Source organism: Lucilia cuprina, chromosome 2, assembly GCF_022045245.1.
Source record: "Lucilia cuprina isolate Lc7/37 chromosome 2, ASM2204524v1, whole genome shotgun sequence".
Taxonomy (NCBI): domain Eukaryota; kingdom Metazoa; phylum Arthropoda; class Insecta; order Diptera; family Calliphoridae; genus Lucilia; species Lucilia cuprina.
In genome coordinates, this window is record NC_060950.1 from 71,112,094 (window position 1) to 71,256,272 (window position 144,179).

The 144,179-nt window shown below is 27.2% G+C and overlaps 8 protein-coding genes and 2 long non-coding RNA genes across 26 annotated transcripts in view; 5 read left to right on the plus strand and 5 right to left on the minus strand.

The window, feature by feature from the left end:
* Positions 1–8,260: 8,260 nt before the first annotated feature.
* Positions 8,261–22,448, minus strand: LOC124420016. The gene is made up of 3 exons (XR_006940983.1): positions 22,359–22,448; positions 22,041–22,238; positions 8,261–8,499 (listed from the first exon to the last, which is right to left on the minus strand). It is a non-coding gene; the product is annotated as an uncharacterized LOC124420016 (long non-coding RNA).
* On the plus strand, positions 19,966–22,560 carry LOC111679224 (retinaldehyde-binding protein 1). Its single transcript, XM_023440755.2, has 5 exons — positions 19,966–20,144; positions 20,214–20,459; positions 21,476–21,605; positions 21,665–21,839; positions 22,295–22,560. The coding sequence occupies exons 1-5, from the start codon at positions 20,066–20,068 to the stop codon at positions 22,469–22,471; spliced, it is 807 nt and encodes a 268-aa protein (XP_023296523.2). The 5' UTR covers positions 19,966–20,065; the 3' UTR covers positions 22,472–22,560.
* A 287-nt stretch (positions 22,561–22,847) lies between these two features.
* On the plus strand, positions 22,848–32,705 carry LOC111679123 (putative oxidoreductase GLYR1 homolog). Of its 3 annotated transcripts, none has more exons than XM_023440627.2 (9): positions 22,848–23,208; positions 23,593–23,629; positions 29,409–29,491; positions 29,558–30,449; positions 30,515–30,785; positions 31,101–31,190; positions 31,255–31,344; positions 31,406–31,587; positions 32,105–32,705. In XM_023440627.2, exons 1-9 carry the CDS (start codon positions 23,111–23,113, stop codon positions 32,324–32,326), a joined length of 1,965 nt encoding a protein of 654 aa, XP_023296395.2. In that variant the 5' UTR covers positions 22,848–23,110; the 3' UTR covers positions 32,327–32,705. The 3 variants fall into 3 exon arrangements, with proteins under 3 accessions (XP_023296395.2, XP_046807448.1, XP_023296404.1); XM_046951492.1 differs by having other exon boundaries at positions 31,104–31,190; XM_023440636.2 differs by lacking the exon at positions 32,105–32,705 and having other exon boundaries at positions 22,849–23,208; positions 31,104–31,190; positions 31,406–32,018.
* Positions 23,867–25,986, minus strand: LOC124420022 (von Willebrand factor D and EGF domain-containing protein-like). Its single transcript, XM_046951511.1, has 3 exons — positions 25,781–25,986; positions 24,565–25,720; positions 23,867–24,470 (listed from the first exon to the last, which is right to left on the minus strand). The coding sequence occupies exons 1-3, from the start codon at positions 25,901–25,903 to the stop codon at positions 24,445–24,447; spliced, it is 1,305 nt and encodes a 434-aa protein (XP_046807467.1). The 5' UTR covers positions 25,904–25,986; the 3' UTR covers positions 23,867–24,444.
* LOC124420018 (cell death abnormality protein 1-like) lies at positions 26,771–28,602 on the plus strand. Its single transcript, XM_046951504.1, has 2 exons — positions 26,771–26,958; positions 27,015–28,602. Exons 1-2 carry the CDS (start codon positions 26,818–26,820, stop codon positions 28,545–28,547), a joined length of 1,674 nt encoding a protein of 557 aa, XP_046807460.1. The 5' UTR covers positions 26,771–26,817; the 3' UTR covers positions 28,548–28,602.
* Positions 32,706–33,339: 634 nt separating the features above from the next.
* LOC111679178 (AF4/FMR2 family member lilli) lies at positions 33,340–60,201 on the plus strand. 8 transcript variants are annotated; one of them, XM_046945693.1, is made up of 12 exons: positions 34,671–34,890; positions 35,257–35,614; positions 37,476–38,460; positions 52,206–52,953; positions 53,017–55,713; positions 55,780–57,312; positions 57,396–57,970; positions 58,148–58,342; positions 58,503–58,583; positions 58,746–58,911; positions 58,994–59,144; positions 59,614–60,201. In XM_046945693.1, exons 3-12 carry the CDS (start codon positions 38,432–38,434, stop codon positions 59,733–59,735), a joined length of 6,297 nt encoding a protein of 2,098 aa, XP_046801649.1. In that variant the 5' UTR covers positions 34,671–34,890; positions 35,257–35,614; positions 37,476–38,431; the 3' UTR covers positions 59,736–60,201. The 8 variants fall into 8 exon arrangements, with proteins under 8 accessions (XP_046801638.1, XP_046801649.1, XP_046801650.1 ...); XM_046945694.1 differs by lacking the exon at positions 34,671–34,890 and adding an exon at positions 35,062–35,195 and having other exon boundaries at positions 35,366–35,614; XM_046945678.1 differs by lacking the exon at positions 34,671–34,890 and adding an exon at positions 35,066–35,195.
* LOC124418691 lies at positions 34,498–35,023 on the minus strand. Its single transcript, XR_006940156.1, has 2 exons — positions 34,895–35,023; positions 34,498–34,705 (listed from the first exon to the last, which is right to left on the minus strand). It is a non-coding gene; the product is annotated as an uncharacterized LOC124418691 (long non-coding RNA).
* A 3,805-nt stretch (positions 60,202–64,006) lies between the features above and the next one.
* On the plus strand, positions 64,007–74,084 carry LOC111679205 (ELAV-like protein 2). 3 transcript variants are annotated; one of them, XM_046949684.1, is made up of 8 exons: positions 64,007–64,275; positions 71,423–71,667; positions 71,724–71,827; positions 71,900–72,053; positions 72,297–72,314; positions 72,557–72,830; positions 73,248–73,425; positions 73,484–74,084. In XM_046949684.1, the coding sequence occupies exons 1-8, from the start codon at positions 64,022–64,024 to the stop codon at positions 73,643–73,645; spliced, it is 1,389 nt and encodes a 462-aa protein (XP_046805640.1). In that variant the 5' UTR covers positions 64,007–64,021; the 3' UTR covers positions 73,646–74,084. The 3 variants fall into 3 exon arrangements, with proteins under 3 accessions (XP_046805640.1, XP_046805643.1, XP_023296512.1); XM_023440744.2 differs by lacking the exons at positions 64,007–64,275; positions 72,297–72,314 and adding exons at positions 68,924–69,076; positions 70,877–71,030 and having other exon boundaries at positions 71,107–71,667; XM_046949687.1 differs by lacking the exon at positions 72,297–72,314.
* A 13,687-nt stretch (positions 74,085–87,771) lies between these two features.
* Positions 87,772–111,470, minus strand: LOC111679136 (guanine nucleotide-binding protein subunit gamma-e). Of its 4 annotated transcripts, none has more exons than XR_006940826.1 (5): positions 111,317–111,470; positions 111,088–111,182; positions 107,110–107,251; positions 88,393–88,685; positions 87,772–88,203 (listed from the first exon to the last, which is right to left on the minus strand). XR_006940826.1 is itself a non-coding variant. In XM_023440648.2 (4 exons), exons 3-4 carry the CDS (start codon positions 107,220–107,222, stop codon positions 88,580–88,582), a joined length of 219 nt encoding a protein of 72 aa, XP_023296416.1. In that variant the 5' UTR covers positions 107,223–107,251; positions 111,088–111,182; positions 111,317–111,470; the 3' UTR covers positions 87,772–88,579. The 4 variants fall into 4 exon arrangements, 2 of the variants coding, with proteins under 2 accessions (XP_023296416.1, XP_023296423.1); XR_006940827.1 differs by having other exon boundaries at positions 87,772–88,206; XM_023440648.2 differs by having other exon boundaries at positions 87,772–88,685.
* Positions 111,471–125,627: 14,157 nt separating this feature from the next.
* The window catches only part of LOC111679235 (serine-rich adhesin for platelets), a 57,962-nt gene continuing 39,410 nt past the window's right edge, over positions 125,628–144,179 (minus strand). For 2 of the 3 annotated variants that reach the window (XM_046952789.1, XM_046952787.1), the window contains exons 3-14: positions 137,815–138,607; positions 137,532–137,693; positions 134,659–135,442; positions 133,011–134,548; positions 132,636–132,788; positions 131,142–132,543; positions 130,891–131,064; positions 130,523–130,824; positions 130,147–130,456; positions 129,503–129,832; positions 126,371–126,766; positions 125,628–126,088 (exon numbers count right to left, since the gene is read on the minus strand). In XM_046952789.1, the coding sequence (XP_046808745.1) occupies positions 126,057–126,088; positions 126,371–126,766; positions 129,503–129,832; positions 130,147–130,456; positions 130,523–130,824; positions 130,891–131,064; positions 131,142–132,543; positions 132,636–132,788; positions 133,011–134,548; positions 134,659–135,442; positions 137,532–137,693; positions 137,815–138,607 (6,376 nt within the window). In that variant the 3' untranslated portion in view covers positions 125,628–126,056. The remainder of the gene's footprint in view (positions 126,089–126,370; positions 126,767–129,502; positions 129,833–130,146; positions 130,457–130,522; positions 130,825–130,890; positions 131,065–131,141; positions 132,544–132,635; positions 132,789–133,010; positions 134,549–134,658; positions 135,443–137,531; positions 137,694–137,814; positions 138,608–144,179) is intronic. The other variant, XM_023440774.2, reaches the window with a different exon arrangement.

Sequence of the window (144,179 nt, forward strand, 5' to 3'; positions counted from 1 at the left end):
AGAGGATTTAGTATAGAAAATATTACATTTTACTTAAACTGCTAAATTACATTGACATTATGTGACAGGTAAACTGTATATGTTGGAAAATAAAGAAACAAAAAGAACGCATGTGTATGGGATTTGTTATTATTATCAAAGAGCAACAGGAAACACTAGTTTCATTTGTGTGCATTTCTTTTAATATCATTGCAAAATAAGACGAGTTTCCAATTGTGGGAAAAGTTGGTTTAAAATGGAATATGTTCTTAACTCCTTTAGTAATTCAAAAATAAAAACGATAATTAAAGCTCACATACTCTGTTCATTCAAAGTATTATGACGTCAGATTGTATTCCCTAGATAAATTTCTCTTAATAGTCCTCGGAAAAACGGTTAATTTTAAATTGAAAACTTTATTAAATAATAAAGTTACCTACAGACTTAAAATTGTATTTATTTTATTATTATTACTTTGAAGTCATCATAAACCAAAGCAAGGTAAATTTTGAAAGGTATAACAAGAATATGATTTTCCATTCTATAAAAAGTGTGCATAGATGTTTAATATAAATTTCAATTTTAATTTCCTGTCTTTCATTTTGAAAAGAGAAATATTCATAACAATGAGCTACTAATAAATCTAGTTCTTTTTTTGTTTCATTCTTAATTTTTTGTAATAAATTTATTTTCATTGTTATTTGTCTGTTTATGTATTTTACACTTTGTTATTATACTGTCCATTAGTGGACGATTTTTCTTTGTTGGCGTTTTTTTCAGTTTTTCTCGAAATAACAAAGTTGCGTTTTTATGCCTTTTACTCTGACATAAAATATTACTACTACTAGAAAGGAGGAGGTAATAAAGCGTATTGTTTTTAATGCATAAGTTTCTTTGTTAATAAAAATACAACAAAATAATAACAAAAAATAATATAAACAATAAACGCTTTTTGTTACTTAATGATAACCACAACAATAATGGTGCTGATGTAACGCATTTTTTTAAATTTGTTTATTTTTTGTTTTATTATTATTTTAGCGGTTTTTTTTATAAAACAAGAAAAAACAACACTTATACTCAATATTATTCAATACGAAAAGTAATATGCGACATAAAATGCACTTTACTTCGGCTAAATTTTAATATATAAAAATAATTTTAAAAATATGGAACATCTCTAAATCATTTTATGGAACAATACAAATTAAAAAAATTGTTTTTATATAGAAAATTCTTTCTGTTCAGTTCAAAAAACTGATTTTTGAATTCTGCTAGTCTTGTAGTATATGAGCGATATGATCTTACTTTTTGTTGTAGGGTAAACGGTGTGAATGTAAATATAATAAAAATTTTAATTTAGAAAGGCTACACAGTATTAAAAAAGGGCTGCGTAAGTAATAAAAACAATATTTATAGACTTTACATAATTGAATAAATTTAGGGAAAAACTAAATTTTAACATAAATTTTCATTATATGAAGAAATAAGTACATTTACATAGACTATTTCAGTCAATACTTCATCATAAATAATGTTAATAATAAATATAAAATAAAATATTTTATATTTAATTTGAAATCAAATTTAAAATTTATAATTATTTTGTACGATTTATTATTTTTTATTCTTATCTTTCCTTAATTACACCCAGCAGCAAATATATTAAATACTTGTTGTAATTACTTTCCAATTTTAACACTTTTTATGCAGTATAAACAATCTATACTTTCCTTGTAAAGATAAAAACACAAAAATTGCAAAAATATGATGTTTCGAGTTATTATCCAGGCAGCTAGCCAACCCCTTGACCACATATTCAATCAATAGTAAACAAATAAAACGTATTGCAAAGGGAAACGGAAATGAAAAACCAATGCAGCGGAAATTTAATAAACAAGTGCAATACTGTAAAAATAGTACCATATCGAAAAATAACACATACCCGCACACAAACAGTCTAACGAAAGAACGACAAAATGCATAAAAATACAAATACATAAAAGATGTTACCAACAACAACGCATTTTGCTATCAGCCAGACTTAACCAACACTGTTTTTGTTACATAACATTTTTTATGATTTTTTTAAATGTTTTATTTACTTATTTCATTTTTCCTATGAATTGAATTATTGCTTTGAAATTTAATATGATAATAAATTGGTAACATTTGGCTGAAAGGAACTAATAATGTGGATATCAAATCAACATAAAATTATAAAACTATTAAAATAACAATATTTAAGTAATTTTTAATTTTAAAAATAAATTTAATTTCTTTACCGTATTACAATATTTATTTTTGTGAATGCTATAAATTCTCATTATGTTGCGACAATCTTAACTATTGCAGTCATTTTCCAACACAAAACTTATACACATTTACATGTGTGCGCTTACGAAAATAAGGAGCCAGTATTTGAAGTGCTATGAAGTTTTGGTAAAGTAGAGCGACTTTTGCAGGGCCTCTTTTAATCATACACCGCTGTAGTGGAAAGGATATTATGCGTTTGTGCAGATGTTTGTCCGTCCATATATGCATATGTCCATTAAAACTTGTACGCACGCTACAGTCACAATTTTCAACATGCTATCGTACGCTATCGATAATTGTTCAAATCGGTCGACTATTTCCCATACAACCGTACCGCCGAAAATATCTTTTAAGATCATAATTATGTTAACTGTTCTAATGTTCGAAGAAATGTAAATATTTCAGGACTGTTGTGCGCTCCTAGTGTCACAGGTGAGACAATCCGATCTACCAGACAAGAACACTAACCAATATCGAAGGCCACAGCAGATTAAGTTAATTTTGCAAAAGGTTTATAAAAATAAGCATTTGAAAAAGCCCAATTTAAATCAACAACACATAATAAAATTCGACTAATAAGTTCACAATACTTTTTAACAGGCCCACTTATTTTTATGTTGCATCCCTGTTGAGCTTGTATAAGGAAAACTTATGGTGCAATTTTACCTTTTATAACTTAATAAATCCTTTGAGTGACATGCAAACATGTATACCCTTACCATACATACATTTTTGTTGGTTTGTTTACTTAAGATGTGTTCGTATTGAAAAAGTAAAATATCAAATAGAGAATTAAGTTTTTCCTAGACATTTCTTTGAAAATGCTCTTATTCATGAACACTAATACCTATGTATGTACACTTACATGGACTTATAACCTTGCAGTTCGGGGCAAAAGTGGTAAATAGTGAATTTATTTAATATTTAGAAACTGAACTAGTTGTTAAATTGGAAGTTTAAATATTACAGGGTGCAGGGAGAGCGTGTGTCTTTGAAATGGAGTTTAGTACTGGCAACTAACTCAGCATAATAAATTTATACAAGTGTCTATGTGTGAACATTTAAAGATATTTAGTTGTTTTCAACAATGAATTTTTACAATTTGTGACTTTTAGTCAATACGTAAAAAACCGCAGTCATTGGGTTTTTACTCTATTGAACATTAAATGAAATTGAACAGAGCTCCTTTAACTACGGGTTTTTAAAAATATGTATATAGAAGTAATCAATTTCTCTGATTGTGTGCATTATATAAATTATTTGAAAGGTGTAAAAATATTAGAATTAATATTTTATCGACATTTTTCCATATATAAAAGTTTATTAGATTTCTTTAACATGGGCTTTCAATGCCATTTTTATCTAAATTTAAATAAAAAGATTATTTAATTTTTTTATCCGCCGTTTTTTAGAAGAAGTAGTAAAATTGCACAGTATTTGAAAAAAAAATTTGTCAAATACAATTTGTTCCTAATTAAGAGAATTAACAATATTGATGTATTTCTTAAAAGATTTTTGTATTGAAAATAGTTTAATCTATATAAATATTTTGATGTAAATAGATAGTTCGTTTTAGCCTTAGAATTGACCTGATTCTACATCATTATGAATTTCTAGTTTTTGGTTCTGTGAGTGTTTTTCTGCTGATTAAAATGTATGTATTTTATGACCTCATTTCAACTTTAATTAAATAATGTTGCTGCCACTGCCACTGCTACTACTGCTTACGTTTTTATTTTGTATTCATTCATTTAAACAAAAGAAATTTTCTCTATAGAATGAGAATATAAAAGTTGGTAAATTGAAAAGGAATAAACGTTGCAAACTAAATAGAGAAATTGTTTGACATATTATTTAACAGACAATCACACAGATACAATTGAATGTATGTATGTGGTGTAGTGTACGCATGTTAAATAACATCATTGAAGGTAACAGCAACTAAAATACAAACGCATTCATGCTTAATATCAATTACTTTGTTTTTTCGTTTCTAAACTTTTATGCTTTACCAGTTGTAGTAACAAAAGAAATTGAAAATAACTAACAATATCACTTTCTCAACTCAACTTTTTTTTCCTTCGTTTAAATAATCTTTTAACGCCTCAAATGTTGGCACTACAACTACATACTATTGCATTGTCCCTCCAAACATTTTGAAAGATACAAATGTTGCCGATATTTCCAGATGGAACGTCTTTTTAGATGGTAATTAAAACAAAAAATTTTTTGCTGGAAATTTACATTTTAAACACTATCTCATACATGTGACTTAAAATAAGTTTCCACTTATTTCTAAGAATACACTTTAATAAATTCTATTTTGGCAGCAGTTACCTATAAAGCATTCACTTATTTATGACATTCGCTATAGGAAAAGTTTACTGGGACATAAAAAGAAAAAAAAAACAACACTTTTTACTTAAACCACTAGGAACGAAGCAACAAAAGTAATTGTTCATTCTTGTTCACATCATGCTTTTTTCATTCATTCTTTTTGTAGTTCTCGTATTTTGCAATTTTCATCTCAATTTTTTTTAATTTGTTGCAAAATAATGATACATACAAAGAAGAATAAGAAATTCATGTTCATTCATTCAGCAGTTCGTTTCTTAGACCATCTTCCCCCTACAACCGATTCTTTTAGATTACTTAAAAGAAACAAATGTCAGAAAACAAACAACATGAACCATAATGTTAATGTTAGTGACTGTTAATATGTTTGTATGTGTGTTGAGCATAAACTCTTATCTTGAGTACATCACAGTTAGTACGAAGGCAGCCTGAAAATGCACGGTCAAAATATTAATACTCTGCACTTTATAAACTTAAATGTGAGTTCTTAATAGCAACTCATCAATGTCGAATCTTATAAACCCTTAGCAAAATTATATTTTAATAAAAAATATTACTTTTTTAATATTTATTAATTAATATTCTATAGAACTAGTACCGAGAAAAGCAAATTGCTTTAAAATCATTGATTAAAGAACTAGTTCCAGAACCGTTCCTTTGAACATGTGTCTATTTCATAACGCTGCTACAAAACCAATTCCGATGGTTACAATTTCAAACAAAAATTATTGCCCATACTTTTTGTATACTTTTTAGATTGACTTCCTCTTATAAAACCGTTTGAGAATAATGGTTTCACTTCGATATGGACACGTATAAAAGTATGCTTTTTGTTCTCGTATTGTAGAGTTAATGTGTGTATGTCAGTGTATTTTAGATTTTACGTGCATTTGACATTACTTTGATAATAGAAATTTATTTGTTATTGTTTTTATACAATATCTTGTACAATTTTCCAAGACAGTCAGTTCTATTCTATATTCTCAACTTATCCCTTCTAACCATTTTGTATTGTACTTTGACTTTACTTGTAATTGTCAGTTGAATTATTCCTTGAATTAAAATAAAAAAAAAATATTGCAACAACAATAACACAGAAACCACCATAAGAATACTACTACTGACAATGTAATCAGTTAAAAATTCTTAGTTACATATCATTTAATGAGATTTTGTTGACATACTTTGATTACCTTTTGTTTTAATATTATAATTTTTAAAGTTTTTCTTGGAAACAGATACGGAATCGTTTACTTTTACCATTTTTACAAAATTTTAAAATTAATAATTTAATAGATAGACAGACGGATTATATATCTTAGAACTTAAGAAGAACTTAAATATATGTTGTATATATAGAGGGCCTGCGACAAATATTTTGTCAAGGTACGTTCACACCTATCAAATATTTAGCGAAAATGACGTACAAGGATGTACAAACATTCCTTGCGAATAACTTCCGCTTTAAAATAAATAGAAACAAATATTTTCCATTTTAATAGAGTCGCATTTTATTTATAATTTTTTTTATCAAATTTCATACAAAGCATTCAATTTGTTTATCAGAAAAAGTTTTTTAAATTACGTTTCAAAAATGCATATACATTGTTTTAAGATGTCAATGTCTTTTATCTATCTTCTGTCTGAGGGGCGTTTATATCGATACGTATACGATTTTTAAGCTTACCTTTAAGGTGGTCGTTGAAAAATGGCGATATTAAATTTGCCCACATTTGAATAGCCTTTAAATAGAATTTATAAATTGTCATAAATCAAATCTTTCGGAAAAGTAGAATATTAAGAAAATGGTCAAACTTAACTTTATCTTAGAAACAACCACCTTTCTCGGAACCTTCCTAATATATGTTCATACTATTACATGTGTGTGTTTGATAATTGAACATTGGCCCCCATGAAAATGCTTTCAGTTTTAAACGAAGCTGTCAATTGTTAACAATACAGTCAGTATTTTAAAGCAGGACACTTTAATTTTTGGTTGGCAGCTATGTAGAACATGTTTGACAAAACTTCATGATACGAGAAAATATGTTTTTTACAATTATGTATTTTTCAAAGCACAATATGTTTAAATTTGTTCGTTACATAAAAAAAGCGAGAGATACATACACATGTACATATCTTTTGACGTTACGTGAAATTTTTAAATCGTATTAATCCTATGTAATAACATCATTAAAAATTTTGGGTATCCATTTGCAGTAGTTATCAAAATGTACTACACTTTCGAAATCTCAGCAATTAATTTTAATTATCCCCTTAAAAAAGTTTCTTTTAATTTAGCAATTTGGTTGACAATAAATGTACTTGATTTGATTTTCTTTTTTTAATAAACAACTATAACAAATAATCAAATGTCATGTTGGGTAAATGAAAATATAAAAAAAAAACAAATGTAAACCCTTTTTAACATTATTAACACTTTTGAGAAAAAATAAACCGTAAAACATAAAAAGAAATATTTGAACTCTAATGAAGTAAAATGTTTAAAAAAAGGGTCAATATTCAAAAAATAACAGAATGTTTTAAATAAAATTGAGTAATTTTATTGTGGATTTTTTAGTTTTACAAAAAAAGTGAAATAAAAATGAAAAATAAAAACCAATTTGTTTAATCTACTCATAACAATGGTCACAAATGTCCAATGTGGTGTTTCTATAATTCTTATTTTCTTTCCAATATTTTCATTTTCAACAGCAAAAAAACTCTTATAAATAAAAACACTGCTGGAATTCTACTCAATAATAGATCCCCATCATTACCCATGCCCTTTCCTTCAGTTGGTTTATAGAAAACATTTGTATTTTATGTGTTTTATAACCAAACACTTTCATCTGTATGTTTGCCTCTGTATCCAACTGAAAACTTTGTAAAAAATTATGTTATTTAAAACTTTTTTCTACAATTTTTTTATTTTTGCTTTTTTCTCACATGACATTTCTTTCTTTTTCTTTTTTTTTATTCGTATTTTAATAAATGTGTAAAAGGGTTAAATAGATTGAGGGTTTATTTAAATGTCCCGGCTATAAATGGAATTTTATTATTGTGGTTTTTTAATCAAGTTGTAAAAATATAAAAACAGAATAGCTGTTCATTGAAAAATAGCTGTAATAAAGTGTGCTAAATATATTTTTCCATTAGATTTTATGCCGAATTTGTGTGGGTACTCAATTGTAAGATGTTGATTACATGATGTTTTGGGGTAATTGGGATCGTAAGATGGCACTTAAAGCTGGATAATTCAAATTTTCATTACACATATTTTAAACATTTGCTTAGCTAATAAAGACGCATTTTATATTTTTTTTAAACATTTATAATTTTGGATATGTAAATAAGTTTTAATATTGAATCCACTTTCAGCATATATAAAAAAATCGCTAATAACTCCATTCGCTAATAAATGACGAACGAATAAATGATTCACCCGAACAAATATGTTCTATCATGAATTTCACAGTTTTAATCGGTGTTTTTTTTTATTCTTTATACATAGTTGTGACAAAGTCCTGAAAGTTAGATTTTTTGATAATCCAAAATATTTTTTATATGTTTTTAAAATCCAATATGAAAAATAAAACAAAATCAAAAGTTTCTTTTATAAAGATTTGTTTTTATTAAAAATTAATCATCATCCGAATCTGCAGATTTTAGATCAGCAAACGAAGTTATATTACATCTCGGACATTCACGATATCTTGACATATAATAATCTATACATTCCGTATGGAATTGATGGAGACAAGAACAAATAATTATACATTCTTGATCATCAGTAATCTTCGAGCTACAAATTAAACACAATATTGGTGGATTGCGCCACATAATTCACTGTAATTTACAAAAGATAAATAAACCATCATATGAATGTATATTTATGTATATTGCATAAATGTTAAGAATTATAATGTAGAATTTGTTGCGTTATTCATAAACAATTATAAATACAAATGTTAGTTTGTTAGTTTGATAGGAGGATGTTCATATATACAACAGGCCTCTATCGGGTCTGTTGTGCGCTCCTTAACCAGTGACTCGGTGGGAATCGAACCCACCACCTCCGGTCTACCAGACTAGAACTCTAACCACTAACCTACCGGAGGCCACATATACAAATATTAGTTTTCGATTTGTTTATAATTAGTATCAATAATTAGTTAATAAAATAATGTTTAATTGGTACAATACACACTCAATACTATCTTAAACACTTCAACTATTTTTAGTATAATTTTTGTTAATACCATACATAGAAACTAACCGTAGTTTAAAGACCTCCAGTTTTGGTACACAAAATTAGTATTTAAATTATAAAATTCTAAATATTTTTAAATATTATTAATATATTTTAATGTTTACCATTTCCAACAATTAAACATTTTTGTAATAAAACCCCAAAAAGATCTACACATTTTTCGAACATGCATTGTTATTTTCTTTTTGGTATATTTATATTTAAATATCCGTTAGTAATAAAATATTTAATAATCTTTCAACAAAAGAAACCTCGACCGTAAAATTAATTTTGAAATTGTATGTGTGTTGGAATTTTTGTCTAGTCCCTATTTATGCCCACTATCCTACTCTTTACTCTAATATGTAGATATAACCCAATATTTGTTAGAAAACATGTCCAAAACTAAACCGCAAAATATTTTCATACCACAAAGGGTAAACTGCACTAGATACGAAAACATTTTAAGCCTAAAGCGTTTTATTCCTAGTTTTAAAACTTTTCGTAAAGATAATAAAATAAAACAAATTAAATAACAGCACCCATTGCCATCGTCAATACTAACAATATACTTAAACAGTGAAAACAACAATTATAATAGTTTTATATAAATTTATACACTTAACCATGAAAATGTTTATTGAAAACAATACACTACGTTTAAATAAGTACAAAATTAATAAAAACAAGTAAAAGTTTTATATTCGCATTTGCCGAATCTTATATACCCTTTACCATAGTGCGTTTATAAAAAGTTTTAAATTTTATAAAATTTCAATTTATTCAATTTTTCCGACTTTTGAAGATTTGGAGTTCAACTGGCACACAGACATGGCTTAATCGACTCTGCTATCTAAATCTATGCAGAATATATAGGGTCGGAAAATTATATTATAGAAATTACAAATGGAATGACAAACTTACATGCTTTATATGTATGTAAACCCTTCTCGCGAGGGTGAAGGATATACAAATATGCGAACATAAAAAAACTTTGCACACAATGTTAAACTTATACATATATGTTTATAGTTAGTGTTATTGTTGTTTAATAATTGTAATATGTGCTAGTTTCCATACTAAATACTCGTCTGTTTTATACATACTTAAGCCGTTTAGATTTCTTCGATATGCACATTATAAGTATTTTAACTACGAGCATTTTTATTATTTTTATTTAACTGATTGGATAATCAAAAAATGATTTGTCGATCCTATTACAAATACAAATTAAAAAATGTCAGCTTACTATAAGTATGTATAAAAATAATGAAAAAAAGATAAATCTATTTAAAGTTGAATTTTCTTTCTCCATTTATAACATAAAATATTATGAAATTGACTTTAACAGCATCTCATAAATTTGTCCTTGTGATCACATACAACATCTGTCGCAAATGACCACCAAATACTATAACCATATTAATTTCATTGCTTTTTCACTTCATAGACATAACCTGCCTTAAATGATAAGTACTTTTTAGTGCATGTAGCAAACTGACTTCCATAGGATACACATTCAAATATTGTCATTTTAACACATGTTTGTATGCTATATCAACTATATTTATCACAGATACTAACATACATACATAGAAAGAAATGAGCAGAACAAAACAAGATGACCAAAACGGAAGTAAACGCCAAGGCTTACAACAACACCACATAGAGTTTGTATGTACAATTTGTAACAATCGTAAAGTCTAGAGAGAAAATAAAACTGCATAGAAAAAATGGCAGTTAATAACATTTGGTGTCATATTTAAAATGACAGCAATAGACAAAAAAAGAAATGGCAAATAAGTGGTCGACTAAAAATGTCCAGAAAACGACTAATGGAAGTTTCAAACACTAACGAATATGTATGTTCATATAGAGATTTAAAAATATAATAATTTTAATTTTATTAAAATTGGCTTAATTTCAAAAAATCACTTATAAATTGGTAGTGCGTTAAAAATATCAAAACTTTTTTATTATTACGAAAATTTTTAGACCTCAACAAAATAATGACTGCAGTTGTTATCTTACAATGCAAACAGCAACAATAAATATTATTAAATCATATTGTATAGAATTACCAAATATATAAATTAAATCTTTTATGAAATATTTTTAAAACTTCTTGAAAATAAATTAGTTTTTTATTTTCTAAAATATTTTACAAAAGATTTAATTTATTTTGGTATTTTTTTAATTGATCCTGTTTTTGAAACAAACTTTATAAACATTTTTAATAAACTCAAAGTAAAATTAATTGTGTTTTCCTTTAACCTTATTCATACCAATTTATTAAAATTAAAATTTTGTTATTATTTTACTGCGCAAGATATTACATTACAGGTTTTGGCTGCTTTAAATAGTTGAAAATTATTTTATCTTTCAGAAGATTGTTTTCAAGTTGTAATCTTTGTGATACAATGCGGCATAAAGAAGCAAAAAAATGAAATTAAGTTTCCATATAATATTTTGATACCTTATTAATATTGTGATATTTTCATAAAAATATATCTATACATCTATCTATCTATCTATCTATCGATCTATCTTTCTATACATCCATCTATCCATCCATCCATCTATCTATCTATCTATCTATCTATCTATCTATCTATCTATACATCCATCTATCCATCTATTTATTTATTTATTTATTTATTTATTTATTTATTTATCTATCTATCTATCTATCTATCTATCTATCTATCTATCTATCTATCTATCTATCTATCTATCTATATATCTATCTATCTATCTATCTATCTATCTATCTATCTATCTATCTATCTATCTATCTATCTATCTATCTATATATCTACCTATATATCTACCTATCTATCTATCTATCTATCTATCTAACTATCTATCTAACTATCTACCTATATCTATCAATCTATTATATAACACGTTTTTTATCATCTGTTAAGAGACAAGGTCTATCTATCTATCTATCTATCTATCTATCTATCTATCTATCTATCTATCTATCTATACATCCATCTATCCATCTATTTATTTATTTATTTATTTATTTATCTATCTATCTATCTATCTATATATATATCTATCTATCTATCTATCTATCTATCTATCTATCTATCTATCTATCTATCTATCTATCTATCTATCTATCTATCTATCTATATATCTACCTATATATCTACCTATCTATCTATCTATCTATCTATCTATCTATCTATCTATCTATCTATCTAACTATCTATCTAACTATCTACCTATATCTATCAATCTATTATATAACACGTTTTTTATCATCTGTTAAGAGACAAGGTCAACAAATAGAAAGTTAATTTATCCAATAACCACAAAGAATAAAAAGAAAAAGTCATCAATATTTTTCATATACATATGAATATAACTTTTCCAAGATTTGCCACAATAACTAAACTTTTGTAATGTTCCAACCCCATCAAATTTGCGATAAATTAACACACCCCTTCTATTTTTCTATAAAAAAATGAGCATATACCACAAAATAAACTCCTTTGTATATTTTTATATTAAAACTACCGAAAAAATTTACATTACAGATAAAACACAACCACATGCCGCCTCCCCGTCACCCATAAAATAATTCACATCTTCCTTCTACTAACTCTAACATTCATTATACGTACTTGTTGTTGGATATTAAACAATCTAGAAATCAGTAAAACAAAAGTTTTTTAGTTATAAACCAATGAATTTCGTGGGAGCGAGTATTATGGGGCAAAGAGAAGGAACACATTTTTCCCGCTTGCTTTTGATTTGGCTCTTGAATGTAAGAATGGAAACGAAAAAAAATATAAAAATTGGAAAATTTACAAATTGCACTTGTTGTAAACTAACATTATTCAATTTTTCCACACACACACATTTTCTAAAACACTACAAGCCCTACACCCAAACTTACACACGCAATAAAGTCTTAAACAAAAAATAATAAAAAACAAAAAAATATTTTAAATGGCTGGGGTTTTTGTATGAGTAACGTTTTTTTATTTAATTTTTTTTGTTATTGTTGGCTTGCCACTCCAACATCCATAACAACACCAAGAATACGCAAAAAAAGAAACATTTATAAAAAAATTCCAATTTGTCTAGGAATTTGTTCAATTTCTGTTTTACATTTTGGTTTATAGCATTTTAAGAACTGATACACACAAACACTTTATATGTGAATTTGTTCACTCATTCAAAATATTTAACCCATTTGTAAATTTGAAGTTTTAGTTGAAATCATTCCTTAATTAGGATTCTCGATTCAAATCTTAACCTTCACTATATTACCAATATTTGAATCACTTCCACCTTATGGATAATTTATTGAAACATATTTAACACATCACTGACTGTTTCATTTATTAACCCGTGGGTTAATAATAGGGTATTCTATTCTAAGGATTTATATTTTAATCTTCTAAATTGATAAGTTATTATTCGAATATGCCCTCTGGGTGCTTTCGGTAGTTACGTTTCATTAGTCGTCGTCTTCATTAAAAGTATGCCTTAAACTTATATGTATGTATTCTAGTGGAGATCATTAAACTTATTTCTGGTGGAGCCTTAAGAATACTTTTGATAAAACTCTGTTCAATACTACAACTTCCTATAGGAAGGTATTGGTCGTTTGTTGGTGCTTATCCGAACCAGAGTCTGATAAACTGGCAGTATAAGTGCTTCATGCACCGCTATTCTAACGAAAACTCCAAAAATATTAATATTTTCAAGGTTCAGTCGAGATGAGTTGTACGAAAGCGTAGAATTAAAAGAATTAAAAATGTAGAATTAAATTAAATTATGTGAGATTGAAAGTAAGCAGAAACGTCCTTAAATCTTAAAGTAGGTATTACTGTAAATTTAATATCTACCCTTTTTTGTATAACGCATAACATTCTGTAACAAATTTGCTGACATTTGGTGTCTTTCCGCAAATACTTTTTATTATTTTTTTGTTCTACTTTTAGGAATTTTTGTGTGTACGATTTTAGTGTACAATGTTTTTTTTGTTCTTCTACTTTTAGGAATTTTTGTGTGTACGATTTTAGTGTACAATGTTTTCTAGTTTTCTCACTATTAATCATTGTGACACAATTAAAACTGTGAGCAAGAGTGCAGGCGGAACAAAGCATTTCAAAAACATTACACAGTAATTGCAATACATACATACACAGAAGGAATAATACATATGTATAAGAATAGCAAGAATAACTAAGAATTCAACATTGGACAGAAGCGAATCATTTATGTATGTCACCATGATTTACAAACATATACATATATATGTATTTTATATTTTCTATAATATCGAAAAATTATATTTTTTCATACCTAAATAGGTATGTATATCCTTTAACATAAAAATATCTGCGTGTGAACATACAATACTGTAAAATAATACAAATAGATATAAATATATTTTTTGAAAAACCAGACAACACCTACTTGTCAAAAGATCAATGATAAATATATACATTAGAGTGATGCAGGCTTGTATGAAAGGAAAAAAATATTGTCCGACAGGCCGTTCCAACCTTTAGAATTGTTTTTTGGGTTGCAAAAAACTAGGAAATAGGATAACGTTAACAGGCCACGCAAAGATCTGAAGTTTCAAGGTAAATGTAATGTGTAAATGCACTTGGAAACTTCAGAGCCATTGCGGAACCTATTAACGCAAAATTATCCTATATATTTCGCATGACATAGTTTTACAACCCAAAGAACAATTCAAGAAGGGGCGACGGGTAAAATTTGCAATTTCGTTTTTTTTTTTTTTTTTTTGGAGCACTCTAATATACATATATATAAATTTTAACACTTCAAACTGATTTAACCAGTTAAATGTAAATTACTGAAAATTTTTTCAAAGCAATCATTAATACTAAATCTTCATGAGTTTGGTTTCTTTTTGTATTTCTTGCTCTTCGTGACTCTTAAAACAATTTGATAACTAAGTAATAGTAAACAATACAACTTAAAAGAAACATATTACTATTACTAGATGAAATGAAAATGAAGTGTCACATAATTTCAACTTTTGTGAGCACTTTATGACAAAAAGATATTAAACAATAAAGACGTGACTTAATATTAAGTTTAAAAAGAGTTGTTATATAAAGAGAGATTGGCTTCCTTAATTGTATATTATTTTATAAACAAAAACTTATTAACAAGATATAGAATTTTAAGAAAAAAGTGATGTAACAAACTCTTAGTATTCTTCGTTACATAAATAAATTTTTTATTTTCTTTATCAATATAAATCACATTTTATTTCGAAATACTTATTATCTTATAAAAGACTGAAGTGATGAGGAATTCCGGCTTTTTTCTCAGATGAGAATTGTTTGTAAAATTAGCCAATTTTAGATTTCAGACACTTACATATATACAAAGTTAATTTTTGATGGAAAATTTAAGTGATCAAAGATTTTCACTATTTTATCAATTTTAATCTACAGCCGATTTTAGATTTTCGATATAAAAATCGACTTTTGATGCAAAAATAAAAGTGATCACAGATTTTCACTCTTTTCTCAATTGGAGCGTTATTTACGATTCTAAAAATCGATTTTTGATGAAAAAATAAAAGTGATCACAGATTTTCACTCTTTTCTCAATTGGAGCGTTATTTACGATTCTACAGCCGATTTTAGTTTTTATATAAAAAAAATCAATTTTTGATGGAAAATGAAAGTGGTCACAGATTTTCACTTTTTTCTCAATTGGAGCGTTATTTAAGATTCTACAGCCGATTTTAGTTTTTATATAAAAAAATCCATTTTTGATGGGAAATTAAAGTGATCACAGATTTTCACTCTTTTCTCAATTGGAGCGTTATTTAAAATTATACAGCCGATTTTAGTTTTTATATAAAAAAATCCATTTTTGATGGGAAATGAAAGTTATCACAGATTTTCACCTTTTTCTCAATTGGAGCGTTATTTACGATCCTACAGCCGATTTTAGTTTTTATATAAAAAAATTCATATTTGATGGGAAATGAAAGTGATCACAGATTTTCACTCTTTTCTCAATTAGAGCCTTATTTAAGATTCTACAGCCGATTTTAGATTTTCCATATAAAAATCGATTTTTGATGAAAAAATAAAAGTGATCACAGATTTTCACTCTTTTCTCAATTGGAGCGTTATTTACGATTCTACAGCCGATTTTAGATTTTCGATATAAAAATCGACTTTTGATGCAAAAATAAAAGTGATCACAGATTTTCACTCTTTTCTCAATTGGAGCATTATTTACGATTCTACAGCCGATTTTAGTTTTTATATAAAAAAAATCCATTTTTGATGGGAAATGAAAGTTATCACAGATTTTCACTCTTTTCTCATTTGGAGCGTTATTTAAGATTCTACAGCCGATTTTAGATTTTCCATATAAAAATCGATTTTTGATGAAAAAATAAAAGTGATCACAGATTTTCACTCTTTTCTCAATTGGAGCGTTATTTACGATTCTACAGCCGATTTTGATGCAAAAATAAAAGTGATCACAGATTTTCACTCTTTTCTCAATTGGAGCGTTATTTACGATTCTACAGCCGATTTTAGCTTTTATATAAAAAAATCAATTTTTGATGGAAAATGAAAGTGATCATCGATTTTCACTCTTTTCTCAATTGGAGCGTTATTTAAGATTCTACAGCCGTTTTTAATTTTCACTCTTTTCTCAATTGGAGCGTTATTTACGATTCTACAGTCGATTTTAGTTTTTATATAAAAAAAATCCATTTTTGATGAAAAAATAAAAGTGATCACTGATTTTCACTCTTTTCGCAATTGGAGCGTTATTTAAAATTCTACAGCCGATTTTAGTTTTTATATAAAAAAATCAATTTTTGATGGGAAATGAAAGTGATCACAGATTTTCCCTCTTTTCTCAATTGGAGCGTTATTTACGATCCTACAGCCGATTTTAGTTTTTATATAAAAAAATTCATATTTGATGGGAAATGAAAGTGATCACATATTTTCACTCTTTTCTCAATTGGAGCGTTATTTACGATTCTACAACCACTTTTAGTTTTTATATAAAAAAAAATCATTTTTGATGGAAAATGAAAGTGATCACAGATTTTCACTCTTTTCTCAATTGGAGCGTTATTTAAGATTCTACAACCGATTTTAGTTTTTAAATAAAAAAATCCATTTTTGATGGAAAATGAAAGTGATTATCGATTTTCACTTTTTTCTCAATTGGAGCGTTATTTAAGATTCTACAGCCGATTTTAGATTTTCCATATAAAAATCGATTTTTGATGAAAAAATAAAAGTGATCACAGATTTTCACTCTTTTCGCAATTGGAGCGTTATTTACGATTCTACAGCCGATTTTAGTTTTTATATAAAAAAATCCATTTTTGATGGAAAATGAAAGTGATTACAGATTTTCACTCTTTTCATAATTGAAGCTTTATTTAAGGTTCTACAGCCAATTTTAGTTTTTATATAAAAAAATCATATTTGATGGGAAATGAAAGTGATCGCAGATTTTCACTCTTTTCTCAATTGGAGCGTTATTTAGGGTTCTACAGCCAATTTTAGTTTTTATATAGAAAAAATCATATTTGATGGGAATTGAAAGTGATCACAGATTTTCACTCTTTTCTCAACTGCAGCGTTATTTACGATTCTACAGCCGATTTTAGTTTTTATATAAAAAAAAATCCATTTTTGATGAAAAATGAAAGTGATCACAGATTTTCACTATTTTCTCAATTGGAGCGTTATTTAGGGTTCTACAGCCAATTTTAGTTTTTATATAAAAAAATCAATTTTTGATGGGAATGAAAGTGATCACAGATTTTTACTCTTTTCTCAATTGGAGCATTATTTACGATTCTACAACCAATTTTAGTTTTTATATAAAAAAATCCACTTTTGATGGAAAATGAAAGTGATCATCGATTTTCACTTTTTCTCAATTGGAGCGTTATTTAAGATTCTACAGCCGATTTTAGATTTTCCATATAAAAATCGATTTTTGATGAAAAAATAAAAGTGATCACAGATTTTCACTCTTTTCTCAATTGGAGCGTTTTTTAAGATTCTACAACCGATTTTAGTTTTTAAATAAAAAAATCCATTTTTGATGAAAAATTAAAGTGATCACAGATTTTCACTCTTTTCTCAATTGGAGCGTTATTTAAGATTCTACAGCCGATTTTAGATTTTCCATATAAAAATCGATTTTTGATGAAAAAATAAAAGTGATCACAGATTTTCACTCTTTTCTCAATTGGAGCGTTATTTATGATTCTATAACCAATATTAGTTTTTATATAAAAAAAAATCATTTTTGATGGGAAATGAAAGTGATCACAGATTTTCACTCTTTCCTCAATTGGAGCGTTATTTAAGATTATACAGCCGATTTTAGTTTTTATATAAAAAAATCCATTTTTGATGGAAAATGAAAGTGATCATTGATTTTTAATCTTTCCTCGATTGTAACGTTATTTAAGATTCTACAGCCAATTTTAGTTTTTATATAAAAAAAATCCATTTTTGATGGGAAATGAAAGTGAACACAGATTTTTACTCTTTTCTCAATTGGAACGTTATTTAGGATTCTACAGCCGATTTTAGATTTTATATGAAAAAAAAACATTTCTGATGGGAAATGAAAATGATCACAGATTTTTACACTTTTCTCAATTCTACGGACGATTTTAGAATTTTATGTAAAAAAAATCCATTTCTGATGGGAAAGTGGGATAGTGTTCACAGATTTTCACTCTTTTCTCAATTGGAGCGTTATTAAGGATTCTGCAGTCGATTTTAGATTTTATATAAATGTATGTATGTATGTATGTATGTATGTATGTATGTATGTATGTATGTATATTTGTTTGTATGTATGTATGTATGTATGTATGTATGTATGTATGTATGCATGTATGTATGTATGTACACTGCAAGAAGTAGAACAACGCTTGGCTGCTACTTTGAAGTCTATAAATTCAATATCATTTTATTGCCAGGTATTTAAATGTCTTCTTGAATTTATAGTAATTAAAATACCGTTTTGTTAAGCAAATTTTTTCATTTAAAAAATATTAACAAATCTTTTGCTATGGCTAATAGCCAATCTGACCATTTCAAGGAAAAAATAAATGCAAGTGCCAATTATTTTATCAGTTATTTAGAAACAAATTCTTACAAATAAATATACATATGTATGTAATTATTTGAAAAATTGTGCATGAATAACAAAGTGTACGATTTAAAAAAGGTAAATTCTGTTTATTGGCGCATTTAAGATAATTTTAATTTTATTGAAAACCAATAAAACTTTTACTAAGGGCAAATTTTTGAGTTATATTTTAGTTAATGACTAGATTTTTTGATACAGAGTTTTATGATTAATTATGTTCAAGTAGTTCTATTGATTTTGTTTAAAATCTTTCTTAAAATTAATTTAGCCCCTTTCAGAAAATATTTTTAACATCCATAATTGATTTAGAAATATTAGTAGTTTGATGAAATTCGACATAAAAAGTTATACGTGAATCTGCATTTCATTTCTATAGAGATAGTTAATTAAAAACATTTATTCTTTAATAATTTCTGTATAGCTTCATCCATACTTCTTTTACTTTATTAAATAAATAAACTTTTTAAACTCGATAGACCACTGATTCGCTTAAAACCCATATTTATAAAATTTATAGTTACTTTGATTAGCTTAATCGTAAACAATTTTAAAATTAAACATTTAAAACGCTTAACCCTTATCACTTGTGATGATTAAATAAATTGTGAAATTAGTAATAAAATGTTGTAATATAAACACTGTACCCAAAAAAATTAATAAGTTTAAATGCACTTGAAAAAACGATTAAACGAAAAAATGTATACATATGTGTGCATGTGTATGTCCATTGTTTAAATTTATTCACAATAGGCCGACCACAATTAAAAACACAATTAAAATTCTATGTTCATAAAAACAATTATTGCAAAATAAAAAAAAAAAACAACAACATTATGAAAGCTTTGGTGGCAGACCGTTTTAAGTTCAAAAATGATTTGTTCATTCAGTTACTCTTGTTAATCTCACCTAAGATAAGTCTCTTTTTAGGAACTCGTATAAAAATTAAACAAATTCATTTACAAATTTTTAACAAAAAAAAAATCAAATATGTTAATGTTAAATACGACATATACATTCACACTTGATCAAAAGAAGAAAATTCACTTCTTAAGAGAAAAAATCGAAAGTATAAAAAAGAAAAGATATGAATTCGTATTTCTTATCCGCTAATAATTTATTTTTTAATACCCAAAAGACAGCAATGATTTTAACATCGGAAGTGAAGATATTTTCCTCTCAAAATTTTTATTCTACAGCAATTGGGATGTTGAAAGGGCTTTTGAAAATATTAGACGTTATTATGATTTTAAAGCTGAGCATCCCAAATGGTTGGCTCATCATACAGTGGAATATTTTCGTGGACAGTTTCTAGACATAAAAGCGAAATTCCTAATGCCCACGCCTGATAAAATGGGTAGACCCATTGTAATTTTTAAATCGGGTAAGTCTTGCAAGCTACTTTTGGCGGATTTAACAACTCGTTAATTAAAATATATATCAAACCAATATGTACTTACATATACACATTTATGGACCCTCAATTATGTTATTTATTATATGAAGATTATTATTAATTATAATAATAGGGGTCGTTTTTATTTATTTGATTATTTTGGATACGATATACAGTGAAAAATTAAATCATGTTTTCTTAACCCTATTGTTTTTTATAACATTTGATTAAAAATATGTCTTAATTCTAGCTCATTTCTCATTAATCGTCACCTAATGCTTAAAAAAACATATGGTGCTTATTTTAAACAATTTAGGTTCGAATCCGCCTTTTTTATTGTTGAGAACAATTCAAACAGTTAATATAGTTGTCCTCAATATATTAGGCCATCGTCCTACATAATGAACGTTTAGTGTAATTTACCCTAAAAGATTTACGGAATTGGCTGGTAAGAAACCCTTGGAGTGTCTACATATGGGATTGTTTCAATATTCTTACTATTTTTTTAAGATTCCTAACTCTTTCCCATGAAAACAAACACGTATTTCTTTAGTTAGAGCTTTCCGCTGGGTCCCACAGACCCTTAGATTAATCCTTTAAGGGATTCTTATCTACATATCCAAGAAGTCTTAGAATGTGAACCACACTAATCTATCAGTATGCAAGACGGTGACCATAAGCAAAAGGTTTATAAAATCACCTAGGAACTTGAGAAGCACGGTATTAAATGTTTGGATTAGCCCCAACAATTAACAAGAAGGAACCGAACTGAAAATTTTTAGAATATGACAAAATTTTATTTAATATGTGATCTACCTATTAATTTCTTGCACATAATAATTATTCCTGTATAGTTTTATTCTTTAACACACTAAAAAATGCAGATTTGTACAATGTACAAGGAACTGGACAGTTGTTGGATCGTTGTCAGATTTGCAACTTTGGATTAGGAAGAAAACATTAAAATTTTATATAACAATTATTTCCTGTTCATTTTATTTTAGTGGACTGTTTTAACAAGTATCCTAACTACTTGCAAGATCTCATCGAAATGGATGATTTAGTGTTTGAATCATTGCTACTTATACCTCAAGTACAAGAACGTGGAATTACAATTATTTTTGATATAAATGGGTACTACTACTTGCATACACGTTAATTCAACATTTATTTATTGCATTATTTTATTATAGAATTACCCGAAACTTTTTACCCATGCTATCTCCACGTTTGGGTCGGTTGATAAATGAGAAAAATAAAGTCCTTCCCTTTTCCCAACGATACATTCATATCATACAGAGTGGATTTCTAATGAATGCCGCCTCATCTATGATAATGCCATTTTTAAGTCGGGATTTTAAAGAGCACGTAAGTTAATAAACATAGATATATCAGGCTTTTACATTATCTTAAGTGATGATTAATTATTAACTACAGATATTAACGATTAAGCTGAAATATTTTATAAACAATTCTTTCAGCGACAAACAAAATCTAACTTCAATCACTACATGAAAGTGTTTGTATAAATATGAACGCAAATTTGCAATATAATAAAGAAAAACTTACAGATTTGTTAAACACAGCTTTTAAGAAAATATATTTCTTTTTTTAACACAAGATTTATTTTCAAACTCTTTTTGTCACTTTAATAAGATTTCGTCATTAAACGTTATTTTACCGCAAATTTCGAGAAATAATTTCTAACTCAACTTTTTTTTAACTTTTCGTTCAATCGTTCATTCGTAAATAACCAGTGTTGATTAACTGAAATTTAAACGTGTTTAATTTATGGTTTGTTATCTTATTAAAACTTTTTTTAGATTTTTACACATGATGGAAAAAACTTTAATAAACTACGAGATATGATTGGTTACGAATACCTACCAGCTGAATATGGAGGACCCATTACCAACCAATTGAATGTTGATGTATTACTCAATCATTTATTAAAGCACTCCGAATATTTATTGAAACTTCAAACATATCACAAAAAATGAAAAAATATATTTCAAATTTTCAAAAAAATTTTATTTCTTTAATTAATATTTTGTATTAATAAATTTTTAATAATGATAAAAATTAATCTATAAAATTGTGTTTTATCGTAAATTTTTTTATTTTTTATTCTAACATATTTTAAATTGTTTCACTTTGTATTTTGGATTAGAATTTTATTGCATTTTTCGTATTTATTTTAAACGCAAATAAATTTATTTTAAAATTCGCCTAAGCGAATGTGTATGATTTTTATTCTGGCAATGCCATTTTGCCTTCTTATTGCATAAATACAACTCTGTGTTGTAGTTGTGTCGTTAAACGTTATTATTTGACAATTACTCGTTATTACCCCCAAGACGCCATTTTTGTTTTTTCTTATAAACCATTGACGGAGCAGCAGAAAAATATCAGAAAAGAAAAAAGACGAATATAGCAAAGAAAAATTTTCCTTAATTTTTTCGTTTTTAATAGAAATTAAATTGTTTAAATTAAACAAAACATTTACAAATTGACGTCGACAGCTAAATAAAATAGAGTGCGTAATAAAAATTAAAAGTGTTTAACCATTTAAGAGGAATCAAGTTGTTGGTAAAATTACGGCAAACAAAATAAAATTCCAATTTCGTATTGATAACATAATGTCGAAAGCTAAAAAACAATCGCTGCCTGGTACTAGTACCACCGCGGTCGCTGAAACACAGGAGATACTATGTTACAAGCCAAAGGATTTAGTATGGTAAGCCCAGGAATGATAATGACCAAGTAACAACAAGCGGTTTTTTGTTTCTATTGGAAAAAAATTGTAAAGAAAAAATGGCGCTTAACCATAACCTCACAATTGATTGTGATTTGTGAATACTTAAAGTTTGCTTTTTAAACGAAAAAGAAAACTAATTAAACCCACTATTAAATTGTTTACTATGTGTGGCGGACCCAACCGATTCCAAGAGTTTTTTAACTCTGTTTTGTGGAATTTCACATTTTCCTAAGTGACGCTGCTGCTATGTAGAAATAAGAACAAAAAGTCCGCGCGTTTTCCAATATACAATTGTTAATTTTTCTTCTGTAATGTACATGTAATTGAAGAATACTTTTTAACAGTAATTTCTCTTTATTCTAGGGCCAAAATGAAAGGTTTTGCTCCGTGGCCCGCTATGGTAAGTAAATTTATTTAATAAAATATTGTTTTGATTGTTTAGATTTTGTTTTAATGTTATGTATTGAGTGGCGTTGTTGTAGACGTGTGTCGTTCCGATACTCACAAACACACGCACGCCATTCAACATTGTCGTTGTTGTTTTTATTGTTGGATTCATTATTGACTGTACTTTTGCGTACGGCACTTTGTATAAATGAATGAGTTTAAATTGTTTGTAATTTTTTATGTTATGAAGAATTGTAACAAAATTTTTATTTATCAAAATGTTACCGAAATTAAAAAAATATGTACTTATAAGTACATGTTATAATTATTTTAATCACACTAATGAAAAATGCTAAATTATGAACATTTTTTTCTCTAAATACATACAGTGTCTCAAATAGATATTGGAATTTAGTATTTTTTATAAATTACAAATTATTTTAGTTTTTGGAACATATTAATATAGGTACATACTGGTTTAATGTTCAAAATTAAAAAAAAAATTTCACGCAGGTTTAAAGAAAACTTCTTGTAAACCTTTATAGTTGTTTCTCAATATCAAGTTGTTTGTTTTTAAACAAATTTGTTGTCAAAAATCAGAAAATTTACCAGTATAATACAAAAAATCTTGTAAATAATGATTTCATAAACACCAATTAATAGACATATATTTACATAGAATAATGTGACAGTCAATCTATTATGTTATATGTTCGTAGTACATCCTGGACCAATATTTTATTTTTAAATAATATTTTTAAATAATAACAGATAATAGTATTTAATAAATAGTATATATTTTTTATTATTTGAGAAACATTTTTTTATTTAATGTCTACGAATTAACACCATTTCTGAAAAAGAAAAAAAACATTAAAAAATTACAATTGTTGTAAAAAAATACATGGAAATTATAGCAATACTTATTGTCCAAAGAAACTATCTCACCTTGTTCCTCCACGTTATATGATTTTTTTTTCGTTATTACATAAACAACTATTAGTACTAATGATGCTAATAGTAGTGGTGCACCTATAATCGAAGCCATAACTTTTCCAATAAATGTTTGAACTTTATCACACTTAAGATGACCATTGTACGACAACGATTTAACATAACCTGACTTACATTTGCATTCTCCTGTTAATAAACACTCACCATTTTCACACGGCTGGCCATTGCAGTAATCATTATGTTCGCAAATATGAGATTGAGTTGTTTTGTAATATCCGGAATAACATTGGCAATTGTTATTAGAGACGCAGGTGGAGTTTATACAGTTAGGTTGACAAATCGCTTCACATTGTTCAGTTGTCGCATTTTTTGTGAAACCTTCGTAGCATTCACATTTGTCTTTGTTATCTAAACAATATCCATTATTTTCGCATACGCAGGATTCCAGTACACACCTGTCAATTTCAGGATCTCGTTTATAATTATCGTTGCATTCCCATGTATTTGGTGGCCGAATACATCTAGAGTTTTTCACTTGATCTTTGCAAATCGCATCACATTTTCCGGTTAGTTTATTGAAAGTGTAGCCATCATTACACCTGCATTCGTTAGGAGCGATACAGTTGGAATTGTTTGGACATTTTGGTTCACATTTTGGCTTACAGTTGGTTTTATTAGCATTATCAAATTCAAAGCCTTTAAAACATTGGCATGTATCCGGCGCACTGCAGAAACTGTTAGTACATGTACTTTTACATACTGGTTCGCAACTTTTTGTTTTGTTATTTTCCTTATAACCATCAATGCATTCGCAGCGATTTATTGGTTTAGCTAGTGTGCATTTTGAAAATTTTGAACATTTCGGTTTACATATTGGTATACATAAAGTAGAATTGTTTGCGCCCAACTCAAAACCTTTTGGACAACCACATACATTTGGTTTACTACAGTAGCCGTTTAAACATTTTTGCTTGCATGTTGGAACACATTTCTCTTTTACCTTTTTATAGCCTTCATTACATTCGCATACATTTGGTTCTTTACAAAATCCAAATCTACAAGGAATGTTACATATCGGTATGCAGTTTCCATTATTATCTTCGGTATAATTTGGACAACAGACTCGTGTAATATATTCAAACGGTTCGCCCTATTTATTTAACAAAAATATATATTTTATATTGTAATCACTCGGATATATTTAACTTACATTTTCCGCTTCTCCTGTTACATGATCATCACACTTATGATCGTTTTCATCGTTTCCATAAACTTTCGTCGCAAATGTAGTAAACATTGCTGTTACAATAATGGTACATTTAATAAAATACATTTTTTATTTGGAAAATATAATTTTTTATAAATTTTTTTTTAGTTTTTGCTTCTTTGCTTTAACTCTTACAGTGTCGTAGTGATTTACTAATTGTTTGAATAATAATTTGTATTTAAAAGTGGCTTTGGTTATTTCCGCATAGATTATTCTATATATTTTTAGTATTAAATGAGAATTTGCGGTTACAAAGACAATTTATAGAATAATTATTATTATGAAAAGTATTAATTCATACATGATGATACTTATTGCATGTATCCTGATTATGGCGTAAAAAGTTATTTTTAGAAATTTCATATGAAAATTTTTCAAACCAAAAAAGTTTGCTATGTAACATCAATATTTTTGATGTTACAAATAAATTAAAAAGATTTCTATATGATAAAAAGTATATATGTATATATATTTTAGTCATTTTTTATACAATTAAAAAAACGTGTTAGGTTTATGTTTATTACCAACAAACATCATCCAATTAATTTTGCGCGTAAATGAACTAAAAAGCATATTCGTATGTATTATGCTTTGTATGCACACTCCTTACTTGTATAATAAATATGATTATTAATGTATAAAATATATATACATATATGTGTATATATGAATTTAGTTTACAGTCTCTGATAGACCAAACTTTATTTTTAAATTTATTTCAAAGTAAAGAATATGCAAAGTATATATTTGCTTCATTTAAATGTGTTTGTGTTTTTATTAAACAATATTTATTCATAAATGAAATTATAGTTAATTTTTTCTTAAAACCATACTTTTCCGTATTATTAGATGGGCTTTGCAAAATTTAAAACTTTTAAATATCCCTTAAGAAGTTGTATGGTATTTAAAGCCCGTCATTTTCTGCAAAGTTATTAGTTTTCTGAAATTGCTTTAAGAGATAATATACAAAAGTCTTAGGCATGAAGATTATATGTCTTAAATTTATACTACTTTTACAAGTAGTTAGTATGGTCGTTGTGACTGGTAAATTATGTACAAAGATTACTGTTCATATTATACCGGAAAAAATCAAGGATTCAAATAACCAGTGGGTGTTAAAGGTACGGAAAATAAAATCTTAATTATTAAACAATTTTGAACAAAAATCTTTACATAGAATACCAGCATATCCAAAGTAGAGAAGTACTGTTGTGAGGGATACCATAATGTCAGTAATACTTGTAAACCTTACTGCTCCAATTCTTGTTTAAATGGAATTTGTGTTGAGCCGGACAAATGCGAATGTCATTCAGGATATAAATGGAATATACAAACATATAGATGTGAGATAAAATGTGATATACAAAAATATATCTTCGATAGTTTGACTAACAAATGTACTCCAATTTGTTCTACAAAATGCGAAAATGGTACGTGCATTGCTCCCGACACATGTGAGTGCAATAAGGGCTACAAATTTAATAATTACACCATACAGTGTGAACCGTTGTGTTTAAATTGTGCAAATGGAAAATGCATTTCTCCTAATAAATGCGAATGTAACAAAGGCTACAAATTCAATGTTACCAAACAATGCGAACCAATTTCTCACAAAATGTGTGAAAACGAAAAATGCATCGCTCTTGACAAATCTGAATGCAGCAAAGGCTACAAATTTAATAATAACACATTACAGTGCGAACCCATGTGTTCAAATTGTAAAAATGGAAAATGCGAGTGTAATCCTAAATTTGAATTTAACAATTTCACTATAAAATACAAAAAAGAAGCATTTGAAAAATGTTCTAATGGTAAATATATTGCATCCGGAAAATGTGAGTGTAACAAAGGTTACAAGTTAAATGTTTCAACAGAAATCTGTCAGCCTTTTTGTTCTTCGAATTGTAACAATGGAGACCAAGGAAGATGCATTGCACCCGAAAAATGCGAATGTAATTCAGGCTACAAATTGAACAATTCAACAAAAAATTGTGAACCTATCTGTTCTGAACACAGTAAATGTAAAACCAAATGTTCTACAACATGTGAAAATGGTAAATGTTTTGATGCAAATCCTACTAAATGTATATGTAATTCTGGATACATATTTAGTTCTAACACAAACTCATGTATACCACAATGTACGAACCCTTGTACAAATGGCATATGCATAGCACCTGAAAAGTGTATATGTAGACCTGGTTATAAACTTAATTCATTTTCGAAGAGATGCATGCTTATTAATTACAAGGAATCGGCTAAAGCACAGGATCAATTTTCTCTTGAAAAACTTGAGAGTAGTATAAAATGCGAAAATGGAGGAAGATACAATAAAACATTAAAATTATGCCAACCTTTATGCAATGTAGAATGTTCTAATGGAAATTGCATTGCAGCGAATACATGTATCTGTAATAGTGGTTATATTCTAAATGGTACAACAGGAAAATGTGAAAGTACTTGCAACACCCTTTGCACAGATGGTCATTGTGACTCTGGTGATTGTGAATGCAATCCTGGTTACATTAAATCTTTAAATAGACGTGAATGTGAGAAATTGTACTTGTACATTTTAAAGCTAATATTCGGTCTCATTTTCATTGGATTAGTAATAGCACTCATTATTTTTATTATTCTCAAATGCTGCACTACAGAAGCATTCTATCAAATTCAAAAAAAGAAAATATTTTTTAAAGAAACACAGAAATAAAATATTTTAAATTAATTTATTTTATACATTTTGATTAATAATATTTTAAATAATTAATGATATAATATGCCTGTTAATATTTTAATCTTTTTTTAATTTTTATAGACATTGAAAGATTTTTATAACAATATTTTTAGTATGTAATATTGTTTGTTTAGTGGACACTTTATTACGAAATTTATAAATAATAAACCGGAGAAAATGTTAATTTTACAAAATGTATACTTTATAAATTAAAATCTAATGATATTAAATCATCAAAATAATATTTAAAAGTTACGAAATATGAAGACTAATGTGTGTGCCCGTTGTAAGAATTTAAAAAGAATACACTTTATGCCCCCTAAAATATCTCCTTTTTGAAATTGATATATTTTTGAATTTCGTGGCAATAGAACATAATATCAATTTACATACTACATTTTTAACAAAATCGGTTTTACTTTTTAGGCTTACAAATTAAAATTTATTGTATAATTTCCTTTAATATTCTGTGAAGAGATTTTATGTTTGTTAATTTATTCTTTTAAACTAACTAAACTAACAACATTATACAATTAATAAGGGACATGTTAGCAATAAACCAAAATTTTTTGGGTCATTTCGGTACGTAGAACCGGCTGTCGGAGAACGTATCCAGTGAAGTAGCCTGTACATTGATGCAAAACCCCCTAACTAAACTATTGAAAAGTTATAGCTGTTACAACAACAAGTTTTACATAAAAATTATATACATATTTTTGAACAATTATAACAATTTAGCGACAGGGAATTTTGGTTTTTATCGATAACGGTAGCCAACTCTACCGCATTAAGTTGTTGGAACGTCCACTAAACATATATTTTAATTTTTATTTACAGATTGTTGAGCCACCATTAGAGTTACTGAATAATACACACAAAAATAATTCAAAATGTGTATTCTTTTTCGGTTCGAGAAATTTGTAAGTGAACTTGTAATGTTTTGCATTTTCGATGTAATTAATAATTTGTGTGATTTTGTATTTTAGTGCATGGATAGAATTTAATAACATTAAACCTTATGAGGGTCCATGGAAAGATCAACTATCGAAGTTAAATAAACCTGCAGCATTTCGACAAGCCATGGAAGATATAAAAAACCACATCGATGATCCTACCGAAATTGATGGCATCATAAGTAAGAGTACTGGAATTAGAACACTGCCCACTGAAGCCGATTTCGATAAAATAAGAGATGGGTATTCCGTGGAAGAAGAGATCACTATTGATACAAATGCCAATAATGTAGAAAATAATGGTGAGACTTCGGCTGTGGAGGATGACGAAGGAGTTGCTGCTAAGACTCCTAACAAACGTACACCAAAGGCCAAAAGTACTGCTGCCGCAAGTACTAAAGCAAAATCGACAATTTCGAAATCGACCACAAAACGTCGCGGATCTGCACAGATACCAGCCACAGTTTCTTCAGCCAGTTCGAAACGTAAACGCAAAGATAGTGAATTTCTTAATGACAACACAACACCTAGACGTAAAATTAATACAGATGCTCTGGCTCACATAGGAGGACATTCAAGTCCCCCACGTCGCAATAACAACTCTATTGCTTTATTAGAACGGCCAACTGTCAAAGTGCCTGAACAACAGGCAATTGATATGAATACACGCTCCCAAACACTGGCTGAGCGTGATATAGCCCCCTCTGATTTAACCTTTGGTTTTTTGGGACTGGGTATAATGGGTTCAACTATTGTTAAAGACCTTATTTGCAAGGGTCACAAGGTGGTAGTGTGGAATCGCACAATGTCTAAATGTGAACCGTTCAGAGAGGCGGGTGCTGTTGTGAAAGAAACGCCAATGGATGTAGTAGATGCTTCAGATATAATATTTTGTTGTGTATCAGATCCCAAAGCCTCCAAAGACGTAAGCATTAATTAAATATTTAATTTAATATAGTAAATTATGTGTGTATTTATGTTTATTTTTAGTTGGTCTTTGGAAATTGCGGTGTCCTGCGCGTGGCAGACTTGTGCAATAAAGCTTATGTTGAAATGACCACAATAGATCCTGAAACTTCGCAGGATATTGCTGAGGGTATAACTCAAAGTAATGGAAGATACTTGGAGGTACAAATCCATGGTACGCGTCAAGAAGCTGAAGATGGCATGCTAATTATCTTAGCCGGTGGTGATCGTACTGTTTTCGAAGAATGTCATTCCTGCTTTAAAACAATTGCCAAAAACACATTCTTTTTGGGAGGTAAGTTAATTGTTTATACACAGAGAAATGTCGGTTTCAAACAAAGGTATCTTCCATCAATGGAAGTAACTTTGTTTATCATTAATCTATATACATTATTAGTTAAGCTGAAAAATGTTATTTTAACGCTTCGTTTTGTCTTTCTTCTCTTCCCCTTCCTTTCATTTTCTGTCTGCTTGCTTCTTTTTTATTTGTAAATTGCATTATGTTTTGTACAACTGGCTTTTGTTTTTCTTTTTTGCTTAATATGCATTTTTTGTTTTTCTTCTACGCCTCTGTTTATTTGTTCTCACTACTCCGCGTCTCCCACTTTAGCAGATGTTGGCAATGCGTGCAAAGTTAATTTGATTCTACAGACCATCTTGGGCGTAAGTTTAGTTGGTTTATCTGAGGCCTTAGCATTGGGTAAGTTCCAGATTGTGCTGCCGACAAGGATTTTAGATCTAATTGTAAATTCTCCCTCTTCTAGCTGATCGTTTCTCAATTTCCCTAAAAGATATATTGGACATTTTCCAACTGACGTCAATGAAATCGGATCTGTTACTAGCAAAAGGAAGAGGTATATCAGTCTTTAGTATGTAACCGCAAATTGTACATGTTTTGTCTTTATTTCTTTGTAGAAATGGCAAAAGGAGATTTTAATCCCCAGCAACCACTCAGTCATATGCAGAAGGATTTACGTCTGGTTCTGAGTATGGCAGAAAATTTAGATCAGTCGATGCCCGTTACCGCAATTACGAATGAAGTTTTCAAGCACACCAAACGATTGGGCTACAGTGAACATGATTCCAGTGCAGTCTTTGTAAGATCCAGATTTTAACAATTAGTTAATACGGCGATACTATTTGACACAACATTTACAACAACAAGAACAGAAAACAATAACATTTAAACAAAAACAACAATTTATATCATTTAGTTTTATAAAGCAACAAAAATCATGGTAAAACTTAAAGTTTATTTTAGGAAAATAAACGTAATTAATTACTTGGAATGTACAACTGATTAAGGAGTTGGGCCCCCAAAGTCTAAGACCCTATTCAGTAACAAACACTTATGTAGATCCCCACATCCCATCTATTCCTCCTTTTTCCCCTTGATAATACATTATTTTTATTATTATTATTTTTTCATGTATAGGAGACAATTATAAGCTATAAAATAATTAAGTTAATATTTTACACTATATTTTTCTTTGTTACTTTATTAAAAAGTAATTCATTTTAAAAGTAACTTATTTTTATTTTTTCTTCTGTTCACCAATTCTCTTCAATTCATTGAACCATTCGAAAACATTTTAATATTCATATCTGAAAAAGAAACGAGACAAGAACTCGCTTTTTAAATCAAATGCTAATCAAAATGAAATTACTACCAGTACAACACGCGCTAGTACTACAACAAATGCTGCTGTTGTTACTCCCAATGGTCATGTTGTCGCTCAAGAAGATCCAGATGACGAACAATATGCAATCGATATTCAAGAAGGATTTTATAAAACCCCTAGAAAACATCGACGCCTCAATAAAAAACTATTTTAAAACTATTAACATGATTTCAAACTTATATATCTTATTTTAATACTATTTTTGTAATATTAGGCGACGTATGACTTCAGTTTGAAAAACACAAATATTTTTGAGATGTAAATGTTTCTTATTGTCGCATTTATAAATTTACTGTGTAATAAAAAATGCTTCAATATAATTTTTCTTCCCGCCCTCCATCCTTTCAAAATAAAAAAGAAACAACAAGAAGTGTTATATTGTAATTTATACTACATAAACAAAATACAAATTGTTTATTTTTTTTATTTGTTTTTAACTTTACTAAAATATTAATGTATTTTTTTTTTCTTTAAATGCAATTTAATTTATCAGTTATAAAACTTGATAAAAAATTATATAAATAAAAAAAATTTAAAAAAAATTGTATTGATCATTGTGGCATTTTATATATTTAAAAAAAGTAATACCAGTTTAAAGGATATAATTTTTAATCGTATTAGATATTTAGATATATCTCATTTATTGCAGGAATGATAAAATAAACTCTGATAGTTTAAACTAACCGCTTATATATGTATGCAGCATTGCCAACTGTCTGATTGTTTATTAAAGAAAAATATTGAAACCAACTATCATTTTTAACCATTTTTTGTTTGTCCTGTAAAATTATCAAAAGAAAGTGTGGATTTTAAAATATCGTACATCGAGTCGTAGCGCCATCTAACGTATATTTTATGAAACTAATTAAAGATTCACCATGACCACACGAATACATGTACTCTTGTTTATACAGACATAAGATGTATATACTTTATGAAATGTGATTGTGAGATAAAATTTTAATAATTATAAAATCGGTTTATTGCATCCTACAGATAACAAAACTGTTTATTTAAACACCATAATCTAATAGTTATCGAACAAAATATAATACAACTATGGAATAAATTACAACCCTGCTTGAATTTTAACAACAAAAGGTAATTTTAGTAAATTGTGTAAAAGCGACCTTTTTCGCCATACGAATTTAAAGCACAAAGAGGAGACATCCAAAAAATAGAAAATGGCGAACTTCGGTTTGATTTTCATTTCGGAATTTCACGTTAATTTTTTTTGTTAAATAAAAATTCTACAAATGAAAAATAATTGCAAATTAGAAAAATGAAACTATTATTCATAAACTTATAAACGCGATTTGAAAACATCGAACAATTGGTGAAAGTGAAAATAACCAAGTGGATTAAGCAAAAAGTGAAAATGAAAATTTTTGGCAAAAATTTCGAGACTTAGAAATTGTCATGAAGTGAACGAACCTCAAAAAGGAGGAATAAGTCAAAAGAAAAAATTAAAAGGCCAAATTAGAAGTCTTTTGTTTTGCAATTAAATAAATTTAACTTTTTTCAAAAAAAAAAATATTTTAAATTGACTTTTTGTGCAATGGTGATTTAATTGTCTCTTTAAGACGATCAGGCAAAAAAATTAACATTTGTTGCTTATTTTTCTAAATGTTTAAAAAGAAATTTCATGACGAATTGTACATAAAGATTCAGTCTACTAAAGTGAGTACAACCTATTAGATATTTTCATGTTTTTAAATATTTAAAAATAAAGTATTTTTCATTTTGGAAGACTTTTTTTTAATTTTTCCTATCCCTTTTGTTTCTCGTATTCACGGCGAAATTTCTTTTTTTTTCGTTTAGTTAGTTGTTTTTGTTTTGCTTAAAAAAAACGGGAAATTCACACGAAAACATAATTTTTGACACTGATGAGATGAAGAGAGAAAAAGATAGTGCATATTTTATATTTACATCTTTTTGCTGTTGTTTTCGTCAATAAGTGGAACAGATTGAAATACCGTAATATTCTTGGGCGATAAGAGGCCTATAGTTCAGAAAGAGATAGTTATATTAGTGATAGATAATGTTTTGGTTTTTTGCAATACTTTCAGTGTTGCATTTAAAATATAAAAAATAAATCGCATTTAATATACTTTTATTTGATAATTATTTTAATTAAAAATTTTGGTTTTTATATTACTGATATTTTCTGTCTACTATATAATTATTTACATATAGATGTATGAGAATATGTCAATAAACAATATTATTTATTATGTGTTCTGTATGAACGGAGTTTGTTATATTACTTCGGAATTATTTTGATTTTATTTAATTATAAATCAAATATTTAAAGTAATCTAACTATTAATGTTTGCGTTTTTATTCGCATATTTTACTTTATTTTTATTTTATTTAATTTTTTACATCACTTTATTTCTCTCGTACACTGACAGTTTGTGAGAGAGCGCAGAAGAAAATTTTCGATAGACTTCAAAGTCATCAAAAGAAGTAGTTTTAGTTTTCGTACATGAAAGTTGCTCGTCTTACGCGTTGTTTAACAAAATTAAAAAATCTAAAAAATTATAAAAAATAAGTAATTATTGTTCAAATGAAATTACAGTGTAGTAAATATGTGATAATAGAAATTAAGAAGTGAAATATGCCATTTATTTAATGAAATTGAAAATGTGAATTGTGATTTCAATTGCTATAAAAATGTATAGGCGAGCACCACGGAAAGAGAATTAATTAAAACAAGTACCTATAAAATCCCAATTTCCATTACGCGAAAAAGTATAATAAAATATACTTATCTTGTTTCGATTAAATTATTTTTGTTCGTGTTTGGTTTTCTACATTTGTTAAAATACTTCTTAACTTTTAATTTACTGCCCCCTCTTCGGACAGATTATAGTAAAAAATCGTCATCATCTGCTTGAAAAAACATTGTCGTCGTTTGTTTTTTGTAGTGTCGTATATTTTTCGGTTGTTGCTGTATTAATTCTTTTCATTTCTTCTTTTTTCTCTATATTTCCTATACGTGTGTGTGCCGGGCTCTTTTCGTATGTATTTTTCACTACTCTTCTAATACTATTTTGCAATAAAAAATCATTTTTTATTCAGTTTTTTTTTCTACACCCTGACTTACCCCCCTTTAAACGCCTTAAAATAATAATAACAGCAACAATAAAAAATAACAACAACGCCTTCGTTATCATTCGTGTATATGCAGCAGCAGATTTTTATTAAGCACCATTAGTTTAGCAGAGAGTATCCATAAAAAAAAACAAAAAAAACAAAATAAAATATAAAAAATGAAAATAAAATAAATAAGACAAATATCTGTATATTTGGCGCTCAGCAACAAATCGAAAAATTAGTTTATTAAAAAAGCACATAATAATTACAGCAACAAGAAAATAATAAATTAATTGTTAATTATTTTTAAAAGCATCATATTAAATAATACACAAATAACAAGGTACATATTTACATATAGTCACATTTATTTAATCCAATTCATATTTAAATAGGCATTTATATTTTTTATACTTTTTGTTTACTTTATTTTTTCGTAATTCTATATGTTGTTCTCTTTCTTTTGTGAATGTTTTATTATAATTTCTTATTACTGGTAAATTTCATTTCACTGACGTCGTTGGACCAAAGATCAATAAGCAGTAAATCATAGTACATTGTATTTTCAATCAATAAAATATTTACTTTTACGTTCTCCTAATGATTTGTCCATCCATGATTTTCAAAATTCTTCAAAACAAAATTCGATATATTACATACTATAATGATCGTTGGATCTCCGCTTTGGAACGACCCGATTCTCTATCGGCCAAAGATTGTCAACTCAGCAACAGCTGTATCAACAGGAAGTTTTTTCCCCAGGGAAGAACATCCAGTTGCAGCCAACCTGTTACAACAACAATACCTTAATGATCGATCAAATTAAAAAAATATTTGTATTAGTATGAATATGTACAGTATTGTTTTTGTGAATGTTTTATTATAATTTCTTATTACTGGTAAATTTCATTTCACTGACGTCGTTGGACCAAAGATCAATAAGCAGTAAATCATAGTACATTGTATTTTCAATCAATAAAATATTTACTTTTACGTTCTCCTAATGATTTGTCCATCCATGATTTTCAAAATTCTTCAAAACAAAATTCGATATATTACATACTATAATGATCGTTGGATCTCCGCTTTGGAACGACCCGATTCTCTATCGGCCAAAGATTGTCAACTCAGCAACAGCTGTATCAACAGGAAGTTTTTTCCCCAGGGAAGAACATCCAGTTGCAGCCAACCTGTTACAACAACAATACCTTAATGATCGATCAAATTAAAAAAATATTTGTATTAGTATGAATATGTACAGTATTTTTCGAAACCTAAGCAACTTTTTTGCCATTGTATACAAAGTGCTATATTTTCCATTTCGATGTGAGTTACAAAAAATAATAACTGAATTACCTCCATAAATAGCTGTTCGAAACTGAAGCAACTTTTTGATCTTCTAATGAAAATCGTTGGTCCTTTTGAGTTCCAAACACCTTTATGGAATAGATTAGTTACTCAAAAGGACCAAAGATTTTCATTAGAAGATCAAAAGGTTGCTTTAGTTTCGAACAGCTATTTATGGAGTTAATTTAGTTATTATTTTCTTGTAACTCACAGCAATGTCGACATATATTTTTGTTGTTATTATAATGTTATTATTATCTGTTATATAATTTTGAATAAATCAATTAAAATAGAAAATATAGCACTTTGTATACAATGCCAATAAAAGTTGCTTAGGTTTCGAATAATACTGTATATATTTTTAATAATTTTGTTCAATTTCCTTGTATATTTAGAATTCTTTAAGTTATTAGAGCATTTAAAAACCAAAAACGAAAACCGATTAACTATTTGAAAACCGACCTATAACTTCTATATAGATTTTATGTTAAATTTGTAGGTTATGTGGGACTTCTATAAATAGTTAATTACACTTAATAACCATTGCCCGATGCAAAGAAATAAATTTCGAGGAACATCCTTTAATGCTAATTAATTTTTTAGAATTTTTATATGAAGAATGTAGATACGTATGTAGATCCTAATCGTTCTATTAAGAAATTCTTCATTTCTAGAAAATAACAGTATTTAACGTTGTTAAAGTTTAAATAATATAGAAGTTATTTAAGTACATGACCCAATTTCTTTTAAAGAATGAAATGAAAAGTTATTGTTACACCACACAACATATATATATATACTAAATTCTATGTATTTAACATTAATTTAATTAATTGATTTCTTTTTTTTCGTTTCAGCTGCAATATATAAACTTATTTAAAATTTAAAGTTCTAAATAAATAAAATCTGTAAATAAAAGCCAATTCCAAAAATTATGAACACAACAGTAAATAGTTGCCTAAAAATAAGCAATAAAATAAAATAAAAAAATATGAAAAAATATTAGTAATGTTAACAAAAACTACATAATAAAAAATAAAAATAATATATTTTCATTCAAAAAGTCGCAAAAATATTTTAAGAATAAAAAAATATTTAACCAAGTGCTTACTTATGTAAAATTTAACTAAAAATATTAATTATAAACAAATAAAAAAATATTTCTTTTTTTTGTTTTCGATTTGAATGTAGTTAACATTGAGCAATTTTTCTTTGAGACGCTTTTGTAGCATTATATATAATTAATATAATATTTACAATAAATATTAATTAAAAAGTAAAAATAATCATCATTATTACTAAAGAAAAATAAAAATAAATCGATTTAATAAAAACAAATACAATTTTTAATAATTGTACTATATACTTTAAAACAACGGAAATTGGTAAATATCATAGAAAACATACTTATAACTAGAATAAAAACTATAACTGCAAATATAAAAAATATTAATAATAATATATAGTATAATAATAATAATAAAATTCATAAATCTTTTCTATTGTAAAAATAATTAGTACTACCAAACCATATTATAATTTCTACCAATTAATCACTCAAATAATATTAATATAAAAAAATAGTTTAAACTTTTTGAGAAAAAGTTCAGAAAAATAGTGTCTTTGACAAAACATTACTTCGCCATTAATGTAAAATCACTTAACTATTTTGAATAAAAGCAGTGGCAGCTCCAGCAAAGAATAACCCAAGCAGGCAAACAATCAACTAAAACTTCTCTACAAACCAAAAATCTAACAATATGTCTATTTGTTATGCGAGATATTAGTAAAAAGTTTACTAAAACCAAATGCCATGGATATGAAAAAAATATCAAAACCACGGTAAGAATTTTATTTATTAATTCATCGATTTCAAAAATTAAACATAAATACATATATTAAAAAAATATATATTAATTTTACAAAAATAATTTATATCTAAGTTTGGAAATATAATTAGCAATTCATTCGGATAAATCGGTTATAAATGGGCCCTATTGAAAAGTATACCAGTTATATATATACATATATTATCAATAAATGACCATTGTTAGTATGTATAATATAAATATAAAAAGCGCACACACACTCCTCCTTAAGTCAAATCTAACTAAAAGACATACATAAAATTTCCTTCCGTTTATCCTTCCGTATACACTTAACATAACATCCGCTATTACTGTGGGTGGCTTCAGTTGTGGATGTTATTGGGGAGTTCTAGTCAAGTGACTATGTTGTAAAGCAATAATGAAACTAGAAAAATAGAATAAACATAAAGTAAACAAAAGCTAGAAGATGAAAATAAGTACATAAACAATATTACAACAGCTGGTAAGGAGTTGAAGTGCTCGTCAAGGAACAGTGGGAGTGGTAAAAGTATAAATTAGAAAAAGTAAAGTTATGTTTGTGTGTGCATTGGATTGTTCTAATGTTGTTGCCAGTTAAAAATATCAACCTGAATACAGACTAGTGCTGTCAATTTAATAAGGAAGACTTAAGTGAACAACAACAGATATCCATGGTGTTTTCAAAGGACTAATTTTTTGTGTTTTCTAGTCTATATTCTATATAGGGATATTCAAAGCAATGTAAAAAGGAATAAGCAAATGTTGTTTTGTAGCTTTTGTGCGATGATAAGAATATTAAAATTTTATATTTTTTGTGTTAGCCAATTTAAAATTTCAATAATTTTAATAACAAACATATATTATGTAAAATCTGAACCTGAATGTATTTTAAAATGAAAAATATATTACAATATTTATATATACATATATTAAAGCATAACGACATTATTTTGCTAATAACCGATTCGAATATGACTAAATGGTAACCATAAATAAAAGTATTTTAGTTAATCACACGAGTTACAACGATTTTGCTCAGAATACAAAACTTTTGACTCTAAATCCAGAAATATATTGTTCTTAAAGAAAAAAATTCTACAAAGGGTTAATTTCGGAAAATCTATTAACTACAGTTTTAGTTATTTTTTATATACACAATGTTATGGGTGTTGACCACTACACTTTTGATACTAGTTGATAGCAGACTTTTTCTAAATAACAGAAATGAGCGTTGTTCTTTTACTCCGTTCGCATACCTTTGAAAACTTGCAACGAGAATGTAAAGAGTGGTAGAATGACATTTCGTTGATAGATAATTTTGAGGTTTTACTGGATATTTTTCTCCTAGTGAAAGAAGTTCAAATCCAAACATGGTTTGTTAACTTTTAGACTCCATAAATTTATAACAAAAATTTTATGTATTTTCAATTGTTATAACTATAAGTAGATTCTTTACCCTAAAATATGTCAGTATATATTTTGAAACATTATATTAAATAGAGAAAGTGAAATGTTGTGTTTAAACAAACAATTGACTAGAGAAAAAAAGAGAAACAGAAGAAAACACAATAACTAATATTATATATTTCATTAATACTATACTAGTGTGTTGATATAATTAATTTCGTTGGTAAATGAAAGTGTAGATGAGAAGAAGAAACAGATTATGTAAAGAAGTAAAACTCATTATTAATTAATATATTAATTTATTATATTGAAAACATTTAAACTTTTCGATAGTAAGTATTAGGTTTTTATACCCTACACCACTTTAGTGGGGAGGTTATATTGGGTTTGTGCTGATGTTTGTAACATACAAAAACATTCGTCCTACACCTATTTTCTAAGTCGATTATGCTATGTCCGTCCGTCTGGCTGGCTGCCCAATGTTATTTATATTGATGGATAAAATCGGTCCATTATTTCGCTTAGCCGCCATACAACCGTACCTTCCGATTAGGGCCTTTGGGCTGATAATTAAGCTAAATGTTCTATTATGTCAACAAAAGTCGGCAAAATTTACCTTTATCGGGCCTCATTTGACAATATCCCGCATACAAACTCCCTTCAGAAAATGACTTGAAGGTCAAAATACATATATAAACTTTAATAAAACGTTTAAATTCTTTATAAATTTGCTTTGAAGTAGATGTGAATTCCTTTACCAACATTTATTAGGATATGGCCATATTTTCCTTACTCCCCTTGAGCCCTCTTGTAAAAAAATTCTTTTTTTTTGCCAAAAATAAGTAAAAATTTTCCGGAATAATGTTAAGAAAAACAAATCAAATGCTTTATTTTTTTAAATAATTTCCATTTTTAACATACTGACTGATGTAGGGTATCAAATGGTCGGCTATGCCAGACTATACATTCATACTTGTTTTATTTCCCATTATTGATGCTGGAACTTAAGTAAAAGACTTTGGAATAATATCGGTTCAAATTTGAAATATAAATTTGGCAATTATTGCGATAAAAACTTTTAGAATCTTGAATATTTGTATAACATAACTTTTGGATTTTTTTGTTTTCTTTATATCATTATTTTCTCTTTAACGTTTCAATGACTTCTGATGGCTTAAATATAACAAGAAATAATGCAAATACATATTTGCACGTAATTTATGTATATTTCTTTATCTACACATTTCTGAAGTTCGACGTTTAAAAAAATATTCGTCAGATTATTTTGAATATGTATCTAAAAAACTTACAATGCAAAATAATTAAAACATATTAATGAATTTATATTTTTTAAATAGTTTCATTTGATCAAATATTGTCAGAAAAACTGGTTTCGGTCATACTTTAAAATTATGGGTGTTGTTGGTTTTTGTTTGTTTGCTCGTTTGCATTTAGTTGTTACTTTACGTCATTTAACGTGTTTTGTTGAAATGTTTTTTGTTTATTTGTTTTTAGCCGCATTTCTCAGTTGTTAAGTATAAACTCAAGTCTTCATCGCAAAGTTGTTTAATTCTGTCTCATGTGCATGATTGATTTGGTTCCTGCCTATATGAGTGACTAGCTTCCGTAATGTATATAAATGTGTAATTCTAGTAAGAAGATAAAATAAAAATAGTTACCCCCATTATCACAATATCTGATTATTTTTTATCTTAAAGTTAAATTGTCACTTAATCTGCAGAATAACATTCGATTAAATGATAACCGGAGGTGAAGTTAACGGGGCTAAATGCCAATAAACACTTTAATTTTGAATTTATTTGGCTTTAAATTCATTAAGTAGAGTACTCCATAAATTTTCATAAATCTATAAATTTTGTTAAAAGAACTGGTGGGTTATAAGTTTTAGTTCCTTTAGTTTTTTATTTGAGTTAATTTTTCTTCAAGGTTTTTGAATTATGTATATGGGCAAGTTCGTGTCAAGTGACCCAACTTATAAAATCGTTTTGGAAAAAACTTATACTAAGATTAGCACTATTAGATAGTAGAACAGACACACATTTTTTTAGTTCTATTGGTCAAGATCAGCCGAAGTAAGAGTTTTGTGGCCATGTAGTGGCATGCAATAAAAATATATTTAACACAAAAACTTTGCTTTTTGATATTTTTTTAATAGATTTTGGATCCTTATAGAGTCAAATTTTATTAATAAATTTAGATTAATATATAATATTTTAAATAATTGAAGAATTTTTATTTTTTCGTATTATTACCAATTAATCTCACTAGTTTTCCAAACTATTTTTTTTATTTACCCACGTTTTGTTTATATGAAAATTTATAATTGTTTATCACGTTTTATAATCTATTATACTCCTTATATCTGGCAACTTTGAATTTTTTTTCGTTTTCAGTATTTAGCATTATTATCGCACTTGTGGTTATGGGCAAAAGAACGAATGTATGCGTGCAATTCTACAACAAAATACAATAACGAAATGTCGAATCTTATATACCCTTCACCATAGTCTGTTTACACATGTTTATTTCTATAAAATTTAAATTTAATTTTTCCAACCCTACAATTATTACTTAAGAAATAACAAAAACAACAACAACTATCTATATGGATCCAGAATATATACTTTTTAGGGACGAAAAATTATATTGTGGAAATTTCAACCGGAATGATAAACGTAAAATAGCAAGAATAATAAGTAAAGTCAATAATAAAAATGTGATATTTCACCACACTATAACCACCCATTAAGCACGCAACATGTGTATTACATTATCAATCTATCTTCTATATACATATATTTATATACACTGTCGGTCAAAACATAAAAGTCACAAATGACATGTTACTTATCTATGGAATAAAATCAATTATTTCTTATAAAAAAATTGAAATACCTATAAATATCACGAAATCTAGATTTTGTATATATAATGATTTTTTATCATATTTAGAATTTTAAACTTTTTTTATTATTTGAGAGTAAAAAATATATTTGAAAAACTTATTGGAATCTATACTTGTCCTGATTATAAATCCTTTGTTTTTAATTATTTTAGTGGGTGTATTTGTTATCAAAACAATAAGAATATCTGATGTATTCATTGGTGTTTGCTTTACGGTTTCTCTTAAGTTTTCGTTTGATTAAAGTTCGGCAAACTGTGTTTAGCTATCTATGATTATTAACTCTCACAACTGCATATTTACTTAAGGTACTGGTTAAAGTGGAACAGGGCATCTTTAGGTGTAAGATTGCATTTCTGAATAAAGATTTGAAGTCGTATAATAAAATACATGAAATAACGAATAGAAATTCATACGAAAGATCTGCTCAGATCAACAAAGAATTGGACAACATCCAAGCGAAATAACAATCTATAAATCCGTTGAAAAACTTAAATCGTTTAATATATAACATATAAGTTATGAAAACTCGTTTAAACCCATATCTCAAGATTCTAGAGGAGTTTGCAAATTTCAAAAGCAGATTCTTATTCTTATTATAATTTTGTTGTGTTATTATAATTTTTTTAATATTCTTTTTCATTCTCGATATCTTTTTAATACTATTGAATTTGGCTTTTGCTAAAGAAACAACAACACATTTGTTTTTAATTGTGTAAAGTTAATAAATTAAAAAAATCTCTAACCATTTCTAAAAAATAGTGTTTGAGTGGAATATTAAAATTTTGAGGCCCTTCTATCTATTCTATTTAGCAGATTAATTTTGTGCATTTATAGTTAAAAAAATGTTTATTTATTGCTTGAAACTTAAAGTGAAATTTACTTATGGTAAATTCTAAAGTTTGAGAATGAGAAAGGAATGAATGGATTGAAAAAATTATGTATTACATTTTGCATTTGTTTCTTTGAAAAAAATTAAATCAATAAAATTGTGAGTCCATTTATAAACTATTCAGAATCGAAAATAAGTTAATATAAAGAAGATCTTTTTTATTCCGTAACAAGTACAACAATTTTATTTTCTTATACGGTAACATATAGTCGAACTTTAGCAACTAATATTTCTTAATGTTTCATTACGTATACATTTTTCTTTCATTCGCAAAAACCTGTTTTATGGATAAGAGGGGAGAGAAATGAAACCAAGAAATTAAATCAAAACACAAATATATTTTGGCACATTGTCAACAAATACTCTTAGTATGTATTATGAAAATACTTTACAGGTGTTGTGTTGTTTTTAAACGGACTTTCTTTTTTCTCTGTTTTGTTTATTTATGCCAGGTAAGCAATACTCATCATTAACAATGTGTGTTGGAGGCCTGCGTTTAGAGTTGCCAATGCCACAAGATTTGTTGCTTATTAAATCACCGAAATAAAGTGTAAATTTTTTATTTGTGTTTATAAATTTTTTGCATTGTGTTCGTTATTGTTATTTCTTTTTTATATTATTTACCACAAAGCTTTAACTTATTCGGTGCTGAACACCGAACCCGAACTTCGTTAAATTTGAAAGTTCGGCCGAATACTTTCTAAGAACTCGCAGAGAAAAAAACATGATTGTAGTCTAAACATATCGTTATTGTATCAATTTTAAAATATCATATTATGATTAAATCCGTCAAAATTTTTATCATGATATTTTTGTATTTATCATATTGTTATACATGATCATAACATGATCCAAGGTGATCAAAATTTTGTTTTAAATATGTATCGAAATGAAAATTAATTTTAGTTTTTGAATTTTACAATACTTATTACGATTCGCAAATTTCGATTTGCCGATTTAAATGAAATTTTGTTTCATAAAAAATTTAAGTATAATTTTATAAAAATACTAGTATTTTTAAGCCTGTTATGAACGTTAGTCATTTCCTAAAGCGAACCTTATAAGGAGGTCATGTCAAAATGTAAACTGATTTTGTCCATTTTGAATACCAATCAAACTGCAATAGTTTAGGTCCTATCGTTCTTTCGAGAGACTGACTGACAGACATGTCTAGATCGTTTGAGAACAAGGATCTAGAAAATTTCAATGTTACAAATAAAATCAAAGATTTATAATCGAATCTAGATAATTCAAATTAAATGTTTCACGTTTCTTAGTTTTTTAATCACTTTCTGATTAAGAGTTTAAATCAGTTTCAAATCAGCCGAAAAAACGAACGGTAAAGGTTGTTCAATTGTATTTGTTTGTATAGTTCGTTCGGGAAAAGCAATCTTTAATTGATTTTATTAAAAGTCAATATTTTTGAAACTGATATTTTCTATAAATGACAATGAATCATTTTTATTGACGGTTTTAGGTACATTCCGTATTGAAAAAGCACAATTTGCGTTGCTAGTTGGTGCTGTGTTAAAATTTAATTCAACATTTCTTTTACCTACTACAATATTTTCTCTCTTTTTTTTTATATTACATATATTTCATTTACTCTTCACAACTTTACACTTATAAGCATTTTAATATACAAACATATATGTATATAGTTTTTGTATTATTTTGAAGTTTATTTTTGTGCCAAAATAAAATCAAACAAAAAGTAAGAAAAAATATGTGAAAAACCTGCCTCAAGGTTAATGCCTTTTTAATTCATTATTTCTTGGGTATGTCTGTGTTTTTGCTACTTTTATTTCTTTTATTGTTCTTATTTGTAAAATGCGTTTTTCAAGAAATGTAAGAAATTTTATTAAGATTTTCACTTTTTATTCGTCTTTTTTTAATTACTTAATTCATTTTATTTTCAGTTTCGTCGCTCTAATTAATACTTTAATTTTTTTATCTCCTCGTCCGACTTATAAGCATTCTTTAAATGAATAAACCTACCTGAACTCCTTTGGACAATTTTTGCTAGGATTAATAGATGAAAAGTTAAAATCATTTGAACAAAACCCTGTATTACCAAAATGTCCAACTTTGACCCCCTCTGCCTTCGGTAGTTCTTGAGCGATAGAGCTGAAAATTTTGTATCTAGACTACTATTCCATAGTACTAACCTTAGAATACATCGATTTTTAAAGTTGGGTCACTTGACATAAATATACATACATATGTGTCTTTGCCGATGTTGATCCATCGTGCATGTCATCCTTATATTTGGGGTTCAGTTTTTAATATAACACTTTAGCTCCCGATTATAAAATTTTCATTTTTAAGTGCATATATATCAATGTACATATATATGTATTATTTCCAAATTCATTGAAAATTATTTATATAAATAGTTAAAGAAAATTAAAATTTTCACACACAACTCAATCACATACATTAACAAAAGTTTTTTGTTTTATTTAAATATGGTTTTGTATTTGTTTTTGTTTCGTCTGCTACTATTATAACTCATTGATTGCATCGATATTGAAATGTTTCTGTTGTACGCAAAAATATCTATTGATACACTTATACAATATAAATGTGTATGTATGTATATATATAAGACAAGGCGGGTTGTGTGTTTATTTGTCAGTTTATTTGTACATTTGTTTTTATTAGGTTGTTAAACATGTGCTCTTATTAATTCTGCTTGTTTGATCTGCAGCCGCCTCCTCTATCATTACACCGTAGTATCTGTGCTCAGACATTAGAGAAAGTATTAATAAAACCTATTTTATAATTTAGCATCTACAACTAATATTGCAGCATAATGCAGCGTTTTTTTTAAATAGGAAAATAATATTAAAAATATAAATACATATATTTGGATGGTTATTTAGTATAAAATTATACCAATATAAAACATATTTATTTTTAAAGCATAGGTCTAATGTAGAAATATTTAAAAACGATTAAAATGAATGATTATCTTCCGTTTAATGTACATACAAACATACAATTTTATATTTTCATTTAAATAGTCTAGTCTTTTCAAATTTAATACAAGTTTTACATACTTTTTAACTTGATCAGTACATTTCAGTAATATGAATTTATTGTACATAATACCTTATGTAAATATAAAAAAAGATAGATTGCTACATAAATAAAGGCATTTTTTTTGTTTAAATGTATACATACATATATTGTTTTTAAAATAATTAGATATATATTTTTTATTTAAAAGCCTCAAAATTCACACTTGACTAATTTCGACAGCAATTTCTATAACAATAACACTATAATCTTATTTATAAATGAGATAAAATAATTTAAATAATGTCAGAATGTATCTTTCAATTTCTTATTAAAGCAACATGTGCATTTTAGTTTGTTTATTGTTATCTTTGTTCGTGTGACAATTTTAATTTAAATGTTTTAAAATTGTTCACATTAGAAGATAAACATAACTTTACAATATACTTTACTGATAAAAATAAGGAAAATAAATAAGAATTTATACAAAAACATTCATGATGGCATAACTGGACTAAGGAAAATTAGATTAAAAATCTATACAAAATTAAAACACATACAAAAATCACATTAGAAAAATAATTAATACGAATCTGAAGAGAAGCAAAAAACAAAATTACACTCAATCATGACTAAAAATCATGTACATATATATATTTATATGTTGTCTGTAATATATTTAAGGCAACAATGTTACTGCTAATAATAAAACAATCACACATAATAGTTTAAATTGTATGTATTTTTCCAATAATATTTGTTGTTTCGAATCATTTAAATGTTTTCTTTTTTGTCTCCCCAATTATTTGTTTTTATAATGCAATGCATTTTATTATACATATACATATTTTTACTATATAAGTACGTATAAAATAATAATCGTTCAGTTAGTTCATATGTTTAAAAAATATCGCGAATGGATGCTACATCAAATATTCACTGTCATAACACATTTGAGTAAATATCTTATTTTTAAATAAATATTTATATTAATATTTGTGGTTTAATAATTTGTATTAATATAAAATTGAATTAAAGAAGTATATATAACTAGAAAAATATACATATTTCCAAAGAAAATAACTATTCACTCTTAATGAATAGCTTATAGAGTACAACAATGTATTAAAAAGTAAGTAACAATGTATTAAAAAGTTACCCTATACAGGAGATATAAATTTAGTTATGCCAAAACGTGGACCGATTTTGCCTATTTTCAATACCAAACAAACCTTATCAGTAGAGAATGTTTATAAAAAATGTTTCAAAATTTCAAGTATCTAGCTCCTTCCGTGAGATCCCTATCGTGATTTCAACAGACAGACGGACATGGCTAGATCGTCTCAGAATTTAATAAGGACCCAGAATATATGTATATACTTTTATGGGTCTTAAGCGAATATTTCGTTGTGTTACAAACGGAATAACAGACACAATATTCCCCCATCTTTTTTGATAGTGAGTATAAAAATACATCTGAAATTTATTTTTAACCCTTACAAGTGTTTTGTTAATACTTTTTCTATTTTCGTTGTACATATTTCATATTTTATTGTGACTATAGAAATAAAAAATTTATGAAAACATTATTTGAACTGATAATAGAGATGGATATAGACGCACTATAAAGATTACTGACTTATTGTCTACTATATATTTTTTTTTGAAATGCTTACAGGTTAACTAGCAGAAAAAGTGATTTGCTTAAAAATATCAACATAAAATACATAACAACAGAACAATGTAAATAATACATGTGTTAAAATGATAAAAAAAAAATCAAATAATAAATGACTAACAACACTCTTTCGACAACTCCAAGTTTAAACTCGCTATTTACGACGATATACAAAATAGATACAAAATTGTGCTTTGCGATACACGTAAATAAGTGTGTCGAAGGTACCATTCGCATACTAGTAAATGAATGAATAAATAAGTAAAACAAAAACAAAGTAAAATAACAGAATACAAAACGCAATAAATAAAACAGGAATGCAAACAAAAATAGATACACAATTTTCAAAGCCAATTTTGATAAGCTCTATTTGAACTAAAATAATTTATATAAAAAACAACTAAGAAATATGAGAGAGACATGGCGGACCGAAAGATACTTTACTTGTTAAAATTAATAAAATATTTTTGAAATATCTGTCATATGGTTAATATTGATATATCTATAAGGGTATAATTAATATGAACGTACATATTTTAATTCTTTAATAGTTAAACAGTTTGCTTCATAAACACTAAAATTTAAGAAACTCTTTTTTATCATTTTAGGTAAGATCTTCAACTTAATATTTGTTCCCCTCTTATAAAAAACTTAAAAAAATTGTATGTAAGTTAAAATTAGTTTCCATTTCTAATACTTTATTTTTAAATTGGCTTTTATTTTATAAACGTTTATATATTAGAGGTGTAAAAAATAGATTTTCTTTCTTTTTTATGCATGATCAGACGTAGCAACATAGGTTGATGTCTGAGCTAAAATGTTGAAGGTACAAGTTGATACGTATTCTCTAAAATTTTACTAAAAATGCGATTTTCCCGAAATCTGCCGAGTTCAAATCTCCGATTAATTGCCTTAATATATAGAATATATAAAAAAGTTATTTTTTTTGTTGAATTTATATCCTGTGAGACACGTTAATGGCCTAGGGGATTTGCAATTTCAAGCAATTTTTGTGTTTTTTGTCTTTCCGAACAGCTTATTCTGCGCACACTGCGGTTCCTTTACAAAATTGTGCAAAATTTAGTACTAAATGGCATCGTTTGAGCAAAAAAATCTATTTTTCCCCTTAAAAATGTACTTTGATAATTTAGAGACTTTGCAGCACCTATTAACGTTACCCTATCAGCCTAATTATAGCCTACACCACTTTAGTGGGGAGGGTATATTAGGTTTGTGCTGATGTTTGTAACGCACAATAATATTAGTCATATACCCACCTTGAAGTATACCAATCGGCTCAGAATCATTTTCTGAGTCGATTTAGCTATGTTCGTCCGTCTGTCCATGTCGCAATTTTGGAGATAATTCAATGAATTTTGGCTCATGATCTTAAATGGTACTGTAGACGAAGCTTAATAGTTAACATCGGTCCATTATTTCACCTAGGCCCCATAGAACTAAACCCGCAAAATATGACTTTTAAGTTAATAATTACGTTTAATATATTCGTATCTCGGCAAAAACCTGCAAAACCATGTTCTATACTAGTCTTGATGACCCTGATGAACTTTATAATTATAGGGCCTGATTTGACCCCAGCCCCTCTAAAAAGCCCCCATCAAAATTTTCCTTAAATATCCACAGTTTTATTAAACTATAAATGGCTTTAGTATATCTGAGGCAAGGTACTAAATTACATTTTATTCGTATACAGGTGTAGGTATATAGGCTATAACTTATTATTTATTTTTTGCATGACATAGTTTTACAACACAAAGAACAATCCAGAAAAGGGGGACGGGCAAGCATTCTAATGTACATATATGTACGGTGGTTTCCTGGTTTAACGGATATTAAGTTTAGCGAATTCTCAATTTAACGGAAGGGAAACTGTTTCCATTATATACCTATATATCATATTTATAAGTTAACAATAATGTTAATTTTACCAAATTTTAATATTCTTTCATAAAATTTTTAATTTTAGATTGATTCTAAAATTAATAACCAATTTCTATATACATACATATTCCACAGTATAAATAAATGGTCAAACAATTTGTTGGTGCATTTAAAAATATAAAAAATAAATACTTCCTATTTTCCATTACCCTATTTTTATTTTTGAATCATAGAAACTTTCTTTTTGATTAAACGAATTTTTCGTTTTTACACAAAGGCCTGACATCTTTGTTTAACCGGAAAATTAAAAAAAATGTACAGCATTTTATTATTTCTGGAATTTAAGGCTATACATGTGTCATACCAAAATTAGACTTTTATCACTTTGTATGTTGGGTAAAAAAATAGTATACTTCTTCTACATACTTTTTGACCTCTCTATAATATAGATATAGCCCTAATGTACGCAGTACATTTTTTTTTGATTTAGAGATGTGCGTGATTATAAGTACTTGTACATACATATGTATATTTAACGGAAACCAAAGTCTTAAGTAATAACCCTTAATCTGTCCTTCAGCATATTATTTCAAGAACAAATCCTTGATTTTTTATTCCTATTTCGTATAGAATTTCTTATGAATATTGCATTTTAGCAAATTTTTATTCTATTCTTTTTATATATATTTATTTTTGTACTTTTCTTTTTGCCTCCTTTCAGGTTTAACAGCAATAATTGTTATAAACAAACAAAACCAAAAGACTTACTTATTTTCGCACGATTTCAATATAATGCTTCATTTATCATAAAAAACAAAAATATTTGCAATAAAATAAATGAGAAAAAACTACTAATAAAATAAAAAATACTTAATAGTAATTATAATCATTCAGTGAATAAAATAATTAAAAATGTTTTTTAATTCAATGATCTTTAAATGCATGTGATAGTTAATTTTACTCTATAAAAATAATGAAAATTAACTCCAAAATACAATATCAACATCTGGAAATGAAATCCACTTATAAATGTTCCAATTATTACAAAAACTATAACTTATTAACACTTTATCAATCTACAACGAAGAAAATGATAAAGTTTAAAAAGTGATCACTGATCAATAAATAATCGCATGTAAATATTTTTCTTTTCAAAAGAATATACAACAAAATATTGCTTTCCATTTAATTTTTGTGACTCAAAAAATTATTTGCGAATTTTCATCAGCTTATTTTTTGACAATTGTTTTGTACTAAAAACAATAACTTACACAACAACAGCTTTAATTAAAAACCAGCATACTATTATTAAATAGAACCGCGACTTTGCCTAGACCAACTACAAATAAAGTATGTATTATATATTGTTTTGCTTTTTTTCCTAATTTTCGTATATGTCTTTATCTGTTTTGTTTTTGTGTTTTACGTTGTTGCTTTAAATATATATACATGTATTAGGATAAGTTTAAATGATATAATTAACATAAGTAAAATCTAATATTAATATTCTTTTAAGCCGCCTTATTAAATATAAATGTATTTTTAAATAGACGCCATGCCCTTCTAGAAATTATATTAACACCATAGTTGACTTATAATTGTATGTATCGGTACATAAATCCATTGATTCAAATTTTATATGCGTCGGTTGATATTTTACCATAACCCATACATAGTAATAACGGCGTAATTTTTTATGTGTTTGTATTTGAATATGAAATTAAAATTTTGTCCGGTTATTATGTGGAGTCCTCAAAAAAATATATGTAAATGTGTAGAAAAGTTTCGTTTGAATATAACTAATGTCCATTGCACCTCATTTCAAAGTTGGAATTTTGTTTCTATATTTATTTATATGTCACTGATGTTATGTTTATATTTTAAATTTATACTTTTCTCTATTTTATATTTGTTTAGCATGGATGACTATGAATATGAGAGGAAACAAAGAAGGGAACGTGAAAAATCTGAAAGGCAACAAGTTCAAACATCATCATCTAATCGGGAGGTAGCACTTTTTTCTGAACCTCGTCGTGTGAATCCGTCCGAAGATGATGATAAAATTTCGGCTAAATTGGGAGATTATTCGAAGGCCAGAGATTTTATTAATCTTTACACGGTGGGAATATCGAATTCGGGTCATAGGCATATGCCGGCTAATGCTGTTTTACCAGGTATAGTGCCAACAAGTTCTCCGCTACCAAATGTAAGTTCTGGTGTGGCGACGTCTGCATCGTCAACAGGTTCCTCCTCATCGTCGTCATCGCAGCGTTTGCTTCCACCTCCACCACCACAAACTCAGCAACAATCACAACAGCCACCACATCACTATCAGCAGCAACAGCAACAATTACGACAAACGCCTTATGTTAAACAGGCTGATAATAAACCGCCTTATAATGGCCGAGGGGGATATCCAGGACAACCAGTAAATCGTTTGAGTAGTGGAATGGCACCACCTAAGGGACCACCATCCGGTTCATTACTGCCACCTGCCACAACACACATGCCAAATGGGCGCCAATCAACATCGTCAGCCACTTCCGTTGAGAAATCATATCTAGGACCACCTACAGCATCGTCAAACTCGTCATCGGCGACACACAATGGTCGCTTTTCCCAACCATCAATACCAAAACAACGCCAAAAACCATTACCACCAGAGGTAAGTTTTATTTTAATATTTTTTTCTTCGACATAATATTAATATTTGGATTTTCTTTTTTAGAACGACATCAAAGAAATAATTAATCATGTTACCAATACATTTTGTCCTCCAAAGATGTTAACTGGCATTGATGCAACACCGCACAATACTTTAATGGAGAATTATAATCTCAGTGAAAAGAATAAACACAAGTATTCCTTTGATATTTTAGCTAAAACAAGTATAGTCGAGCCTTTGGATTCTCCGCCTCGTAAGCAAATGCCAGCACCTAGATGTGTGCCTCCTTTATCAGCTACATCAACAACACAGATGCCTTCTTCAAAATCAGTCCCCTCCTCCGCCCCCACCTCATCATCTTCCACTTATATAGCCCCTGCCACCAACACAACCGCTACAGTCGGTCATCTTACATCATCTACCTCTTCCTCCTCTGGGCAGTCTTCATCGTCAATAAGCAATGCTGCCATAACATCACCTACAGTGCCACATTCTCCTATCTTATCTCGGCCATCAAAAGAGCCAATGATAAAACCCTTAAAAACAGAAAAGCCAACTCCGCCACCAATAGAGAAGCAGAATTCAACTCTGGAAAATGATTTGGAACTTTCTGACTCGGACGATGATCGCAAAAAGCAAAATCGTTCCACAGTGAATTCGAGTGACAGTTCACCATCAGATTCAAGCGAGTCCGGAAGTGATTCCTCAAGAAGTGAACCTCAGCAACAAGCTACAATACCCGCCCCTCACCAGCTTATTAGCCAGCAGCAACAAATGACGGTGGTATTACCAACCAAAAAGAAATTAGGATCAGGCTCAGCTGGTACAATTCCTGGTAGCATTAGTAGTTGCAGCTCAGGGCTGGGCTCTTCTGCACCTCCTTCAGGAGGTTCGTCATCGTCGTCCTCCAATAAGACGCCATCGCCTTCAAATACTACCAAATGGCAGCTAAGCAGATATTTCAACAAGGCCCCTTTACATCAGACACCAACACAAGATGTTGTATCTCCATCCACCACTTCGATTGTAAACACCGTGAATTCTATGAATGTTGCCAATCTCAATATGCCCATTACACTTCGAGGAGGAGCTCAAATTATACCTGAACCTCCCCAGCATGTGGCGAATATTAAAAATGAGTCGATGTTAGAGGATGTTGATGATGATCAAAATGATGGCAATGAGATTGAAGACGAAAGCTTACATAGAAGAAATAGAGGTACTAATAAAGGTGAAACATTCCCCCATCCGGCATTTCCATCGCGGAAAGCACCAGCTGGTCTCTCAGTCACCCCACTTTCTCCGATGTTGAGCGATATTAAAAAAGAAATTTCCACGCCTCATGGGAGTATGGGAGTAAACCAACAGCAGGTGCCCATTTTAAATGCCTCGGAATTTGTATCAATACCTTCTTCACACATAAAACACGAATCGATGTCAATAGCTGGAGGACATACCACTATTACTTCCTATAGCGGCGATGTCATTGAAGGTTTATCAAATCTATCCTCTGATACTAATACAAGTGATGACGAAAGATTGCCTGTGAGGGGACCCACGGGTACACTACAAATTCCAGGTGTCCCAGCAGCTATAACAGCTTTGCCTCGCTCCCCACCAATGGTGCAAAAGACACAGATGTTAAATTCTGTTACTATGATACGGATAAATAATATTAATTCATCTCCGACTGCACATTTAAGTCGACCACCTCCGCCTCAATCCAGAGCTAAAAAACCCAGAAAAAAACTGAAACAGCAAACTAGTGCCACAGTAGCAACAGATACCAGTGATGAGGAACCAGATGACTTAACAAAACGTTTAGTTAGTCCGGCATCTAGTTGCACAACTAGTGGAATTACAAGTGGAGTTGTGGCTGGTCCCAAAAAAGGACGAGGAAGACCACGTAAGACTACTCCCAACCAAAGTGGAAACATAAGTTCAGCATCGTCAGCCTCGGCATCTGCTAAAGGACCAACATTAACCGCCAAAAAAGATATCAATAAGAAACCCGCCTCTACTACGAATGCAGCCACAGCAACCGCTCGAAGAAGAGCTTCTCGACTAAACTCATCAAATTCTTCTGCTCAAGACCTTAATTCTACCACCCCTACTAAACAGACAATTGTACAAGCTCCGATAGAACTAATACAAACAACACAGGTAACAACGCCAACGGTTTCTGTTAAAGAACAAATACATACTGCAAACGCCACTAGCGACGATTCATCATCTTCAACTGAGTCATCAACGTGTTCTATGTCAAAATCATCTTCGTCTATTTCGGATTCGGATGTAGAAGAAACAACCAACAAACAACATATAATAACTAACACTTCGTCATCGGAAGACGAAGGAACAAAACCAAAGGACAGTGCAAAATCTAGGACGTCTGGATCTGGGGAGCATAAACCCGCACCACCAAAGCGAATAGTAAAAAAGTTAAATACCCGAAAATCGTCGCTTGAAGATTTATCAGCCCCCTTACCGGCATCTACAAAGCCTCATGATATGTCAATGTCCTCCTCATCTTCTTCATCATCATCTGAATCGTCAGCAGAAGATTTTAGTCACCTTCCCAATGCTTCAACTTTAACAGGAGGGTCTTCACAACAAACCGCTACCTCTATTGGTGCAGGTAGTTCTTCCCAACGTTCTGCGAATCATCAATCACCGCATAAAGTGGCAAGTGCCTTTTTTTCGGAATCGAGTGGTGAGGAACGTTCTGATTCAGATTCAGGCGAGCCTCGAAAGGAAAAGGTAATATGTTCAGAGACATTGTACTATCTTTAAGAAATTTCTATTAATTACATTTTTTATATTTAGAAACTAAAACGTGATAAACCAAAAAGTGATAAAAATAAAATAAGTACGCTGACCCGTATATTTAAATCGTCAAATGAGGGAGGTGCTAAAAAGCAGGGCCAAGTTCTTATAGTAGACCAGTCAGAAGACCAACAACAACAGCAAATGCACCAACAACAGAAGCATATATCTCCAGCGTTAAGACTGTCTCAAGAAAATCTGTCCGCAGTACATAGTTCCCTACAAAATACTCCAACAGCACAATCTCCACGTTTGACACCTGGTGGTCATATGAGATCACCACGTTCTTTAAACATGACTCCTCTTACATCTCAGGTTTTAGCAGCTGGTGCAATGGTATCACATCGCACACCTGATCGTAGTACGTCGAGTGCCGAAAGAAAGTTACAACAACGTATAAAAACGCCAACCAGAACGCCTACTCGCACGCCACCAACCACGAGGACACCAACTCCAACGCCTGCAGTCGCAGCTACATTGCATCATCCAAACCCTTCTCCCTCACCATCATCAACGACGCCTTCTCATATTCATCAACAACACATAGCTCTTTTACAACCTCCGCCACCAACTTCCTTAATATGTAAAATTGATCTCTCTAGATTGTTGAATGTACCCGAGGAGTGGCAAACAAATGCATATCGTTTGTATGGCCATGCTCCTGGCCATCAGCAAAATCATTTGACACCAAGCGCTGGACGCACTCCAATATATGGTCATGAAACAATACTCAACGCTGACCTGCAGTCTTGCAACAACCAAATGCGACAGAAATCCACATCAAGTGGTAATATCAGTGGTGGTGGTAGTGGTAGTGCGACTCCTAGAAGTACGGGCAATCGAACCCCAATACAAATTGCCTCCACAATCTCATCAGCCTCCGAAAGAGAACTTTCTCACTCAAGAGAAAATCTCAACGACCTGGCCAAAGAAAATTGTAATTCTGGTCGATTGAGTAGTCGTTCAACAGATGGCAGCATATGTGGTGGCGGTTCAACGCCAAAGGAACATTTGCTACCTCCCAATGGCTACAATTCTGCTGCAACAATGATTAGAGGTTATAATTCCCCTAATCCTACATTGAGTGGAGTAAAACTGTTGACCGGTGTTAAACATGAACAAATTATAAAACATGAACCTGATTCAGAATATTCCTGCAATGAAACTAAATTTAAAAGTGATTCTTCTACAGATCCAGCACTCATAAAGCAAGAACTTTTAATACTCAAACAAGACTATAAACCCAGTGATCTGTCGGAAAAGTCATCACTGTGCTCACCTAATGACTTACCCATGGAACCTAAACCACGGCGTAAACGCAGTACCAGCTCAAGTTCCAGTCCTTACAAAGAGAAAAAACGGAAAAAGGAAAAAGACTTAAATGCAATTGCGTTAACCGAAAAAGAGAAATTGGTTGTCGGCGCTAGTGACATTGTTAAAGAAAAGGAAATTGCAAATGATTCTTTAAAAGGAAAGGAACCCATTGCGACGGAAGATTGTTTAACGAATACAAACGGACAACAGCAGACACAGGTATTGAAAACTAAATGGCGCATTATTTTTTATAGATTTTTTTTAATTGTTTTTGTATTTGTTTTTATTTTATATTTTCAAAGGAACAACAATTTTCTCATACAAATCATGATCGGTTATTAATGGAGAATAAATTTCAGCAACAGCAAAGCACTGATAAATCAAATAGTCATAATAACAATAATAGCAGCAAAACAACAAACAATGTCTCAAACACTGCCAGTCCTGCGCATTTACAAACTACAAACAACCATTCAACCACAATCGCCTCAACCAATATGCCACCACCAGCCAATGTAGGACTGATACCAACTGTTACACAAACTCCTCAACCAGCAGCTACATGCTTAAAGAATGTTCAAGCTTCAGCACCTACTACATCTATGCCTTCAGTAGCTTCCTCATCATCGTCGCCCGCCGCAATAGCAGGAGCTTCAAATTCAACAACAACAGAAGCCGTGTCAGCAGCTGCATCAACCACTCAACCTCAAGTTATCTATCGTTCCTACTTTGAACGAGATGATGATGCTTTGAGTGAGGAAATCAGGTTTGTTGCGGAATCATTTATTGATTATTCGAATTCCTCTACCTACTCCTCCAACAACAACAACACTACCAACTCCTCCGTTACGGCCAAATTTCAAAATTTATTGCAAATGTAAACCAACTGTTTTATGTTAATTTAACACATTTTTCTTTTTTAACCCCTTTAATTTCATTTCAACATTTACAAAGTTAACATTAAACAGTTAACAAAAATATTATCTTGTGTGTAAAACGATCTGCACTCCATGTATATTAATGAAAACTGTTTTAAATAATTTTCCATTTGCAGCAAGGACGGTAAGTTTTTGCAAGAGGCTGTTCATCGCAAGCATGCGGCAGATCGTGAGCAGAACACTTTCAATCAAGTGACTTTATACTTAGAGGCTGTGGTTTACTTTCTCCTGTCTGGCGCTGCCATGGAACAACATAGTCGTTCTGAAGATGCAGCTTGGACTATGTACAAGGATACCTTGTCATTAATTAAGTGAGTAATGTGCAAATATTTATTAATTTAATTAATAACATGCAATGAATGCTTTATAAATTTTACATACATACCTACATTATTAAAAATAAAAAAAAGTTTTTTGCTGTAGTTCAGTTTTAAAGTCATAATTATTCTTTTTCTTTAATTTTAATTGCAGATTCATATCTTCTAAATTTAGACATTTACAAGTTTCTTCAGCGAACCAACACGATACTCACAATAAAGTTGCTATATTAAGGTGAGATAAAATTAATTTTAATTATTTATTAATGCTATTTATGTCACCATTTTTGTTTAAAATTTGGACACACGACGCGAATATCGTCGTCATTTGTAATTTGTTTATTATGATTCATATATTTTAATATAATCTTCTATCATTTAAATTTACTTTATATAGTCTTCGTTGCCAGTCTTTGATCTCTTTAAAGTTGTTTAAACTTAAAAGAAATTTTTGTCGGCAAATCAACAACATTTGTTCGGATTTCTTTAAATCGGGTAAAGGCGATATTATTAATGGCAATACGCCTTCATCAATTTCACCTTCTAATTCGGTAGGTTCACAGGTGAGTTTTATTTTATATTTATTTTAGGACAATTGATAAATATTAACTTATAACGTGTTGTATTTATTTATTTCAACTTTAGGGTTCTGGTTCCAATACTCCACCCGGTAAAATAGTGCCTCAAGATATACACTCAGCTTTATGTCAGCAAAACCAATATTTTACTTATTTATCTAGTAGTCATGAATTATGGGATCAAGCCGATCGCTTAGTTAGACAAGGGAATCACACCGGTAAGTCGTAAGACTTTTTAGATTTTTATTGTCCAAATTTATATATTTATATATAGTACGATTTAGAGGTATATTAGAATTGTGCGATCACCAAAACAACATTTTTTTTGTTTTGGTAAGCTCTTTTTCTAAACGTTGTAGTCATAAGTAATCATGCGAAAAAATTTTAAAATTCAAACTCCTACAAAGGGAGTTAGTAACTATATTAAAAAATATGTATAAGGGCTCAGTTATATAAAAAATAAAAAATTAAAAAAATAATATTGTAATTCGCCAAAACTACAGAATAGGTTAAAAAATGAGAATTATAAATCAGTTAAGGATTAAAGATAAAGGAGTAGGGAACAAATTGGAGAAATATTTTTGAAGTAAACTTTTAAAATTAATATTATTTATTTCTTGAACAAAATTTGTATACATTAAATAAAAACATCTATTTATTTATTGACTTATTGGTTTCTTATTTCAGATTTCTTTATTGCATTGGACCATGAAAATGGTCCTTTGACGTTGCACAGCAATGTTTATGAAGTCTTTCGTTATGTCCAGGCTGGTTTGAAAAAACTGAAAGATGAAATGCTTATACAATAATAAAAAAATGTTTGCAAATATTTCTTGCATGTTGTCTTACAATATTGTAACAAAAATTCACTTTTTTATATATACACAACAAAACAAACACTAGTTAACATCACTTCTTAACTTATTGAGTTTTTATAATATTATTTAATAATCGAATCAATAAGTAAATAAAAGATTTTCAACTTTTCTTAGGGTATCTAAAATATAATTCTGTGCTTTTTGTTATTGCTAAACAAATAAGAAAAATCAATTTCCTAGATAAGTCATTATTATTGTTACATATACATACATTTATAATTAAGTAAATAAACACAGCAAGAAACTTATCTTCAATAACATTAAAGGGTTATTACATTTTATTAATAAAATTTAATTATTCTGAATATAATTGAACTTTAGACTTTTATAGAATGACATGTTAAAACTTTTATTTAAAAATAAAAAAATCATAAAATTTTATTTATAAAGTCATAAATATTTTTAATAACTGAATCATTTAGAACTATGCTTTTTTAAGAAAATATATGCTCAAAAAACTATGTTAAATATGCATACAATATACATATATCAATATATTTTATTTTAATTTTTAAGTTTTTTTTAATGAATTGTTATTTTCTTTTTAATTAATAAATTAATTACTCTAAAGGGGGGTTTCTTTTAAATTAGTTAATTTAAAAAAAAAAAGAAATAGTTAAATCTTTAAAAAGAAAAAGAAAGCTTTTAGAAAATTCCTTTGTTAATAAGTTTTTCTTAAGTTTGTATTGAAATTAAGTCAATATATAATGTATAATTATTATTTGTAAAATTAATATCAATAACGCATAAATTATTATAAATTTAAAATAATTATTATTTATCACTTTATTCTCCTTATATATAATTTTTCATATGGCAATCTATACTAGAAATTGTTATATTAAACAACAAAAGCAACACCAAATGATTTTATAAATTCCAATTATATTCGAATTTTCATTGGCTTTATTTACTCTTATTAAAAAAGAGAGAAAAACAAGTAACATAATCTTCAACTTTCTTCCTTAAACACTCTTCCTAAAAATATTTTAATATACAAATGTATGTTTGTGTATGCGATAGAACAGTTTTTTTATTAATATATAAGTTTATTAAATTCAAAGACAATTATCAAGCAAGCAATAAGCGATTACATACACATTTTGCTATTTTGAAATGTATTCAAACTTGTAGTTTTTCACCTCTAATCGTAACATCTTCAGTTAAGGCCAGGTATTTAATTATTTAAATCATTTGTAGCTTAAGTTTAAATCGATTTAACCTTTTCTAATTGTTTTTAAGCATGTTAATCTATCAAATCCTATTATTAAATTTGTTTGAGAGTTTTTTATTATAAAATAATATTGAAAATTGTTTTTTATTATTTCTGTTTTATTAATTATTAGTTATGACTTTTCCTTTTCCCATAAAACATTTATTAGTTATTAATTGCTAAATGGTTACATTCTTTTTAGTTTATTATTTTAACTAAAAACCTATTAAAAGAATCACACAAAATAATTATTAAAAAATCATTAAAAAATCTTCAAAAAATTTACATCTTGAGTTTTATTTCCTTTATTTGGTTTTTTATAAGTATAGATTTGAACTGAACTTTAAATTTGAATTGAAATGATGACTCTGTAACCCAAAGAAATACAGTCGCAGTTTGTTGGGCTAACCCGATTTTAGTAAATTTTGCGATTTAATGATGATATTAAAAAGTAATGTCAATTAAACATACTCTTAGTGGCAAAAATATTAAAATAGGTATATTGTATTTTGTTTAGTATTTAATTAAAAATAAACAGCGTCGTAAAGAACAAAAAAAAAATGGGAGTAGAACTAACATTTTCAGCACAAATTGAATATTAAAATTAATTTAATTCATTTTATCTAATATTATTAATATCATATTTTTTACTTTTTATTACAAAACCAGAAAAATATTGTTATGATAGGATTGAGGATTTAATTTGCTCTTATTTGGTCCCTAATAAAAATAATATTAAGGCATCATAAATTAGAACAAGAGCTTGAATATGAAATTGGAAAGGTTTAAAAGAACTTTTTTAAAAATTTTGAACACTTTGATTGTTATGTTAACTCAAAAATAGGAGGATGATTGAAAACAATGGACATGCGAAATAGAGGTGAATAAATAACAGAAATTTTGTAAATGCATCACTGCGCTACATCTGATAATAAGTGTTGCGTTTTAAAACGTGTAAATACAAATCAAGTTTATGGAAAAAAATAAAATCTTAATCCATCTCATTTGTTTAATTTTTTTTAACAATTGCATGTATATTATTTTTGTTAATTTGCTTCTATATTTTTTTCAGATATTATATGTATTTATTAACGATTATTAAATACAAAAGAAATGTTGTAAAACAAAAAAATATTAACTTTAGTCAAACAGTTTTTAGTATTTAATAATTTTTAACTTTTTTCAGTCTTAGATGTTAATAATAATATCTAAATATAAAAAAACTTCATGTGATACACATGCATACATACATTCATGTGTAATTCTTTGTTATTGAAAATTCGCTGGTTTTTCGCAATAGAGTCGTATATCGTATATTACTATGTATGTATATGTAAATATGTTATACAATACATATTGTATAATACAATTCTAAATTAAATAATCAACAGTTTAGTGTTAAAATAACAATTTTACTTTAATTTTGTAAAAACTATATAACTAATATTGAATAATATTTAATGTACATTATATATATTGTACTGAACGAATAAAACAAAACAATTGAATTAGAAAATTAACTATAAAATTGATCAAATCAAATTTAAGAGTAAACAATGATTTCAATATAAACAATTATTTTATACATATGTAAGTGAACAAAAAAATCAAATTTTGAACTTAAATAATAAAAAGAAAACAAAGAAAATGGTGAAATCTCAGACATTTAAATATATATTATTAAAAATGCATATTGTTAAGTGTGTATTAACTTTTTAGGGTAATTGTATTAAAGACGACGAATAGCGGACACATACATATATTTTTATATTACATACTTGATATAAAATAATAAGAAATTAATATAGTAAAAATGATTGGTTAAATTTTTGTTTGTTATAAATTTAAGTCATAATTACAAAAATATAATTCACAATTAGCTTCGAAAATTTTTTAGGACCCTACTATCAATTTCCACCTTTCCCATCCTCCCCCACAGAAGAGATATAACTTATTTTGTACATATTATATATTAATATATAATATATTAAAACACAAAAAACATATAATTCCCATTTAAAAAACTATTATTACATTAAAAATCTACTACCATTAAACAAAATTATTATTAAATCTAACATTTAAGTTTGTAAAAATCAAGACATGACAAGAAGTAATATTTAACAAACAAAAATCAATGATTTACTCGAAAAAATAATGTAGTTGTTTAATCAGAAGAAAAATAAAATTAAAAGAATACCTATATAAATTGTAAAAGAATAAATCCACATTCAAATTGAAAGCTTCGTGAGTAATAAATTTTTGTACTCAATATATTTATGCTAAAATTTTTTTTCCTAAAATGTCACCACAATATTAATCTTCTCTTTTCCAATGTTTTTTATTTCGTTTATTTTTTAATATATAAAACCGACAAAGGCCAAATTATTGATATTACACAGATAATAATTTTGTTTTTATGTTTTTGTGCATAAACTTCTTTTAGTATTTTAGAGTTTCAAATAAATAATCATTTTACTGGTAATTGGTAACGTTTTTGATATTGTGGTGTTTTTTTTTAGTCAAATGTTGGCATCACTACATTTTCAACATTTTGACATCTGTTTTGACGGCGTTATTAAACATATGTTTTTAATATGGCAATGCTCTAAAATACGTTAGCAATTTCACTCATTTTCATAAATACCACTCTTTCGATGAAATAAAGTGATAAAAAAAGGACTAAAATTAATTAGATTGTAAAGTTTGTAAATTTTAAGGAATAAAATGCAATTTTACCGAAAATTCGTTTAAGTCACTAAATAAATAAATTCAAGTGGTTGCGTTATTTGTGAAGGTGTTTTGTATATGTAATTTTAGAATCTCTACTTTTCTTTGCAAAAAAATTGTAATATTTCAGTTTACTGTTCTGCATATTAAGAAGCAGCATAATTATCGATACGAATGTTTTCTTTCCCCCCTATTATAGCTGTTGGCTCCACTGCATTCCGCTTCCTTCGTTCACTTTTCAACAGCGCTTCTTTTTGTGTGATCTTTTCTGGTCATGCATACATTTGAATTGTATAGGTTTCCATTAAGCCCAAAAGCCAAGTCACTTTTAAATATACGGACTGAAGCAACATTACAAGCTGTTGAATACATACCAAATTTGCTATCTACTAAAATTGAAAATTTCTATCACGGAGTACACTTGTGTCCCACCAATATATTGTCAAAGCAGGCCATGGATCATTATGGAAAGAATCAAACCTCCCAACAACGTTATCCGCGTTTTCTTGCCTTAGAAGCTGAAGAATGGTAAGGTAAGTAAAAATTGTATTCCAGACATTCACACAAAACCAACAGTGATATATTAATTTGAGGTTATAGGCACTTATTATACGATGAATGTCCTTTGTTTCGCAATCTTTTTATCACATTACATACCTACATGTGTATGCATGTAAATAATCAACATAATAATTCCTTGAATTTCTACAATTTACTTGTAAACACTAATGTGATGAAGTCAGACAAATAATTATATACATAAATATATATCTATGCACACAGTTTTATTGAGATCGGTCAATATATGTCTATAAATTGCTTAAATATATCGGATCCATGTAATATTAAAGATAAATTCTTTATTATATCACATTTAATGTTGTTAACCGGTGTAGGGTATCATATGGTCTGCCACGCCTGTCTATTCATTATTACTTACATGGGTTATATCCATGATATAACCATAGATTATTGTTTTATTATGGGTTATATCAGAAATAGAATTTTATAATCGATTATGACGTATATAGGCTATATTATTGGAATAAAGAAATTGAATTCAAATAATCGAAATATTAAAACTCTAGAATTACGTTATTTACGACTTTATAAAACAAGATAATTCTATGGCCAAAATGAAAAAGTACATATTTTGCGATATGTAAAACTCGTGTTTCCGCATATTTTTAATCTCTATATTGTGTCAATTTCTTATAAATATCGAAATTTTTAAATGTATTTCATTATATTTTTTTATTGGATTTTAAAACGTTCTATTGAAAAGTACAAAAGAACAATTTATATATTTTTGTCTTTTTACTACAGAATTATTAATTTTACATCATACACAAAACATGATAGATGAAAATAAAACAAAAAATAGTTGAGAAAACCGATCGTTGCTATGATAATAAGTAAAACTTAAATATGTTGATTAGTTTAAACGTTATTTAAAAAATAATAAAATGTCATTAAAAATTTAAAGCCTTTTTTCTTGAAACTACTTTTTTGGATTATGCCAGTCTTGCGATAAATGAGCGATATGAACATTTATATATAACATACATACATAGGTACGATAAAGAGTGTTATTTGCGTTGGTTCTGTTATTTTGCAGACAAAACAGACCAAACAATTTTATATAAACATAGAGTTCAATGGTCTTTTGACACAAATGAAGATGTCAAGTTAAGCACATACAAAGGAGCATACCTATCCAATCTCCAAAACAAATACTTTCATACATGTACATTCATATAAATATGTATACATATGTATATGCATGTCATGAGTGCTTGCGTTTATCCGCACTTTACTACAAGCTGTTGATGATTTTAAGAAACAATGAAATAATAATTCAAGAATTGCGTTAGGTTAAGATTCACATACACTTACGGGTTATGATTTACCCCTAAAATGAAGTTGGGACTTTGACTTGTTACAAGTAGAGATTTTCAATGGAGAAAAGAGAATAAATTCAACCGCCTACCTACCACAATAAAAAATATGTTTGTGTGACTTTTATAAGGGCTGGTGTAGTTCATGTTGCATTTCCTGTAAGTTCTTTCTCTTCGTCACCTGTGTTCTCAACATTCCTCTCCCTGAGGATATTTTTCTATGTCTAAACGTACATATGTATGAATGTTTAAATGGAATATCAAAATATTGTTCATATTTTTCAAAATTTAAGCTTAGAAAATCATAAATAGGCATAGCAAATCTAGAAACTGTATTTTCCATCACATTATACAATGATTAATGGTTTATGTATTAATTTTATTCATATATATAAAAAAACAGAAAATAAATATTAATACGTTTTTGCCGATTGTTTGTACGTTGTTAAACTTAAAGTTAAGCTAACTAACTACATATTTTTACTACACACTTATTAATAGTTTTTGCATAAGGCGGTATGTATTTATATTTATTTATATTTAATTTCAAACAGAAATTATGATTATTATCTAAAAATACTTTTATGATTTTAATTTGGCTATAAATTAGCAATTTTACAAAAATATTTTTTGTAATTTTTTAATAATTTTAACAAATTTTTATTAAGATATCCATCTCTTGGCATTTTTTATTTTAACATTTTGCTCTCAAATTACCGTATACATTATCTTCCCCATAAATGTGTATGGCCCAGTGAAAAAAAAAGAAAAAGTTTCCGTATATTATGTTATATTTGTTTTGAAATCCTTTTTGTACAGAACCGTGAGGGACAAAATATTGCAGCTTTTGTAAAAATGCAATCATTTAGTTCTTGCACTCTTCAGCAGCAAGTTGTGTTTTTTCAATTCTCTACGTATTTCATCAAATACACTTAGATTTTCTGACACCAAAAATTTATACATATATTGAATATGAGTTTATGAGTTAATATTCTAATGGATCAAAAAAAAATAAAAATTATATGAAGAATAAAATAAAAGTTAATATTGAAATAGTTTAAAGTGAAGAAATAATTTTTGAAAAAGGTGAAAAACATTTAATAAAATTAAAACAAGTGAAACTTAACTTGCATTGAAAGAAATCCAATATTTTTATGTTTTAATATAATAAATATATATCAAAGTTCTGAGTTCGACAACAACAATAAAAACCTAATTATATTGAAATAAAAATTATGGTTATTTATATGTATAATAACTTACATATGTATGTACGTATGAATGTAGATAGGAATATTTTTGTATTATAATTTGCCCACACCCATATTTTTTAGTTAGAAAAATGCATGTAGTAAAATTGTTTTATATTAATTTGTAGTTTATTGTATACATATCCTATAGTAGTTTCCTAGATTCCTACATCTTAATTTTTACATCCTATTCTTCTTTTAATCCTATTTTTTGTATGTATGTGTATATTTTTTTACATATGCATATACATGTCTGTATGTATATAATTGTGTATGTAATTGTATATATACATATATGCATCAACACCATTCACTGACTATAATTACAAAATGCTGCATCTCTTTTCTGTTTCCTGGCCTCTTTTCGTTTAAACAATATTGCTTAAGCAGTAGCATCCTTATTGAACGCCCCCACATACAATTTACACTGTATACACATACATACATACATACATACATACATACATACATACATACATACATACATACATACATACATACATACATACATACATACATACATACATACATACATACATACATATAATCTATAGCACCATCATCTTCATTGCAAAGTTTGTTGTACTATTTCTCTATCAGAAATTGCAGTATTTTCATTCTTGAATTGTAAACGAATATAAATAAACAAATAATACAAAAGCCGCTCTACATTTGAAGAAGATAAATAGAAAATAAATGAAAACTGGCCCGCTTTGCTCTTTTCATCCACCCCAGTTGCCTATATTTTTGAAGCATACTTTTAGGTTAGTTATATTTTTAATCTCTTTGTTATTTATATGGATATATATATTGTATTCCGGAGCATACATTTAGGTTTCTCTTTCGTCTAAAATATGCTGCGGAAGAGTTTAATTTGCATTGCAATACTGTCACGTTCTCCTAAATTATACTCAATGTGCTCAAGTAGTGGTGTTTAGTTTTATTTTTTCTTTTCTTTTTGTTGCAATTTCTTTATCAACTATTTGTATTTGTTACATATATTTCTCTTTTTCATATGAAAACGTTACATTGCGGTCTTTTATGGATTTTTGTAGATTTTTTTATTTTCAGCCGCACCCTAAATTGTTTACCAATCTTTGAATTTTATGTGATTATTTCTGCAACTAGAGTAAATTGCAATTTTTCTCTCTGTTTTGTGTACGTTTCTGCAAGGTGTGTCTATTAAAATTCTTAAATGATAACAGTTTTATGGTACTAAGGTTTTATGAATGAAAATTTTTTATGTAGATTATGAAACCAAATTTTCTATTTTGTTTACATACAATTAACTAGCTTAGGAAAAGTCTGACTTCTTGATTAAACAAATTAATTTATAACATGTTAGATCCTGTTTAGTTTTTTAGAAAACTAATACTAACGGAATCTAAATTTGAAAACAATAGGATAAAGAGAACTTTTACAACAAAGATCGATGATGCACATCCAATCCGCTAATTTAATTTAGTAACATTAAACATCAACCGGTAGTTTAAAATGAATCTTGTGGTATGCTTAAAAAGATCAATAAGCCGTTAAAAAAGATTTTTCATTAAATGCAAAAGGTTGAAAAACCTCTTAAGAAGCGAATTTATTAACGAATATTTAAATATTTGAGTTAATTTCATTTGTATTTTTTATACTTCGTTGTGGCTTATATTCACGCGGGTTAAAACGCCTTTGGCGGCTTTTACTAAAACAATCTATTCTTTATTTGTAGGGAAACATTCGAATATTTTGCGATTGGCTTCGTTGCTTCGCACCGCGAAATTATTTCCTAATATGTACGAAATTGTACGAAATATTTTAGTTTAATGCGTAATGAAAATTTTGCATACATTTTCGGGTTACTTTAATATCATGTATGAATTGAGATATTCCTTGTGTGGTGAATTCTATATATTTTTTCTCTGCGTAATACACCACACTTTTCTAATTTCTCTTTATTTTGGTAGACATTTTCTGTCGGTCATTATTTGTGGTTTTCGTGCATTTTATCGTAAAATATAATTTAGTTTATTTCGGTTCTGTTGAGTTGAAGAAACGTCTTCAGTTTTTCATTTTCGGCTTTACGTTTGATTTTATTTTTGTTTCGTTTATTTCATTTTAATTCTGAGTTTTTATTAATTTTCCAAAAAAAAAACGTTACAAATTTTATTTGGTTCAATTTTTGTTATCTAAAAAGTAATGCTATAAAATTTTTTTGATGAATATTTTTTTTAATATTTACTTTCCTCTATATTTTCATTAATTGAAACGTTTAAAATAAATAGTGGTTTCGTAATCAAATTCTTGCAAAAATAAGATTAATAACGTAATTAACAAATTAATTAATAACGCCAAAAAATTTATATATTCACATTTTATTAGAAATGTTCAATTAGATCTATAAAATGAATTAATCTTAAATGAAGTGAAAATATTTTTTTTTAGTTACTATTATATTTCTAACCTCAATTAAAAAAAATAGAAAAAATTTTCAAAATGTTGGTTCCATTTTGGAAAGTTGTAGTATCATAAAAATTTTAAGTATTGTACCATATGGTTTATTTGTAAAAAAGTACAAAATGTTTTCTTAAAACAGCTAAAATTAAATTGTTTGCCTTGTTAGATTTTTCATATAAACTGTACAATTTTGTTTCCACTCAAACTAAATTATTTTTTTTTTCTATTTTTTAAATAAATTTATGTATGTACGTGTATTTATTTTTATGAAAATCATAAATCAGCTGCTTGTAATAATGAAAATGTGCATCTATAAAAAATAAAATCATAATATAATATTTTCTTTAATGTTGTTTTTAAAATAACGCATGCGCCTTAATGTTTACTACATGAAATTTCCATCAGCACTTCTTTATACATGTGTAAAATTCTTTTGAATATTTCTAAAAATATTTTAATATACATATGTATGTGTGCACATTCTACATACATTTGTACGTAAATTCTCCTGCATTTTTTCGTATTGCTTATGAACAAAATCGCATATTATCACATCACGATGTAGTCTTGTCATAAAAAATAATATAAATATTGAACTATAAACTATTTCTTTAATGATTTAATTATGTTTAAATGTAACTTTTTTCTCATTGCCAATCAATTGTGTAATAAAGTTAGATGAATCGTTTTAACAAATTTATTACAATCAGGTTTGAATTGTTCGATATCTTATTGATCCTTTGTACTTCAACTTTTCAATGAACTTAAATCTAACTAGTATGAACCATTCTACTGTAAAATATCAAGAGTAGATTTGACGATATCCAAAATTTTAATAAAAAATAAACATTTCAAAAAATATTCTCGCATTGAAAGAGCGATTAAAAATTATAAGATTTAAATTTTCATTAAAACTTTCTTGTTTTCTTTTTGAAACAGTTGCCAGCGCAAGGCAACAATAATAAAAATTGTGTGCTTACGATGGCACACGCGATATTTTTTAAACAAATTTTCGCTTTATTGTTGTCTTGTGCAGGCCTTTATTACATACATACAAGATATGTATTTCTACGGAAATACAATGGTACTGAATTCCAAGTTTCATCTAAATTATAAATTACTTTTAGAGATATATTTGATATTTAAAAAATTCAATGGGTATATAAATTGATGTTCATATTAAAATTTAACCAGCCAATTATTACTTTAACCTTTAAGATAGAGCAGACAACTTGTTGAACTTTTATATGGCTTCAATACTCACCTATTTCTTATTTACCTACCTATGCATGTACATTTGCATTTGTGGTGTTATACCTATTTGTAGCAACTTATGACACTTAATAAGAACTTAAATAAAACAAGAAAATGAGGAAAAGTGACAATAATGATAAAAAACCTAGCAATGACCTCAATTTAAATTTACACACACGGTTTATTGGAAACCAATTATCCCTTTTTAGAATAAGAAACATTTAATTTAATACAAACATATGTACATAATTATCTAATATTTAAATTTTTTCTTTTTCATTGCAGTAGTTTTTTGTAACAAATTGTGATCGATTTTCCTTTAAAAAAAGAAAAATCAAACAAACTTTTCCATATTGCTTCTGTTAAAAGTAAAACAGTAAACAATTCTTTTACAAGAAGTATCAACAGTTGCTTTAAAGGGACTTCAAATCTGGGAAAGGTATTTGCATTAAAAATATGTTTGTTTAGAAAAACATTCTGTATAATTTTCGTTATTATTTTCTGTTTAATTACAGCTCATTTTATTTTAAAAATTTTTGTATATCAATATTTATATAAAGAAAATAGAAATATAACACGAAAGTAAACAGACAGTATTATATTTGAATTAATTTTTTTATTAAGTGTTTTAAAATCCTAAAAGTAAATTATTATTTCTGTTAATAGAACTTAACGGCAATCGACTATTTTTTAGTAAATTGTGTTATTTTACCCTTAAACTGCAGTTAGTTAGTTTTGAATTTGTTTGACACTTTAAATCAATTTCAAAATATTTGTTTTTACAATTTCTCTTAATTTAACAACAATTAATTTCTAAATGATGACTACCAGCTCATCCACGGGCAACACTATGGTTGAGGGTCAACAACAACAAAATGGAGGAGCTGCTACCGCTCAAAATACACAAAATAACAATAATACCAATGTGAACAACAACAACAACAATGATAATGACCCGAAAACCAATTTAATTGTAAATTACTTGCCACAAACCATGTCTCAAGAGGACATTCGTGCTCTCTTTGTTACCTTTGGAGAAGTTGAATCTTGTAAATTAATTAGAGACAAAGTAACAGGTTTGTAATTATCTCAATCAATTCGACATACTTTGAATATTCTTATCATGCTCTAGGCCAAAGTCTTGGTTATGGTTTTGTCAACTATGTGAAACAGGAAGATGCTGAAAAGGCCATCAGCTCTCTAAACGGATTACGTTTGCAAAATAAGACGATTAAGGCAAGTAAACCAAAATAAAATGTCGACATTATGGCCCTATAATGAATATAATTTTATATCCCAAATTTTTAGGTCTCTATAGCCCGTCCTAGTTCTGAATCGATAAAAGGTGCTAATTTATATGTATCTGGTCTTCCCAAAAACATGACACAACCAGATTTAGAGCAATTATTTAGTCCATATGGAAAAATAATTACCTCAAGAATATTATGTGACAATATAACGGGTGAGTTATAGTAATTCTATTACAAATATTAATTTCTTTTAATAAAATTCAGTTCATTATTGCTGAAATGAAAGTTGTAAATATATGTATGTACAATTTCAACTATATGAACAATTTAAATATATTTCCTCTTAAAGACATTTAAAATACCAAAACATAATTCTTATTTTTGTAAATATTATTTTCATAAATTAATTTATTTTTTATTTATTTTATTTACACAAAACCTTATGTTCCGTTAAGCCGGACCTATTGATCAGGGTATGTTTTATTGTTTTAATTTATTAATAATTATTTCTTTACTTTCACAATCATACATTACTTTCGAAACTCTTCTTTGTCAAATTAACTATTAAGGCAAAAAAGTCTTACATTAATACCAATTATGTCATTTATCCATTTATTAGTAACATGAAATATTTATTCGTACCGCATTGCACACAGTCATACTAGTGTAATAAATACGCACAGTTCAGTTAAGATATTCTTATTTATGATTTTAGGTCTTTCAAAGGGTGTTGGTTTTATACGTTTCGACCAACGACATGAAGCAGATCAAGCTATTAAAGCTTTAAACGGTACTATACCCAAAAATGCCACCGAACCTATTGTGGTCAAGTTTGCTAATAATCCAAGTAACAATAAAGCCTTTCAACCACTTACGGCTTATTTGACCCCACAAAATCCCAGAACTCGTGGATTTCCAACGGGTGCAGCAGGAGCCGCTGCAGCAGCCGCAGCAGCTGCTATACATCCAACAGCGGCCGGAAGATATAGGTAATATATAGAGTTGAAATATATTTTTAGATCATTGCTAACTATACTTTCTGGGTAAAGTATATGGTTTAGCTAAAGTACATTTTAAGCTATATCCATTTATAAGTGTAATTTCATATATGGTTTAGCTAAAGTACTTTTTAAGCTACATATATCCATTTTTGAGTGTACTTTCATATATTTGACAACCAATTTTTCTGAATAATTTCTCTTTGTAAAAGCGCAAGAGTATAAATCCAAGTACATTCATTAAATTTTCTTTAATTCAAAATCGGCGTCTTAGCGTTGTACATATGTATGTTGTAAAGTTTTTATTTTTTCCGAATACATACTTGTAATAGAAAATATGGTTAATTAGACAATCACATATGGAAATATATATCTAAAAAAATGTTTTGAAATCAATTGATATTTCAGTTCCGTCATTTCCCGATATTCGCCGTTAACTGGTGATATTTTGGCAAATACCATGTTGCCGGGTAATCCTATCAATGGCTCTGGTTGGTGTATTTTCGTCTATAATTTGGCACAAGAAACCGAAGAAAATGTTTTATGGCAATTGTTCGGACCTTTCGGAGCAGTACAATCTGTTAAGGTAAGGAAAAATTTGAAAAAGTGATGAATATTACTTAAAATATGATTAATCTTTTTAGGTCATACGCGATTTGCAAACAAACAAATGTAAGGGTTTCGGTTTTGTAACCATGACAAATTATGAGGAAGCTGTTCTAGCCATACAATCATTGAATGGTTATACATTGGGTAATCGTGTATTACAAGTTAGTTTTAAGACAAATAAAACTAAACAAACGTAATTATTAACAAAATTGACTGCTGTTGTTACCCACACTACCACTACATTGGCATCAACATTTAATAAAACACTAAATAATAAATTAAATTTGACAAATTCCTCAACCACTAACCTGACCACCGCAAAAAGTAATGATTTGAAAACAGCCTCTACAACCACCACAACGACTGTAGCAAATTCTTCTTTGACAAACACTTCGTCGACGATCACAACTACTTCTACTACCCAATCAAATACTACTACATCCAACACGTCCTCTACGGCAATTATAAGCTCGAAATATTCCTTAATTAATAATCACAATAGTAACAATAACAACAACAGCAATCAATATCAGCAGCTACAACAACAGAATAAAAAAACCAAAACTACAACAACTATTATACAACAATCACAACAAAGACAACACCAAGAACAGCAACAATCATTGATACAACAACGTTCAAATAATTTAATTAATTCCTCACTTTCCTCCAACACAAATAATTTCACGTCTAATCCGCATTCTTCCACAATGATTAAAACGGCGTCAAAATTTGTCTACAATAAACCCCAAAATCATTATGAATTACTTCAACAACGTTTGCACATGCAACAAGAATTTGCTCAACTTTTAACAAGTTTAGCCCAACAACATCAACAACCCTTTTCGGCAGCGTCAGCATCATCACAAGCCGCTGCAGCAGCCGCTTTCAACAACCCTTCATTGGGTGCATCCACTTCAGCCGCCGCTGCTGCTGCTGCGGCAGCCGCCACTACAAATGCAGCTAAAAATTCTTTATCATCGTTTTTACCATTTTCAAATTGGTTTTTCTAATTTTTGTTTTTATACATACTATATGTATGACTATAGTACCTATATACATACATATGTATGTATATTTTGCAAATAAGGGTTTGCAATCCCACGTTAAATTATACATTAGATAATTTTTCCGTGCACACAGAAACAAATTTTCAAGTTGACTACATAAATTCAATTACTTACAAAAGAATATAAATAACCAACGTTTTTAGTGGTCGAATTTTGATGGTGGATTTAAATTAAGTAAGAAATTTAAAAAAGGACCAATCATTGCCCTCGAGTAAACCCTTTTTAAAGAATTTTATAAATATTTCTTTAAATCTTATAATGTTGATTAAAATTCGTCACTCCTTTGGAAATTTCTATTATAAATTTTATAGCTTTCATATGGTTTTGAATTTAATTTATGTTTATCTTTTAAACTTTTAAATATATTTCATATGAAAATAATTATTATTGCTCAAACAATACATTTTGTAGAATAATTGTGAACAAACAGAAATTATTGTGTAACTAAAAGAAGATAAAACACTATTTAGGAATTAATAGCTATGTATACGTACACATATACACTATATACAAAAATATTAAAAGATAAATTTACTCATACAATTTTTATAAAATATGGTAAAACTTTGAAACTCTATTTTTGGTTTAATTTGAATAATTTCAATGATTGTACAGATCAGCATTATTTGTTTTGTTCATAAACAAAGAAAAAACAATTTTATTTTTCGTTTTGTTTTTTTGACAAAGATATTATGTACTTTATTTTTAATTTATGTATCGAATCTACTGCTTTAATATTGTGTTATTTCGGAACAAACAAGTCGAAGAAAAATCAACATCATTGTGTTTAAGTATAAAAATTATTAAAAGAGGATATAAATCAAACTATAAATATACAAAAATTTCTAATTTTAAGTAAATCAAATTGTTTTGTATGATTTCGTTTATCACTTTTGTTTGTGTGAATTTAATTTTAATTTAAGTTATTTTTACTATTCAATTGTTTTGTTTGTTCTTTCGTTGTACCTTATTATAGTGAACATTATTTTAATTTTTATCTTATTGCGTTTCTTTTTAATCAAATTTAATAATAATTAATAATTGTAGTTTTAAGTTTCAAATTGATTTTAAAAACGAAATTTGTTCTTGTTGATTTGCTGTTTCCTTTTTGTTATATCGTTTTTTTCTTTCTTAAATTTTAAGTTTTCAAGTTTCTTTTATAAAATAAACTTAATAAAATTTTTTTAAACAAGCATTATTGTTTTAATTAATAATAGAACTTCAGATAAGTTTTTTTAATAAAACACTAACAGTATATTCTGCATGCTTATGCAGGAAACTTTACTACAAACACTTAAAACTACACTAAAATAATTCTAAAGAAAGAAGCTATAATTTAAATGTTTTGCTAATACTTGTAACACATTTTTAAATCTTTCAAAGGTTTGCAATTTTTTTATAAACATTAATTACATCTAAGAACTAATTTTGAATACATATTTAAGGATTTACTCAATTCCCACAAAATTGAAAAAAGAAGTACATATGTATAACACATAAACATGGTAATGGAAAAAATATAAAATTTTTTCGAATACAACGAATATTTTTCATAAGAGTTTTTTATTTAAAAAATCCTAAACTTAATTTTTTTCTTTTTTTAAAAATATGAATTGTTTTAAAGTAATAAGAAAAGTTAGAAATGTTTTTCCCATAATAAAACGAAACAAAAGAGTTTCAATATTAAACGATTTTTATTAATACGCTAACATTTTATCTAAAACAAAATTACATGATAAAAACTTAAAATTATATTTATATATAAGACATCTGCCAAAATATTGAAAAAAGAAAACATACATATGAAACCAAAAATAAAATCTTTATGCATACATACATATAAAAGTAAATGAAATCAATTAAATATTAGCAAAAAGAATTATGTACTACTCTCATACATAAGTATCCTTTTACGAGTAAAGTCTTACTTTTTTCAAATGATTATTAAATGGTGCTTAATTACCTAAAGATAAAAATAATCAACTTTTAATAATTTATATTCAACTCAAATAGAACCCATTAATGTTAAAATATATTTATATTGGAAAAATCCATTAATATACGTATATTAAAACATTATAGGAAATGAATTGAGAAATAAAATACAAAAGTTGTAATTTAATTGAATAGTTTTAAATTGCTATCACAACTAAATTAATTGTATATGTTTAGGACCTTATTTATAATAATTTATCGGTTTTAAAGTACATTTGCATACAAAATTTATTCTATAAAGTATTTTAATACTTTAACAACCATAAAATATTTTAAATTCCTCTTTTTGGTGAATTATTCTATAGTAATTTATTATATAAAATTAATTTTTATTGCTTTTTTTCAGAGATACATTTAGTTTTTATATTATACTAATATATATCGATGTTGTGCATTCAAAAGGAGAAAATACATAAATATTTAAAGAAATTAACCATAAATAACTTTATTAAAATATTCAACTAATTACTGATTTTTTTTTTAATTAAAAAGCATACATGCATACATGTGTTTTATACAATTTATTATAAAAGTTTATATAACAAAAGTCAAGACTTAATATTTTTTTCTATATTTCTTAAATAGACACGCTATTAAAAATAATTTAAGTTTACTTTTCGTAAAATAACATGTACCCAGTAAATTTAGTCAAATGTTACATTCGCAGCAAAAAATATATCTTTTTTATAAAAATTCCTAAAAATTACGCATGCACTTTTTGTCAATGGATTACATTAGTTCCAAAAATAATTGTTAATTAAAAATTGATTTGCAAAAGTTTGTACACTGAATATCTAGTTCAACCTAGTTTCAATGCGCAGATAAAAAATCATTTAAATCTTTGGTGCGAACTGTGAGCGAAATTGCTTTACTTACACCGTAAGTAAGTCTCTTATGGTAAAAAAAACTTGACTGATTTAATTTCAGCTTAAACAAAACTCTAATGATCAACATATACATATATTTTATGTTTGTTTAAAATTATTTATAAATAACCCATCAATATTATAACTTTAATACAAAAAAATATGGAAAATATTTAAAATACACTATATATATATTACAACAAAAAGCAATCGATTTATATAAAGATATTAAATACAGTTTTGATAAAAAAATTTTATATTTGTAAAAACATAAAATAAAAAAATTAAATAAGTAAAACGTATTGAAATTCAACACCGCACAATAATATACAACAAATACGTACGTACATCGTTTTTTTAATAAAGTAAAAAATGCTAAAAGATTAATAATATTGAAATAGATGTTAAAGAAATTAATATTGAATAAACTAAAACAAAGGAAAATATTTATTTAAAAAAATAAAAAAACATGAAACGTTAACATAGCAAAATGCGCATATCTTTGATATAATAAATATTAAAAACACACGGCAAAGAAAATTTAAACGTTTTTATGTGAAATCAATGTATATTCACTTTTATACTTTTACACTGAGACAAAAATGAAAAAAAAACTATAACGTTTATATATTATAAATAAGATATAAAAGAAGACATTTTTCACATTATTGAAATTAAAAAAAAAAACGAAATTTTACTATTGAAATTTTGTTTTTTTAGTGACCTCAGTAGATTTTTCTCAACAGCTTTTGTTTAAAACTACACTTGATATTTCTACGATAGTTATATTATTAAAAAATCCTTAATTTGAATTATAGTATTCTTAAGGTTTTTAATATACATGTCATATTTATCAAGAACATTTAAGATTGAGAATACAATATAATTAAATGTATTTTCTTCCGGTGTAGTTTTTATTAGTATTCTCAATAAATTATTCTATTTCAACTTCATATAATATGGTTGTGTAAAATGCTCTTGGATATAAATAATGGAGATAAATAATAAATTCAAGAAGTCACTGAATATTATTAATAAATTATTTATAAATGATTTGTGTGTTTTATATCATAAGTAACAAAAATTTGCAATTATATTAAAATCAAGAAAAATAAAATTTAAAGAAAAAATCATTTAAAATCTATACTTAAATATCGATTTATATGTTTAAACTAAATAAATGTTAGTGAAAATCAATAAATAATATTTGTTATTCGTACAATTCTTAAATTTTAAGTAGTCAAATGCATCAATATTAAAACCAAATAATTATTTAAAATCTTAATAAATCCCCTTTAAATTCCCAAGATATGACTGCATATACATTAAATATATGTATATTAAGAAAAAATTCATCTTTTTGTGTCTATAATTATTAATATGTATTTAAAGAAAACTATATTGAAACTTATTTGAAATAAAATTATTTGAAATCCAATAAGTATTAAAAAAAAAAAACACCACCTAATCTTTAAAGTTTTTAAGATATACATTTTAATTACAAAAAAAATTCTTTAACTATGGCGAACAATTTTAATTAGACACAACAAACAAACAAAAAAAACAATTTAATGCAATTATGGACAAAATCACACCAAAAAAAATCCCCTATAATAAATTATTTACTTATGTATTATCTCAAACAATTATTAAAAACAGTTTAATAAGTATAAAATTCATATTGATCAATAAAGAAATGAAAATTTAGTAAATTTCAAAATTTTGAGTATTATTACCAAATTAACATAAACCAACAACGTAGGGAGATACACATGTATCAGAGAATTTTTTATTTTGTATGTCGGAGTTTTGAATTTTGTGCAAAAGTGAAAATTATGACTAAAAAAAAATTAATTGGCAACCTTGCTGCTGCTGCAAAAAAATGCAACTGTGCTTTTTACTCATCTGTTCCATTCCAACTGTTTTTTTTTTAAATAACCATCATTCTAATAAGAAGTGTGCGTCGGTTGTATTTGTTAATATTAAAAAGTGTAGAAAGTGTTTAATTTAAATAGATAAATGTTTTTAATAGTGTTTATTTTATTATTCAATTAATTTTGAGACTATTTATTAAATTATTATTAATTGGAAACTGAGAAAATGTGTGAAGCAATTTAAGCAGACTTAAGGTAAGTTAAACTTTTATAAAATGGCTGAAAATATTTAAACAAAATGTATTCTTATAAATCATGTACTATTACTTTTCAAAATTAACGTTTCCAATCTGTTGTAAATTAAAATTGGACAAATACAATAAAAATCAAAGAATACTTTACAAGTATGTGATAAAGTAATTCTATAGTTTTACATTTTTTCTTGTTAGACAAGCACATACAGTTAAATACAAATAGATTTTAATAAAAACTAATAAAATTATCATCTGTGTAAAATCATAACTCATTAGATGCAAAATATAGAAAATCTAATCGTCTAGAAATAAAAAAATATTGTTACCTTCGACCACTAATATGTAGTATATTGATAATTGAGACCCCAAAATGAAGTTCTGTGTCAACTTTCATCGATCTATATAAGATTCCCTATTTTGTCGATTTGTTTACGTTTCTTGTCCAAAAGAGTTTCAGTTTGGTAGTTTAAACAGAATGTGAGATTTAAAAAATTATTGCGGAATGTAGAAAGAAACGACGAAAGTTTTTTAACTTCATGGGCCGATTAGGGATGGCATTGAATAAAACATTTATTATTTATAAAGTTTCCAAGCTATTGCTTTAAAAGCCTCCAGTATCCACTAAACGTCTGCATGGGTATACTTGTCGACTTTTAGACTTTTCGAATAAATAGTCGACTTTTTTTCGACTTATCGACTTTTCGACTTTTTTCGAGTTGTTCCGACTATTTTAGAGTTTTTGACTTTTTTCCACTTGTTTAAAATTTTCGACTTTTATCGAGTTTTTGACTTTTTTCAACTTAATTCGACTTTTATTTCCAAAGTCGACTTTTCTACTTTATTCAAGTTATCGATTTTTTTGAACAAAATTGTCGACTTCGACTTTTTTCGACAAAAAGTTGATTTTTCGATTATTCTATTTACAATGCCTACTTCATAAAACTAAAAAGATTTCTGAGAGGAACATTATATAGAGGAGTAGGGACCGATCATTATAAAATAAGGTAAATGATTTTTTCTCCTAAGAAACTTACTATATAGAATTTCAGCGCTAAACTCGAATTTTTTAGTCCGTTATGGGCGTTAAAGTCATTTTTTTGGTAGACCATATATGAGGGGTAGGGTCTATTATAGAACAATCATAAAATTTGGTGGAGAGAATTCGACTCATATAAAACTTATTTATGTCGAATTTCGTCGCTATACTCCAATTTTTAAAATAGTTATGACTGTTAAAGCTGTTTTTCGTGGGGCCATTTGTATTGGGGCTATACGAAAACGTGGATGGACATTGCCCATTTTCAATACCAAATAAACCTTCACATACAGAGAAAGGAAATAATTATTATCTATGAAATTTTTGCTTAAAAAAAAATCTAAACAAAGAATAAAAACCCCTTAAGAATTTTAATTTTCCAATTTTTTAATCCAATTTCTGCAAATTTTTTCGATTATATCGTTGGTAAAGAAATTTTACCAATTTTCTATTAATCTCTGTTTAAACCCGATAATTTTTACTGTCTTTTAAAGGTAAATATCGCATAATGAGTTTTATAATTAATTTCAAAAAATAAAAATCATTGTCTGATTTTTATTTGTGCCTTATGGTTTAAAAATTATTTGTGGTTTTGAATTATTGATTTTTGTTTGAATAAATTCTTAGTAATTTTTACAAAAATATATAAAAAAAGAAATTTTTATTTTCTGAGAAATGAAATACAAACCAAATAAAATTTTTAATCTAATTTTTTTTTGAATAAAAATAATAACAATTACTGTCTCTGTTCACATATAAGAAATATTTGTGGAAAATTTAATTTCTCTAGCTCTTTCCTATATTGCTTTGAACAGACAGACGTCCGTCCGTCAGACATTGCTAGATCATTTTAGAATTTAATAAGGACCCAGAATATATGTATGTATATACTTTTGTGGGTCTATGATCAATATTTCTATTTGTTACAAACGGAATGTCGAAATCAATATACCCCCATCGTTTTTGATGGTTGGTATAAAAAGGTAAAAGTTGTTTCTAGACAAAATTAAATATATAACTAAGGACTTTCATTTATATTCTCAATAAATCTTTAAAATTCTTATTAAAAAATATTTTTTTCTCTAATGGTTAAAAAAATCTAAAAATTAATTGACTTGTTAAAAGTAATGCACGTAAATAAAATAAACATTGTCATGTGTCAATATAAATTTTCCAAGTCAATGGTTCTATTTGCCCATGAACTTCTTATTCAGTAACCAATACATTTCAGCAGCTCATTATCCTGAAAGTATGTACCTATGTACAATGTACAATATGTTCAGGATAATACATACATACTAAGGTTGTCAATTGTTAAATTGTGTTAAAAATCATTCAAATAAAAACTTATAATATTTTTATATACGAGTAGTCGACTAAAAACGAATAAAAGTTTTTATCCGAATAATTTATTAAAATATAAATAAAATATGCAAACAACTCCAAAATCTTAAGATACACTTATAACTTAGTAACTTAGTTCAATCACAACCTATTTTAAATATCTCAGTAGATTTAAAAGTGGCAGCTGAGGCTTTTATAATGATATATGTTTACGATGTTTAAATTAAGTAGATTAATATGTGTACATCTGCTTCTTAACATGTATTGTATTTGTTATTCCGTTTGTTACACATTATTCGTATCTAAGACGATCTAGATGTACTGTCCTCTTGAAAATATGATAAAACGAACTAGACAGCTGGAATTTTGAAAAAAAATTTTTGTTTGGTATTGAAAATGTGCATTTTCTGTCTTCGATTGATTTAAGGTATACGATATATGATTTCCATATATAACTATAATTGGCTTATATAAGCTTATATAAGAAACTAATGTTGTCTTTGTAAAATATTTGAAATATTATGTCGGTCGATAATTAATATAAAGATCCCGTCAAAAATATGACTTTAGCATAAATACCTCTCTTAATTCGTTTACGGATTTTCTCTCATTTAAATTTAGAGTTGCCATGCCATTCATACTTTTAATGAACAAAAACCATGTGGTGAATAAATAAACTATGAAATACAAAAACAAAAAATAATAAAATGGCTACAAAATCCGCAACCGTAGCCGCACTCCATTTAATTTACATGTTCTCTGGGAAGCAGAAAATGCAACCGCATAATGACATTATTTGAAGTTACTGTACATACAAACATAGTTAATTTTTCTTAAAATAAATAAAAATAAATTAATTCCTTTGAACTAGAAGAACACAGCTGAGCAATTTAAAAAAAAATATACAGATTAATAGACTGGTTAAAAATATTCCTCATAAAATTGCTGTTATTTTATGTTTAAACATATTCTGAGTAAGAAACTCCTTGCAATTTAGGGTTATCAATAACATCTGGTGTAAAAATTTAACAGAAATAAACATTTATATGTCTACAAATACTTACCATAAATATTTTCAAAATTTTAAATAATAAAGAAAATACAGATTAACATTCAAGAACAAAACATAAGAAACAAAATAATAAACAGGAAAAGGATTTAGATATAGTGTATCAAAAACTCGTTAAGGGATACAATAGCCTTTTTTCAATTTGGGATTTAAATAAAACACAAGCAATATTTTTGTAGTTGTTTTTTTTAAGAGGGGAGTTTTTGTTTTAATCGAATCTCCACTAAAGTTTTAGACAATGTTTTAATTTTTTATTTAAAGATTTTTTTTTAAGATTTAATTATATTGAGTCATATTCTTATTCATTTAATATATATTGATTGATGGTAAATCAAATGAATTGATAATTTTGTTCTCAACATTTTAAAATCATTTCGAATACATATTTATTTTGTTTTTAATTACTTAAAATCATTTTTTGATACTTAAATTATTTACTAAATATTGTTATTATTTCTTTTATATTTAATAATGAAATTTTATTTGAGTATGTAGTTTTATGTTAAAAATTGTTGTGTTTTTTCGGTTTTATATCACTTATTTGGCTAAATAATTTAAAAAATCAAATACTCTCGAATGATGGCAAATTCGAGCTTTCTTATTGAATTTATTGTTATTGGGCAACTTTTTGAATCATTTACTTCATTAATTATTTATAATATAATTTTAAATTGTATTAAACTTAAATTTGACACATTTATTTCTTTATTAGTTTTAGTTGTAAAATGTTATTGTATTTACGATGCAATTAAAACTACTTTATTTATGCATAGCTTTATATTTAAAAATGTCATAGTAAATTATTTTTTAATATATTTTATGTTTTGTTAAAATTTTTAATGAATTTAACGTGTTTAAAGATTTTCGTAGTTTTTTTTATAACAACACCGACTTACCATACTAAAATATAATATATATGTAAATCTTTTAAATTTAAAATTTAATGCTAATTTTTATACCTTTTATCATTCTATTCATAAAATGGAGCTCAAACATTTTCATGAGACATCTTGCCAAAAAAAATCTTTTAAGAGTTTAAGTGCAAAAGTAAACATTTACAGGATTTTACTAATTTATTGGCCAGTAATAGAAATCGTAATTCATTTTAAATGTATTTAGTTACGATGTTAAGCTAAAGACAAGCTCAAGTTTTCTATAACAATCCAATAATTCAACTCTTAAAAGATTTCCTTCTTTATCTCATTTCCCGACCTTTTTTCATTAATTATCATCATTTTTTAAAATGTTTTCCATTTAAATAGTAATGACATTATCCGCGATTGTTTAAATGTTTTTTAAATTAACTGTTTATGTTGTTTGGTTAAGTTTGTTGCATTTATTCCCCTGCCATTATGAAACAACGAAGGAATCATTACAACTATTGTTGACATTTCAGTAGGATTTCAAATTTGTGTATTTTTTTTTTTTAAATTTTTAATTTGTATTTTAAAAAGCACTAGGCTTTAAAACTTTTTAATTACTTTTTTCCTATTTTGATGTATTTTTTATTTTTAAATTATTACCGTGTGCGCCTTTTATGTTAGGACTTTTTTATTTTGTTTTATATGTGTTTTTTTTTGTAAATATTATAAATATTGTATTATTAATTTTAGCTTAAATCTAAAGTTAATAGTTTCTTTTATGTAATACTTTCCGGTAAAATATTTTGTATTTTCTTACCTGCTCTTTTGATTAAATTAACTGTTGATACTCTCGGAGCTGAAACTTTTTGATCAAGTATTGTGGGCTTCATTTTTGCAATTCATTCCTTCCTTAGTTAATACATTTGATACTTAGTTTGTGTTATATTCTTGGTGTACTAAGTAAACCACATTTAATACCATACTTTTCTTAAATTGTTAACTGATTCTTAAATTATTATTCTTGTTGTTTTCTTGTGTAATTTGTTTTTATTGACATAAACGCTGACACATGAATTTAAGTTTCAAACATTTTTTAATTAAATTTAATTTAAATTTCATTATTTCAATAATCTAGCCAATATTTTAATAAAATTTTACAAAACAATTTGAATTATTATCTATCTGAATCTGCTTTTAAAAACTGAACTCTCACGTGATTGTTTAGTCATTAGTATTTCAAACTCATGGAGTTAAGCTGAAAGAAAATCATACATTTTTGAGTTGTACCAATTTTTAGAAATTTAAATTTTATTTAAAATCAATTAGTTTTAAACTTTGCTTTAGTCAGTATTAGACTAATAAAATACAGTATCACACACACACACACTTCCAGTGCAAATTATACAAGCTGATCTAATGTATGTATGAAAAAAATGTTGACATTTTTGTTTTGTAAAAAATTATTCCCTAGATCTATTATTAGGTATATTTTGAACTATTTCCTTGTTTTAAACGATGTTGTTGTAATGTCCTTGATTTTTGCATCTCATTCTTAATCCATTTGGGTCTGTGGGTTTTTCTAGTATCGATGAATCTCCTAAATTAGTTTTGTTGATTTTTGCAGTTGTCTTGTTGGATTTTAACGAATTATGGCTTAAATATCAATTATTTATACATATTTCTGTACTTAAATTAAATTTATGGAATTTATTATCCGTTTGCTACCATGTACATTGTTAAATTAAATATTTTAATGCCAAATGCTATGTTTTAATATTTATTTTATATAAATATAATGGTTTTGTTACTTTTTTCAAAATTAATTAAACATAAACGTCAATTAAACTTTTTTCTAAACTACGAGTTTTCTTTTTAGTTTAAAAAATTAAAGAACTGACGTTTGAAAATATTGTTATTAATTAAAATTAGATCTTTTTAATACAATAATTTAAACAAGTTGTTTTGTTGTCATCTTCAAATTGTAAGCCTTTTTTAGATGTTTAAAATTATTTTGTGTATCTCGTATTTTAATGCAGTTAATAATTTTACTGAATTTTTTATATTGTAAATATTGTTGTTATTATTTGGTTTTTGCTACATTTTGTTGTAATAAATATTTGGTGACATAAACTAATAAATAAATATATATTATGTTTATTTTATAACTTTAACATTTTAAATATTTTAGTATTATTATTATTATTATTATTATTATTATTATTATTTTCATTTAAACCAGAAGGTCAGCGTCTTTATATTTTGTTTATTACGAAGTTTATCTATCAGCTGTTTGTTTTTTTATTATTCAAGTCCTTTTCCGCTTATTATTTAGTAGAATCTATAGAATGTATTGTATGTAAATAAATTGTTCTGTTTTAAAGCTGATATTATGTATGTAATTTCGTATGTATATACTTATATTGGTTAAATTGTAATATTTTTATATAATTTGTTTTATTAGTAATATTTTCTCTAAGTTTTTATGTATGTTTGTATATTAATAGTTATTATTTCAATTTGAAACTTCTACTAAAAAATTTATTTACTTTGTTATTTGTTTTTCTTTTTGTATTTTTTTCCGGACACTCAGGAAAGCAAATCTATTATTTGTTATAAGAATAAATAACTTTTCAAATCGGTTACTCCGATCCGCTTTCCCAAATTGTCGTGTTATTTTATTTTGTTTGGTGGTTATATATACATACATATGTATGTTTACATATGAATTGTATATAATAGATAGAGTTCGTTTATGCTCTTTTTACTCTATTTCGTAGTCAGCTACATTGCATTGTTTGTATTATAGCTAAATTTAATGTTGCTACCTTTTTTAATTGGTTTCTATAACTAATCTTAAATTAAATTAAAAAATCAATAAAAACTTTTTTCAGCTAGACAAACTTGTAGATTTTTATTATCTAGCTGATTTAAAAGGCTTTTATTGCACTGATGGTCGCTTTAGTTGTAATGTATAACTATGTCAAGTTTCTCAACATAGGAATATACATACATTTATATTTGATTGATTAAAATATTAAAATATTAAATTATGGTTTTAAGCCCTTATTTACAATCAAATGTATCAAAGGTTTATTAGACCAATTTGCATACAAAATGTGTTCTATAAACTTTTGATAAATTGTTATAAATAAGGCAGTTAATGTTTTTCCATATTGAATGTTAAAATGTTATATGAAAATTTGTGAAAAGGGGCTAAATAATCATCATCGCATCAAAGAATAAAATATTGCAATTTTTATTCGAATGAAAATCTGTCTAGTTATTACATTATGAGCATTCATAGGTTAATTTTATTGTTTTTACTACATAGTAGTTAATTTTAGGTTTTTAATATGGTAATAAAAGTATAGTTTAGTTTTGGAAATGAATCGTTTTTTAACGATCCCACTTATATACAGAATGGAACAAAACATTTAAAGTTAAAATTATGAAACTAAATAATTTAAACCATGTAGCCCTAGAGAAAACCTTTGAATAAAGTTCGTGTTATATATTGAAGTGGAATGCTTGAAAACGATTTTACGAATTTTATACTGTTTTCAATTAAAATATTTTTTTAAAAAATAGTTTATTTTTGCATTTTTGTTGATCGTTTTTAAAGTCTAATTGTCGTTAACATACATATTTATACTTCGTAGGTAGATAGAAAGAGGGTGGTGGGTTTTGTTTTACGAAATTTTTTTGCTATGTGTTTCATATTAGAATTCTCATGTACATAGTATTGATGACAACAGTGGGTAGTATGGGTGATGGAAGAAACTAAAGATTAGAGAGAACAGTGAATAAACAATGCCAGGAAACAGAAAAGCGTGACGATGACAACTGAAGAAAAATTATAGAAGAGAAATAAAAAATGCCAAGTTTTATTTTAAGTTTTCATGAGTATAGTTTTTTGTTGTAAGTTTAATTGGATTTTTTTTATTAATATATATTTCATGATTTGCTTTAAAGAAATTATGCAAATTGTTTGATTTTGTTATAATTAGTATGTTAGGTAAAGTAAAGAAAAATATACTTAATAGTAATAAACTTATGATTATGGGAAGCGGATTACATGTTTTAATTGATACAGATACCTAACATCTTTTTATTAAGATATTTGACACTTTATTAAGGGGCTGCCCTTCAGCAGTCAGTTAGACAGTCATAATTTAGATCAACGTTTGGTCGTCATTATCCATCTTGATTGTTCTTAAATTTACTCAATGTTTTACTCTCATAATTATCTCGTAATAGATTTGCCAAAATTTAGCTTGCAACCATATCATTAAAACCAGTAGATGCTGTAGGATTGGCCTTTGTAGGATTTCTCTTTGTGTTCTTCTCTTTAATTTTGTTAAGAATTTGTTTGTTCTTGAAGGTTCTTCTTGTAGATCATGGTAGTTTAGATTATAATTGTAAAAATAATAGTTATTATTTTTATAAAACTCAGTATGACAATGAAATAACGGGGATTTATGTGATTCTTCATGGTTTTCAACGGGGGAATTCGATCGGCCATTTATATCGGATTTATCGGTAGGATCTAGGGAACTATTATAAATATAATCACCTAAAAAGTCTTTATGACTATCTAGTTGTCTGCTGTTGCCAGTGTAGTTGTTATTGTTGTGGTTGGAGTGGTTCGTATTTGTATTAAATTGTTGATGATATTGATAACTATTATATTTTTGTTGTTGTAGTTTATGTTGCAACTGTTTTTGTTTAATATTTGGGTATTTTTGTGGTTTACGATAATATTACATAATAACACACTTTCCCTTTTCAGCCCACGGATTATTTTTTTTATCTGGGGCGTTTATAAGAGGATCATTTTTCTCATTCTCCTCGACAAACGATCGCATTCTGAAATAAAAAACGTTTTAAAAGCAATGAAAGTTAATTAAATATTTACAAAACTATCAAAAAAAATGAATAAGAGGTTACTAATGTACAATTTTATTCTACGTCATATACATTTGATTAATAAAATTGTAAAAATTTTGGGTTATTTTTTAATTACATTTCAATTTTAAAACAATATACATAAATCCTTGATTTGATACCACATATTTTTTATAAAAAAAACAACTAGAAAGGGCATTTTTTAGTAACTGGTCCAGGTCACAAACGGCCTCTGATAGGCTTAAAATTTTTTGAATACTATCCTGGAAAAAACAAACATTTTATAAAGATTGGAAATTTGTGAATTGTGTGTAAAATTATTTCCCCTTTGGGATATTTTCTTGAAAACTGTTCAGCTCACGAATGGACAACATTGTATGACATTACGAAGGAACCACTTTTTAACAATCGTTCTATTCTATGTATGTATGCGTACAATACATATAAATCCAAAATGAATGATGTTGGGTGGCAAATAAATAAGGTCCTTTTATGAAATAAAAAATATAACAACATGTTAAAAACTTATACTTTTTTTTAATTCTTGTTAACAAACTTGTCGTGCAGAAACTTATTTCTTCCTAAACAAATAGTACAAAAAAACTAAAGGCATAAAAAACATTTTACTTAATATGATATGTGGATGTGTATATCTCTACACATTATTCATTGACAATTTTGGTAAAATACAAAATGTAGTAAATTGTGGCCAATCTAAGTAATTTCAAAGCAAGCGACCACAACTTTTGAAACATTTTTTTATAAAAAATTAAAAACTAATAATCGTAAGAAAAAAGTTTTACAAAGTTTAAAAATAAGGTTTATAAATATGTATGTACAAATGTATAAGAAATTTGTTAAATGCTTTGCAACATATGTAACAAAAAATATTCAAATATAGAAGTACATAAGTAATATTAGAAAAAAATCTAAACACAAAGCACGTTCATAAATTGAAAACACCAAAAGGAATATATGGCTATACTGGCTAAAAAGTACGAATATAGCAATAAAACACAATTAAGTTCCTTGCGACTTAAAAATACGAAGAAACGATATGTATCGTTTTATTATTGTAATCTTGTAGGCGGCTTTTGTTTAAGGTAACGATATACAAATATACAGTACATTATAAAGTAATTCTAAATCTGTTTAAATGTATATACACATGTATGTATGTACATTTAAACAGATTTGTAATAAATTTGTATTATCCGACTGTTTGTTATTGCACGAGAAAAATATTTTTACAAACAAAAATTTTTGCATTTTTTTATTAATAGTGTCATAAATCAAAAACATATTTTTATACGTAACAGATTGAGTATATACATATATAATTTTTCGTTATATGGTTAGGTTTTATCATGAAATGCACTTGTGATTGAAAATTATAATATTCTGTTATTTACAATCGCAACCACACATCATTGCTTATTTATACATACATATGAATGTATGTACATTTTCTATGAGATGCGGAATACACATCCGCAAGTTTGCAAATTTACACTTAAGAAATAAATACTTACGTTGTTTTCTTATAAATGCAAACAACGAGCATCAAACATAACCCTAGGGCACGAATAATCATCGGCTCCTACCACACAACACGAACGTCATTCAGTTCCAATCTTAGCATATATGAAACATTCACATTTAGATTTGAAATCCAGTAAATGTTCATTTATAGCGCTTCCCACTCTCTCTCTCTCTTTTGGTTTACTCTGATGTATATTAATAGTGTTCATTTAAGGATTTAAGGAGAATGAACATGTTCATTCTATATTACATGCCTAACTATAATATGCATACACCAGCTTATGTCAGCTTAAGCAAGTGTACGAATACATAAAAACTTATGTGACAAACTATAATGTACATACTTAAGAGAATTTCGTCAAGTTTCGTCAAATTTTATTTGCTTAAGCCGTAAGAAAAAATGAAAAGGAAAAGAAAAATCAGTTAATTTCCATAAAATATTATGAAATATGTTTTTTATTAATTCGTGTGGCACATACATAAATATGCAAATGGGGCTAAATTGTTTTAAATTCACATAAGTACATTACTATTTCTTAAATAATTTTAAAACAAATCAAGTATTTAGAAAAATTTAAACAGATTAAGAAAGTACAGGTTAATAATTGTGAAAACATGAAGTTTAATTTTTACGTTTATAACAAAAAATCTATCTCACGCCAAAAATTATGGAGATATTTGAAATTAGATTAAATTTTGTAGCCCGATTTAAAAAGCTTAAATTTTGACTCATTCCAGTCTTGTAGTAAATGAACGATATGTTCATCTGCATGTATATTATTACGATTTCACACAGCATTGAAATCTAAAGATTAGATACTATAGTACCTAATATTCATTCATTTATCACTCACGTTCATGTATATGAAAAAAAAACGAACCCTAGGAGATAGACTTTGGCACACAACTATGTATATATGAAAGAAGCTATTAACATGTCAAGTAGATTGTTCCCACCGTGTTCTTTATGTGTATAGATGTTTGGAAATAAACACATTAGTTCCATAACCAAAATCACACAAGAGAACGTTATGCAAAAACATTGTAAAATATTTGCAGTCCTTACCTCATGTTGAATGATAGGTAATATTTTATTTTATAATATCCAAAGGCCAATTATCACAACTTGCCAATAACTAAAGGTATTATTTTATATTACTGATAGCATGTTTCTCTTTATTATGTGTGTACGGAAAGATCTCCTTATGATTTATTGAATATCCATTAATCAGCACACATAACGTAGTTTCTATTCCTTAATTTTATCCAATTCTTAGAAAAACGGAAGCTATTAAATATGGAACATTTTATTACGTATACTTAATATTTATTTATTAAAAATTATTGCACTAATTTATTCATTATACGCCCCAGGTATTCATACGAATACGAATGCTTGTTAAAGCGAATTGTTAAAACCAGCGTAAAAATCCTTTCGATTTCTTCAATAATTCTAATCGACAGGAACTTTATTTTTTAGAATCATATATACACATTTAATTATTTATTATATATTAATTATGATACATCTGACTACTGTTCATTGCATTGATTTACATAAAAATAAATTCGAAATTAAATAATTTATAAAAAATAAAAAAGTATGCAAAAACTTATATATTGTTGCCTTAATATAATATATATTTAAGCTGCCTTTGTTGTTCAAAAGTGTTTTGTTAACTAAATTATGAGTCCATACATGCATCCATCCGAATAATGTATAATATGCAAAAAATACATTACAATTACATTGCAGTCATTTTATAAGTACTTTAAAGAGTGATACAAAAAAGAAGCTCTAACAAAAATTGCTTACACATGGGTTGCAGGCAAATTGTATAGTGAATGAAAACTGAATGGAACTAACATTATAAAGAATATAACAAAGTTGAAGGTGAAAACGTTTATAAAAGAAAAGAAACAAATTTAAACCCATGCAAAGACTACATATGTGACATCGTATAGGACATGTTGGAAAAAAGTGGTTTATATATTTTTAAGTGGTACTACACAGTAATTATGTAAAGTACTCACATGTACAGATACAAGAAAGTGTTTCATTTTTTATACATTTTTCTTAAGAGGCAAAGTGTGTGCCACAACTATATACAACTTGAAGGATTTAAATATTTAGCACAGTTTAAGAGAAAAACAATTTGAGAAATGTTATAAGATTTAATACAAATATATTTATTACCAAAACTTAAAAATAATTTATATTAAAAAAAATTTAGAATTTTATTTAAATTTATAAATTTAAATTAACTTGATTATTACACACAAGTAAGCAATTTAATATATTAAGTTATAATTTTTTCATATCTTAGGGTTTAATTAAAGATTTCAACAATTGATAGCCACAACTACGTGCTCGTTTATAAAATTTATAAAAACAACAATTTTTCTTGTTCAGCATACAAGTATATCGTTTTTATGCAAGTTTCTCATGTAACTTTTTTAAAGTTTCCATTTGTTTGGATTTAAAACGTGCATAAAACCCCACAGAAAATCATTGCTGGAGGCACGTATTGTTAATACAAATAAAAACGATTTATTTTAAGTTTGTGAATATTTACAAACATATTGATATAAATCATTTGATTCATGAGAAATTAAGGTTTGAGCGATAACTGAAAGTTAAATTATTCTATGATACTTATTTTTTTTTAAATAAAAACTTTTCCGAGTTAATAACCGAAACATTAACGTGAGTTACAATTATGTACATCAGTATATTCATAGTTTTAAAACAGTATTTGCCTAAATATTTGTTCAAACATTTTTACCAAAAAATATATGTTGTTCCTGCAAACCTTATAATATAATGCATTCAAACCTATTAAACTTCAAATTTGATATTTAGAATATCAAATTACACTATATATTTAGGTAATGAAAAGTACAAACCTGACACTAATTTAAACTTTTTTAATAATAAAACGAAAAAATCAAGTGTTATTGACATTTTTTATAAGTTTCAAGTGACTTTCTCAAGAAAAAGTAAAATGAAAAGAAGTGAATAAGAAAATATATTCATTCTTACAATCATAGATAACGAAAGTTTTTTCTTAGTAAAACAAAGTTCTTATAACAATAAAAATTGTAATAACTTAATATAAGAACCAAATCTGGAAAAGAGCATTGCACTTGAGCTTTGAATCGAATAAGAATAGAATAAAGAAATTATTCTTAAGCAATTTTATTGATGATAAACTGATACTGTGTTCTTCCTTCAACCCTCTCATAATAAAATACTTTATGGAATAAGACAACCAATGTCAAAATATTCCTACGTACATACGAGAAGAATTAGTTTTTTATATTTTATTCAGAAAAATATACGAAATTTATGTATTGAAACAAAAAAATATTATACCTAGAAGGCCTTTTTTATAAATTTTTTTGATTTCTTTAATATTTATTGTAAAGAACCTTGATAGATATGTATGTGTTTTTATATTCATATGTACATTTGTACTATGTGTATGTAAATAAATCAAATATCTCTATGAATGTTGTAACCTGAGGTGATCGAATAACAAAAACAAATCGCTATATTTTGTGCAAACCCTTTTCAAAACCGACACATTTTATACAAATTTTCGATTTTACCTAAAAAATTTAAAATTTTGTTGAAAGTAAATATTATAAACAGAAACTTTTTAACGGTCGAAAAAAGTATATACATACTTTATTTGGAATGAATAGAATCCATTTGAAATTTTCATTAAACGTATAAAAGTTATAATCGTTATGAACTAGAGCTCTCGTATTAAATTCTTTCGCCAAAAAGTAAACCTTTTTATAAATTTTAAGTTAACTTTAAACAATAATATTATGAAAAACGTCACACCCGTTTTACTAGAAATTATTATTTTTTTAGTTAAGAACATTTAGCAACAAATGGGCGAAATGTAATCTTTGTATATACAATGTAAATGTAACTTGCGGATGTTAATGGTTGGCATAAGTTCCGCTTCAGAACTTTTGAAATTTTTATGAAAGTGAGCAAGTTGAGAAATGGAAATATTGTTTTTTTTTTATTTTTATACCCTACACCACTATAGTGGGGAGGGTATTATACGTTTGTGCTGATGTTTGTAACATACAAAAATATTGGTCCAATAGATAGTTTCTATCTATCTATCTATCTATCTATCTATCTATCTATCTATCTATCTATCTATCTATCTATCTATCTATCTATCTATCTATCTATCTATCTATCTATCTATCTATCTATCTATCTATCTATCTATCTATCTATCTATCTATCTATCTATCTATCTACCTATCTATCTATCTATCTATCTATCTATCTATCTATCTATCTATCTATCTATCTATCTATCTATTTATCTATCTATCTATCTATCTATCTATCTATCTATCTATCTATCTATCTATCTATCTATCTATCTATCTATCTATCTATCTATCTATCTATCTATCTATCTATCTATCTATCTACACCACTAGTTTTTAATATTTATACTATATAGAGGACTTAGAAGTTGGCCAAAATGTCGAAATTTGACACCCTCTGACTTCGGAAGTTTATGACCGATATAACTGAAAATTTGTGTCTGGCTTACTTTCCCATAGTACTAACCTTGGTGCAATTGGAAGACATCGATTTTTAAAGTAGGCTCACTTTACACGAAATTCCCCATATATATGTACCATTTAAATTCTTTATTTGACTAATTTTAACTGACTTAAACAAATTTTTCTTTTACATATTATATGTTCTTCAAAAATTGTGCTTTATACTGATTTGTTTATTCCATAATACAATTTTTTGTAAATTATTTGCAAAATTTTAACAGATTTATTTTTTGTCTTACTTATGCAAAACGATTATTAAAGTTAAAAATGGTTTACTACTCACTTTTCCATATAAAACCAGGTTTAATAACTTAATAATAATTTTTTTTGGATAAGGAAAAACGGCAATAGAAAGACAAGCTCCTGCCCATTTGTAAAATTATGTACACTTCCATATTTATCTTAATATACACACATATATGTCTTAATATACATATGTGTATTTTTTAATTTTTAACCCATTTTTTTAATATCCATTTCTGACCGACAATTGCTAAGGATGGTTTATTCATTAAGTATATTACAATAAGATATCGAGTATTTCGATTGAAAAATTAGCAATGATATGTTTTTTTTTTTTTTTTGAAAAACATAGAAATCAACAAAATAAAGTTATTCAGTCCAAAAACTACAAAAACTAAAAAAATAAGATATCGAGTATTTCGATTGAAAAATTGGCAACGATATGTTTTTTTGAAAAACATAGAAATCAACAAAATAAAGTTATTCAGTCCAAAAACTACAAAAATTTGATTTGAAAGTAATTTGTTTAATAGATTTAAAATTTTAATATTTGTGTATTTGGGACTGAAAAAGGGTATTTTGTCGATTTTTATATTAAAAAAATCGTATCGTAACCAATTGTGATATCGTAATTTTTAGAAAGTTTAATTAAAAATTACTTTTCTAAATAAAATGTCGGTAAAAAATGGACAGAGAATTCAAAAAGAAAAAAATGGTAAAAATATTAAAAATTTGGATTCGTGTTATATTTCTTAATTTTTAGAGGAGTTTATATATCTATTGCCGTTGAAAAAATAAATAAATTGGATAAAAGAAATTTGATATACCATTGAGTCCTACAATAATTAAAAATCCTTTTTTGGATAACATCCAATATTTGGGGTATATTGAAAATTCTAAATATGGTATTTTAAGTGTTTTTTTACTGTCAAACTGTGTAATCCTTAACATATATTTTCATTTGTTATATGAAAGTAACATAACACAATTGAGATATTTTCACATTTTTGTTTTCATTATTTTATTATTTACTTAGACTCCGTAACCAATTACATTAAAAAGTGTTCCAAACAGTCTGGATACAACTTAGAAGATTACTTTTGGCAAATCATCTCTACTCTATACATTTATATATACATACATAAATATATTTGTACAAATATACATAAATAATGAAGCATTAAAATTTTCGAGTACAACTTTTTCCTTTTCTATTTTATGAGTTTTGAAGCTTTTTTTTTTGCTTTACCAAATACTATTTTGGTTAACATAATCCCAGGCATAAGTACTCAAAAATGTAGGCCAAGTATTTTACGAAAAAGTTTGTTTTTGATGTTATACATACAGCAAAGCAACTTATACATACATTGATGTAGCGACATTTGTTTTTATCTGGTAAATTCACAAGTGAATTTGAAACTGTTGAATGCACTTATTAATGGTCATTTTACAGTAAATACAATGATTTTAAAGTACATACATATACATACGCACATATATAAGGAAGTCATTCAACGACAAACAAAAGAATCGATTTTTTTAAATCCTTTTGAATAATCTGTTTTGAATAAAACTTAAAAAAAAAAAACTTAAAAAATTCTTTGAATTCATATTTTCTACCAAAAATATTTCTTAAATCTAAAGCATAAACTCGGCTCAGGTTTCTTATACATTACTCTCATGCGTTTCATTAAATATACAATTTTATGAAACAAAAAAAACGGCTATGGTTTCTTTCGAATATTATGAAAATCTGTGTTGAGAACAAATTTCAGTTTTTTTGATAGCAGCGAAAAAATAAGATTGTGTTTCGTAATATATTTTATGAGCTTTTGATTAGAGTGTGTAAAATTGTGTATTTACAAAAAAATATGTACCTTTATTTAAATGTTGCTTACTTTCATACATTTAGTGTTGTTAACATTTAAAAATTCACTGAAGTAGAAGTAACGTGTTCTAATTTATATTATAGACGTATAGATAAGATACTGAATTGTTAATTTTTGTAGATATAATGAAAACTACATTGTTATAAAAATTGTTTCTATATTTTACAGATTTAATAGTTTGAACCAAACCTTGTATCACATTAACAATTAAATTCGCTACTGAATTACTTTTTTTCGGCAATCTGTATTATTTTTAACAAAATACAAATTAATAATTTTTAGTTTCTTAAAAATTCATAAATAGAAATTTGATTCAAACCATAATATTTGTATTTTTTTATAAATGTTTTTGGAGGTTTTTGTATATGTATGTGTCTCACATGAAAAGCCGCCTAAAGAAAAACTTTTATTTCTTTAATATTTGCATTCCAAAGAGTATAAAATTGTCACATAGTAATAAAAAATGAAACGACACAAAACATAATTAAACATTTTGTAGTTGAGATTGTTTCAAAACTAATAATTTCTTGAAAATAATTTAATAATTTCACCAATACATATGTGTATATGGTTCACTTGGAATCAAAAACATCAAAATATACAAATTTTTACCACTTTTTAATTATTTTATCCTTTACTAGGGTTGGCTTTTATTCGTGGTTAAAATTATTTAAATAAAAACTTACAATATTTTTTATTCGAGTAGTCGACTTAGTTTTAAAAATTATTTGATAATTCGAACCAATTAAAGTTTTTATTGGAATAATTTAATAAAATATAAATAAACCAAAATCTTAAGATATGGGTAAAAAAGGGGTTGGGTACATTAAGGCACTTATACCTCAGTAACCTAGTTCAATCCCAACCTATTTTAAATTTCGCAGTAGATTTCGAAGTGGAAGCTTCCACCATCAAAAAAAAAATGGGAGATGTATTATATTTGTCATTCCGTTTGTAACTCATCGAAATATTGTGTCCTTATTAGATTCTAAAACAATCTTACCATCCATTCGCCGATAGGACGAGCTAGAGAGTTAAAATTTCGAACAAATATTTTTTTATATTGCAGATTTAAAAGCACGGATGACAATGAAATTCGAAATGTACAAATTTTAAAGGAACCAAAATGTTTTTGTAAAATATTATGATGATCGGTCAATAATCGATCCTACCTACCGTATAAAGATCTCATCAGAAAATTACTTTAACGTAAGTAACTCGCTTCAAAATAACAGTATAGCAATTAAATTCTATATTAACGGTTTTTTTGGAACTATCTGTTTCATTTATTGCAAGCATTTAAAAAATCCTTAAGTTGGATGTCCACACCATACATTCTACGGTTTCTCGCATTCTATGCGTCTGTCAAAAAAATAGAATCAATTTATTTGTATGCTGAAAGTTACAAGCACAAAAGCATAGAATGCTTAAAGTAGATCTAACTACTTTTATAAGCGGCACAAGCGGCGCACGAACATATCAGCTGATTTTGACATTTAATATTGTTTTTTAATGCGTATTTATAAATCTTAATTAAATAAAATGTTGAAAAATGCGAAGTTTTTTTTAGAAATAAAACAAAAAATTTACGCTTAAAAAGCGTCGCATGTAACTTGAAGCGTAGAACACGAAGGAGGTATGAAAAGAAGATTTGTTTTAATTATAACAGATCTTTTGATTTAGTATTTGTGTATTTCATTGTTCGAGAATAATCAAATATGGGTAAAAGATAACATTAACATTTTATTCGCATATTCGATTATTCGGCAAAAATTGTCGAATCATTCTTCACTTTAAATTAGAAATTTTTATTTGTTAGAAGAAAAACAAAAATTTTTCCTCGATCAATCGAATAAATATAAAAAATATACCCAAGTGTATTCCATAAACATGTGAATCATTAACCGAGTAAAATACAGATGTGTGTGAATCATGTAGACATAATTAAACATACTTTTTATTGTATTTGTACATACATACATATGTGTTTATATATGTAAATTGCTTCAGGTGGTGTAAAAATGACAACGTCTGCCATTTTTAAAATTGCATTGTATTTTTAGATTTATGATGTACTTCAGCATGAACACACGTCGATGTTGAAAGGTTGATACCAAGTACAGGTATTTTTTTAACATGAGATAATGTTGTCAATCATATTCAAACTTGACTGACATCACTGTCTCTAGTTAAAAAAATCAGTTACTAAACATTTATACTTTTTAAATCTGCTGATTTTTTAAATAAGTATATTTAGCACAGTTTTGAGTTCAAAAAGTTTTAATTGTGTTTAAAAAAAGATTTACTTTTCATCAAAAAAGATGAGGGTATATTGATTTTATCAATCCGTTTGTAACACATCGAAATCCTGTTTTCTTATTAAATTCTAAGACGATCTATCCATGTTCGCTATCTATCAAAAGGTAATCTTAGTATTAGACAATATTAGTCCACGTTTTCGTATATCCCCAGTCCACATTTTCGTATAGCACAAATACGAGTATAGCGCTGAAATTCGACGCAAGTATGTTCCTTATGAGCACAAATCTGTTTACCGAATTTTATGAGAAATTGACTCTACCCCCTTATAAGGACCCCTTCAGAAATTGACTTAAACACATATTACAGACTTAAAAATGAGAGTATAGCTATAATGATCGACACACAGAAGTAAGTTCCTTACAATCTCATAATAATATCAACCTAATGTTTATACGGTTTGATGAAATATAAGATTCGACGGTATATAAGATTCGACGTAGTCTAATAAAACACTTTTACTTGGTTTAGTTTTGCATTTAAACTTTAGTTTATATTATTAATTTAAATAATACTCTTTTAAAACAATATTTAAAAAAATTCAAAATGTACACGACAATGTGTTTGTTTAACCTTAAAGAATAAAACGAAAACGTTTTGTAAGTTAGTGATGTTCCCGCTGAAAATTAAAATTTAGTTCATTCTAAGATACCATTTCTTTTAAAAAAATTCAAAATGTACACGACAATGTGTTTGTTTAACCTTAAAGAATAAAACGAAAACGTTTTGTAAACAGTTATTAGCAAAAACAAAATATAAAACGAACACAAAAAACATTTAGCGTAAAAGTTTAAATATATGTATGTACATTAAGGTGGCCCCAAAATTGAAGTTGGTGATGTTCCCGCTGAAAATTAAAATTTAGTTCATTCTAAGATACCATTTCTCAAAATTTTTGTCCTGACGACAATATTTGGTGAGCTAGATCAAAGGATAAAAAGGTCCTTTTTTAAGTTTTTAGGTTTTTTTTTCACATTTTTGGCAAATGAACCATATGCAAATTTAGTATAATATGAAAGTTCTTTGGGAGACGATTTCAATGAGGTAACACAAATTTGTATACAACTTTTGTTCGAACTTATTAGTCTAATTTTGAGAAACTGTTGAGGAATAACTATATTGAACCAAATTTTTATTTGAAAACTTACTCACAATTATATTACATTATATTAATCTGTTAAACTATTTCTTGCACAGGATGCAAGAAACCAACAGCTAACTTCACCGTCTCCCGGTACAATTCAATTAGGGTAATACTTTAATTCCTTATAGTTCAAATTTGTGCAGAAATAAGGATATGAATGCGTTTTAGGGTTAATAAAAATATGTTTATGAATTTTTAATTTTTTCACATCTTTTTCAACTGATTCTAAGATGTTCTTTCAGAACTAGTATGAGTTTCATTGATCTAGTGTAGTATTAATGTATAACTAATGTCAAAGAATTAGTTCCTTGAAAAATCTTTAGAAGTATTTTAGAACCATAACAATGTTCCGAGGGACGGGTGCCAGTAGTAGTTGCGACATCACTAGTTCCAAGGTTGTTGTTTAAGAAACTGAGGTGGTTCTTTTTGCATTCGTTGTTGTTTTTAGTACAAGTTCTAAATTTTTTCCTGGGTCGTTATGTTTTGTATTCTATTTTAATATTTTAAACTCTATTTTGTCCCAGTTTTTCTGCAAGCTATATTTATCTAACGTACATAATATGTACACCATTCCTTTATAAATAACGGTTTCTATGTTATTGTTTACATTATTTCGCAATGTTTTGGTAGCGTACACAGCCTTCGATAAATTAATAATAATAATAAAATTTAATCTAGATTGAATTATGGTGGAAATCGGAAAAGCCGTTTCTGTAGATTTTATTGTCTATTATTGTATAATTATTCCAACGAACTTTATTTAATTAATCTATGTTAAAATTTAAAAAATTATTGTATAATTATTCCAACGAACTTTATTTAATTAATCTATGTTAAAATTTAAAAAGTCTAAGGGCCTTATGCAAAAACGATTATTAAAGTTAACAATGGTTTACTGCACACTTTTTAAATATAAAACAGGTTTTAACAACCATTGTTAACTTAATAATCTTTTTTGCATAAGGCGGTATAAATTTTACGAACAACTAGAACATTTTGATAACTTTTACTGTTACACAAAAATGTCTGATATGCCATTGAATGCGTCTCTCAAGGACCTTTCTTATGATACCAAAATTTTATATCTATGAAAGAAATATAAAAAAAAACTTAAAAAGGACCTTTTTGTCCTTTGATCCAGCTTTGATCCAAATATTTACCCCAGGATAATAATTTTAAGAAACGCTTTCTTGTAATCAATTAAACTTTAATTTTAGTAGGGAACATCGAAATCTTATTTTTCCTCCATACACCCTATATTTTTAATTTCTTTTGAAATTAATGTATAATTTCGAATTATCCCTAACAATAATATCGACTAATTTTCTAATGACAACAATTGGATTAAATAAATGGATATTATTTTAATGGGAAAAAAATAATTTTAGTAATTTTAATTGTCAGTTTAAAGAAATTTTTTATTTAATCTATTGTAATGAAAATGTAGTTGAACAAATATAAATATTGTCCATCATTCAATATTGTAATGTATGAATGTTGTTTATGGCTGCGTTGAATTATTATTTTCAGCGTGTTGCTGCTGTTATTCTTGCTTTATTTTTAATCTTTATATTTTTGACATATTGGCAGGCACCATAACGCCATTGTTTCATTTGCTTCCTTCCATTTAATGTGTCAATTTTCTGTTAGTACCTGTATTTGTGTGTATGTATGTGAAACTGTACCCTGTAGCTCTATAGAACTAGTGTTGGACTAATGAATTTAACTAAAAGTGAACGAATACATATCAAACTAATAAAAAGAACTAGTTTTTTCACATAAAACAAAATCCTTACCTTATAGATTTATTTAATTATTTGTAGAAGTAATAAACATCTGACGACATTTTGAAACCTGCATGTTATATACAATGTGCATGTTTGAAAAAATACTAGTTACAATATTACATGTTTTTTATAATTGTATGTACAACATTATGGAGTTTAAATGAGGTGTATTTTGAGGTAATTTCTGCACTCAAGATATTTTAATGAATTCTCAAATATTTAAATTATTTAGTCATTTAAAAATTGAAATTTTAATAATTCCTAAAAGTTGTGTATCATAAAAAGGGTATTTGCGATATCAAAACTTTTTTCTAAAGATCAGCCTTTTTAGTTATTAGTACTCTAACTACTGGAAAGATACTTTTTTCTATAATCTCAAAACAGTTAGAAAAGTTATTTACTCTCTCTTGATTGATGGACTTGTTTTCATTTTACATGTACATAATACACACATAAATTAAAATGTGTGGGTTTTAGCATGTTTGTGTAATTTTAATATAATTAGTGTTAATTCGATTAGTGCATGGTTTGCCACAGGAGATTTATTTAACATGATTTGTTAAAATTTTTTGGTTTTACTTAACATGTAAACGCTTTAAATCGCGGAAAAGTTTTTATTAAATTTTACGTTACTACAGGTTTTCAATTCTAATTAATTATATAATCTTAGGAATGTTGCTTTAAAAGCAAATTAACATACACTTTCTTATTTGAAATACTGAAAGCAATAAATAAATTAAAAATTGTTTTCAATATCAAATGAACAAGAAGTATTAATTTGCATTTGGAGGAACAGTTTCCTTAATGGACTTTAACACTCGTTTTCATCACTTCCAGTTATCATTAAACTGGTAGTTATTCTTCCCGTTAACACAATTTTATTATGAGAACTGTCAATATATCTTAGAGTTAAAAATAACTAGATATTATGAAAATGTGTTTGTATAGTATAAAGTAGTAATGTTTCTGCAAAAATGTTTATCTTTTATAAGGCTTTAATTGTAATTATCATATTTTTCTATGTTTAGCAATCTTCTACGGAAAACCAAAAACTGTCTTCTTTATATCGTATTCAAGTGTAACCAAGGATGGTAACCGTTTCGAAACGGTGATAAGGTAGCGGTATTGGTGATTATTTTGGTATTGGTATTTTATCGTTATCGGTATTTTGGCCTATTTGGGTTTTGGTATTTTAGCATTATCGGTATTTTGACTTATTTCGGTATCGGTATTTTAACGGCAACGGTAGTTGTGCTGAAGAGGTATTTAGCGGTAACGATAGCTTAGCGATAACGGTTGCCAACCTTGAGTGTAACACATATAAAAATTAAAATGATTTGTAAATATTACTAAAACTGTCAGTAATTCGACTCAAAAACAAAACAAGGTAAATTTTGAGGGGGTAACAAAATTACGTTTTTGCCTTTTATACAAACTGAGTCGGTCTAATGTACAGATACTCAAAAACATCTTATTCAATAATAAGTAATTTATCTGCAATCTATGTTTTGTATTAAAGACACAGATTTAATAAGCATAAAATATACTTTTTGCGAGAAAGAGTTAAATTGAAAACATAAACTTTCTGAAAAAAATTTTTCCACATAAAGATGAATAAATCTGTAAAACCATTTTGGCTTTTTGTATGATACAAAAACTTGCCAAAACCAGAGGAAGTAAAAAACTATGTGAAAGTATGGATAGAAAACACTAAGCGAATATTGTAAAAATAAGAAACCAAAAAATTAAATGCTAAGGACGGAGGGTAAGGATTGTTTTACTTGGAGAGAAAAACTAAAACTGAAAACACAGGATGTAGTTGCAGCAAGTTTGATATCGTTAAATGAAATGTAAAAGGCCGTAACAACACTTTGTTTAATTAAAAAAACAATTTGTCATTTCCTTCTATTGAGAATTTATACATAAAGGAAAATAGTTTCCCTAGTGAATTAAAGAATTAAAAACTGGCATTTCGGTTGACGATATACATACATACATTTTGAAGTGAGCTGGATTTTGATACGTGTATTTATATTAAAAAATAGAAGTACACACTTTGCTCGTTAAAAAAGTTGACATCATTTAACATTAAAATGAGTTCAAGCTCTTTTATGAAACGTTCAACCAAGAGAAAGGCTTTAGTTAGATATCCCTCTTTCGCTCGTTCATTCATACATGTATAATTAAAATGTGAATAAGCCACAAAGTCATTTATCTATATATTAAAATTCATAAGAAATACATTTTATTTTTGCAAACAAAAATTTACTTTCTAAATCAAAGTATATGAAAAAAAGGTTTTTTCCAAATATGATACAAATCAAAATTGTTAAATGCATTACAAAAATTTCGAAATACCCCGAATGGTTAAACAGATTTAACCGTATCTACCAATATTTGTACATACATTTCTATTATGTATGGGAAATGCTACGACATGTCCACTATTGCTATAAAATAAAAAAGTTTGTTATGCAAATATGGAATTGTATAAACTTAATATACTCCAACTGCACAATATAACTTCTTCATTATATTTATTATAATATCCAGGGTATTACTTTTTCGAATAGCCTTGACTGACTTTAACATGTGATTTTAAAAAAGAACATAGTTAAAATTATTTTCAGCCGAAATATAAAAATATATTAAATTAAGTATGGAACCAGATGTAGATTATTTTTATTTTAGAAGATACTGTGTGTATTTCTTTTTAGGCAAATTAAATTTATATATATACTTCTTAATATACATACATATATACTCCATTGTGTAGCTTGCAAAACATTAAACGGAAATTAAAGTTAGTTTTCAATTTCACATTTAAAATTATTCATCATCCTCATGACCAGAGAAAATAAACGAACTATTAATAACAACTGTAATATCTACATTGTAGATGCATAAAAATTATTAACGTTAAATGACGAAGGGAGAATAAAGAAACACATTTTAATTGAAATATTATAAAATTATTTGTACAATATACATACATGTGAATTTGAATTTATATATTTTTTGTACTTTTAACAAATTGCTTTAACAAGTATTTGAATTAATATTTAAACAAAAAGGATATTTGATTTTTAAATTTGGGCAAACTGAGGAATATTAGGTAATATAAAGTAGAAACAGGATGTCTTCTTAGGGTCTCAATTAAGATGATACAAGTCAATTAAATTTATTACAAATTTTTTAATTTGTATTCATTATTAGAACTTTTGTTCTATCTGATATAATGAATACAATAAAAATTAAATATTCTATAAAAAGATTATGTATGAATTATATATGATCTTTTAACTGGAATGTATCTATAATAGGAAAGAAAATGTCTGACATAATCTGTATTGGGTTAAAAATATTAAGATTTGAAAATATTTTTGCAATTCAGAAAATAATGTTAGTTCCAAATATGATATTCAAAAATATTCTTTATCCAAAAAGCAAGTAATTTAACTCGTTATATAAATTTAAATAGAAGGTGTAGGTCGCATAATAAAAAAATATTTCTTTTACCTTTTACCGCTTAATAACTTGCTTAGCGCACACGATATTTATGGTGACTTATTAATAATGTAAAGGAGAAGCTATGTGTCTTTTTTAATTTTTCTATTTAAAGTTTTGCCTAATTTTTCTGGGCTATTTATTATTTCTGAGACAACAAGAAAAATTGGAAAAGTTATTTTTTGCTTCTTTCAGGAGAAAGTTTTACTACCATTTGGTCTTGTTATTTTTTGTAAATATATTGAGTAAAATATAAAACTGTTAACCAATAACTTGAGATTAATATTGCTGCGAGCATAATAAATTGTAAGAATAAATAAAAATATTTTTTTAAAGAAAAAAATCGTTCTACATAAGGTCAAACAATTTACGACATTTTTTAATTTTTAACTGTTTCCATAATTATAATAATTCCGAAAGTATTAAACGAAAAACATAAATAGAATTAATTTACGGGTATGGGTGTATATATTGTTTGTAGTGTTTTCTAGGGGGCCGACATTGCGGAAATTTCTCCAAAATATTAAAATAAGATTAGTTCATGAAAATTAAAAGTATTTGAATATAGTCCTTTAATTTTAAATTCTGGGTGTGACATATTATGAATCAAATATTTTAGAAAAAAATTATTAGCCTTCGATTTTATTGCGATTCTGTTTACTCTTAATAAATTCTGTTTAAAAAATTCCTTATATAGTATAATTAATTTGTATAATTTTTTGGATAATAAATAAGTAGTATGTTTGTATGGTTAGCTTCATTTAGTTTCACTTTATATTTATTTTTCTTTTGTAGACACATGATAAACTTTGAAATAAAGAAAAACAGACACCCCGAAAAAGCAAAAAAGTTGTTTTCATTTTCTATTTGTTTTGTTGTTAAGGGTTTTAACATGGCCCAAACAAAAAACACTAAAGTAGGAATAAAATTGTACTTCATCTAACTTTTATAACGCATACTTTAGCTCACAGTCCTATACGCACACAAATACACATTTACGGTACATTAATTTATACATATACACACATACATACATATCTAGTTAAATAAAGGTTTTCTAAATATATACATACATACATATCTACAGTGAAGAGAACTTTTTCTTTTTTCAAAGTGTTTGCTTTATGGGGTTGAAAACAAAAAGAAATAAATAAGAACACTCCTTTATGTGTGTATGTATTTAATAACAAAAATATATATTTTTATGAAAATTGTATACTCTAAATTCATTTATTACTTGGCTATTATTCAAATAATATTTTATAATTATTTTTTTCACTTTATTATCTATTAAATACTTCGCCACCATTTTAAATTTTTTCTGTATTTCTTTTTTAATTACTCACTCTGCAATGCTTTTAGACAACGGCCATCTTTCCATATTGGCCTGATATTTCATGTTTTCGATTTGTTTCTTTAATGCGTCCCGATCCATGTTTTGTAAAGCACTGGGATCCATAGCGGCTAAAATTTATCAACATACCACTCCTGCAAAGAAAAAATACACACATATTATATAAATAAAGCTTTTATGGCTCTCGTGTGTCCTTTTCCAAATGAGCACGGAGAGGCAGAGTAACAAAGAGAGGTTTATTAACTCAAGTTTCTATTATAATACACATGTAGTATGTATATAAACTTTTACATCAACTGTGAATTGGTCTCCTGCCTAGCAAGAAAACAGAGATAGTGTGTCAGAATTACGAATATTTTCCCGGTTATTTTTGCTATAATCACACCTTAAATGGTAAAGGGTGTTTAAAAAGTAGTTTCGTAAAAGTGTTGATTTCACGTTTTTTCTTATATGAATATTAAAAAAGAGACAGGACGTCCAAAAGTAATATTTTTCATAGAAGTTAAATACATTCATTTTGTACACTTATTTCAAATTTGCATTTTAATAAACACACATACTTACATACATTCATATATTTGGCTCATGTCCTCATTTTATGTTGCTATAAAACACATTATTATCGTACTCTTCATTGATGCCTCTCAAATAACTCATAAATCCTCCCTCACGCGCACTGACACGAATAAAATTCAAAGTCCTCTAAAGTTATTAATTTTAGCTATTTATATGTTGTATTAACAGCTTTTAGAGCTTGTATTCCACTAAATATTACTTAAAAGCTTATGACGTAGAACTAAATAAAAGCAATTCTGCATATTTCGTTTTCACAGTTAATCTGTTTTATAAAAGGTCTTCAACATTTGAAGGCGTCACAATTTCAAACGAGACTTTAAATCTATAAATAAATTAAATAAAAAAATCTAATTTTCCAAATTAAAATGTTTAACTAGGTACTTTTTTGTGGCAAATTTTCTTGAAGCTTTTAATTATTTTTTAACCCTATAAAGTCGTATGTCTTTTAAACTTTACTGGGGCATAAGAGCTGATATCGTCCATAGTTTCTTGTACATATAGATTTCTTTACATATATGTGAAAATGGCTGATGCATGGTGTAATAATATTTATAAGAAATAGTGTCAAAGCTTCTAAGCTTTCACATTAATTTGAATGTTAGCCAAGCTATAAACCGTTTTATCCCTATTAAGGATGATTTTGTATACACACAAAACATTGATTTTTGGATCAAAAAAGGTATTTAAAATATTAAAAAATTAAAAAAATATAATCATTTATTAAAAACCGGTAATATAAATTTAATGAAAGATCAAAAAAATAATTGCATATTAACAATTCTCATCTCTCATATAATTTTTTTAATTGCACCAGTAATGTTACTTATTAATTAATACGAATATTAATATATATGATGGTACTTAACACAATAATTATGTATGTAAAAATACGTACAGATTTACAATTTTCTCATTTAAATTAAAATCGGAATTTATCTGTCAAATAGTGTTACATACATAAATAAATATAACGCAAAATCTAAAAACTTTTTAAAAAATACATTATTTGAAACCCAACTTTTAATTCTTAAATACTAAAGAAACATGTAGTTACAACTTATTTATAAAATTTAATAGTTTGGACTTTAGGCTGTATTTAAAATGCGATATGAAAAATGTATTATGCGAAACTTAATTTGTGCACAGAAAAAAATTGAAAATCAAACAAAAAAATCATAAAGTATTTTTACTTAAATTTGTAAATTCTTTATTGAAAAATTACAGGATTTTTCTTATTAAAATAATATACTTTTTACGAAAAACATTAATAAATGTTCGCAACATTTGCAAACAATTATTTTACTGAAACAATAACATATATTTTTACTATTTGTACTGAAATTAAAGAAAATATATTATCTGAAACAGTTAAATTATTTATTGTATTTTGGTAATAATAAGCAAAATTTTTTATTGAATCTATAAAAATTTTAATAAAAAATATGTACTAAATTTTACTAAAAAATTTAAAACTAAAATTTGTAAAAAATACATATATACCTAAAACACTTTTAAGAAAACGTTTCTAATTTTAAAAACTAGTAGTTGTTGTCAGTATGTAAGTACTTTTTACAATTTTTAATTTTAAAGAATTAGTAAAATTTTTGTTAAAATTCAATATATATTTTTAACAAATTTTTTATAGATTTAATAAGAAATTTTGTGTATTATTATTATTGTATTATTATTGCCAAAATACAATAAATTATTTATCTGTTTCAGATAAAAAAATTACTTGAATTTCAGTACAAATACAAATAACTTGCGTTATTGTTTTAGTAAAATAATTGTCTGGAAATGTTGCGAATATTTATTAATGTTTTTCGTAAATAGTATATTATTTTAATAAGAAAAATCCCAAAATTTTTTCAATAAAGAATTTACGAATTTGAGTAGATTTTACGAATTTCGTAATAGGTCCTGTTTTAGTAAAAAAATACTTGGCTTTATGAATTTTTTGTTTGATTTTGAATTTAATTTTTTTCTGTGTATATAGACGGAAGTGGAGCGTTATGTAACGATATTAATAAAAAACGAATGTCTTTGCAAAACTGCAAATACATTTCACCACTAAGTCAATGTAATGTTTTCAAATTCATTTTAATAAGAAAGAGTACAATAATATATTTATAATAATTTTTTTAACACGGATCTAATGACATACTCCGTTTTTAAAATTTAGGTGAAAAGAAAGAGATAATGCAATCTGAAGTTTGAATTGTTAACTCTTTGATATATAAATCATATAATGAATATAGTCCAAATGTAAAGTATACCAATCTGATATGTCAGTTCGTCCAGCTATGAATGTCAAACATATTTCATAAAAGTAAGGAAAATAATTCTAAAAATTGATCGTGCGCTAAATCAAATCTAAATCAGAATTTCGCTATTACAAGATGTCTTATTGATCATATTTCTATAGAGGTATATACGTGTATTTTAATTACATTTTGAGTTATACTAGTCTTGTAGCTATAAGTATGTCAGTGTTAAAAAGAAATGAAGCCCTAGAAGTGTAGAACAGTTCTGCCTCTTATTGGCTTCATTTAAGGGGAATGAATCTCAAATTAACAACAAAAATTAATGTGTATTTAATAGAATTATGATTGGTTTAATGGACTTTTATGTAAGAACCATTATATGTTACTAGTGGCATAACATTTGAGAGTTTGCTTCGATGATCAATCATGACTTTCGTATGATTGGGAATGCTTCCCTAGTCTAAAATACATTTTTTACATGCATACAAACCATATATTATATATGTATATCATTCGATTATACCATAACAGTCAATGTTCTTTTGAATTTCTTTTATAATTTGTTCATGCTTGCTTATACAATTCAAATGTTTTCCTCTGCCATTGCTCCTGTTGTCATTCGTGGCGTTTTTAAAAGGTGAAAAGTGTCAGCAAATTTTCTATTATCCAAGTGAAGAACATAATTAAATTATATATTTTTGGTTCAAACCAACTAAACTAAAAATGTTAACAAGTTAAATGGAATGAAAAAATACATAAAAACTACATGTTGTTTCAATGTTGGGAAATTGCTAGCAAGACTGGGTGAATATACAATCTAATACATTTTGTTTTTTATAAAGAATTTTATGAAAAATCTGCCAAACAAATATCCGACGCTAAAATTTAGTGAAGAGTTTTAGAAACAGCTGGAGCAGAGGTTTCAAAGGCTTTTCTATTAATATTTAAATAAAAAAATGTGTATTTTTTTAATTGTTCATTATATTGAAAAATAATAACAAAAATAGATTTGCGTAATACGCTCATAATAATTGAACATTAACTTCAATTATTTTAAGTAAAATTGCATATCAGTTGTAAATGTAGTTCAAAGTTTTTAAAATGTTATATTTAATTTAAGGCATACATACCAAACTAAAATATTTGATTATTTCTGTTTCTTTTAACGAAGAAAAAAGGCGCCAAGTTAATCCAAGTAAAATTCTTAATGTCAAAAACTTAATACCTAAAATAAACACACGACTGTTCTTATTATACAAATCAGTAAGTTGCTGATTTTTTTATTTATTTAAATAAATTAATTTTAATTAATATAATTTTTATCCGAAATTTTCTTTTGTACAACAGAAGTTTACGCACCTGCTACACAACGTGTGACCAACAAACTGTTTAACAATATTAGCAATTAAATAAATATTCAACCGACCAACTACCACAATTACCGAAACACGACTATTTTCCAACAACGACTACCGATGGTATCAAAGACATTCGTAGTTATTCTTACAACTTATCCACACTATTTTATGTAGATGTCGTTACGAATGTTAGTTTATATTAGTTATACTTTACCCCAATGTTGGGGGCATATATAGGTTTGTCGTTCCATTTGTAACATTTTTTGTTTATCTTTTTATTTATTTGTAAATTACATTACGATTACAAATTACACAACCTCCTGACTGACTCTATATATTTCATAAAATTAAAAAAATCAAGACAACGTAGCGTGTAATCGATGTGGTACTATAATCAAATCCGATTTATTCGATTTTTTATACTCATGAAGAGTATAAAAAATTCGACACAGACCGAAAATTAAATTTCTGTCGCTTCTTAACTAAATAAATATATTTTATATAATGTGTACATGTGTACATTAACCATCAACACCAAGAGAATGTTTATAAAATTGGGTAAACTAAAGAGGAATACTGTATGATGGATGTCAAAGAAATATATTTAGAATGGAACATTATGCATTCACTTTTTTGTTGTAAATGAAAATGTGGCAAATAGTATGCTAAACTATCCGTAAAGTATGCAATTAGACGGATTAGTTACTTACTTTAGTATTACTTTATAATCAAGTGAATTTCAATGAATATGCTATTATTTGCTTCAAAATTATGGAATACAATTGGTTAACGTCTTTAATTTGGATTCTACTAACTTCAAGGGTCGTATTGTTACTTCAAGTGTTAACAAATGGAGGAGATACATATGAAGGTGGTTTTTGTATTTTCCTTACTTATACTTCCCTAATATATCTATCTTTCATTATTGTTTTTATAAAAGGTTGTTAAGAGTTGTAATCGTACATACACACATATTTATATATGGTTTTTCTCTAAAATGTTTCTACGTTTTGCAGTAACCTTTGTTTGATTCTTTACTCTTTTCTTGTTTGCATTTTATGTTATAGTAAAATCCACTAGATATTGTTGCAGTATTTGTATTTCTTTCTTAACTCAGCCTTAGGTTAATTGCTCTCCAAATGTTTCCAATAGCAATAAATTGTTTTTAAACACAATATTTTTATTTTAGTGCAAAAATTATTGCACTATATTATGTTTGACTCCGAATGGGTTAAGTTTTGACACATACATATGTATGTATAGAAGTGTCTGCATTTCAATTTTGTAAATGTACAAAATCATATATTTTATTTTTATTAACTTGTAAAGCACAAATGTAGGTATAAATAACATTTAGATTTAAGATTCATTTGTATGCAAAGAATCTTCGTACATTAATAGATTTTAAGTTAAGAGATAAGAGAGATAAAAGAAATAATTTTATAAATTAGGAAAATTTAACACTTCGTACTTGAAATTTTGACATCATTAAATTATTATTTCCTCGGGGATGTGCCAATAATCTCTAAGCAATTCAACAAAAGATTGAATAAAAATTACGATCATGAACCCTAAAACAGATTCAAATATTAAAACCCAAAAATAAGTTATTCATATGTTGATATGAATTTAAACTTTAAAAATGTTCAATATTATATACTACATATTATAATAAAAACAAAATTGTTTGATATTATTTGAAAAAAGTGTTATCCATAAATTCTACTGATTCTGGTATTCACATGTCAATCTGCTCAACTAGTTATTTTGTACTGATATATGTAGGTGACGGATGTTCATTTCATTTATTTTATGATATGAACAAAAGACAATAACGCAAGAATATTTACAATGAAAATATAGGCACTTACATTACCAACTGTTATAACTGATATTTTTTCTATAATATGTTTATTAAATTTTATATTCAAAATATCAACTATCGGTATGTAAGTAGACGTTATATTTTGTTATTTTATATCTGTTAACAGCAAATGTTAAGAGTATTGAAGGCTTTCTATTCTGTTAATCTATAGTTATTGTATATAAATTAGAGTATTCAATTATTCGGATTTTTGTCTTATTCGGTTTTTTCGACAAATAATTATTTGAGGTTTCAGGTTAGCCGGTTAATAATCGGAAATTTAAAAATTAATCGGTTATTCGAACAAAAGTAAACTAGGTGTTACTATTGCTTTTTACAATAATTTTCTTCATATTAAACCCTGTAACAATTTTATGCGTACTCCGATTTTTATGTCCTTATAAAAGGATTTCAAAGTTTAAAGGACTACAAACAAATATTTAAAATAATTATATGCATTTTATGATACTAATATTGGTGTCAAATGGAAGCTGGTAATCTGTACATTCTATCCATATATATTATTTACCTGTCTCACTTAGGAAAAAAAAAACGAAAAAGAAATTAAATTTAAAAAGGTTTCATTTTCGACACAAAAACTTTTAACTACTTTTTTGTGACAAATTTTCTTTAAGATTTCCAATTCTTTCTTGATGGTCTTGATGATTTGAAATAAATTATATTATTTCGAAGCAGAGGAACTCACCTTCATTTGAAATTAATATTAATGCCAACTTTTTAATAAAAATTTGGAATTCATCATTTGAATTCGGTTGTCTTTTAAGCTTTAAAGTCCTTTAAAGAGCCGATTATGAAAAACTGAGTACACAGAATTAATACTAATGGTCCACAGTTTCCTGTACGCATAGATTTTTTCATGTTTCAAAATAACTTTTGCACGGTTTATAAACAAAATTATGATTTTCACTTCTTTCACTTTAATTCTATGTTTAGTTATTCTCAAATATTATAAACCATTCCTGTTTATGTGAAATGCTTTTCTATATAAAGAAATTACTGTTTTTAAGATTTTCAACGAGTTCTAGAATTTATACGTGCCCCTAAACAATAGTTCAACTATAACTGTTGCTGAAGAACTTATTGGAAATACTTGAGAACACAACAATGTTCCCAAAAAACTTGTTGTAGAAATATAGGCTATATAATTATTTCCACGATTTCTTTTCAAAAATCATCAAGTAAATTTTCTTTATTTTAGAAAAATTATTAAGAAATTAAGAAATGAAGAAATTTTATAATAAAAATATTCAATTATGTAGATAATTTCGGTTAATTGATTGATTCGGTTAATTGATAGAAATTATTCGGTTTATTCGTTATTTGAAATTTGACAATTTTCATTTATTCGAACGATTAATCGTAAAAAATTAATCGATTAACCTATCGAGGATTAATCTTTGAATACTCTAATATAAATGATAATAGAACAAAAAAAAAATATGTTAATTTTGTGTGTTTTTCTAGTATTTTATTTCGACACTTAGGCATGTAGTATGTTCTGTTGACGTGAAACTTCGTATTTTATCAAAGTTTTTTTATTGATGAAATGACATCTAGAAAAATTTCTTCGTATGTTTAACCTTGCTTCCTAGGCAAATAGATACAGGTGACAGACAAAGTTAAGTCTTAGGTGTAAACGTCGACCGGAAATTGAAATGGAGACACCACATAGAAGATAGCATCAACAAGGCACATAAGTGCTGGGCGATATATAGGAAAACTATAGGCATCTATGGGGTCTTAGTTCTAATATCATATCATAAAATTTAGCACAGAGATTTTGGATAAAAAACTTACTTATGTCGAATTTCATCGCTGTATTTGTATTTTTAAACAAGTTATGACTGTTAAAGCTGCTTTTCGAGGGGCCACTTGTATGAGGGCTATCTGAAAACGTGGACCGATATTGTCCATTTTCAATACCAAACAAATCTTACCTATAAGAAGTAATTATGTGAAATTTGAATCCTCTAGCTTTTTCCATTACAAACGGAATGACAAAATCAATATACCCCCCACTTTTTTTATGGTGGTTCACACTAGGAAACTTTTTTGGGAAACTTTTGATTTTTGTGTGTGAGAGAGAGAAAGAAATATCAACCATCTCTTTCTCTCACACACAAAATTAAAAGTTTCTCAAGAAAAGTTTCCCAGTGTGAACCAGGTCTAAGGCCTCTAGGAATAACGAATCGGTAGATAAAACTACAAATGTCCTATGGGGTGACCCTGATGAGAACAAAATATGCAAGTCTGAAGTTAGTATGATGGTATGTATTCTGAGTGGACACACAGGATTATGAGCACATCTATACAAAATTAGCATCTATACAAAATTAAAAAAATTTTAAGAATTATGTCCAGGAAATTGAGTTTCTGAACATTGAAAAATAATATACTCATATTAAGAAAGATATCAAATTTACTTGTTTCTGTGCGTTATTCTTTATTGATTTTGGATAACATTCTACACATACATACACACATATGTACGTATGTATATTGGTAGATAAAAATTAAATACATTTTCTTGTAATTTTACTTTGAATTTAATTTGAAAACATAAAATACAATAATCTCCTATAGTTGTAGGTCATTAAAACAAAATAAAAAATGTCACTTTAAAGGTTTCTCGCATATCGATTTTCATATAGAAAGAAACCTGACTTAATAGACAATTTTGCTAATGAATGTACGTACACACATGTACTATTTTATAAATATGTATGTATGTAGAAAAATATTTTTTTAATATCTTAGTGAATTTCTCGTGCTGAATTCTTCGATGTTGAATATATTTTTTGTAAATTTTATTTAAAAATATAACATATAAGATTATAGTATGATATATTTTATACATAAGATTTTAATCCAACATGACTGTGACGATCATCGATATTATGTATGTATGTATGTATGTATGTATGTATGTATGTGTGTAAAAAACCTAAATTCAACATTTGTATAAAAATCAAAAATAGGCAGAAGATTGTCATTCAAGATTCATTTTGTCCAAAATTCCCTTAAAAAAATACACACGATTTTATTAATATTTTTTTCTTATGTCAATAATAATTTTATTAGTCTTTTTCATTTCTTATTATTTTCCATTTCTTGTTAGTTTTATTAATGTAATTTAAATATATAAATATGTTATGTATATTATGTGTTTGTTTCTTCATTTTACATACATATTTATTTTTATTTATTTGTTTGACTCAAAAATTACACATGAGTTGTTGTCACGTGTGTTATGCGTAGTTATTTTATTTAATAATTCAATACAATTATATACGTATATTTTTTGTTTTTAATTAACAAATTGATCTGTATATTTTTAAAATAATAAATACAAAATATTATTTTTTATTATAAAAAACAGAAGAGTTTTAAAAACTCAAAGTTGTTGATATATTAGTGGATATTTGGTTTTAAATATTGTATTAAGAACAAAATAAAAATAATTATAAATTACATATTTATATGATTTTTTTTAGATTTTTTATTTTAAAATTTCACTATGTCTTTTGATTAATAATTGAATAAATTAGTTATAAAAAATTGTTCTAATAATGGTTAAAAATTAAACTAAATTAATTTTTTTAGTTTTCATAGAGAGAACCTAATAATTATTATAACATATTTTTTTAATTTTTATGAAAATAATTCTTTTATACAGGGAAATACACATGGATGTTTTATATAAAATTATTTTACAATTATTTATACATTTATACTGGAGTTTATTTAATATCCTATTATAAGCAATAATTTTTAAATTAATATAGTTTAAACATTAAACATAAATTACATTAATAGACATGAAATAAAACATTTAGATCGTAAGAACATAGACAGAGAGCCGCACAAACATTTTAAACATTTACACATTCAAAACAATGTTTTATTTAATGCAATAAGTGTTTGCTATTAATTTATATTTAAAATATATGTTTATGTACGTGTTTGTAAATTTAAAAAAATATATAATATAAATAATATTAATTATTAAATAACATATGTTTAATTCAGAATCGGTGAAGTACGGTTGTATCGCAGTATGTCATAATAATAAAAATTATTGATTTGTTTTTGTTTCCAAAACAAAATTATTCCAAAAATTTTATGGCATACAAATTTAAAATTATTTATTAAAAATTGGAAGGAAATACAATAATCTTGTGAATTTTACTTTAAATTTACAAAACGATTTTACTTTTTATAAATTACATACATTAAAATGTGAAAAAGTAAATGAAAAAGTCTGAATATTAGGTCTCTTCATAATTTTAATTGATTGATGATTTTCAATTTTTGTTATTTTCGATTTGCGTCAACTGGGTTTTTAAAAGAATTTTGGCTTATAAGTAATGTAAAAAAATCAAAAATCTAAATATTGAAAGGACCGACTCACCGACTATCAAAACAAAGGTAGGAACATCAAGAGAAAAAAATAAAAAAGTTAAATATTTATTTAAATAAAATTTAAATTTTTTAATTTAATTAAATTTTGGCTTATGAGTAATATGATAAAAAAACTAAAAATCGAAATATTGAAAGGACATTCACCAACTATCAAAACAAAGATAGGAACATCGGAAAACAAAAGACAAAAAAATAAGTATTTATTCCAAATAATTTTAAACTGTTTACAACATTCGAAAAACATGAAAATAAGTTGTAGGAGTTTTACATTGAAAATACCAACAAGCATTTTACGACGTCGATTGTAAATTGAAAAATTATAGCCAAGTATGTATTTCTTATATATAAAATAAATGTGCCAAATGATATAATTAAATTATGCATTTACATACATAATTTCAATATTCTAACTACGAAAAATTTACATACATGGTTTTTCAATTTATTCATTCAAAATATACATTTATTTCCGAATTCATGCGTATTTAATATGTAGTAGTTTTTTTTGTAATAAATTTAATTTGTTGTTTACCCACAGCCGTTTAACAATTGAAGAACTGTGAAGGCTTAATTATATAAACATTTTTCCTTGGAATTTGTTAAAAATATTTTTCATGCTAAATTTTCACATACTTTTGCCCTCGTTTATAGTATAATTTCAGTATCAAACATTCTTTACTTACGAAATAATTTCTTCTATAAAAATCTTTAACAAACATGTCTTTCACATTAAATGCATTTCATAGCTTATTATGTTGTACAACAAGTCTTAAATATTATTTAATCATAACTTTAAATTACATTATTTGAAAGAAACAAATAAATGTAGGTATGTATGTGCATATGTTCACAGTAGATTCAGTAATTTCGGTATTTATGTGTTCTCGACGTTACAAATTAAAATATATGTATGTACATATTATGTATTTATTATTTGAAAATGATAATCTCACATTTTTTGTATCATTAAAATTGTCATGTATTTCATATTTTGTTAAAAGGGTATTTTTTAATCTGGCCCAGCTCACGAACTGACTTCCAGACTTAAAATATTTTTTTTATTTACTTTATGAAACAAAATATTGGCTTTTGAAGCTGGACAAAACATTTAAATTGTTTCATATGCGTATTTTATTTCACATATTACGCTGTAATTGAAATGTTCAATCCTCATCATATTACATTAATTGAGACGAGGCAATCTAATTACATCCAGAAAATGCTGAAATACACATTCATTACCCACAAATATTTTGTATTTCTACAATAAGTAAATTCAAAATAAATCCTAATAATGGTTTGGCTATTTACATTTTTAATGTATAATTATGTTTAGTTTATAATACATAATTGTGAATAGTTATTGTATTTTCCAATTAAACAACGTTTATTTTTATTTTGCACTTTTTCTCGGTTTTTGTATGAATATGTCATAAATATTTTGTTATTAATTTTTCAAATCTATTACAAATATTTTAAACTTTGTCTTCCTATTGGTACTAGAAAAGGGGTCCTTTCAATTACTTTTTTTGTAATAAAATGGCACGGGCGTAAAATGTCCATTAATATTACAAATATATAAATATAATATTAATGTGTATATGTATAAAACGAGTAGTTCTTTGATTTTTTAATTATATAAACATAAATAAATAAAAAATAATGAAGCACAATGCGAAATTGTTAATTTTTATTTAACATGGATATTGTAAAATTTAAAACTAAAACATGCAGAAATAATATAACATCTTTATTTTTTTACTTTGGATACATAAAGGAGGAAATAATTTTTTTATAAAATGTATTAATCTGTATATGTATGTACTATGTATGTTTTTCATAAACAGTGATAAACCAAAAAAGCAAGTGTTCTAATATTCCAATTCCATTTCGGTATTTCGGTTATTTTAAAACTTAGCAAAAAAATCTATGAAAAACTAGATTATTATTTCATAGATTTTTATGATTTGGATTTAATTTTTGGATAAAAGCGTGATGGCTTTTAATAGAAATTTGGATCATACATAGTTTGTTTATGTGTTATAAATGTAAAATATTAAAAAGTAAGTTGAGAAAAACGAAATAAATTAATTTATTAGAACCACATGCATTTGATCAATTTTAGAATCGTTTAAATTACTTTGGAGTTTATATGCCCTTTGTAATGCACTGTGGATCCAAATTTCTTTTACACAAATACATACATAAATACATACATATATACATATATACATGCATACATACATACATACATACATACATACATACATACATACATACATACATACATACATACATACATACATACATATACAATCAAATATGATGCTCAATATTATGCAGCACGGTAAATTTATATAATATTTGTGTTTTCCTGATAATTTATTTTTCGTCTTGTTTAATGTTCAATATGCAATTTTGGTAAAAATGCTAACTCAGTTTCATTTCTATTTTATGTACATAACGCATGTGTATATGTGTGTATACATATTTGCAGTTAATTACTTTTATGTGTTTATTTTTTTCAATTATTATTCAACAACTCCTTAAAAATGTATATTTTTCCAGCGTTTAAATATAGTTATTAAAATGTATTTTATTTCTATACTGTGGTTGGTTTTAATGCACTTAAAAATGTACTTTATGGGTTTAGTTTTAATTATTAAATTATTATTTTATCAATTTTTTTCTAAAACCTAGAGGTTATTTTGTGTCAGTGTATTTTTCAATATGGGATTTGCTTCGCAAAATAAAAATTATTTTTATTATAATTTTAATTATTTAATAAAAGGTGATTTTTACAGTTCGTGACGAAAGTGTGTGTAATATTTGTTCATTCTTAATTTAATTTGTGTTAGTATACTTTTTTACACTTTTAAATGAGGTTTATGGTTTTACAAAACAGCTTTTCCATTCTTTAATACTTGGAATTATGCCTTTGTGAATTATTTTATTTCAATAAGAACAAGCCTCATGTATTTAACTTTTTAGAAAAGTATTTTTTTATTTGAAATTCTGCTAATTATGTTTTTATTGTAAACAAAATTTTGTTACTGCTAATATTTACATATATATTAATTTCCTTAAGATTATTAATAAATTTAAATTATTATTTATTCACTAATGAGGGCATCCTATTTTGGTAAATATTATTTATTTATATTGTATTATTCAATTAATATATTTTTATTATGTTTTTACTTTATAATTTGAACTTAAAGAGAGGTATTTCTATTTTCCCAAGTATTAATAATATCAATTTTAGTTATGCATTTATCTATTGTAACGGTAATTGCTTTCAGTGCAATAATTTTATTTTGAATATTTTTTAAATTAATGTGTGTGTATGTCATCGCCTTCAGAATTTTTAGAAATTGAAAAAAAAAATATTTATTAGTTTTATCATAAGAAAAAAATGACATTAAACACCTGTTTTTTTGTAGGTGTTAAGTGTATATTTCGATATTAAATGTTTATATTTTTATAATTTTAGTATTTGTATTTTACTTCCTGTTTCACAATTTCGAAATAAATTAATTTTTTTTTGCTGAATTTCTGTCCTATTCTGTTTAAATTCTTCACATATAAAGACACGTGATAGTAATGCAATGTTATGTTCAAAAACTTAAATTCGGATTTCGTTAGCATATTGTTATGCTTGAACATTTTAAATTTATAAAAACCATATCCTGTAGCCAAAATTTGACATAAACCTATGTAGACATCTGATGGACAGTACTTTTAATTTTATGTACATATTTTAAGTTATTTATAAAAATATATATTTAAATAATGTATACATCCTGTGTTGGTTTCTGAACTTGAAAAGTAAAATCAAATTGCAAAATTGGAAATAATAAAATTTGTTTCATTTTATTGGTTTGTGCTCAAACTAAACAAAACATGAACATCCTTATCACAGACTACACAAATAATAGGTAGTTAAACATACTTTCAGTTGAAGAATATTAAATTTTTTCCATTTCACGTTTGAACTCAAACTTACAGGTCGATAACAGAATTCCATTCCAATCATAAGTGTAGTGATTTTCGAATTTATGTTTCTTCAGAAAATTAAAAATTCTTTCGGAATAAAACCACTTTCAGTTTTTATGGTGGAATTGAAATTTGTATGTAATTATTTTTTTTCTTAATGTTTCAATAACAAGAACCTTTATTAAAATATGATTCTGGTTTTTACAAGATAAACAGAATAAATTTTAAATAAAATCAATATAATTTCGATTTGTTTATGAACGAATTTGGAGAAACTAAAACAAAATCGATCGGTATAAGTAATTGGAACCATGCCGATCGAAACGGTAACAGACCCTTATTTTAATCATACAAATTGCAAATACCAATCAATCTTAAAAAGGCGACACAAATTGTGGTCTTAGTGTAGTTTTTAATGATTTCAATTTTAACATAATAAATTTAAAACAAAATAAAACAAAATGTATATAAAATATATTCTTTAAAATAAGCAAACATATTTTTCCTTTATTTAGTAAAAAATTTTAGAAAAAAATTACTTTGTATTTTATTTTTTTATATATATAATTAAATATAATAAACTTGTTATAATAATTTCTTTAATAATATTTATAAACCCAACTTAACAAAAATATTATTACAATAAAAATATTTGAAACAAATAATATTTATAAAAGTAAAAATAAAAATAAAATTAATATTTTTTTTTAAAGAAAAAAAAAAACAGAAAATATTAAAAAAAAACCTGTAAAATAGCCTTCTTTTGAAAAAATATAGCTTTTTGTTGAAAGCCGAACAAATATAAATATATGTATGTATATTTAATTTATGTATCTTTTTTTATAAAAAGTGTTTTGCTAACTTTTTTACAAGTTTTAAATATTTTAAAAATATTTTATTTATAATTATTATCTTAATAGAAAAAACTAAATGACTTAAAATTGTAGATAACATTATATTAATTTAAGAATATTTTATGCATAATGTATGTATGTATATCTTTCTGTTTATATATACACACTATTCTTTATTATTGTTTTAAGAAAATTATCAGCATGAAATTAAAGAAAAAGAAAATAAACAACAATAAAACAAATATTTAAAAACTTTAAAATATATTTATACAAATTTTACTAAAAAAAATTAAATAAAACAACGTAAACCAAATATAACATTATAAATTATCAAAATTATATTTTCTGGTTTTGTTTTGCTATATTTAATAATTTTATTACATTAAATTTAAATACAAAATAGTATAAACATTAATTAATTATTTATTTAATCTTCGTAATTATTATTTGTTTTGTTAGTAAAGCATTTTAAATGTTTTCAACATTCATTATTAAAAAAATTAACTAATTTTTATTATTAAAAATATATTTTATAAATTATAAATTTTCTATAGAAAAAATTATTTACAAGATGTTTTTTATCTACTAACACTTTTCAAAAATAATTTAAAAGCCCTAATGTCGTAAAATTGTTTTTAACAACTTTTATTTCCCTGAAATAGGTAAGATAAACCTAATTAACTTCCACTATTCCTTTTTTAATTCTGTAAAACTTTTCAAAGTCTGAATAAAGTTGGAAACACTAATACGTGTACAGTCACACACGGTTATAACAAACACAGTAAGATAGGCAATTTTGGTTTATTATAGGCGTTTGATAGATATAATTTATATAGATTTTGTTTATTTTTTATTATATGAACATAGCTTTAATTAGAAATGCATAAGAATGAGATAGAAGAATAATTGAATTTAAAGAACGGAAATACCTGAACTTTCCGCCTCAAAATGAGCAAGTATAATAAAATCAAATTCGCAAATATAGTTCGTTATAACCATGTTCGACAATGAAACTGAATTTGTTAAAAAAACTAATTTCAACGTATTTGAATGTAAATATTATGTTTTTTAAAAATGTTAGTAAATAATTTTTGAAGCAACTTTTTTAGATATTCTATTACAGATTTTAAAATTAAGGTGACCCTTTATAGAAAATTATCACACTGAAAACATTTCGACATTCGTTTTATTGGTATAATATATTTTGTTTTTCATATTTGTATGCATACGTTTCTTTTTGCAATTAGCCTTTATATATAATTCTCTAATAGGAGTTTAACATGTTTAAGAAAAATAGGGAAAAATAAAAACAAATATTGGGCCAGAAAAAATTTGAGATATTTAAATTTTAGAAATTAAATAAACAATCTAGACTACTTCATATGTATTTATAAAAGTCGAATCTTTATTCGTACACTCGTACACATTATTTAAAAGTTAAAAGAACACATTTTGCAAAAGGTCGAACACACTCCATATATTTTTCATTCATTTATGTATATTCAAAATGATAAATATTCTTTACATTTCTTTTTCAATGCTATTAAAGTTTTCTTAATATTTTAGAAAAAAAGAAAAATAACACATGAATTTTTGTCTTATCATACATAAATAGAACATTTACATTACATTTGTAGTTTGTATATACGTGTGTGATAAATGAATGAATATCTTTCTTAACCCACAATTCGTCATCTGAAATACAAAAGGCGTAACAACAAATAATTTTAAAATCACTTTTTGATTAATAATAGTCGACCCCATTATTGTCAACAACAACGTATTTATTAACATAAAATTTAAAAGGGCTTAACCATAAATCATAGACAATGTCTGACGACACACTATTATTCGAACGTGTTGATTGTTTATTTAGTTTATAAAATAGATATTAGGCCGTTTTGCATTGTATGAGACAAACTATTTTTCTGTATCAATAGTTTTATTTTATATTATTCCATAAGTGTGCTTTTCGATCAGCAATAGTCTCAAGATCTTTACAAGTATAAAAAAATAAATGTTATTGTGTATGTTCTTTCTACACACTTAAATGTTAGATTGCACGAGTGAAATGGTAGTGTAATTGATGGGTCTCACTTGATTTTCGAAATGTTATATATCTTCTTATTTGATCACAGTTGAAGAAACAATTATACTTTAACTATATTTTGCAAACAAATTTGTGAAATGACTTTCATTTAATTTTGATTAAATTTTACACAAACAAATTTAATGTTTAATAATGTATAATATATAATGATAAGCTCTGCTTTTTTATTATTATGTAACATTATTTCTTAAATAAAAAGAAAATAAATAAAAATATATTCAAAGAATATGTATGTACGCGAAACAGAATAGTATAATAAGATTTTACGATAACATAGATAAAATAGAACATGAATTAAAACATTTTATACTTTTCATCATTTAAATATGTTTTACGTGTTTGGTATACAGTAGTGTTATATAAAATTATGTGTCTTAGTACAATTTCACGATTTTTTTTTTTTCATTTTTCTTTATGTATATTGTATATATGTACACATTTTTAATGTAACTTAATTAAAAATATATATTTTTTATATATGTAATATATTTTAAATTTCTTCATTTGCTGACTTTGCTCTTAAATAAATTTGCTATTTTAATTTTTAAATACATAATAACATTAATATATAGTTAATATATAATATATTTGATTAATGTTTAAAAAGAGGAAGGGGTATCAGTGAAAATGTAGGGCGCAAAAAAGGTGTTTGTTATTTCGTTAGTCCCATAATTATTCTATTTATATGTATTTTTTATATATTTATAATAAGTTTAATATTAAAAGTTCTTAGCATTACAAAAGTATTTAATAATTGGTTTTGCGTATTGTTTTTAATTAATTTTGTAGAAAATTACTCAAAAAATTTAAAAATTTTAATTTTTTATAAACCTAATTTTTTTCAAAAGTGCATTTTGTTAAGGTAATTATTTATGAAATGTCAATTATTTATTTAAATTTCCAACTATTTTTGCATCGTTTTAAAAAAGTTATTTTTTTTTGCAGTTTTTATAACTCTTACTTTTAATTAAAAATGCATTGTATTTTTTATTTTCCTTTTTAACATAATTTTTAAAATGTTTCTCTTTTTTTCGTTAGTTTTTAAAGCAAAACTTTGAGTACTGCGTTGCAGATATACATTTTATTTTGCCATTAATTGATTTACTTCACTAAATTTAATTTATGTACTTTAATTTAAATAAATGCTAACGCTGTGTTTATATGTTTTTGTGTGTTGAGTATATGTATACGAATAGTAATTTTATTATTATTATTATTAAATAAAAAGGAAATAAAAAATTAAAACGGACTATTGCACCTTATTGTAACGTAGTATGTTGAAGTTGATACAGGCATATACAATATATGACATAAATACACACACACATACATGTATGTATGTATAATCTGCATAATACCGTAGATGTTTGTATTAAAGTTGATTTTGAATGCATCGTATTAGGTTAAAGTTGAATGCGCGTCAGCGTTGTCGGAATTAAATGTTGACACATTAGAGTAAAAATACATTTTAGGGTCACCTTGCAGAGTTGCTACCAAAAAAATCCTCTACAATAAATTTGATAAAGAAAAACATAACGTTTATAATTTGTAGTTTTAAAGCATATTTTATTATTCGATTTAATCAGCTTTTAACTTAAAGGTTACGCCATTTATTTTCAAAAACCTATTAAACTTGGCCAATTAAATTCACATTCATATCTTAAACTCTTTAAGTTAAAAACTGTCTCGTCGTTCCTTTTTACTAGGAAAATGTATATTTTTCAAATAAATAATCTCTAGAAAAAATCTTAATGTTTTTGCATTTAGAAATATGCTATGAATACTTACGTGGATCAAAACTAAAACCCATTGTTGGATCTGGTGGTGTATTTAACAAAGCATTATTAATGTTACTACCTCCACTGCCATTTCCAGCGCTACTTGCTGCAACTATTGAATTATTGGAAACATTGCCACTACTTATTGATGTTTGTGGTTGCTGCTGTTGTGTCATGGCCATAGAATTCGTACTATTCGTACCCAACATAGGTCCCTGAGAAGTTTGTGGTCCATGTGGACTTTGAGGAGTAGCGACCCTTAAACCGCTGGGTATTCCACCTCCTCCCGAACCATTTCCGCCTCCTGGAACACCATTTCCACCCGAATTTGCAGCTGCAGCAGCTCGACCACTTACAACAGCTCGTAGTTCTTGTTTAACATAATCTGAAGAGGCGGGATTACCAGCTAAAATCAGATTTAAATTAATAAAGAAATGTTATTTTTTTATTTATATGATGTATTGCAAGGACATGTAGCATATTGATAATATGATTTTACATATAAGTATTATTTACATTAATGGGATTTTTTATTAATATTGCAGTAAGGGAGACCAACACATCAATAACAGTTTTTTTTATTAATTTATATGTATGTGTGAAATATTTTACAAAATTAATAATTGATTTGAGTGCTAATTGGAATTAATTTGATAATAGAAGGACGGTGCATAACGGAAAAATAAATATAAAATATTTAAATGTATGTATATAAAACTGTAAATATAAAAATAAAATTGGCGCTACATATGGGTAATTTCGTGTCAAGTGACCTAACTTTTAAAATCAATGTCTTCCGGTTAAGATGAAAATGGCAGCAAGGATTTAGAAAGTAGGTCAGATACAAATTTTAGATATCTAAATTCAAATTGACACATGGCTTCCTCTTAGCATTATTAGTAAACCCAAATCTTTAGGTGAAGGATATGGGATTAAATTAAAATTAATCATCGAAAGTTGTTTTTAAGTACTCAATTAGTTAATTTTGTTTGCTAGTTTAAGCGCCCTATGGAGGAGGTTTAAACTTGAGCAAGAAATGCAAAAGTATAAACAGTGTAAAAACATCAAAGGGAATTACCATCAGAATCAATTTATTTTTAGATTATATAATTTGATTATTAATTGGCATTTTATTGCAAGCTCAAAAACCCGCTCTAAGAGATTATTAGTCACCGGTCATCATTTTAATTAGTTTGGAGGTCACAATTTTATTAAAATCGGGCTTTTTAAAGTTTTAAAAGAGTACACTTTAGCCGGTTTAGTTGAAGTCGTAGTCTGATTTCAATGAAGTTTAGTGGAAATATTTCCTGACTTTGCAGAATATGTCTTCTAAATTTTTTAGTTTAATCATTATTCTGAACTGTGGCCCTTTCTGTAACGAAATTGTATTAACATGTATATCTCGTCTGTTTTTCTTTTTTTCTAGTTAATATGCAATTTTTATCTAAGGTACATACATACATATTTAGTATCTCAATATTTGTTTTTTTTTTATTTTATGAATAAATACAAAAGACAGGTTTCATGCGATGCCAATCCGTAAAACACAAAATTTCTTAAGACTTAAAAATATATCATATGTATATGAATGTATGTATTTGGGATGTAACGAAATTTAAAAAGATAGTTTAAATGGACTTGTGGTGGATGTGTGTAAAAATCAAGTGTAAAAGTAATACCTCGTAATAAATATCGTTATATATATGTACAAGTGGAAAATTATCAAAATATTTTGAAAATAAAGAAGCAACTTCTTAACAGATCTGAAATTTCTACAATCAATTGTTTGTGTTACGAAAATTTAATCTAATTGGTCTCGTTGCTTTTAAGAATTTTACAGAAATTTTATTCTACGCATTCCAAAATATTTCCATTAAATAATTTTCATTAAATTTCTATAAAATTCTTGGTAAGGAATTATATAAAGCAAAAATATTATAGATTTCTTGCCTGACATGTAGTCTACTGGCGCTAATTTCAAATCAAAAGCAAACAAATTTACATTAATAATAAACTTGTTGGTTTAAGATATTTTAACATTTAAATGCATGACATTTTAGATGAAAATACATATTTATTCTTAAATATCCATCTTTGACACTATGATATTATGTTAACCTGGAGTGATCTGATTAGAACTTTTTTTCTCTTAACAAAGTATGTTGATTTTGATCCATTGTACAGACATACATATATTTATATATGTACATATATTAGAAGTGCTAAAAATATCGATTTTGTTTGGATGGATTTTATTTTATTTATAATTGTCTAAAACATACTCATGTAAAGTTATAACCCAATGGGATAACGTACGCTAGTGCCAGAAATCGACTTTCTGACTTATTCAAAAATATGCCATTTATATTTCTAATATTTCCACATTTCCCAAATTTCATTTCAAACAAAACATTAATTTCGAGTGAAAAATAAAAATGTTAGTCATTTTCTTAACACAAACATTGCTAAACGACTTTTTGTAATTGATTGCCGGTCGATCGACCCCAGTTAATTTTTGATACTAACGAACAAAATGAGACCCATCCAAGCAAAATGCATATCTTTTGGGAACCTTGTATGAAGGGAATAAAATTGTCCGACAGGCCCTATAGAATTGTTTTTTGGTTCTTAATCTACCTATTGCCTAAAATTATACTGAAAGGATAACGTTAAGAGATTCCAACGCCTCGAAGGGTAAAAACAAATCGATTTTTCAGTTTTTGCTAAATTTTTTTCAATATAATATTTTTTATTTTATTGCAAATTAATTAAACTTAATGTGCGCAGAATAAGCATATCAAACATATATAAAACACTAAAATTGATTGAACAATTGAAAAGAACAATTCTAGAGGGGGCCGGGCCAAATTCGCTTATGCCCGAATTCAGAACAAAGAAAAGAAAACAATGTTTATAATTTTGTATAAAAACTACTCAGTTTTTGTTAGTGTTTTTCATACAAATTTTAAATATTGTGCTACATTCTTTCCTTATAAATACGGACCTAAGTTTTTTTTTTTGAGCACTCTAATGTACATATATAACAAACATACATACAATAGTTTTAAAGTACTATTTATTTCAGTATATTGTATTTTTTTATTCAATTAATGTTACGATTTTGTATTTAATCTCCGCTTACCGGTCTGCATGATGCGACCATAAAAATCATTTGTTAATGATGATAGTGTTGACGACAATGGTGATTGTTGTGATGATGTAGAAGTTGTTGAATTATTAGAAGATTGATGTAAATTGGAAAACATCATACTACTAGAAGTTGTAGTAAAACCGTTTACATTGACATGTGGACTTGTGCTGCCAACAGCAGTGTTATCATGACCACCACTACTGCCATTGTTTTGATGAAGATGATTTGAATGCTGATGTTGGTGATGGTGGTGCAGATGACTGTTATTATTGTTGTGAGTGTGATTCTGGTTGTGATTTGTACCAAAAGAACGTGGAGATCCTAGGTATATTATCGATTTTACACTGATTAAAATTCAAATTTCTATATGTTTAAATTGAAAGACTTATTAAAGACCTTAAACATTTTTCCTATTTCGACAAATTAAAAATTTTGCAAGTAAATTGTTTAATTTAAATTTATATTTAAAGTGATGAAAATAATTTGAATTAATGCCTATCTATATGTTTTTAAATCATTTAACCTTTAAATGTTGGAACATTTCAAAAATCATTGAATATTCAATATAATGATTTACATATTAGATCGTACAAAAAAAATATTTTGGAAACATCTTAAGGGGTATAAAATCATACCTGGTAAGTGTTGCGAAGCTTGCGGCATACTTGTTTGCCGTTGCATACGTTGCATTTGCTGCTGCTGATTTTGTTGCTGTTGAAAAACACTGCCAGTACTATATGGAGACTGTGGCGATGGTGAATTCGGTGTTGTGTTTGCAAATCCACCACCATCATTAGTTTGAAATGAATTTTGACGTTGCAACCCAGTAGCTGCCGGTCCTTGGGGACCCGATGTAACACCTGGGCCTGTCGTCATCGCTCCACTCGGCGAATTAATATTCCGTCCTCGTTGTTGGTATTGGCGGGCATTGTAAGGACTTACTCCCTTAAAATTAATATGAAAGAGGTTATTATTTATAAAAAAGTTTTTCCCATAAAGTTTTTAAGCTACCTGTAATTGGGCACTTAGCATTGGGTTATGCTGTTGCAGTGAATGAGCTCTTTGTTGTGGATTTACTGGAGCCTGTGCTGGCCACTGTTGTGGCGATGCATTGGGTGCGATACCTGGTGAAGGTATGTTAGCATTTGAGGGAGTATTAGGACCTTGGTTGCCGAAATGCGGTTGTCTAGGTGATAATTGGGCGGCGTTACTATTCTGGAATGCCATTTGCGCTTGTTGTGCAGTTGCTTGCTGCGATAATTGTTGCTGAGGTGATAAACGTTGTCCACTTTGAGAATACTGTGGTCCATAGCCTAGAATTTAAATTAAATCATATTATATAAACTTTCAAAATAAATATCCAATTGCAACAACGTTACCTGTATTAGATTGAGGACTAAAATTAGCATTTCTTTGGCCCGGACTTAATTGTTGTTGCAGCATAGTTTGGGCGAAATTCGGACTTAGTTGTGAGTCGGGAGGCATATTTGTGCGTGACAATGTTACATTAGGAGCGACGGTATTGAGCAGAGTACCAATGTTCGGATTTAAGCCTGAAGAGATCGCATAAAATAACAAAATTAAATTTTTGGATTTAAAAGAAAATAGTTATACAAATATAAAAACTTACACAATTGGTCGTTGCGAGCTGTTGCATTCTCTGGCACTAACATGTGTTGTTTTTGCTGCTGCTGCAACAAGCGTTCCTTTTGCTGTTGGACAATTTGTTGCTGAGCCAATGTGCGATATCGTTGTGTTGCAGACATACTTCCACCAGGTGTTGCAACAGCATTCATTGCAGGTGCTCTACCCCTTGTTGGATAATTGGGAGGTGGTCTTTGGAAATTTTGATTTGCTCTCATGTTTTCCAACATTTGCTGCATGCGCATCACTTGCATTTGTTGTTGTTGCTGTAATTGCTGTGGAGTCATACTATTTGTATTCCCTCCGGCTCCTGGAATCCCACTACCCGGATATGCAGGAGGCTGCAGCTGTGAATGTTGTTGTTGTTGCTGCATTTGTTGATGTAACATTTGTTGGGCGGTTTGAGAACTAATAATGGCATTGGGACCATTTCTAAATGCTGATGTTTCTACCATGAGAGATTTTTGTATTTCGCTTATGGCCAACCGTTCATTAATTTGTTGAGGTGTCAAACCGGTTGGGGTAGAGGGTGCAAACGACTGATCATCAGAAACGTAGTCCATAACACTGTCAAGTATTTTGGAAAGTTCGGTATCACCATCGCCCAAACCTGCCAGTGGGGTACCAGTTGTTGCACTTGATGTTGAGGTAGATGTTGTTGAAGGGGCCGTTGTGTTTAATGGAGGGGTGGCAAACGGATGATCCACCGTTGATGATGAAGTAGAAAATTCCATTTGTCCATGAGTTTGCTGGTGCGATTGTGGTGGTCGTTGTAAATTTGTCCCACCTGGTATGGGATCCAAACCTTGCTGCTGTTGTTGTTGCTGTTGAGTGAGGTAGACGTCTGAAGTATGCTGTTGTTGAAGCTTATGTTGTCCTCTTCCTCGTCCGGGACCACCCGAAGCACCAGACCCCGCCATTGTAGTTATTGCTGAACTTTTATTAGCCATGGATGACAGACCACTACTAACATTACTACTGCACGAAGACGCGGCGCTTAGACCACTTAAAGTTGAGGAAACACGACCAACGGCAACTGGTACTTTATCAGGAATTATCTTGATACCAGTGGGCATATTCATGCTTATATTCTTTGGAGGATTTCTTAATAGGCGCGCCAACATCTTATTGTTTTCACATAATTTCGAGGGGCGATCATCGCTTCTTTTGGCAGAAAGACCATCATCAGGGTCATTCAAAGAACGTTTGCGTGTCATTGCAGGGTCACCTTGATGTTTAAGAATGCGTCTCAAATCTTCAGGAGACAAATTGTTCGGATTACTATGCGCACCACTATGAGATCCATGTGGTTCATCTTTGACGCGAACCATATCACCAGAACGCCCCATAGATGGACCACCTTTTTCATCATCTTCTGATTTAAGTAACTGAAATAAAAATTGTACAATTATTGTATTGCTTTTGTCGTATGAAGCTGCAAATATTTAATTTCATTTTGTGAATTATTTATAAATCTTACCGATAATAGCATGGGATTACTGGAATTCGACTTTTGTATATTAAACATGCGCGAAGTTCCCATACCTCCATGGCCAATAGGGCCTTGCCCCATTTTGAACATTCCAGGCATATTGGACTGTAAACTGTCCTTGTCCTCTTCTTGTTTGTAAAACTAAAAGATTCAATACGTGTAATCTCTACATTATTTATAGGTTTCTAAAGTATTTTTAAAGAGTATTATTTAAAAAAAAACTAATTTCCAAAATCATTTATATTTAGCCGTCAAAAATTAATGGGCAGCAAAATTTATTTTCAACTTGCATATGTTATTTACTTTAGTTTAATTAAATTAAATACTCAAAATCTAAATATTTTAAATTTAAATAAAGTTTACCTTAGTATCATCACCATCTGTCCCAAGTAGAGAATTTGTGGCTTTATTGGTGAGTAAGTGTCTTAACCGCTCCGATTCAGTAGGTGGTTTTTGGGTTGTATTATGTTGTTGGGGTTGAGCTTGTTGTTGTTGATTTGTTGGTAATAAGGGCCCACCTCCGCTGCCCAATAATTGATTACCTCCACTATTTGATGTATTTCCCGTCATGCTTACACCACTAACACTTGGCATATTGCTGTTGCCGTTATTATTGTTTAAACTTTCCTTATCCACTTTCTCACTATTACTTTCAAATGCCGGAAAACCAAAACCAAATGGTCCAGGCCCACCGCTTACGGCAGGTCCTGTTTGACTCGCATTTGACTGAGGAGAAGGCAAACTAGCCGCTGAATGCGATGATAACTGGTAAGGAGTAGAGGGCGAAGGACACACAGCCGGACTAAAACCATGCCCCGCTGAAGGAGGTCTTGGTGTACTAACAGGCGTGGTCACTGAAGCTCGGGAATTTGGTCTTGAATCATTCCATGCCGAGACGGATGGATCAATTTCAAATGAGGAATGTGGCAAGTCTAAATCAAATTCATTACTATAAAATGATGGACCTTCATGGCCAGCAGGAGAAGCTGTAAATGAATTAACTAACGAAGAATTATTAGAAGCAACCCCTGATGTAGCAGCAGTTGTGTACGCAGCTCTTTGTGAGCTTATACCAGAGCCGTTATTAACTGTAACCGGACCTCCTCCACCCGGAACACCAACACCACCACCAGTACCATTAATAACTGCCGATGTCATTAGAGGACCACCCACATTTGTAGTCTGAGTTGTATGTGGAGGCATACCTCCGCCACCAACCAATCCCCCTAAACCTGAGACATTAACCAGTGGTGAAGAAACTGAGTTGTTGTTGACAAACGAGTCCATAGATAAATTAGAAACTAACGAGGATACCAAAGAAGATCCGGGAGACATCGCAGCCATCCCTGTGGATAACAATCCGCTGTTACCTGACATCATACCGGTATTATTACTATTCATATCACTTTCTGTGTTTAACAACGTTTGTACCGACATGATAAAGTCACTTTCTCCAGGTGTATGATTAATAAATAATCTTGAATTTGCCTTCACATGTACATAAACATCCGGTGCTCCCAAACGCAAACGAAATGGTTTAGATGTAACATTCGATATAGGTGGATTAATACCTACTCCACTTCCGGGTGACTGCGAGGCATTTAAAGCATTAAGGCCGGCGGTGGAATCTTGTATATCACGTAAATGCGTCTTTAGAGCGGATAAATCCTGAGGATGACACAAATCTTGTAGCAACCGACCCGACCATTGCGATAGATGCATTTTAAAGGGTTCCCTTAATGTAGTTGCATCCAATGTTATAATTTTACCATGAATGTCTAATTTAAAGGTTACTTGTTCGATAGTGGGATGTTGAACATGCTGTTGAATGTTCATCTCCAGCGGTGATTCATCTTCGGGCCTTGTTATAAGACACAAAACCGAGGTCGAATCACCATCGTCTAAAAAAATATCAATTACTTAAATTAATAACAAAAAAATTAAATAGACTTAAAGCAAAGCAAACTGCCAGATTATTGTGCATAAGTTTTAAATCTTTTTTATTACATACCTTTAACTGGAGCAGCCATTAAAACAACTTCTTCATATTTTGGTTTCTGGTCCATTGAATTACTATTATCATTATTTGTGGTCGTAGAAGAACCTGAGGTTTGTGTTGATGAACGTATGTCTTTGACTAGCATTCGAACTTTGGTCGAATTGCTACGCTCCGCTTTACTGCAGTTACTAGTATGATCTTCCGGTTCACCTCCAAGACCCCATGCTGAATTAACATCATGCATGTTTCCATTACCACTTCCACTGCTGCCATTGCCTCCACCCAAAGAAGATGACGACATATTACTTATTATAGGATCTAATTTGGCATGATCTCCTGGATATAGATACATATACAATGGTTGACGATATAACTCTTGTTTTTCATAACCAATCAGTTCTCGTATATTCTGCGTACACGATTCAATAATTCCTGCTGAATTAACCTGCAGCAGAACCCAACCTACCGATGAAATGTAATGTTCCAATGCCTCAAAATAAGCCGAAATTTCAGGCACTTGTCCGTTTAGCAATGATGGTTCTGGCAGTGGTGGTTCTGTTGATGACACTTCACCTTGTTGAACCGGATGTATTGAACAGTTATCAGTAGCACAACGAGTGCAACGTGTTGAGGTGTTTTGGTTATTACTGTTATTATTGGTAATCGTACCATTGCCCGAGGTCGCCGTTGATAAAGATGTTGTAGTTGATGGGGATGTTGTAGTTCCTGTCGATGCTGGTGTTGACGATGAAGAAGAAATATCACGACTTTGGCCTCTGTCACAAATATCACGATACTATAAAGAGAAACAAATTGAAAAATGTAATTTATTGTTTTAAAAACTAATCATAGAGATAATAGTGGGTGCATCCTATTACTGATGCCAACAATATAAGGCTTTAAATTTATCTACAAGGAGCGATAGTAGTATTAATATTTATTTATTTTTAATTTACAAGTTCAAAACACGTTAAAACATTTGGAGAAAACATTACATAGATCATTCAAATTTGTTTAATCCGATAGTTTTTTCTTTAGGCATAAATACATATAGCAGAAAATAAGCAGAATGGAGACAGATTTGATTTACATATTAATGTATTTTAAAAAAATGTAATAGAAGTAAAAGTTTTTATGTACTTTATCTAAATTTACTTTTTTCTAAAGTATTATTTGCTGAAAATGAAGGTACGGGTATTTCAAAATGAAAGACTAACGAAGTAATCGAATTTAACAATGCGCTTACTACAAGACTGGCGTAATCCGAAATCGGTAGTAGAAAATATGTTTGTCTAATAATAAAGTATTTCATATAGTTTTATCTTTTATCTATTTGTGAGAGCTATGTTTTCACGTATATTTGATAAATACAAATTTAGTTTCAGTTCAGATAAAACATATTAACACCTACGTTCACGTTTTATTTTTCAAATTCCGTAATCTGTTTAAAAATTAATTAAAAAATAATAAAATATTTACAATATTTAATTCTTTCACCCATACGGCGTGAAAGCGTTATTTTGAGTCCACAGCTACAGTAAATGGTTATTTCCAAAGAAAAATACGTTATTTTTTAGAATTTGAAGTCACTACATGCTAAAAAGAATAATATCCTGCGATATCCTTTGAAAACACTTTTTCTATTTTTCATCAAAAATCATCGATATATGTCAAAAAGAAAGTGTGTGGTGAAATCATATCCAAAAAATGTCTAGCTGTTTAGTTTTGTGCCGTTTTACTAAAAACGAAGTTTTTGTACGAATTGTTCAGTTCACAATCGGTGGCGTATTGTTTTATGTCTTAATATTTTTATGTTTAGTTTTCGAAACAATAAGCAAATTACTGGATACATGCGAGAAAACAACAAACAACTGCTAGTTTTCAACAATAATTTGAATAAAATTTTATACATATTCAAGTTGTTTGCCGAATAAATGACTTTTGATTAAAGACATTTCGCGAAATTTCTTATTTAGTGTATAGGGTAATTCCACAGACATTTCGATCACTTCAAATTTTCATCCCTTTCGATTTAGTTATAAATCGAAGCATACATTCTACTCTCAATTAAACTTAAACTAATGCATCTCGGGTATTTTTGTTCAAAATTAGAAATGTTGAAAAAAAATTGACGTATGACCTCCAATTATATATGACATGATTTCAGATATTATTCACCATCATATTTATAACATTAATTTTTAATTCGGCATTAAAACCTTAATATACTAGACTATAAATGTGTTAAAATGTATAAAAAGCACTAAAATTGTAAATGCAGATAAATAAAAACTCCTATAACTTCCAAGCACATTGAGATCCCATTCTAAAACTTTTACTTAGCAATAACAAAAAGTTTGTCTATTTGTCATAAACAAAATAAGAAAAACAAAATATCCTTTTTTAAGATATTCAAGGATAATGGACATTTTGTTAAAATCGGATAACCAGTTCCAAAGTTATTCAGTCATTATCATTTCTAATTTTGAACAAAAACACCCGAGATGCCCTAGTTTAGAGACCCATAAATTATGAAACAAATGAGTTAAGGATCTAATTTATAGATTAAGATTAAGGAGTAGAATATTTGCTCCTGATTTGAAAAAAATCGAAGAGGACAAAAATTTAAAACATAATTTTTTGGTCGATTTATTTTGAAATTACTCTTTAGTATCCCGATATCAAATCTAATGCAAAAAAAAAAACTCTTAAAAAATTAGAAGTGTTTAAATTTTTCTTTAAACATATTACGTGAGCATTTCTATTTCAATTTCATTAAGAATTAATACGGTTGAATTTTTATCGACAGCTAAAAATATTGACAGTTATAAAAATAGAGAGTAGATAAGACAAATTATTTAAATATATACATACAATACACTTACCGTTTTTACAACTTGATTTAGTATAGCCGCCTTATCCGGTTTCGTTGAGGACATATCACCTCGCTTATTAAGTTGCAAAAACTCTGAGAGTTGCTCGATATAATTGTTTTCCAACTCGCGACGTCGCTTCTCATTGTTGCATTTATTTATTTGAGATTGAGGCTAAAAAATATTTTTATTAAAATGAAGTACTTGCATTAAAAATACTTTATTTTACTTAAAGTATTTATGAAAATAATTAAGCTTACTTTCAAGGCATTTTAAAATTTGAAAAACAACTTACCAAATTAGCTTTGGAATCGTTTTTCCTTCGAATTTTTCGATTCGACGACGTCGTTGTATTGGTTGAGATCGGTGATGCCACCGCATTCATATTGGCAGAACGTTGTAAAGCGGCAGCTATGTTGGCAGCTGTTGTAGCAGCTTTGTGCAATGAAGGGTGCTGTTGTTGATGATGTTGCAAATGCAAAGGCAACAAATTGTTGCTATTATTAAGCAATGAATGGTTATTGTTTAAAAATACGTTATGTTGCTGTTGTTGTTGATGGTGCTGATGTAAAGCAGAAAATCTGGCCAAAAGCACATTTGCAGCTGCCGTTGGTGAAACGCTGTTTATGGAATCCGTTGTTGTTGTATTGGTTCTATGGTTGGCAATAATTGATGATGTTGTAGCAGCCCCTCCACCGCCTCCCGCGCTGCCAACACTACCTATAGTGGTGGGGAGGGGTACAACACCAGCTGAGGTTGGAACTACCGGTGCCAGCCCTAACACTGATGACCCAGCGTTTGAAACCGATACAGCAGCTGTTGCTGCAGTCGGCGATGAACGCGGCAGCTTGCAAATATTGTTAATCGCAGCTGAACTAAATTCTGTTGCTGGCGTTGTATTCGTTGGTGGCGATGTGTGAGCTGAAATTGTCGTTGTTGTAGCTGTTGCAGATAGCGTCGAATTTGTTGTAAAATTATTTGTAATATTTGTTGTGAAGTTATTTTCTGTTTGAGTTGTACTTGTTGATGATTTTGTTGCTGTTGATAATGTTGATGCCCAACGGTTTGGTAAATCAGATGGGCCAAGCCTGTAATCAAACAAAATAGATTAATTACTTTTTAAATTTTAAATAAAAAAGTATCAGTTCATACATTTATACAGACATAGCGTGTTATCGGGATCTAATTTTTTCCCTAACTAATATCATCTTAAGTATATTTAATATCATCTAATATCATATCATGTCTAATATCATATCATGTCTAATATCATCTTAAGTATATTTTATAAATTGTTTTAATTTACGACATTAAAAAATTAAAAAAAAAAAAAAACAAAATATAATGTATATGAGCAAAATAAAAAATTGTTTAAAATTAGATACAATACATACATATAGATTTGTTTAATTGATTAACTATTGAATCATTATGAATCAGTACGAGTAAATATCAAATGACTATATTTAAAATACATTAATTTACAATACAAAGCATCAAAGATTTTTTCGAAAATTTCATATAATTTATCAGATCATATTTTATGAACATAATGTCTCTCGAGATAAAAAAAAATTATATATCCCAACAAAACTTTAATTTCTATTATAAAGAAAGGCCATTCTTAATGCCTTATTAAAAAAATATTCGAAATTTTAAAGAACAATGAGAGATTTTTATACAAAAATCATGCGAATATTTATCAAATGTAAACTATTGATTAAAATGGTGAAATGTAGTTTACGTTTAAGCACAATATCAACCATTTTATTTACCACAGGTAACTAGTTAGTTGAAAATGCGGTAATAAAACTAGTGAAAGGTTCAAATTGGCACTTTTCGTACTGAAGGGTATTAAAATTACGGTAAGGATACAAATTCTCTTATTTAATTTTAAATAAAAATGCAAGTTTTTGGACCTGAAAACACAAAATTGTATTTGATTAATTTTTGACATTGATAAATTTAACAGTAGTTTCATTTTTCTTAATGCCTAAGCACAAAACTTTAAACTTCAATTGGAGATAAGAAAAATAAAAAATTAACTGCTTTCAATGTAGTTGTACTTAACACCAAACAAATTGGTATATTACAAGATAAGTTATACTATTAAATGATATTAAATGGATGTACAAATCTACAATTTTTTTTATTTTTTGAGAGTTATATCAAAATTTAGGTTTTTAATATTTTATTAAATAAATTTAAAACAGAAATTAGTTTCTTATTCGAATAAAGGCTAAGTTTCTAACCAAATAGATTTCGGTAAATAACGAAATATTAGGCTAAGGGTTTAAATTAACTTAAGCAATCTATACTCATCTAAATTATACATAGTACATTATTTTGAAGCATTATATGACTTCAGTTATACAAATGAGAAAATAATTAAAAAAAATATATTTTTAGTGTTAGTCTGACGCTTTGTAATTTTTAATAATGACAAATAATACATTGAATCATACGCAAAATCAAAACAAATAAAAAGCGAATATTTTTGCAAACACAAAAGAATAAAAAATATCAACACGCAAAAAAAAAAAAACAAATATATAAATAAGCAAAAATTTGAAATACACTTGAACGTGAGTGAAACAATATTCATGACCCACTTTACATCGCTTTTTCTTTCATCCATGACCTAGATTTGCAATGAGGCAGTCAGTATAAGCAATAGCAACAATAACAGCAATAATAACAATAATAGTAGTTGTTGTATGTCGGCCGTTAATAAAAAATAAACACTAAATCGTAGTCATTGGAGTACATGTATGTATTAGCTTTAGCAAACTTTTTTTATAATTTGAGAGGTGTTTTATTTTTATATTTTAACTATGAATTTGAATTAACATTTGCGGAGTAGACAGCAAATGTATTTAAAAAAACAAATATGTATTTACTGACGCACCATCTACGGGAACGTTGGAATTTTTACTTTAATTTCAACTGAAACAAAAACATGTCATACATGTGCAATTACTAATAAATAATTAGTCAAGTGAAAATAAAAGTATGTTTCATAATAATGTTTGTGTATATAAATCTGATATTAATAAATGCAGTTCTCTTGTCCCCTGCCTTTGGTGGACTTATTATAACATTATTATTGGGTAAAATATCATTAAATTGCCGAGCCGGATCGAACGCGATATTTGGCCTATTTTGCAATAATTGATCGATTTTGAAAATTTGATATCTAATTTTCTATTTTCTTAATAGCCATGCACTGAACACATACATTTTTTCCGTAGGGCAAACGAATTTTATTTTGCGAAACTTGTATAAATTGTTTCGTGAATAAATACGTATGAATATAATATTACAATTTTTTACCCTTACCATCTCATCCGTGTGTAACACGGACAAATATTAATCTGAGATCCAACAAAGTATGAATGTCGAGAGTTTTAACGTGAGCACCTGCCTTGACGGCCTTATCTCACTGTGGTCTTTTTCATCTACTCGGTAGACTTGAGAACGGTTTACCATCGCTCCTTTATTTTTCAATGAAGAACTCAGGTGACAATTTTTGTACATTGGCTTTAACCGGTCCATGCACAAGTACTTTGCTGGAATACTAGAGCTATCTAATCTCTGACCATTGGATGGCCTCTGTTGATTCGGCAACAGCACATAGAGATGTAACCGGTGGACCGAAGTAGGATCTATCAATAAGCCGAAGACATTGTTCTTACTCACAGGTACACACTGTGATAATTCTGATATGAACAGAGTATACTCTGAACATATCTGGACAAGGAAGGAAAATTCAATGATATCTTTTGTATATGATACCTTTCATCCATCATCATACAACCCAGCACACATATCATTCATACGACACATTTATTATAAGTAGACGGGTGGGTGAGGCCCGCCGTACCCCACATTCATCCCGTACCATATAAATTAATACCAACTCATTTCCAACGCTTAGTACCACAGCCACTCCTCTGTGGGGTATCTGTTGTTTCGAAACAGCACCCAAACTGTAGACTATAACCAATTTTTTAGTCCCGGTCAGACTAGAGGTATTGGCCCCCTCTTTATACCACGGGATTGTAATAACACCAAGGCGGAGGCTTCACCAAGGTAACATGCCCCCGGAGGAATCCAACAAAGTATGTGTATATATATATATATATATAAATATACAGGCAAATCCCGGTATAACGAACCTCACTTTAACGAAAATCCGATATAACGAACAGCCAAATTTTTAACATTAACTTGTATAGCGAACAAAATGATATAAACTATAATTTAATCCTTATATCCTTAATCCTTAGATGTGAATTTAATGATAACTTCAGCCGGACCTATTAAATTAATAGAATTTTACAGCAAAATTAAAAACCCTTTAAATGTTCAAAATTAAAAAACCTCTGCGTTGTTCGTAGTTATGTGAAATAAAATTTGGAGTAACAATTTCATATATTAAATTGAATGCTGTTATACCCATTAAATAAAGAAATTTACTACAAAAATAATCCGATATAACGAAAAGGCCTGACATTATATCAATCGTTATACCGGGACTGACATTATATCATTTGTTATACCGGGACTGACATTATATCAATCGTTATACCGGGATTTGATATATATGTGATGTTCCGAAAAATAGAGCCACCTCTTGTAAGTGTAAGGCTTGGAGCAAGAAATATGGAGTCATGTAAAAAAAATTCCGCTTTTGTAGTAGGAATCTCCTTAAAAAGTGCTATTTTTTATTCAGTATAGCATCATTAATTATAATTATAGGATATTTACAGTCCTATCTTAACTCAATCAGAAATAGTGACCATGTTCCAAATAAGAAAAAATAACCCCATACCATTATGTATCCGCCACTATGTTCAATGCTCTTTATAATACATTGGGGAGAAAACCCAGTGTTGGAACGTCTACGTACAGCTATACGGATCATATCAGAATAAAATAAATAGATTTTTTTTTACATCTGACCACAAGGTCAGATTTCAAATGTTTTTGAAAATTTTTATTTTTTCTTTCAGGATCTTTAAAGTACCAAATAATACTTTTCTACTAATTTTATCCTTTAAATTATTTTTATACATGAGAGATCTTACTATTAAGCTGGCGACATCTAAGTTATATTCCCTTTTAAGGTTACACGAAGCACAAAAAAGTGTCATTCTCTGCATGAGTCTGATTTTTTGAAAATGTACTGACAGGTACATAGATATGTAAAGTCTGAGGCTTACATTTTATATAATAAAAATAGAAATTCTAAAATTTTTACTAAAATATTTTTAAGAATTTGTTAGTCATTTTCTAAACTTTAATAATTAAACAGAATGTTTTAAATTATTTAATTCCTTGTGAATTTTTTATTTATTATTATTTTTTATAAATAAAAAGCTTAAAAAAAACACAATGTATTTTGATTTTGAATGACAAAATAAAATCGATATACGGGTTAAATATTTCGTATGTTTTTTCTGTTAAAAATTGTTTAACATTTTCATCATTCATCGTCATCACCAACATCCATGTTTTTGATCGAAATAAAAAAGGTTATCGCCCTTAATTCGCCTTGTTTTCTTTTTATAATTTAAGGTCTTAATTTCTCTTGTTGTTGGCCTCTAATGTAAAAAAACTCGTTTTTTATTTTCTCTTAAAATAAAAGCTTTTTACTTCTCCCTACATCCATGATACGTATGTAAATTTGTCTGTACGTATGTAGCAATCTATCCTGCTTTTTTCCTTATTTATTTGTGTGTAAGACTTTATTGTTGTTATTGTTATACAACAGACTTGTTGTTATTGTTAATTATATTGCATTCTTTCGATGTACATTCATACAGACAAATAAATGCATATGTATCTTATTTAGTATTGACGTCATATTTGTTCGTACATGTTACACAGAAAACAGCAGCAGAACAGAACATCCAAAAACGAATAAAAACCTAACCTAACGCAATGCAACGCAACAAACTCGAATCAAAACTTGCAATGCAACTTAAAAACAACAACACAAATACACTTACATTCTATGCACATAAAAAGAAGAACAAAAGCCAAAACAACCCAGAGCTTAAATAAAAACCAGTGACACATTTACTTCTCTCTACAGTACATACGTTTAGCTCATATCTGCACATACTGCGTACATACATATTTATATACATAAACACAAGCATGCATATCGTGTATTTACTTTCAGACATGCATACATATATAAGTTTTACAACGATTAGCAATGAATACAATACAATATACCACACACATATACATATGTACATATGTACAAGCAAATAAAATAATTAATATGTACATAATAAAATGTAATACATAATACATACAATGTAATATTATTTGTAGAGCCCTTAAAAATAAAATATCTCATGAGCGTTTTTTTCACCTTACAAGTCCTGCTGTCCAAAATGTCCAAAGTTTTTCATCCAATTAGAGGAGGACAGAAATTAAAAATTTTCGCACAAAACCATTGAAAACAGAGTATCTCGTGTTTTTAACAATTTAAATTAACATAAAATGACAATGTATAACAATCCGCAATTTTTGTATAATATACATGCATATAGCAGGTCTATAGCCTATCTAATTAAAATGAAATGACTAGTCATTGAATTTGTTTCATAGCAGCCATTTAAAATCTTTTACATATATCAATAA

Coding starts and splice junctions, on each gene's coding strand:
- LOC111679224 (XM_023440755.2), top strand. CDS start 20,066: ATGTTAATGTTAAATACGACATATACATTCACACTTGATCAAAAGAAG. Junction 20,145..20,213: donor CTTAAGAGAAAAAATCGAAA/GTATAAAAAAGA, acceptor AATACCCAAAAG/ACAGCAATGATTTTAACATC. Junction 21,606..21,664: donor ATTATTTTTGATATAAATGG/GTACTACTACTT, acceptor ATTTTATTATAG/AATTACCCGAAACTTTTTAC.
- LOC111679123 (XM_023440627.2), top strand. CDS start 23,111: ATGTCGAAAGCTAAAAAACAATCGCTGCCTGGTACTAGTACCACCGCG. Junction 31,345..31,405: donor GTTACTAGCAAAAGGAAGAG/GTATATCAGTCT, acceptor ATTTCTTTGTAG/AAATGGCAAAAGGAGATTTT. Junction 31,588..32,104: donor ATGATTCCAGTGCAGTCTTT/GTAAGATCCAGA, acceptor TATCTGAAAAAG/AAACGAGACAAGAACTCGCT.
- LOC124420022 (XM_046951511.1), bottom strand. CDS start 25,903: ATGTATTTTATTAAATGTACCATTATTGTAACAGCAATGTTTACTACA. Junction 25,721..25,780: donor TAACAGGAGAAGCGGAAAAT/GTAAGTTAAATA, acceptor TTAAATAAATAG/GGCGAACCGTTTGAATATAT. Junction 24,471..24,564: donor ATATAACGTGGAGGAACAAG/GTGAGATAGTTT, acceptor TTTCTTTTTCAG/AAATGGTGTTAATTCGTAGA.
- LOC124420018 (XM_046951504.1), top strand. CDS start 26,818: ATGAAGATTATATGTCTTAAATTTATACTACTTTTACAAGTAGTTAGT. Junction 26,959..27,014: donor ATAACCAGTGGGTGTTAAAG/GTACGGAAAATA, acceptor ATCTTTACATAG/AATACCAGCATATCCAAAGT.
- LOC111679178 (XM_046945682.1), top strand. CDS start 38,432: ATGGATATGAAAAAAATATCAAAACCACG. Junction 38,461..52,205: donor AAAAAAATATCAAAACCACG/GTAAGAATTTTA, acceptor ATATTTGTTTAG/CATGGATGACTATGAATATG. Junction 58,912..58,993: donor CTAATTCGGTAGGTTCACAG/GTGAGTTTTATT, acceptor TTTCAACTTTAG/GGTTCTGGTTCCAATACTCC.
- LOC111679205 (XM_046949684.1), top strand. CDS start 64,022: ATGCATACATTTGAATTGTATAGGTTTCCATTAAGCCCAAAAGCCAAG. Junction 71,668..71,723: donor AATTAGAGACAAAGTAACAG/GTTTGTAATTAT, acceptor ATCATGCTCTAG/GCCAAAGTCTTGGTTATGGT. Junction 72,831..73,247: donor ACAGCGGCCGGAAGATATAG/GTAATATATAGA, acceptor TTGATATTTCAG/TTCCGTCATTTCCCGATATT.
- LOC111679136 (XM_023440648.2), bottom strand. CDS start 107,222: ATGGATCCCAGTGCTTTACAAAACATGGATCGGGACGCATTAAAGAAA. Junction 88,686..107,109: donor TTGTCTAAAAGCATTGCAGA/GTGAGTAATTAA, acceptor TTTTTATTTCAG/AATGCGATCGTTTGTCGAGG.